General features: G+C 45.9%; 1 protein-coding gene across 1 annotated transcript; it reads right to left on the bottom strand.

Moving 5' to 3' along the window:
• Positions 1-696: 696 nt before the first annotated feature.
• Positions 697-107590, bottom strand: LOC142302450 (uncharacterized). The gene is made up of 6 exons (XM_075343512.1): positions 107500-107590; positions 65136-65321; positions 49909-50103; positions 47989-48051; positions 13597-13684; positions 697-805 (listed from the first exon to the last, which is right to left on the bottom strand). The coding sequence occupies exons 1-6, from the start codon at positions 107588-107590 to the stop codon at positions 697-699; spliced, it is 732 nt and encodes a 243-aa protein (XP_075199627.1).
• Positions 107591-122278: the final 14688 nt, after the last annotated feature.

Below are 122278 nucleotides of genomic sequence, written 5' to 3'. Positions count from 1 at the left end.
TGTATCAGGTTTTCCCTGACATATCTATTATTTTTCATTTGCCATCTTATTGATTCTTACATTGTTCCACATTGCTATCATATTATGCCTATGTCATCTTACTATGTAGGTTTCACCATTCATTTTTGTGGCACAGCTAATACCTGATATGTTTAGTATTCCCACTGTTGGGTGATCGTGAATATTTTTTGCACACTATCAGCTTTCATATAATAATTACCTATGATGGTTTAAAATTTACATCGGCAGCCGTGCGCATTGTATAACTATCAGTTATTTTCATGTGCCACATACTTATTTGTACATCTTATAATGCTGTGTATTCATGTATTTTTTTGTAATAAAGATTTATTTTGATTTAAAATCATTCGGATTTTCTTCTGGGTAGTTTTATAGGCATGAATATTTTTTTATGTTTGTCCCCAGAATACCCCTTTAAGCTTGTTTTGTAAAAAAAATAAATTACATAATGTTGATAATTTAGATATTACGTAGTTAACCCCCTGAATGTATTGATCTACTCACATTATTTCAGGAATTGCTTTGTGAATTGCATATGAATACTTATAGAGAACACACAACTGTATAAAATATATAACTCTCAACTCCATTAAAAAGAAGCGATAGCTGAGGGACAACATAATGAGGTGGAAGCATCATTTTTATAGTCTTCTGAAATCAGTCAGCTCATTGTCTCTATAGCTTTTCAGTTAGCGGAACACGGGCAGCATTCACCTCCTCTTCTTTTTGGCCTGATTCTGTATTTCTCTGTAAAAATTTTGCTTTCCCAGTAGATTTTATCCTCCTAAAATGTTAAAAAAAAAATCAGAGAAATTGTTAGGTTCATCTGGTGAGATGGGTCCATTAAACCACCGTAGAAGGACGGTGACACAACGGTGAGGACTAGGTTTGTGGTCTATGCTGGATGACAAGCAAGCAGAGCAAGACATACTAGAAGCCACAGATCCAGGAGTTTAGAGTAAAACTGGAGACCAGATTAAGTGTTAAAAGGCATGTCTGACCCAGGATGTAGATGTAGGTTGTAGAGACCACTTGAGTTTACAGAGATGATTATAGCATAACGTGAACAGCCTCTCGATGGCAGATTGTAATATATACAGCAGACAATGGGTTAAAGGGAACCTGTCACCAGATTTTTCATTATTAAACTAAAAGTGTCACCTTCTGCAGCTCCTGGTCTCCATTCTATGAAGGTGCACCTTGTGCTCTGACTCCACTTCCAGACCCCAAAAATAACTTTATAGAACATGACCGTTACGTATGATAATTACCTGTGTGGCTCAGATGGGCATGCTCATTTTCTGCTCCTGTCCCTCCTCCTGCCGCTGATCGCCGTCCTACTTTCTTGATTGACGTGATGATGCCTTAGTCATCATCCTCATTGCATTTTCAAATCTCGCGCCTGTGCAGTTAAGTCCGCTCATGCAGGCGCAGTTTGCTTTGCCATGTCAAGGGCAAAGCAGAAAACATAGCTGCCCTCACGCGCGCTGGTGAGCTAAATGCGCAGGAGCGAGATTATGGTCGGCGCTTTGCATGACCTCACCAGCGTCATCCTCATACCCGACCTAATCCTCGCGCCTGCGCATTTAACTCATTAGCGCGCGCAAGGGCAGCTATGTTTTCTACTCTGCCCGTGATATGGCAGATCGAACTGCACCTGATGAAGGTGTCATCACATCAATCAAGAAAGGAGGACGGCGAACAGCGGCAGGAGGGGGGGACAGGAGCAGAAAATGAGCCCGCCCATCTGAGCCACACAGGTAATTAGCATACGTAACGGTCATGTTTTATAAAGTTATATTCGGGGCCTGCAAGGGGAGTCAGGGCACAAGGTGCACCTTCATGGAATGCAGCCCAGGAGCTGCAGAAGGTGAGACTTTTAGTTTAATAGTGAAAAATCTGGTGACAGGTTTCCTTTAAAGAGCCTGCAGCAGTAAATACAGATAACAGATATTCAAGATGATTATATAATGTGAATAGTCCTTATATAACAGTTGATAATTAGTGATGAGCGAATACTAAATATTTGAGTTCAGATTACTCGTACCGAACACCTAGTACTATCCCAGTATTCATCATGAATAATGAACCTAATGCAAGTCAAAGGGGAATCCCAGCATTTTTCTTGAAAATTTCCCAGAAAAATGCTCGGGATCTCCATTGATTTGCATTAGGTTCATTATTCGTGACGAATACTGGATTAGTACTAAGCGTTCGGTACAAATAACTCAAACCCGAATACTTAGTGTTCGCTCAGCACTTTATGATAATGCTTACAAAAGTCGATGATTGACCAAAAGGTCTAAAGATGTAGTAGATGCAGATTGCGGAAACCACTGATGCTTGTAGAATATAATGCAGAAGAAGAAACTGGATAATGGCAAGCATCAAACAAACATCAACTAACCTGACCAAAGGGACATTACACCGTATGGTGACCAGAGAGGGGGATATTATACAACTATGGGGGCCACAATGAGGACCATTTAGAATATGTGGACCATAATGGAAAACATTATACTTTATGGGTGCCACAGTATATTGCATGAGCGAAACAGGAGGATGACATTATACTATATGAGGGACAAAGAGAGGGATGTTATACTGTTTGGAAGCCACAAAGAAAAACATTATACAGTATGAGGGCCACAATGGCAGACATTATACACTATGGGGATAAAAGAAGGGGACATTATAGTATATAGGGTAACAATGGGGGACATTATACAACCTCAATCACAAAAAAATTGGGATGGTGTGCAAAATGTAATGAAAACATGAGAGCAATGATTTGGAAATCTCTTATTTATTTTGTTTATGGCAACACGGATCACAGATCATAAGTTGAAAGTTAGACATTTTTCCAACTCATTTGAATAAAATACTCATTTATAAATTGCTGACAGCAACACATCTCAAAAAAGTTGGGACAAGCTTAACAAAAAGCAGGAAAGAAAAGTTAGGGGTACTGATGTAAAACAGCTTGAGGGTCAATTTTTGACTAAGTTACATGACTGTAAAAAAAGGCATGTTAGAGAGGCAGAATTTTTCAGAAGGAAACACGGTGAGAGGTTCAACAATCTGTGCTGAAAAGTTTTCAATATCTCATCATATACAGTATATAATTTCAAAACATTCTGGATAAATCCAAGGGCACAAAGGACAAGGCTAACTGTCAAGATTGGCTACTTGTGATCTATGGGCCCTCAGGCAGCCCTGCATTAAAGGTAGGGTGTCGCGGTTTTTTTATTTTTGTACTAAAAAGAGTGATTATGAAATCAAGTATTTTTAATACAAAATTAAAATCACTGCTTAATTAGTTTTTATTTAATTCTAATTTTATTGAAGGCACTGGGGGCCATGCTGGCTTTTCTTGTGTGTAACGACAGTTACTCACTCCTTTATGGCAGCCCCTGTGCATAGAGAACAGTGGTCGGGATCCAACCCCATTTAGTAACGTTAGATTAGGCGTCTGCTGTGACCTTGACGCGCCCTCTGGGCTGTCCAAATCACAGCAGAGGGAGGAGATCGGCACCATCATTGTAGAGCTCACAGCGTAGCTGACTACCCTCCCCTCCCCCTGCCGTTACCGTCTCCAATGACACCCCCTCCCTCCGCTCTACCCAGCCCCCGCTACTGCTGCCGCCGCCCCCTCCCCCCGCCGTTACCGTCACCAATGACACCCCCTCCCTCCGCTCTACGCAGCCCCTGCTCTGCTCCCCGCCGCTGCTGCTGTGGTTGTGTGCTTCTGCATGTGAGTACCGGCGCCCCTCCCCCCACCACCGCCGCTGCTACCGTCTCCAAAAACACCCCCGCTCTCCCCCCCTTCCGCCTGCCACCTGTTGGCCTGTGTGTGTACCGGTGATACTGTCTGCAGTGCTGTGTATCTAATCCTATCCTGTGATACTGTTTGCTGAGCTGTGTATCTAATCCTATCCTGTGATACTGTTTGCAGAGCTGTGTATCTAATCCTATCCTGTGATACTGTCTGCTGAGCTGTGTATCTAATCCTAGACTGGCTGATACTGTCTGCTGAGCCGTGTATCTAATCTTGTCCTGTGTGATACTGTCTGCTGAGCCATGTATCTAATCCTATCCTGTGTGATACTGTCTACAGAGCTCTGTATCTAATCCTATCCTGTTTGATACTGTCTGCTGAGCCGTGTATCTAATCCTATCCTGTGTGACACTGCAGAGCCTAGTATCTTATCCTATCCTGTGATACTCTCTGCTGAGCTGTGTATCTAATCCTATCCTGTGTGATACTGTCTTCAGAGTTGTGTATCTAATCATATCCTTTGATACTGTCTGCTGAGCTGTGTATCTAATCCTAGCCTGAGTCATACTGTCTGCTGAGCTGTGTATCTAATCCTATCCTGTGATACTGTCTTCTGAGCTGTGTATCTAATCCTATCCTGTGTGATACTGTCTGCAGCCGTCTGTGGGACCCGTCCATCCAGCCGTGTGTTTTACCGAGAACTGTATCCTCATCATTGGGCTGAGTGAGTACCACCGTGCCGTGCGGCACAGCTCTGCCCCCGCGACCCTGCACCTCACCAGGCCCTGTAACCCGCCTGCAATCCATCCCTACCCCATCATCGGGCCCCGAGACAACCAACCCCCTATCCACGGAGGGGAGAACTAACAACAAAGCTGCTCCCTGTCACCGCTCCCGGGATCCCCGTCCAGAGCAGCGGTGGTGTCACCAATATCCCCACAACCGTGGGTGGCGTCACGGACAATAACCAAAATCCCCACAATCAAAATCCATTCCCTTTTCACTCATGGGCGAGGAGCGCCGCTCGGGTCCCCGGGATCCGGCCCACCGCTCGAGCCACCAAGTTGCCCGAGCGGGTTCTGTCCTTTTCAGGGGACCCACGTACATGGGGAACCCCTGAAACCCCCAGAGGATCGCCACCGGTTCCGGTGGTGGCTGGGCCCCAGCCTACTCCACTGCGGGCCCTTCCTCCAAACTGCCTCTCCGGAGGCGGCCACGGTGGAAGCCACAACAACATATTTATTTACATGCCACAAGTTTGTGGTTGCCTTGCAAGTTCTCAGGCTTGTTCATAAGGAGTTCCTTATGCAAAATGGTGAAGGGGGGTCCCAACGGGGACCAGTTGCCGGCAACGACCGGTTCAAATCAAGCTGTAAATCAAGGCTTCAATCAGGTGACATCTCAGTTGATTATTCTTACCATTTTCAAACTTTCAAACTTTAAACACTGGTGGTCCCAACGGGGACGGTGACAACGGCATTCCGCTGCCCTTACTCCGACTCTTCGGTGTTTGCTGGGGGAGGGGACGCGGTGGACACCCGGGCCTCTTGGCTGCCCCTCAGCTTGGCATCCAGCACAAACCACCCCCTCTCCCCACAGTGCCGGGTGTATTGCACCAGGTCGCCCGGCATCAGGTTACGGCCTGGGTGCTCCTCCGGCAGGTGGGCATTAACATCCCGCCGGGCTATGAATACTTCGGCCTCGAGGCCCGGTTCGTATATGAAGCCATAGCCCCGGCGGACATCAAACCGCCTCACCTGCCCTTCATACAGGGGGCCTCGGACATGGAAGGTCGCTTGGCGGAGGCTCTCCTTCTCCCGGATTGCACGGGCCACCAACTCCGCCTTCTTCCTTTCCCTTTCCTCGATTTCTGGGCCCAACGGTACCGGCTCCCTATCCCAGTACGGTGCTGCTGCGAGCTCCGGCGCATGGGTCGGGCCCCATGAGACCTTTTGGACACTGCCCACTGCTGGTGATCTGGGCAGAAGGTCCCGCGGTGACTTGGCCTTAGACGCCGCCTTGCAGCGACAACCCGGCGCAACCTCAGCCGAGGTGTGGGGGATGGGCACAGGGATTTTCCTCTGCTGGGTCTTCGGCATGGAGCGGTCTGTCGGCTCCGGCTCGGGGAATCTCTCGGGGGATGCCTCCGGTTCAGGCTTCGGGGATTTCCATGGTAGCACCTCCGGTCGGCTACGGGTTCCGGCTACAGGTCGGTCCGCCTGGGCGGACATGCGAGGTATCGCTACCGATCACGGGGGTAGCGGGCCTAGTGGCGGGGTCACGTCAGCCGGGACGGGTGGCGAGGGAGGCAGTAGGGCGAGAGGGTTCAGACTGGGTCCCGCAGCCGCGATGACCGACCCACTAGGGGTATCGGGGCGTGGGTCACTCACCCTCCCTTCCGCAACTTCCTCCTCGCGTCTCCGCACGGTCGCTATGACCTCCGCCATGTCGGTCTCCCACTCCTCCAAGAGGAGCTGCATTTTGACCTGCAGCCGTTGTTGGAGCTGCACGGTCCGGATCTCCACCCACGCCGCGGTTCCAGGCGCGGGGGCTACGGTGCTTCGGGACGGCATGTACAACTTGCTGGCGGCCTCTCCCAGGAACAAGATGGCCGCAGGGTCCTGGCGTCCCTGCTTTTATAGCCGCGCTCACATGCGACCAGCCGCCATTTCGTCCCCCTTAGTCTCTTTCCGGCTCCTCCTCTACAGGGGCGGGGTTTTGGCCTTCGCGCCTCTACTACTCGAGGAGACGCTCGAGCGGGAATTCTTCGCGCCCAAGATGGCGGCTTCTCCAAATCTTCGGCCGGACACCTCCGGCGGTCACACAAGGCGCACTTCCACCAGTTGGTAGAACGGTAGGATCCTGTTCGTGACGCCAAGTTGTCGCGGGCGGAGGAGGGGACGCTGCGCTCTCCCACTGCTCGGGTCCGGCCGCTGCTGCTGCTGCGGCTGTCGCTGCTGCTCGGTGGTGGCTCGAGCGGTGGGCCGGATCCCGGGGACCCGAGCGGCGCTCCTCGCCCGTGAGTGAAAAGGGAATGGATTTTGATTGTGGGGATTTTGGTTATTGTACGTGACGCCACCCACGGTTGTGGTGATATTGGTGACACCACCGCTGCTCTGGACGGGGATCCCGGGAGCGGTGACAGGGAGCAGCTTTGTTGTTAGTTCTCCCCTCCGTGGGTAGGGGGTTGGTTGTCCCCGGGCCCATGATGGGGTAGGGATGGATTGCAGGCGGGTTACAGGGCCTGGTGAGGTGCAGGGTTGCGGGGGCAGCGCTGTGCCGCACGGCACGGTGGTACTCACTCAGCCCAATGATGAGGACACAGTTCTCGGTAAAACACACGGCTGGATGGACGGGTCCCACAGACGGCTGCGGTGTTGTTTTCTCCTGGCAGGTTGATGATGACTGCCTTTCCCTGCACCTATCTACGGTAAATGGTTCCAATGGGTTCCCACCGGTAACCCGCTCCCCGGCTTGGATGTGGGCCGGAGGAGCCCCTTTTGCCCGCAGGCTCTGGCCCTGGGAAACGGTTGCCTTGGCGGTGGCGGTGTCTCCCTCACTTTGGTTGGACTGTTGCCTTCTGTCGGGACTTGGTCGTTGGGAAACCCAGGAGGTTCCCTTCACTAACGAATTCGGCAAATTCACGGCGACTCCTAGCCTTGCCGGGGTCCGTAAGCCCCTGCCAGATGGTGCTGGTTTCTCTTTGCGTACCGGTCCGGTACCGACAGGCCACCGCCCGTCCACGGTCCTTACGGTAAACTCCGATAGGCCACTCCTGCAGACGGTCTCCACCGTCTGCCAACCTTGCTGTCTCGCCCGGGCCACACACCCGGACGGTGTCAGTTAGTTGCTCCACTACCACTTTCCTTCCTCTCACTTTCACCTCCAAATCTAATCTGTTTACTTTTCCCGCCTCCAGGACTGTGATCTCCTTGGTGGGTGGGACCAACCGCCTGTCCCACCCCCTGGTGTGGACATCAGCCCCTGGAGGAAGGCAACAAGGGTTTTGTGTCTGACTTCGGTGTGCCTGCTGGGAGTGTGGGGTGTGTTGATGTTGTTCTCTGTGGCCCCTGGCTTGTCCAGGGCGCCACATCTGCATGCATATATAACCAAGCTGCATAAACACCAAAAGGATTTCACTATATACATGGACCCTATAAACAGAACTAGCAAACCATAGGCAGAGGATCTATATGCAGGAGTAGGCAGCGACTATGTACTTGTCACACAACTATACCATTCCCAGGATTAACCCTATACTGACCAGACCATGTTTATAATCGTCATGGTATGATAATCAGGTATATAGGTTGATTTAAAGAGACAGAGTATAATTACCATGAAGCATCAACCTAAAAATAAAGGTATCTATAATCCATAAACCCCCAATCTCAGGGCAATGACGGAGGGGTCTCCAGTCGGGATAGATAATATTAAATGTTTTTCTTTCTCCTTGACTAGTGGAAAACATCAATAATAACCGGACCATCTTGTAAATAACCGAGAAGAAGAAAGGGCATATTTAGAGGAAGGGGGAATAAGTCAGTCTATCATTTAGGCCCAGTGGGGCTTGGGTTTTGAGATAGTAAATCCAGTGGCATTCTCTCTGCAAGATCCTTTTATCAAGATCACCCCCCCCTAGGACCAGGTTTTATAACCTCCAAAATGACAAAGGAGATTGATTTATTATCACCCTGGTGGAATTCCCAGACGAGTCGGGCCAGGGGTGTATCCCTCTTATGTTTGATATCCCCCAAATGTTCCCCGACACGTCTGCGCAATTCTCTTGTGGTCTTACCCACATAGTTTAATGGGCATTTACACGTGGCCATATAAACCACCCCACTAGTCTTACAGTTGGAAAAATCTCTGATGGAATATTTTTTCCCTGTGCTTGCACTCAGGAATACTTTTGATGGCAAAATCCAATTGCAATACTTGCAGTCACCACATCGGAAGCACCCTATGGGTCTTCTATCCAGCCAGGTGCCAGGAGGAGTTGGTCTCTGATAATGGCTATGGACCAATTGGTCCCTGAGTGAACCTCCACGTCTATATATAAGGGAGGGGCGGGGGGCAATATTATCACAGATGTCAGGATCTGCAAGGAGGATCCCCCAATGTTTCCGGAGTATACCGTAGATCCTTTCTGATTGGCAATCAAAGGTGCCTATGACTCTAATGATATCCTCACTTATCTCTTTTACTCTCAGCTGGAGGAGGGATTCCCTATCACTGCTGAGGGCATGATTAAAGGCTCCTCGTAGAACCACATCAGGATAGCCTCTTTGTCGAAACCGATCCCGTAAGTCTCTCGACTGGTCAAAAAAATCTTTTTTATTAGAACAGTTTCTCCTCATGCGGAGGTACTGCCCTCTTGGAATACCACGTTTAAGGGGAGTTGGATGGAAACTATCCCACCTCAAGAGACTGTTAGTTGAGGTGGGTTTCCTGTGTGTTCTAGAGGAAAGATGCTCACAGCCGTCAAAGGTAAAAGAGATGTCCAAAAAGGAAAGTGAGGATGAATTAATCTCGCTCGTGAATTCCAGACCCAAATCAATGCTGTTTATCTCCTTAATGAACCAATAAAAGTCCCCTTTACTTCCTGACCAAATAATAAATATATCGTCGATGAATCTCCCCCAAAAGTGGATCAATGGGATCCACCAGGGGGAGTCATCGGAAAAAATGACGCTTTCCTCCCACCAGCCCAGGAGCAGATTAGCGTACGATGGGGCACAGGAACTCCCCATCGCGGTGCCACTGAGCTGGTGGAAGTACTTACCGTCAAAAATAAAATAATTATGCGTCAAGATTTAGGTCAAGAGTTCTAGCACCAAGTTGTTATAAACCTGCAGATACACTGCCCTCGAGCGCAAAATGTGTTGTGCTGCATCTACACCCTTTGAATGTGGTATGGAGCTATATAACGCCTCCACGTCAATGGATGCCAAAAACATCCCAGTTTCCACAGTGACCCCATCAATTTTTGAAAGTATGTCAGAGGTGTCGCGGATATAAGATGGTAGGGTAAGAACAAAGGGCTTAAGGATCTCATCGATGTAAATACCCACATTTTGGATGATTGACCCCACTCCAGAAACTATAGGGCGCCCCCTAAGTGGGGGATACCCCTTGTGGATTTTTGGAAGTGCATAAAAGGTTGCTACTGTAGGTCTAGTTGGTAGCATGAACTCATATTCATTTTTTGAGATCAAATGTGCCTCAAGGGCCTGATCCAAAATACCCATAAGTTCAAATAGGAAGGGGCCTGTTGGATCAGTCTTAAGTTCCCCATAAGTAGTTCTGCCATGTAAAAGAGAACTGCACATACTCCTATAAGGTTCATGATCCATCACCACAAGGTTTCCCCCTTTGTCTGAAGGCTTTACAATAATATTTTGGTTGTTCTTAAGCAATCGCAAAGCCTTCCTCTCACCCTCATTAAGGTTACAGGTGTCAATATTGCCATGAATTTTGGAAATATCGTCCTCAACCACCTTCAAAAAGATGTCAATACTTGATAGTTCATTAGATGGCGACAATCTCTGGCTCTTGTTCTTAAGTCCCGTGAAGGGTTCCCATCCTCTATCCCGCTCCCTTTTGTCCAGGAGCTCGGTCAGGAGATGTTTACACACTCTAGGTCTAAAACCTCAATGCTCAATTGTTTACACCTCTCCTGGTCATTGTTCTTGAAGAATTTTTTCCATTTTAATTTTCTACAGAAGAGATTAATAATCTTTGTATTAATAATCTTTGTCCAAGAAAATTTATCAAAAGATTGTGTAGGCACAAAGGACATACCCCTTCTGAGGACAAATTGACGTAACACAGACCAACGATTTTTGCCTTTTTTGCAATCGTTTAAGGCTGCTCATAGGTGTTACATGCTGCAATGTCGCTTACCACGCCGGATGTGCATCACAAATACTGTGACCCCGACGATATATCGTTAGCGATGTCGCAGCGTATAAATGGCCCTTTAGTATCGTATATCAGATAAAAATTAGACAACATTTCTCACCCAAAAGTCCAGCAATTTATTAGTACAGCTTAAAAAGTTCCAGGTATATTGAAAAAATTGCTTCAAGGTAAAAACCGATGCGTTTTGGACAAATAACTCTATATTTGTCCCGAGAGGGAGACATTATAATATATGGGTGCTACAGAGGGAGGTATCATATGTAAATTATGGTGGCCACAATGTAGGATATTATACTGTATGGGGTAAAAAGAGTGGGATATACAGTATGGACAGCCACCGGCCACCAGCACCTTGGTTTACCACTGGACTTGTGTGATTTCTTCAACCACGAGTATCTTAACATCCCCTGGTCCGACCGGGCGCGCCGGCCCCTGCAATCACTATTTCCGGCATAGAGACACTGGGTCTCGGGGCATCCATTCCAACCCCCGGAGGGGTTAACATCCAGCTGCCATCCCATCGCCCCCAAGAGCCCCACAACAGCAGCGGTGGTGCCATACTTCACCACACACCGTGGGTGGCGTCATAAACAGTTTACGGAAAATCCCGTAAAAATATGTCCCCTTTTATTTGAAGTGTCCGCGCAACCCCCGGGTCCTTTAGAATCCCTCGAGCCACACTGCGGATCCGGATCCGAGCAGCCCGGCTGCTGGCACAGGGGAGGCACATACAGAGCCCCTATATATAATGTCACTGGTAATTACTGTATTACCTGTATACTTGTACTATATTCAGACACCTGTGTACAATTTTACCAATGATAACTGTATTATTCGTACACTTACACTTTACTTTACTGTACTGTGCATCGCATACACACAGCTTTCCGTGTTTTCCCCGCCCACCGGCCGTCCACTCTTCTGTGATTGGTTGCAGGCTGATGCGCCCTCAGCCTGTGACAGTCATCGTTTATTGCGGCTCAGTAATAGGCTACACTCAGAGCTGGCAGTCTTCTCTATGGCTGCTAGCTGTGAGATGTAGTAGAGCTGGATGTGTAGATGTGGGACCACATGTGGATTACGCCGGAGCTGCATGGTGTTTGGGCTTAATAAAGTGGTGAAAGAGGATGTGTTTTGTATGTTATTCCAAATAAAGGATTTTTCTCTGCGTGTGTTTCTTTACTGTTATTTACAGGTTAGTGTGATGCAGGTATCTTATAGACACCTGTGCCATCACAAACCTAGGGCTTAGTAGCAGCTATTAACCCCTTAATATCCTGATTGGTACCGCTCCAGGCCAACGGGAAGGGCCGGTATGCCACCGGGATTGTCACACCTAATAAATGCGGCAATACCGGGCGGCTGCGGGCTGAGAATATACCAGCCCCCAGCCGGCTTTATTATGGCTGGGGATGAAAATTAGGGGGGACCGCTCCTCGGTAATTTTTCTGCCCGTGGTCGTTAAGGGGTTAAGTGCTATTTGACTATATGAGTGATATACAGCAGAATTACAACTATTCTTTAAACACTCATGCTAGCCAACGGACATGAAGTTTTTTTTTTACAACATTTTCAGCTAACAAATCAGTTCTAAGCTTTGCAAAAGGAGAAATCAGCATGGTGTGCTCCAATCAGTACAATAATGTGGCGCCCAGGACTAGCCAGGTTGTCATAGGTAACACACAAACACCCCCCACCCCCACTAGACAGTAACATTAGCCAAACACAAAACCCTTGTTGCCGCCCTCCAGGGTCTGATGTCCACACCAGGTAGGGCGGAGCCAAGCGGTTGGCCCCACCCACCGAGGAGTTCACAGGCCTGGAGGCGGGATAAGTGACACAACAGTTGAGGAGGTTGAAGTGAGAGGAGTAAAGTGGAGAGTGTCTGGGTTTGAGGCCCAGGCACTGACAACAAGGTTGGCAGACGGTGGTGGCCGTCTGCAGGAGTGGTGAATCAACGCGGAACCATAGGACCGGGGTCGGGCGTTGGCCCGCCGATACAGACCAGGGAGCGAAGTGAAGCCAGCACACACAGGCAGGGCCATCGGACCCCGGCTAGGCTTGGAGTCGCCGTCAACAGTCAAATCCGAGTGTGACAGGAACCCAAGGGGTTTCCTAACAGCCAAAGACCCGTTAGAAGGCAACCGCCCACACCGTGAGGGTATACTGCTACTGCCTAAGGCTAGAGACCCAAGGGCCAGCGCGTGCGGGCAAACAGGCTCCTCCGGCATCCATACACCGGGGAGCGGACTATCGTTGGGGATCCATCGTAGTCAAACAAGTACACAAAGGTGCAAGGAAAGACAGCCGCCATCACCTGTCTGGGGAGAGACACTGCAGCCGGCTGCGGGACCCGTCCATCCAGCCGTTTGGTTTACCGAGGACTTTGTGCATCTCTTACTGAGTGAGTACACCCGTGCCATCCGGCACCGCACCGCGCTGTCCCTGCAACCCTGCACCTAACCAACCCTGCCTCCCTCGTCACACCACCGGGCCCCGGGACCACCGACTCCTACCCACGGAGGGGGAAAACAACATCCCAGCTGCTCCCTACCATCGCTCCCGGGATCCCCGTCACCAGCAGCGGTGGTGCCCATCTTCACCACAACCCGTGGGTGGTGTCACAAACTAAATCCCCCAAACCAACCACCCTTTTCACTCACGGGCGAGGAGCGCCGCTCGAGTCCCCGGATCCGGCCCACCGTTCGAGCCACCGAGCAGCAGTCGCAGCAGCGCCGGACCCGAGCGTTAGCGAGTGCGCCAGCGGCGTCCTCCCCGCCCGCGACAATAGCATGTAAAATAAACATTAATATAAGAATAAAAGAAGCATGTTCCTTGCTGTAATAGTGAACTTCTCACACTATAGTACTGACCATTGTGCAATTTTGAAGATTGTCCATATCACCACGATAACTGAAATCACTCCAATAGCAAAACTGACACAAGAAACAAATCCGCCTCCTGTAGGGGAGAAGCAGAGGTTAGCAAAATGATAGTTATGGCTTATTCAGACATCTGTGCACATCAGTCCGATCACAGACCGCAATGCACTGACTGACTACGGGTCTCCCAACCCGGAATCGGCAGGCTCGTATATGTCCATGAGGCTGCTGAGCTGGGGTTGGGAGAGTCGCGGACAGTCAGTGCATTGCGGTCCATCATCAGACCGATATACATGGACATCTGAATGAGCACTTATTCTGCATTTTAAATAGTAATTGACCTCATGGGGCAAATTCACAAGACAGGGGTTTTTTATCTTGTATACAAAAAAGACAATTGTTCATCAGTGTGTTGGGTCTAATTTTTAGCAGAATTTGGTCTGTTTTTACCATAGGTATATGATACATATTTGTATGAGAACAAAGAACTGATGAAGGTTTCTTCTAGCATTAGTAAAAAGCAGAAGTAGAACACACACAGATACAACAAAGGCGACATTCGTGTGCTGTAGTTTTTTTTATTTGCAAACTCAAACTCTTAAATGGTTATGTTTAATCCAAACATCGTTTCAAAATTGTCTCCATTTTTTGGGGTGCACTGATGGTCTGCAGAAATAAATGGGCACGTGAAAAGGCCCACAGACTATAATAGGCATGTGTTCTATGCATAAAACAAAACAGGAATATATGTATAGGTTTAATTGTAAGTTGTACTAGTTGTGCCCAAATAGATGTTGCCGTGTATTTTAACCTGTTGCCTCACTGGTTTTTCATGTTCTGATGGACAAACCAGTCTGTATTAAACCTCATTCACACATTCTTGCTGCGCGAACGTGTTGTATCCATTTTCTTTCACAAATACAACATGTGCCCATTATAATATCTGGTTCTATCCATATGAATATCCTCTAACTGTTGAACTACAGTGCTTTGAAAAAGTATTCATACCCTTTCGATTTGACCCCACCGACATCGCACCTGCGATGTCGTAGTGTGCAAAGTGCCCCATATTGCCTGTGCTACAATAGAATAGTTGAAATCCACTGGCGGACATACTGCCAATGCAGCCAGTGCAGCTGCACTGGGGCCCTTAAGGAGGAGGGCCCAAACAACTGTTTAAAATTCAGTCCATCAGTAGCTGCAGAGAGGAGAAGCAGAGGCCGTTCTGGCATAATTTGCAGATATAGGAGGCCGCTCTGCTGCACTTTGCAGATGACGCTGTGATGGCCTTGCTGCTCCTGTTACTTCTGAAGCTGCTGCTGGCAGGTCTGTGCAGGAGACGTAGACACTGTGGGAGGGAGCGGCACACTTACAGAGTGCAGGGCCTGCAACGGGGCTGGGGAAGCTCTATCTACCTGGACAACAGCCTCTATGGCTGCTACGGGAAAGTGTGTGTGGGGGGGTTGTACTGCTGTCATTGTGAGCTGCAGGGGAACTGAATGGCAAAAAACTGGTACCGGGAAAAAAACGTGGACAAATCTGCGCTGCTGTAGACAAAATGATCCAAGTCGTAGATTGTTAAATAGTGGTTTAATGCTACGTGTTTTGAAATGACACCCCACTTCTTCCTCAGGACAAGCCACCAAACAGGTAGAATTAAACCACCTTTTACCAAGCTATAACTTGGATACTTTTGTCTGGAGCAGTGCAGATTTATTCACGTTTCTTTCCTAATTCCAGTTTATTGCCTTTAGCCTTATGGCTTGTGGACCGTGCAGCAGCTGTTTATGTGTCTAATACTGATTGTGGGTCACACCACCTGACAAAGAAAGTGACTAGCACTTGCTTAATATTTGGGTAAGACCCTTATCTTAAAGGTAATATGGCAGTAAATTAATAGAGGGTATTAAAAATGAATAAGACTTATAGAGTAAATACAATATACAAAAACACAGGTAATGAGATTAAACAATCTAATATATAAAGTTCAGTGTATGTATGTATATGTGTATGTCCGCTAAAGGAATTTGCACAGTCGCATTTACAATCATGAAATTTTGCACAGTCGCCCCATGTGACCAAGGGAATGTCATAGACTGTTTTGATGGGAAAATTTAACTTCGGGCTTTATACTTACTCTTCAAAATCCTGTCTCCATTAAACTGAATAGAGGTGGGAGCTGCAAGCTATTAATAGCAACTGTCAGTGGTTGCTATAGGAACAAAATAAACTGTTAGTATAAGAAGCTTATGTGATGTGTGAGGTAATATGATGTCGGTGGTGAGATGGATAGCGAGAGACAGACAGAGAGACAGACAGAGAGACAGACAGAGATACAGACAGAGATACAGACAGATACAAAATGGATACAGCCGCACACTAAATGCCATCAATGTATAAGGGAACTCTGGTACTGCATTACTGCTATATGAAAAAATGAGATTTTTAGTGTATGAATTGGTCAATGCATGTAAGCCCGGAAACCAAACGGCAAGGTAAATCTCAATATTCCGGGTCCCTAACTAAAATGCCACTATCTAGGTTAAAAACATCCATGCCTGGGCAGCTAGACTAAAAATCTAACTTGAAATGCCACTATCTGGACTAACCTCCATGTCTGGGCAGCTAGGACTGCTGGTATAGGGATTGTGAACACAGCCTGGTTTATAGGGCGGAGTGCTCAGTCAGAAAAAAACTCACTGCAAATATTTCAAAAGACTGACCTGCACATCCTACAAGTGTGTATAGGTGCCAGCTGAAAAAACCAAGCAAATACAAAATGGATACAGCAGCACACTAAATGCCATCAATATATAAGGGAACTCTGGTACTGTGAAGTGATGAGCCAGGGGGGTCTCCAGCCTTGTAGTCGTGGCCTTTGTAGGTTCAAGACTCTCCCCTGACTCCATCACTACTTCCAGGTCGGGAGATGACTCGGTGGGGCAGAGTGTGGTGGTGCAACGATCATCCGGCGCATAAACACGCTTCAGGCAGGGTTCAATGCAAATAAACGACATGTTTTATTTTCACACTTCTTCTCCAGAAAACAAACAGTGCAGTTATGGATACCGGGTACACTTGCTTGACCTGGGGGACAACCTGCCCTGACGCACCCTCCAGTGGGGATGTGACCGGTTACTCCACTTCGCCGGGCTCCCACTAACAGCTTCCCACAGACCGGACCCACACCGGCTGCTTCACTCGCTGAGGTTTCGTCTCCTCCTGTCTTCTCCGGCGACCCCTATCAATTCAGCTCCCACACTCTGCCCCCTTGTTGTTCACTTGCTCCTCCCGGACCCAACTGCCACTTTCCACCACACACACACTTTTTATCTTCCCCTGGTTTCTGCCGGCTCCTCCTCGTTCCCTGTGGTGACAGCTGTCCCACCCGGCCACTAGGGGGTGCCCTAACACAATACAATATCAGTAAAACACTTTTATTAAAACAACATTAACATCTCCGGTCGACTAGGTTTCCTTTGTAGGGGTCTGCCCACCCACTACACACCTCCCCTCTTAAAACCCGAGCCTCCCGGCAAGGCTCTTTCTAAAAATCACGGTTATAAAACTAGACAAACATGTTACAGTAAACTGTGCACCTGTCCATAATAGGGTACTCAAATAAAAGACCCCAGTCCAGCGCCCGGAGGCTTGGCAGCGCTCCCGGTCTTTGAAGTGCCCGGAGGCTTGGCAGCGCTCCCGGTCTTTGAAGTGCCCGGAGGCTTGGCAGCGCTCCCGGTCTTTGGTGCGCCCGGAGGCCAACGTGGCACTCCCGGTCTTGGTCGTTTAAACAAGAGGACCACAACATTCAAACAAAACTTCTTCCTTTCGGCAACGCGGAGGAGCCCCTGGCTCAGTCCAGCCGCAGACTCCCTCCGGTCTTAACACAACTTCTGCCGGTCAAACAACAACACCGGTCTTCATACGAGCCGATCAGGGCGCTTTACGCCGGAGGCCAGGCCCGCCTCCATTCGGCCCTCTGTGCCTGGATGTAGTCGGACAGGGGCTGCCCGGGCTGTCGACGTAACCTTCGAAAAGGTTCAGGAGCAACGGCGGCCTCGGATGTCGTGATCTCTTCATTCCCCGGCGGGGGTGATGGGGTCGCACCCCGGGGTGGCTGAGGCACGTCCAGAACAATCACCGGGTGGTTGGTTATGCTCTGGTTGACCGCCAGCACCGCCGGGGTCTCCCTTTCCGGGCCAGGAGCCAGTCCGGGCATCATCTCCGGAGCCACCGCTAAGGTACGTCGGGGGTGAGCGGCTTCAGCCAGCACCGGTTTTGACTGGGCCCGCCGCCGGCTTTGATGTTCCTCCCACTCCAGCTCCTGCTGCCATTGAGCGGCTTCTCGTGGGGTCGGCATTCTGGTCACGCCGACCGCGAAGAGGCCGCGGCTTCCCGCCTCCAGTAGGAACTCGACTTTTTCGCCCGGATAGAGTGTGTGCAGGCGCTGCGGCAAACCTTCCACATCCAGATGTACCCTGTTGTAAAAGTAGTCGTCTCCGGTTGTCTCTTCCCGGATAAAGCCGTAGCCTTCCTGCTGGTTAAACTTCACCACTATACCAGTGGTGAACTGTAGCGCCAGCTCTTCGCCGCGGGGACCGGCCATCATCTCCCGGGCGACGGTCTCAGCTATCAGCCGCTCCTGGACGGGGTCTGGTACCGGGGACGGATGGTGCTGCGGCCGCGGCGACGGGCAGGGGTCAGTGGAGATGCTGGAGAAGGTGGAGGCGGGCCTATTTTTCCCGCTCTTGAGCAGACTCCACCCCCAGTCTCGCACATAATCTTGACCCCTCCGCGGCGGTTCTTCTTTTTCTTCAACACACCGCCCACTTCATATGTCTTTCTTTGCGCCCTGGGACTGGCCCCTCCCCTCTTTGGGCGGAGTACTCCGAACTTCTTTTTCGGCACCGGCCAGCCCCAGGCTCTTCTTTTGGCGCCAACTTTTCACGCGCTTTCTTCATCTTTCCAGACGACGGCCATCTTGCCGCCATCTTGTGCCCGGTCCAACGCTGCAGGCACTTCTTTTTCTTCCCACCATGGGACTGGAAATCTTCTCTCATAGTCCGGATTCTGTGCCCTGGGCACCACTTGATCTCCGGCTTCTTGGGTCCCTGGCAGGGAATTCGTATCCTGCCGACTACGCCACATGAAGTGATGAGCCAGGGGGGTCTCCAGCCTTGTAGTCGTGGCCTTTGTAGGTTCAAGACTCTCCCCTGACTCCATCACTACTTCCAGGTCGGGAAATGACTCGGTGGGGCAGAGTGTGGTGGTGCAACGATCATCCGGCGCATAAACACGCTTCAGGCAGGGTTCAATGCAAATAAACGACATGTTTTATTTTCACACTTCTTCTCCAGAAAACAAACAGTGCAGTTATGGATACCGGGTACACTTGCTTGAGCTGGGGGACAACCTGCCCTGACGCACCCTCCAGTGGGGATGTGACCGGTTACTCCACTTCGCCGGGCTCCCACTAACAGCTACCCACAGACCGGACCCACACCGGCTGCTTCACTCGCTGAGGTTTCGTCTCCTCCTGTCTTCTCCGGCGTCCCCTATCAATTCAGCTCCCACACTCTGCCCCCTTGTTGTTCACTTGCTCCTCCCGGACCCAACTGCCACTTTCCACCACACACACACTTTTTATCTTCCACTGGTTTCTGCCGGCTCCTCCTCGTTCCCTGTGGCGACAGCCGTCCCACCCGGCCACTAGGGGGTGCCCTAACACAATACAATATCAGTAAAACACTTTTATTAAAACAACATTAACATCTCCGGTCGACTAGGTTTCCTTTGTAGGGGTCTGCCCACCCACTACAACTGCATTACTGCTATATGAAAAAATGAGATTTTTAGTTTATGAATTGGCCAATGCATGTAAGCCCGGAAACCAAACGGCAAGGTAAATCTCAATATTCCGGGTCCCTAACTAAAATGCCACTATCTAGGTTAAAAACATCCATGCCTGGGCAGCTAGACTAAAAATCTAACTTGAAATGCCATTATCTGGACTAACCTCCATGTCTGGGCAGCTAGGACTCCTGGTATAAGGATTGTGAACACAGCCTGGTTTATAGGGCGGAGTGCTCAGTCAGAAAAAAACTCACTGCAAATATTTCAAAAGACTGACCTGCACATCCTACAAGTGTATATATGTCACGCTCCCCGGGTCCCCTGCTCTGCTCCCCGGCTCACCTGCCACGCTCCCCGGCTTCCCTGCGTCGCTCCCCGGTTCCTCTGTCCGGCGTCCGGCGCTCCCCGGTCTCCAGCCTCCATTGCCTGCGGTTCCCAGGCGTCCTGGTCCCCGCTCCCGGCACCCGTCGGCTACTCAGCCCCAGCCCGGCTCTCCTGCTTCCTCCTCACCGCTCCCTGCCCTGGCTTCTGGCACCCGGGCCTCGCGCATGCGCGTTAGGGCGCGCGCGCGGTCATTGACCCTTTCTTAAAGGGCCAGCGTCCACTGACAGGAAATTGAGCACACAGGTACAGGGTATAAAAGGGGTTAGTGTCCAAGTGGGCGGGGCCTGTTCTTCGTGTTTCCCAAGCTAGGAGTCAGGTCTCCTTGTGTTCCTGTGATATACTCACCTCTCTCTCTTCTAGAGCCGATCCTGCCTCGCCATCCGGTCCTGCCGAATCCCGAACCCCGAACGCTGACTATCTGCCATCCTGACAGTCCGTTCCATCTCTGATCCCTGTGGTGACCCATCCTCTCGCTCCATCGGTTCCGGACTCCGCCTGACAACATCTCGGCTTCCGAACCTGAGCTCCGTCACCCGGACTACCATCAGTGACTCCGTGGTCCCAGGGACTTCTCCATTCTACTCTTGTGCACGGTCTGTCCTGCTACCCGTAGTGCTCCAGCTACCGGACCCCTTACCTTCATCAAGGAGTTCGGCCCAGTGGATCCACCTCCTGGGTCTGCCCGTCCACCTGGCCCTAACAGTAAGAACAGGCCATGGATCCCGCCGAAGCACTAGCGGCCTTGCAGGAAGAACTCACACACCAGCGTGAGACTCAGACCCGCATGCTGAACTTTATGTCTTCTGTGGACGCCCGCCTGAACACGCTCCAAGCGTCGGTTACATCTTCAGCATCTCGGGCTTCCACTAGACAATCCACGGCTCCAGCTCCCGTGGCAGCCTCCTCGGATGCTTCTAGGCTTCGTTTGGCCTCACCACCCCGGTACGCCGGAGATCCCAAGACCTGCAGGTGATTCATAAACCAATGCTCCCTCCATTTCACGCAGCTGCCGCATTTGTTTGCCTCCGACCAAGCCAAGGTCGCCTTCATGATGTCCCATCTAGAGGGTGAGGCATTGGCGTGGATGAACCCCTTGTGGGAGAAGGAGGACCCTGTGACCACGAACATCCAGGAGTTCCTGCAGGCATTTCGTGGCACCTTTGACGAGCCCGGACGCGCCTCCGCGTCTGCCTCATCTCTTCTCCGGTTACGTCAGGGGACTCTGACGGTGGGTCAATATGCTATCCGTTTTCGCACCTTGGCTTCGGAACTCGGGTGGAACAACGAGGCTCTAACCGCCGCCTTCTGGGAAGGACTCTCGGGTCGAATTAAAGATGAGCTGGCTGGTCGTGAAGTACCGTCCACCCTGGATGCCCTGATTACCCTAGCGACTCGAGTGGACATTCGCTTTCAGGAGCGATCCAAAGAGGTGTCCCGTGAGAGACGTCCGGTACGGCATTCCTCTCCTCCGCAGAAGCCCGCCGTACTTCAGTCAACGGCATCTGGTGTCTCCGTCCACGAGCCCATGCAGATCGACCGTGTGCGGCAGTCTGAACAACGCCGAGCAGAGTGGCTCGCCAAGGGCCTCTGCTTCTACTGCGGAGAGGGCACACACCTTCTACGCTCCTGTCCAGAGAGGCCGGGAAACTCCAAAGCCTATGGTTGGTAGGAGAGGCCACCCTAGGTGCTGGGACTCTCTCAGACCCGGTTACGTGGACTGTTCAAGTGACAACGGGAGAGACGCGGTTCACGGCCGAGGCGTACCTCGATTCTGGGGCAGCAGGCAATTTCATCCAGCAGGCCACGGTGGACAAGTACCAGGTGCCTGTTACTCCACTCGACAAACCCCTCGTGATTGCCTCTGTGGATGGGAGACCCCTCTCTGACACCATCTCGTGGATCACCAGGCCGATCGAACTGCGTATCGGTGCCCTGCACACCGAGAACATCGCTCTCTACGTCCTCCCACACATGTCCCATCAAATCCTGCTGGGACTCCCCTGGTTAAGGACACACGAACCGTCAGTCAGCTGGGGCACTGGTGAAATCACCCGATGGGGCTCTTCTTGCCATGAGAACTGTCTGAAGACCATACAACCCATCCGACGACCTCCGGTTCCAGAGTCCCTACCGGGACTGCCCTCGGCCTATTGGTCCTTCGCGGACGTCTTTGACAAAAAGGAATCAGAGGTACTTCCGCCACATCGTCCTTACGATTGTGCCATCGACCTGCTCCCGGGAACTACACCACCTCGAGGACGGATATATCCGCTGTCTCCTGCCGAAACAAGGGCCATGTCTACTTACATCACAGAGAGCCTGGCAAGGGGATTCATTCGGAGATCCTCCTCTCCTGCTGGAGCAGGCTTCTTCTTCGTTAAGAAGAAAGAAGGTGACCTATGCCCATGCATAGACTACCGGGGATTGAACCAAATCACCGTGAAAAACAAGTACCCCCTGCCGCTCATCCCCGAATTGTTTGATCAGCTTAGAGGAGCTCGTGTGTTCACCAAGTTGGATCTTCGGGGCGCCTACAACCTGGTCCGCATCCGCTCTGGAGACGAATGGAAGACCGCGTTCAATACGCGCGATGGGCACTATGAATACTGTGTGATGCCCTTCGGCCTGTGTAACGCACCAGCAGTCTTTCAGGAATTGGTGAACGACGTGTTCCGAGACCTTCTCTACGTCTGTGTGGTGGTGTATCTTGATGACATCCTGGTCTTTTCTCCGGACCTCCAGACCCACAGAGAGAACGTGCAGCTGGTACTACGACGACTGAGGGAGAATCGTCTGTACGCCAAGTACGAGAAGTGTGTCTTCGAGCAGTCTTCTCTTCCCTTCCTGGGTTACGTCATCTCCGATACCAGACTGCAGATGGATCCGAAGAAGGTCTCTTCCATTCTCAACTGGCCTCCTCCTTCTGGACTAAAGGCAATCCAACGCTTTCTGGGATTCGCCAACTATTACCGCCAGTTTATTCCTCACTTCTCGGCTCTGACTGCTCCTCTTTCCGCCTTGACCAAGAAGGGGGCTAATCCAAAGGACTGGTCACCTGCGGCCGACGCCGCGTTTGACTCCCTGAAGCGGGCATTTGCCTCCTCTCCTGTGCTCCACCGTCCGGAGTTAAACCGACAGTTCACCTTGGAGGTGGATGCCTCCTCCTCGGGAGCCGGAGCAGTGCTCATGCAGAAGTCCTCCTCCGGGAAGATGGTGACTTGCGGTTTCTTCTCCAAGAGCTTCTCAGCGCCTGAACGCAACTACACCATCGGTGACCGAGAGCTATTGGCAGTCAAACTGGCTCTGGAGGAATGGCGCTACCTTCTGGAAGGAGCAGTGTACCCCGTTATTATTTTCACGGACCACAAGAACCTGGAATACCTGCGGTCTGCTCAGCGACTGAACCCACGGCAAGCCAGGTGGTCCTTGTTCTTTGCCAGATTCGATTTCCAGCTCCATTTCCGACCCGCGGACAAGAATGTACGCGCAGATGCCTTGTCCAGGTCATTCATGCCCATGGAGCAGGAGGAGGAGACATCCCAGCCCATCATCTGTCCTAGTAAAATCATTCCGGTGACTGCTGTCACCCTGGCCCAGATACCGCCCGGGAAGACCTATGTCTCTGAGACTGACAGGCAAAAAGTGTTACACTGGGGCCATGCCTCGAAAATAGCCGGTCATGCGGGTCAGAAGAGAACATGGCGTACGATTGTACGTCATTACTGGTGGCCATCCCTTCGGACGGATGTCGCTTCTTTTGTCTCAGCCTGCTCCTCTTGTGCCAGGAACAAGACGCCCAAACACCTGCCATATGGCCGTCTTCTGCCTCTGCCTATACCCTCAGTTCCGTGGCAACACATTGCGATGGACTTTATTACGGACTTGCCACTGTCCTCCGGACACACAGTCATATGGGTCGTGGTGGATCGGTTCTCTAAAATGGCTCATTTCGTCCCTATGGCTGGACTGCCCTCTGCCCAGGAACTCGCTGACGCCTATATACAACACATCTTCCGCTTGCATGGCTTTCCATCACACATTGTGTCCGACAGAGGAACTCAGTTCACCTCCCGCTTCTGGAGGGCTCTCTGCAAACATCTGGGAGTGACTCTGGACTTTTCTTCAGCCTACCATCCTCAGTCGAACGGCCAAGTGGAACGGGTCAATCAGATCTTGACCTCCTTCTTACGTCACTACGTCAACGCCCATCATGACGACTGGTCCACGCTTCTTCCTTGGGCTGAATTCTCCCATAACCACCACGTCAGTGAGTCCTCCTCCAGCTCTCCCTTCCATGTCGTTTACGGACTTCAGCCTTCCGTCCCATTGCCTGTATCCTCTTCCTCGGATGTCCCTGCTGCTGATGCTGTAGCCCGTGACTTTGCAACGATTTGGGACTCTGTCAAGGCGTCCCTTGGACGTGCTTCCCTGCGGATGAAGAGACACGCAGACAAGAGGCGTCTGGACCCTCCGTGTTTCTCTCCAGGAGATCTCGTCTGGCTTGCTTCCAAGTACGTCCGATTGAAGCTACCATCCTACAAGCTGGGACCTCGCTACATCGGGCCGTTTAAAGTCCTCAGCAAGATCAATGAGGTCTCCTACAAGCTGCAGCTCCCGGCCACGATGAGGATACCCAACTCCTTCCACGTCTCCCTGCTCAAGCCGGTTGTCCTTGGTCCCTTCTCCGCTGCTGCCAGTTCGGATCCTCCTATTGCCGATGACGACATCTATGCGGTAAGGGATATCGTGGCCATGAAAACCGTACGGGGCCGACAGTTCTTCCTGGTGGACTGGGCAGGGTTTGGTCCTGAGGATAGGTCCTGGGAACCCCGGGAGAATGTGGGTACGCCTCTGATCCGTGCCTTCCTGTCCCGGTTGCGGGGAGGGGGGTGTGGGGGGGGTACTGTCACGCTCCCCGGGTCCCCTGCTCTGCTCCCCGGCTCACCTGCCACGCTCCCCGGCTTCCCTGCGTTGCTCCCCGGTTCCTCTGTCCGGCGTCCGCCGCTCCCCGGTCTCCAGCCTCCATTGCCTGCGGTTCCCAGGCGTCCTGGTCCCCGCTCCCGGCGCCCGTCGGCTACTCAGCCCCAGCCCGGCTCTCCTGCTTCCTCCTCACCGCTCCCTGCCCTGGCTTCTGGCACCCGGGCCTCGCGCATGCGCGTTAGGGCGCGCGCGCGGTCATTGACTCTTTCTTAAAGGGCCAGCATCCAGTGACAGGAAATTGAGCACACAGGTACAGGGTATAAAAGGGGTTAGTGTCCAAGTGGGCGGGGCCTGTTCTTCGTGTTTCCCAAGCTAGGAGTCAGGTCTCCTTGTGTTCCTGTGATATACTCACCTCTCTCTCTTCTAGAGCCGATCCTGCCTCGCCATCCGGTCCTGCCGAATCCCGAACCCCGAACGCTGACTATCTGCCATCCTGACAGTCCATTCCATCTCTGATCCCTGTGGTGACCCGTCCTCTCGCTCCATCGGTTCCGGACTCCGCCTGACAACATCTCGGCTTCCGAACCTGAGCTCCGTCACCCGGACTACCATCAGTGACTCCGTGGTCCCAGGGACTTCTCCATTCTACTCTTGTGCACGGTCTGTCCTGCTACCCATAGTGCTCCAGCTACCGGACCCCTTACCTTCATCAAGGAGTTCGGCCCAGTGGATCCACCTCCTGGGTCTGCCCGTCCACCTGGCCCTAACAATATAGGTGCCAGCTGAAAAAACCTAGCAAATACAAAATGGATACAGCCGCAAACTAAATGCCATCAATGTATAAGGGAACTCTGGTACTGCATTACTGCTATATGAAAAAATGAGATTTTTAGTTTATGAATTGGCCAATGCATGTAAGCCCGGAAACCAAACTGCAAGGTAAATCTCAATATTCCGGGTCCCTAACTAAAATGCCACTATCTAGGTTAAAAACATCCATGCCTGGGCAGCTAGACTAAACATCTAACTTGAAATGCCACTATCTGGACTAACCTCCATGTCTGGGCAGCTAGGAATCCTGGTATAAGGATTGGACGCACATCATGATGCTCGTAGCGCCTGATACCGGCAGTCTGTTACCAGCTGTTACAGATTCCACATACTATATGAAGGCACACACTACATCCCCATTATGCCTCCTGACGAAACCGGAAGCAGTGAAACGCGCGTCGAGGTGGGAGCGGCTGTCTGAGCGGGTGCCGATCGCTATACACATGACTACAGGTAATTTACTATAAAGTTCCTGGTTCATAGTGCTGACATGTTAATTTAGTGTGGGAGCGACTGCTGCATGGGAGCATACTGCCTTATTGCATATGTAGAGGTGCTGGTATTTTCCAACACTCTGCTGGCAACTGCATCCCAGCAACATTCATATCTCGCATTTAGGACCATAGTCCATACGCTATATGAACTAGACACATGTATAAATCATACTTATTTATATCAGCCCGGCTATAGGTAATCTACTATAAAGTCTCTGGTTCATAGTGTTGGCATAGTATGAGATAATTAAGTGTGGGAGTGACTGCTGCATGGGAATATACTGTCCTTATAATAATTAGAGGTGTTGGTATTTTCCAACACTCTGTTGGCAACTGCACCCTAGCAGCATTCATATCTCTCACTTGTAACCATAGTCTATATGCTATATGAACTAGACATATATATAAATCATATTTATGTACATTAGCCGGAATATATGTAATTGCGGATCATACTTGTCTCAGACAGCTACTCTAAGTAGTGCGATTTTCCCCCTATTCCTCATCTGTGTTGCATATATTTAAAGTATTCTTTAACACTTTGTATGTGTTTTTTATAACACTTAATAAACTTGGCATGATTAAATTAATATCTGCTTTGTGTACCTGTAATTGTTGTCTATAAGACAGAGAGATAGAAACAGACAGACAGAGACATAGACACAGACAGACAAAGAAAGGCACAGACAGAGAGAAAGACAGACAGCGACACACAGACATGACCACTGAGGAAGGATTCTCCGGTCGTGATGGTTTACCATATCCCCCCAACTTAACCTAATAAATAACACACCGACTGCATGCGACTTTGGTTAAACAAATTGGCCACAGCAGCCTTTATTACCTATTAACATTCTAACACCAGGGGGCGCCGTCCAACGGGCGACCCCAAACAAATAATAATAGGTAACACATAAATAATACACTGTACAAGTACCCTATGTAGGCCCGGTCCAGAAACCCTTTCCTACACCAAATCCCTGGCCGCAACACTCCGACCCAGAGATGAGGTATTAATCACCCCATGGATTAATACCCCCCAAACTTTGCAGAACCCCGTGCCTGCAATTTACCGGAACCCAGAGACACCATACCAAGACAGTGCCTCTCGGTCCAGCCACCAATGCCTTACAACCGCCTGTGGACCAGACCTACCCCCGCCACAGGACAGGACACGTGACACCTTACGTGGCCTGGACCCGCCACACATCCAAGGCTTGCTCCACACCCTCACGCAAACCCAAGGCCCATAGATCTGAACCAATGTCATTAAGGTGAACCCCATCACCCCTCCTAAATTGCCACTTCGGCGACTCCAGATCTACATGCCGTACCACAACACCGCCGTTTCTTCTCACAAAACGAGCAATCACCCTGTTCACTTGAGCCCGGGCGCGATTCAGCTTCTCAACCGACCGCGCCCCCCTCCACACCAATCTGGCCACAATATCTGACCACACCACTATCAAACCCGGATACTTAGTCCATAAACGTAATAAATCAATCTTAATGTCCCTGATCAAGTCCCGGGACGCCCGCGCACCCAAGTCATTCCCCCCCACGTGTAAAACTAACATGTTCGGAGGTCTATCTACCCTACAATAATACTCAAACTCCGGCACGACCCGGCTCCATTCCATGCCCCGCACGCCGATCCACTTGACCGACGCCACCGATCTGTCCAGGCCCAGCTGCCGACCATTCGGGCGAGCGTCGGCCCGACGAGCCCCCCAGAACACGAAAGAGTGCCCTAGAATCCAGATCAGGCAACTTCCTACAAGAAAGGAAACAATTTTAATAAACAAAATATCACCACTCCCCATTACACGCAAAGGAACAATCAACCTACGGCAAACCAACCGACTCAAACACATCCCTCAACGAGACAACAACTGTGGGCGCACATAACCCTTAAAACGAGAGGACTCCCAACGACCAATCCGTCTCACCATGTCATCTCCAAGGCCCCAACGCGAAGCCTCCGTAGCCGCCCCGATCCTGAAGGAATGGGACCCAAAATCCTCCGGGCACTCCCCCGCCCAGCGCAAACAACTTCGCAACACTGCCACAAACTGGTAACGAGACAACCACCTACCATCCTCGTGCCGTAACAGCGGGCCCGGAAGACCGCCCCGCAAACTGCAAAACTTGCTCACCACCTGCACCGGGCACAACTCCTCCCCCGGCACCGCATACAGCACAACCAACCTGCCTCGACCAATCTGGTCCGTTTTTGACCACCGAAGCCGACACTCCACTCTCCGTCCCACTACTGCCACGTCCTCAGACAGCAAACCACCCCCTTTTACCCTGGACGGGCTTACCAATTCCCCGATTCTAAAAGCCCCAAAAAAGGCTAACACAAAAGCAGTTCCAAAAAGCACCCTCTCATACCCTGAGACACAGATTACCCTCAAACCATCCACCAACCGCTGTAACAACTCAAATGAAATGGGCCGCCTAGTGTCCCGTTCCTTCACCCCTTTTCGAAAACCTTTCAAGGCCTGCCGCACCCGAAAATCCCGCGACACGTCTCGCTCGCCCCTGACCTTCAACCAAAAGGCAACAGCCGCCACCCTAAGGGCTACCGCCGATGCCGATCTCCCGGCCCTAAAATCCTCACTCACCAACGCCAGTAGTGCCAATAAATAATCCGCTCGCCCATTACCAAACATCTCACCTAACACTACCTGCCACTCAACCCACACTTTAGCATAACGGCACCAAGTCACCTCAGTCACCGAATTCTGAATCAAACCCATAATCACTGCCTCACCAGGCTCCACAAGTCCTCTGGACACACCGCTCCGATCTCGTCCGCCCCCGGCATCAACTCCCGAAACCTGCGAAACTGAAAACGAGATAAAGCGTCAGCCACCCCGTTGTCAACCCCCGGTACATGTTTTGCCACCACATGAATGTTCCACAGTAAGCATTTTAGCACCAAATGCCGCAGATACACCACCCCAGGCCCAGACTTTGCTGACAAGCTGTTAATTGCATGCACGACCGCCTGATTGTCGCAGTGAAAACACACTTTCCGTCCAGAAAATTGTGATCCCCCACAACTCCACCACCACCACGATTGGGAATAACTCCAGTAGAGCCAGATTTTTAACCAGGCCACCCTGCCGCCATTCCTCAGGCCACCTCCAGACACACCAGTGCCCTTGAAAAATTGCGCCGAAACCCGCCGACCCGGCCGCATCCGTATACAGTTCCAGCGCACCGTTGAAGACGAAGAAGACATCCCAAACCACCAAATCTTCCTTGATCTCCCGCATAACCCGCACAAAGTGCCCTGGGGAACGTACACCTGCTGTAGCAGTAGCCAAGCTCCTGGCGAACACACGCCCCATTGGCATAATCCTGCACGCAAAATTCAGCTTCCCAAGCAACGACTGCACCACCTTAAGCCGCACTTTCTTTGCCGCCAGCATTGCTGCTACTGCGCTCCGCAAATCCGCAATTTTTTCTTCCGGCAACCTACACTCCATCGCCAAAGAGTCAATTTCAATCCCCAGGAATCGCATAACCGGCGCCGGCCCCTCAGTTTTTTTCCCGCGCCAGAGGTATCCCAAAACGATCCGCCACCTTCTGCAAGGTAAACAACAAACCAGCGCAAACCATGGAACCCGCCGACCCAACACAAAGAAAGTCATCCAAGTAATGGATAATAGAGGACAAGCCGGACACGTCCCGCACCACCCACTCGACAAAGGAACTAAACGCCTCAAAATACGAACAAGAAATTGAACAACCCATAGGCAAACAACGATCAACATAAAACTTCCCACCCCACCAGCAACCCAGAAGATGCTGGCTCTCCGGATGCACCGGCAACAAACGAAACGCCGATTCCACATCCGCCTTTGCCATCAACGCACCACACCCCGCCGCCCGCACCAAGTCTAGCGCCTTGTCAAACGAGACGTAATACACTGCCGACAATGCCGGCTCAATGCCGTCATTCACAGACGACCCTTCCGGAAATGAAAGATGGTGAATGAGCCGAAATTTGTTCGGCTCCTTCTTTGGCACCACCCCCAATGGAGATACCACCAGATTACTGCACGGCGGGCTCACAAATGGGCCCCCCATCCTACCCAGCTCAACCTCTTTCCCCAATTTCTCACCCACCACCTCAGGGTGGTCCCTCGCCGACCGCAAATTACGACACACCGGAGGCAGTGCCTCAACCGCTGACAGAATCTGAAAACCATACAAAAAACCACCACGCAAAAGTGACGCCGCTGCCCCGTCCGGATACCTATTTAAAAACGGCGCCATCGCCTCTATTTTCACTGGCGTCCTCCCTTTTACCAGATCCGTCCCCGGCCTTGCCCCTCCCTTTTTTAAAACACTTGGACAAACTATGTCCCCCCCCGCAGCCGGAGCACTCATGCTTAAACCTACACGCTGCACCAAATTTGCACTGGCCTTCATTAAATTGCCAGCACAATCCCTTTTTCTGTGTACCCGAGGGCCCGGTTCCCGTTCCCCCGACAGCGCCACGAAAGGGCTGACTCGGGGCCGCCATTAGACGCATCCACAAGGAAATATCCTTGTGGTCCCACCGCATATTGGGCCGCAACGCCTTCCTCTGCCTAAACTGCTCGTCATACCGCAGCCACGCCAAACCCCAGTACGTGCGATACGCCTCTCCAATAGCATCCAAATAGCCGAAAAGGGCCGAGCAGTGCTTCGACTCCTTTTCCCCTATCACGCTAGCCAAAATTGCAAATGCCTGCAACCAATTAGAAAAGGAACGAGGAATGAGCCTATAACGGCGCTTTTCTTCCTCCTCCTTTTCTTTCTTGGAATCGCTCGGCCTGACCTTGTCCAGGTTAAATTTTTCCAGGGGTAGCAGGGAAAATATCTCCACATACTCCCCTTTCCAAATTTTGTCCCTCACTTCTTTTTTGAGGTGCGCCCCCAGTGACCCCTCAAAGCACACATACACCTCGCTCTTAGCCCTGTCATCCAGCCGCACCACCTCATCCTCCTTTTCCTTCTCTACCACTTTCTCACCTACAGACTCAACTACTCTGCTAACCGCCGCTGCCCCCACCGGCGCCGCCTCGCTGCCGACCGCCGCCGCGCTATCCGCCGCCGACCCCGTCCAGGCCGCCGCAGCCGCTGGTGCTCGCGCTAATCCCTGCAGCAGCCCCAACAACTGACTAAGCAAAGCTGACCCCTCCGGCGCTGCCGTGCCCGCAGCCGCCTCCCCAACACCAGCGCCCCGCAATCAATGCCGAATCCACGGCCAGCTCATCCGACCGTGACGTAGAGATCGAAAACGGTTCCGCGACGTCAGCCGCCAGCTGCTCCTCTGATTCGTCACTCGACCGGATGGCTCCCTCTTCCTCCTCACTGTAGTCGCCCCCTACCGGTCCCGCTCCAGAGGACGCAGCCGATGCGTCCCCTCCACCACGGCCACCCTCCTGGGCTGCCGCGTGGGCACTGGTGGTTGACATTCGTCGCTTGCTGTGCGGCGACAGCCCACGAGACCGTCCTGTCCCCTGGACCGCCGCTGACCGAGGCCTCTTCCTGGAGAAGCCCCTCCCCGGACTCAGGGGGCTCCCCACCGTCGTTCCTCGCCCTCCAGGGCCTCCGACCGGAACCTCCCGCTGGGTCCTCCCCCGCCCGGGGGAGACCGCAGCCGCCGGGCGCAGTGCAGCTGATCTGAGGGACCTGGCAGTCACCGCCGGGCTCCCGCCGTCCCCCCTACTCTCCCCAGCCTCGCAGGTATCCGGGTGGCGCCTGCCCAGACCGGTCCCCCTGCTGGCTGCCTGCGCCCGGCTCCCCCACGGTCCTTGGGGGGTACTGCCGGCCTCATTCCTCTGCCGGGCACGGTCCTGTGTGGTTGCTGCCGCCGGGACGTGCCCCACCGCCGGGGGCCTGGCGTCCAGAGCGGGCCCCAGGCTGGACACGCCTCCTCCCCGGGCCTCCGTCCCACGCTGGGCACGCCCCCGATCCCGGGCTGCCGCCGGCCTGGAAAATTGAGCCCGAGGCCTGGAACCGGAAGTAGGCCCCACGCCGGGCCCGCCTCCATCCAGGCCGCCGCTGGCCTCACATCGTCGCCGGGCTCGCTCCCGGCCGGGAGACGCCGCAGGGGTTCAGACTCCAGCCCGAGGCCGGAGACCGGAAGAAGGCCCCGGGCTGGCCACGCCCCCTTCTCGGCCGCCGCGGCCTCGCCGGAGATTCCTCCCGGCGGCCGGGGCAGACGCAGGGAGCTGCCGCTGCCCGCCCCGCCGCGGAGAGTCCCGAGGGGGGCTCTCGCTGTACCTCCTTGCCCCCCCTGCACCTGGGGAATATCGGATGGGGCGCCTGGAACGCCGCCTGCGTCTAGGGGGGGAGCAAGGGGCAGGTGCCGACGGGGAAGCCCAGGCAGCCCTGACGTGGGACTGCACTGCCTGAGCCCCGTGCACCGCCATCGCCGCTCTGAGGAGCCTATCGAGCTCCTGGAGGTCCGCCAATCTGGGTGCTGGGTCTGAATCCTTCGCCGTCCGGAATCACAAGGGAAGGTAAGACCCCTCCCCTATAGCTTATATACTCCACCCAACCCCTCCCCTATAGGGACCCTTTTCCACCAATCCCCTACGATGTCCCATAATCCCCTTATTTCACTTTATTAACCCCCTCACTCCCTCCCTTCCCTTTGGTCATGTCGCCCCTCCCGCCTATGGGGTCCATGGCTTTCTGAGACTGGGAGAGAGACAGAGAGACAGTTACTATCCCGGGCAACGCCCGGGTACTACAACTAGTATAAAAATATAATACAATAAGAAACACAATATAATACACCCTCTGTTAACTTACTGCCACATTACCTTTAAGGTGAGGCTTACAGCCAGGTATTGTGTGTTTTGGGATCATATTATTTATCTGCGGACACTGCCTTGTTTATGTACTTATTGTGCATTCTATTATCAGTGCTCTGATGATTCATTGGGGATAAGTACAGGATTATTATGTCCATACCTCTATTGCATCCATTTTTTTTTCTCTTGTCAATCATGTTTTCAACCTTTGTTTTTGTTAGCCTTATATGTTTTGTATCAATAAAAGCCAAGTTTATATATAAATATATATGTCCCCTCCTGGTTTATATCCCCAAACTGCGGCACTCCTGGTATACATGTCCTCCTCTTGGGATATATCTCCCCTTCCTGGTATATATATACCAGGATAGGAACATATGTCCCCATCCTGAGCCCCTCCTATTATACATGTCCTCCTTCTGGTATATATGTCCCCTTCCTGGTATATATGTTCCCATCCTAAGCCCTCCTAGTATGCATGTCCCCTCCCTGGTATATATGTCCCATTCCTGGGCTCCTCCTGGTAAATATGTCCCCATTCTGGTTTATTTGTCTCTTTCCTGGTATATATATTTCCTCCTACTTTTATATATGTCCCCTTCTTGGACCCCTCCTGGTATATATTTTCACCTCCTGGTTTATATGTCCCCGTCCTGGTATATATGCCTCCTATCCTGGGCTCCTCCTGGTATATATGTCCACATATGTAAAGTAATGTGGCAGGCCAAATTTGGCCCAAAGGCCTTGAATTTGACACCTCTGGCCTAGGCTATAAGAAGATTGCCAACACCATGAAATTGAGCTGCAACACAGTGGTCAAGATGATACAATGGTTTGTCAAGACAGGTTCCACTCAAAACAGGCCTCACAATGGTTGACCAATGAAGTTGAGTGCATGTGCTTAACGTCATATTTAGAAGTTGTCTATTCAAAATAGACCTATGTGTAATGCCAATATTGCTGCAGAGGTTGAAGGGGTGGAGGTCAATCTGTCAGTGCTCAGACCATACACCAAATTAGTCTGCATGGCTATTGACCAAGAAGGAAGCCTCTTCAAAATATGATGCATAAGAAAGGCAACAAAAAGTTTGCTGATGACAAGCAGACTGAGGACATGGATTATTGAAACAATGTCCTGTGGATTAATGAGACCAAGATAAACTTATTTGGTTCAGATGGTGACAGCAACCAGGTGAGGAGTACAAGTGTGTCTTGCCTAAAGTCAAGCGAGTGTCAGGGTTTAGGGCTGCATGAGTGCTTCCAGCTGTGGGAAGCTAAAGTTCTTTGAGGGAACCATGAATGCCAACAAGCACTGTGACATACTAAAGCAGAGTAGGATCCCCTCCCATCGGAAACTGGGCCGCAGGGCAGTATTCCTGCATGATAACGAACCAAAGCACACCTCCAATACAACCACTGCAGTGCTAAAGAAACTGAGTTTAAAGGTGCTGGACGGGCCAAGCATGTCTCCAGACCTAAACCCTATTTAGCATCTGTGGGCCATCTTCAAGCGCAAGATGGAGAAGTGCAAAGTATTCTACATCCACCAGCTCCGCGATATCGCCATGTAGGAGTTAAAGAGGATTCCAGTGGCTTCTGTGAAGCTCTAGTGAAATCCATGCCCAAGAGAGTTAATGCAGTGCTTGAAAATAATGGTGTCCACCCAAAATATTGACACTTTGGGCACAATTTGGCCATTTTCACTTTTGTTGACAGCGGTTTAAACATTAATGGCTGTGTGTTAAGTTATTTAAACTGTTATACAAACTGGACACTATAATAAAAGAGAAAAAGAAATGTGCCAAGCAAGGGGGAGATCACCCAAAAAGATAAAATATTATTATATAATATCAACAAACAATGAGACAAGAAAACAATTAAAATAACTTAAAAAGCTGTAAGGCTACAAATGCATCCAAAAAAGCACTCATGATAAAGTTAAGATGTATTAATCCCATAAAACACAGCCAAAATAAACAACACAGGGTCAGAATACCATGATCAAGTCACAATACTGAATCAGTCCTGCTGGTGAGGGATTGAGTAAATGTGCACATGTTCTGCTTCCCACACGCATGAAAGATGGATGCAGGGAAAGAAACAGTTTCTGGCACCCCCAAATATACATGCAATAATGTGTCGCCCGAGGGACCAGGGGGTACTCAGATCCGGGCCACGGGGTCACTTCTGTGGGTATCACGGTGGCGTGACCCGGTCTGTGATCCCAGGCTCCACAGTAAAAGGGGATTTGGTAAGGGAGATTGTCCGTGACGCCACCCACGGTTGTGGTGATTGTAGGAACACCACCGCTGCTCTGTATGGGGATCCCGGGAGCGGTGACAGGGAGCAGCAAAGTTGTTAGTTCTCCCCTCCGTGGGTATGGGGTTGGTTGTCCCGGGGCCCGATGATGGGGTAGGGATGGATGGCAGGCCGGGTGCGGGGCCTGGCGAGGTGCAGGGTCACAAGGGCAGCGCTGTGCCGCACGGCAAGGTGGTACTCACTCAGCCAGAAATCAGGACACAGTTCTTGGTAAACAAACGGCTGGATGGACGGGTCCCACAGACGCTGCGGTGTTTTCCCCTGACCCAGTTTGGTGGTGTAAGTCCTTTCCTGCACCCTCCGTACACTCCTCCTGCGCTCCGGCTTCCAGCTGGCTCCCCGATTCAGTACCGGTGGGCCACCGCCCAGCCCCGGCTACCTACGGTTCCACCAGCTGTCTCCCCAGCTCCCTGCAGACGGCCACTACCGTCTGCCGGACTCTCTGTACGAGGCCCTAGGCTCCAACCTAGGCCCCTGGCTATGTCTGCCTCTCTGCAGACCTTCTCTCTTCCTCTGCCTGAACTTGACTGGGCTTGTTTCCTGCCTCAGGCCAGCCAAACCCATGGGTGGGCGTCTCCATCTCCTGACTCCGCCCACCTGGTGTGTCAGTCTGAGCCCGAGGCAGAAAGCAGGTCACTTTGGGGATGTCTGCTGTGAACTGCTGGGGGTGGGTGTGTGTGTGTGTGTGTTGTGATCTGTGGCCCCTGGCTTGTCCAGGGCGCCACAATAATAATACGCAGTTGTGAGCATTAAACACAATGAAAAAATAAGCAAGACAAGAAAGATGGCTTTTTAAGGGATTTTAAATATTTTATTGGCTCATAGGTTTCATAGTTTTTAAGGTTGAAGGGAGACTCTAAGTCTATCTAGTTCAACCCGTAGCCTAACATGTTGATCCAGAGGAAGGCAAAAAAACCCCAATGTGTCAAATAAGCTCCAATGGGGAAAAAAATTCCTTCCTGACTCCACATACGGCAATCAGACTAGATCCCTGGATCAACACCCTGTCATAAAATCTAATATACATAACTGGTAATATTATATTTTTCAAGAAATGCGTTCAGGCTCTGCTTAAATTTTACTAGTGAATCCCTCATTACAACATCATACGGCAGAGAGCTCCATAGTCTCACTGCTCGTACAGTAAAGAATCCTCATCTGTGATTATGATTAAACATTCTTTCCTCAAGACGTAGCGGATGCCCCCGTGTTCCAGTCGCAGGCCTAGGTGTAAAGAGATCTTTGGAAAGGTCTCTGTACTGTCCCCTCATATATTTATACATTGTGATTAGATCCCCCTAAGCCTTTGTTTTTCCTAACTAACTAACCCCAAGTTTAATAACCTGTCTTGGTATTGCAGCCCCCCCATTCCTCTAATAATCTAGGTTGCTCTTCTATCTACCTGTAAGATTATGCTATTTATAACCTTCTATACTTTTGCTAACAAGAAATGCATCCATTCCTCTCTTAAATTCATTCAGTGAGTTGGCCATCACCACTTCCTCAGGAAGAGAGTTCCAGAGCCTCACTGCTCTTACCGTGAAGAACCCTCTTCTATGCTGATGTAGGAATTTTCTTTCCTCCAATGGAAAAGAATGCCCCCTTGTTCTTGTCATAGTCCTTGGTACAAACAGATCATGGGAGAGATCTCTATATGGCCCTCTGATATATTTGTACATATTTATTAGGTCTCCCCTAAGTCTTCTCTTTTCTAGAGTAAATAGACCTAATTTTGATAACCTTTCCGTGTATTGTAATGCACCCATTCCATTTATTATTTTAGTAGCCCGCCTCTGAACCCTTTCAAGTTCAGTAATGTCTTTCTTCAGCACCGGCGCCCAAAATTGCACACAATACTCCAAGTGTGGTCTGACTAGTGATTTGTACAGAGGGAGAATGATGTTTTCATCTCGTGCCCCCAGACCTCTTCTAATGCATCCCATCACCCTATTTGCTTTGGTGGCTGCTGCCTGACACTGGGCACTCCAATTTAGATTCTTATTCACTAAGATGCCTAAGTCTTTTTCCATGTCTGATTTCCCCAGCAGTTTCCCATTTAGTAAGTAATCGTAGCATCTGTTTCTCCTTCCCATGTGCATAACCTTACACTTATCTGTGTTAAACCTCATTTGCCATTTTTCAGCCCAATTCTCCAATTTACTCAAATCCATCTGTAGTTGCAAACTGTCCTCCTTTGTGTTAACTACCTTACATAGTTTTGTATCATCTGCAAATACTGATATTTTACTCTGTAAACCATCCACCAGATCATTAATAAATATATTAAATAGTAGGGGGCCCAATACAGACCCTTGTGGCACCCCACTAGTAACCCTGGCCCAATCTGAGTATGCACCATTAATAACCACTCTTTGTTTTCTACCACTAAGCCAGCTACCTACCCATCTACACACATTTTCCCCGAGCCCAAGCTTTCTCATTTTACTTAGCAGTCTTTTATGTGGGACAGTGTCAAATGCTTTACCGAAGTCGAGATAAATGACATCCAATGATTCTCCTCGGTCCATGTGAGAGCTTACATCCTCATAGAAGCTGATCAGGTTAGTTTGACAGGAGCGATCCTTCATAAATCCATGTTGATATGGAGTTAAACAGTTATTAACATTGAGACATTCCATAATAGTATCCCTTAAAAACGCTTCAAACATTTTACCCACAACAGATGTTAAGCTTACCGGCCTATAGTTTCCAGGTTCCCTTTTGCACCCTTTTTTGAATATTGGTACCACATTTGCGAACGTGTGTTTCCCAGGTTTTGTGAGGTGTATCCCTTCTCTTGCGAGAAGTCCATCGTAGAGGTAATTCACTCCATGGTCCAAGAATCCAAATCCTTGCTGCCTGCACCACCGTCGTAGCCAGTTGTTCAAATCTAGGATCCTATTCCATCTTCTGACACCATGGCCATCGACTCGGAGGATTGATGAGAAAACAACCTGTACGTTCCGTTCCTTAATTCTCTTCCCCAGAATTTCAAAGTCTTCACAAATAGTTGGTAGATCATTTCTTGCCGTGTCGTTTGTTCCTACATGTATCAATAGGAACGGGTATTCGTCCTTGGATCCGAGGATAGTTGGTATCCTGTTGGCCACATCCTTGATTTTTGCTCCCGGGAGGCAGCATACTTCTCGTGCGGTTATGTCCGGCCTGCAGATAGTTGCCTCCGTGCCTCTTAGTAGTGAGTCGCCCATAACTACCACTCTTCTTTTCTTTCTGGACGCACTGCTTGTTGCTCCTGAGTGTTTTTGAGTGTCTTTTGTTTCTGCTTTTGTTGACAAAGTAACTTCTTTTGATGATACTGTGTCTTCTCCTGTAGAGACGGTATCATCCTGAGCTGTGCCATTGTCCTTCTCCAGCATGAGGGCTTCATATTGGTTGCTAAGCTGTGTGGGTGGTGCCGACCATTTGATCCGCTGGCTTCTTTTGGTCACATGTGTCCACTTTTCAGCCTCTGTATGTGTTCTGAAGCTTTTCTCACTTTCCATATCCTGAATTGTTCCTTCTGCCTCGTCCAAGAAGTCCTCATGTTCTTTAATTAGCTTCAAAGTTGCTATTCTTTCTTCCAGTCCCTGCACCTTTTCCTCTAAGAGGGCAACAAGTTTGCACTTTTGACAGGTGAAGTTGGATTTTTTGTGCGGCAAATCCGTAAACATGTAGCATGTGTTGCAGGTGACCATGTGGATTTTCTTCTCTTCCATAATGCTGATGTAGCGTATGACAGGCGAATGTCCTCAAACAGCGAGACCCGGCAAGTCCCAGCAATCGATCAGCTTACGGCGACTCTTCTCTTCTTAAACAGCTACAGTTATCACCACTATGAGATTGCGTTAAAACTATGCCACACTTATCTTCAGTCGCCTCCCTTTACTTCAGTACCTCGCACTCTCAGTACCTCGCTTGCTTTGGCTGGTTTATATAGTTCTACAAGGACTACTAGAAGCTGCTAGAAGCTTCTAGAAACAGGTGTGGCTAATACTACTGATTAAATCACTAGACACACTTTTTTTTTTTTTGCTTTTTCACAGTACCCCAGACAAACACAGACAACAATTCCCTAATGAAATTAAACAACTACAGTTATCACCACTATGAGATTGTGTTAAAACTATGCCACACTTATCTTCAGTCGCCTCCCTTTACTTCAGTACCTCGCACTCTCAGTACCTCGCTTGCTTTGGCTGGTTTATATAGTTCTACAAGGACTACTAGAAGCTGCTAGAAGCTTCTAGAAACAGGTGTGGCTAATACTACTGATTAAATCACTAGACACACTTTTTTTTTTTTTTTTGCTTTTTCACAGTACCCCAGACAAACACAGACAACAATTCCCTAATGAAATTAAACAGCTACAGTTATCACCACTATGAGATTGTGTTAAAACTATGCCACACTTATCTTCAGTCGCCTCCCTTTACTTCAGTACCTCGCACTCTCAGTACCTCGCTTGCTTTGGCTGGTTTATATAGTTCTACAAGGACTACTAGAAGCTGCTAGAAGCTTCTAGAAACAGGTGTGGCTAATACTACTGATTAAATCACTAGACACACTTTTTTTTTTTTTTTTTTGCTTTTTCACAGTACCCCAGACAAACACAGACAACAATTCCCTAATGAAATTAAACAGCTACAGTTATCACCACTATGAGATTGTGTTAAAACTATGCCACACTTATCTTCAGTCGCCTCCCTTTACTTCAGTACCTCGCACTCTCCTTGTTGTATATATGTATACATACAACAATAAATCCCCACAGAGCGCTGTATGCAGATAAATAAAAAAAAGTCAAGTCCCTAAGAATATAATGTGTGTTGTGTAAAAATAAAGAAACAATAAAAGAAATCAGTTGGGTATCACTGCAATCAGTTAGACCCATACAATAAAACTACAGTATATCGTTATTTTTGCACACAGAGAAAGGAATAGAAAAATGCAAAAATCATTGATAGAACAGTAGATTTTTGTTGATTCCTATAAAAGATTTTAAAAATATGAACCTCCCAAAAAGTTCACATTACAACCTTTTGCCCCAATGAAAATAAAACAATTTAAAATTAATAAAAAATACACATATTTGGTATCGCTATTCAGAAATGTCCAATCTATCAAAATATAAAATAAATTAATCTGATCAGTAAACAGCGTAACCCCCCCCCCAAAAAAAAACAAAAAAAAAAACACAAGAATTATGCTTTTTGGGCACTAAAATGTAATAAGAGGTGATCAAAACATTGTATCTAACCCAAGATTGTATCTGTAAAAAGTCAGCTCAGGTTGCAAAAAATAAGTCACACACATCCAGAGATCTCGAAAAAATAAAATTGTAATTCAGCCACACTGGAGGGTTTTTGAGCATGAACCATCTTTTTAAGGTCATGCCGCAGCATCTCAATCAGATTAAGGTTAGGACTTTGATTACGCCACTCCAAATTCAGTTCAAATTTGTTTTTCTTAAGCCATTTATAGGTGGACTTGCTGGTGTGTTTTTGACCATTGTCTTGCTGCTTAATCCAAGTGCGCTTCAGCTTGAGGTCACAAACAGATGGCCGAACTTTCTCCTTCAGGATTTTTGGTAAACAGCAGAATTCATGGTTCCATTTACCACAACATAACACTACAACCACCATATTTTACTGTTGGTATGATGTTCCTTTTCTGATATGCTGTATTACTTCTATGCCAGATGTAATGGGACATACACCTTCAAAATAGTTCAACTTTTGTCACATCAGTCCACAGAGTATTCTACCAAAAGTCTTTTGCATCATCAAGATGTTTTTTTGGCTAAACTGTGGCAAGCATTTATGTTCTTTTTGCTCAGCAGTGGTCTTCAAATTGGAACTCTGCCATGCAGGCCATATTTGCCCAGTCTCCTTCTTATCATGGAGTCATGAGCACTGACCTTAACTGAGGCAAGGGAGGCCTGCAGTTCTTTGGATGTTGTTGTGGGGTCTTTTGTGACCTCTTTAAGTCATTACTGTGCTCTTGGGGTAATTTTGGTCGTCTACTTCTGGAAAATTTCACCACTGTTCCATGTTTTCGCCATTTGTGCATAAGGGCTCTCACTGCGGTTTGCTGGAGTCTCAAAGCTTTAGAATTAACTAACCTTTTCCAGACTGATACTTTAGCTCTCAATTACTTTGTTTCTCATTTGTACCTGAATTTCTTTGGATCACGGCATTATGTCTAGCTTTTGAGGATTTTTTAGTCTACTTCACTTTGTTATGCAGGTCTTATTTGAGTGTACTGGTGTTGCAGTAATCAGTCCTTGGTGTGGCTAGGGAAATTGAACTCAGCTTCTCAAAGATGTGATAAACCACAGTTAATTTATGTTTTAAGAGGGGAGGGGGAACACTTTTTTACACATTGCCCTGTAGGTTTGGATTTATTTTTCCATTAAAGGAAACCTGTCATCAGTTTTTTTCCTATTAAATAAAAAATATCACCTTCTGCAGCTCTGGGCTGCATTCTAGGAAGGTGCACCTTGTTACTGGCCCCCCTTGCAGACCCCTAAAAGAACTTTATAAAATCTTACTGTTTCCTATGCAAATGAGTTTGGTTGGCCAGATGGGCGGGCTCTAATTCGGCTCCTGTCTCCCCTCCTGTCGCTGTTTGCCGTCCCCCAGTCATGATTTACATGGATGACGTGACCCCAGTCATTGTCCACGCTGCTGGAGTCTCGCACAGGCACATTTCGCTGTGCCCCTATCGCGGGGCTGAACATAAAGTTTTCCTCGCGCGAACGCCGGTGATGTAGTTGCGCAGGAGTGAAAATATGGGTGGCGCTGTGTATGACCTCACCAGCATTATCCTCGTACCCGCCCATAATCTCGCGTCTGCGCAACTACATCACCGGCGCTCGTGTGAGGGAAACTTTATGCTCAGCCCGCGATAGGGGCACAGCAAGATGGGCCTGCGCGAGACTCCAGCAGTGTGGACAATGACGGGGGCGACGTCATCCATGTAAAACATGACTGGGGGATAGCGAACAGCGGCAGGAGGGGGCACAGGAGCCGAATTAAAGCCCGCTCATCTGGCCATCCAACTTATTTGCATAGGAAAAGGTAAGATTTTATAAAGTTCGTTCTTTTCAGGGTCTGCAAGGGGGGCCAGCAACAAGGTGCAGCTTCCTAAAATGCAGCCCAGGAGCTGCAGAAGGTGATATTTTTGGTTTAATAGAGAAAAAACTGGTGACAGGTTCCCTTTAATAATAAAGACCTTCATTTATAAACGGCATTGTGTGTTAATTGTATTATTGTTGTCTAATATTTAAATGTGTTTGGTGATTCGAAATATTTAGGCCTTGTGCGCACTTACCGGATTTTGCCGTGGATTTTCTGCGGATTTGCTGCATGTTTCGCTGCAGAAAATGTTCATAACATCTCTGCAGTGAATCACCAGCAAAACCTATGGGAAAAAAAAATCCTGTGCGCACTAGGCGGATTTTCACAGCTGCATGTTTTGCTGCGGGTTTCCCGCAGCAAAAACAATTGCATGTCAATTCTTTTCCACACATCGCTGCGGGATTTCACTCCATTGACTCCAATGTAATCGTGAAATCCCGCAGGGAATAACGCAGGCAGCAAATTCTGTGCGGTTCACTGCGTTTTTCTGCGTTACTCCCTGCGGTATTTCGCGGTTTACCTGCGGTAATGTACATCGCTTGCCTGCGGTTTTGCAGGGAAGTGATGTCATTACGACAGGAAGAGGAAGCGGAGCAGAGAGTAAACACACACAGATCACAGACACATCGTCACACACAGACATCACAGACATAGAACACAGACACAGACACATAGAACACACATAGAAAGCAAACGTAAATATAGAAAAAAAAACACGTGGGCTCCGCTGTATTTTTAGCGTCTAGCCGAGGTAAGCACACAGCGGCGGCCTGGTATTCTCAGGCTGGGGAGGGAGAGGGGCAGGGTTAATGTCCCCCACCTCCCTCCCACCTCCCGCAGCTGCCCCGGGACTGTCGCATGCATTATGCGGCAGTACCGGAGTGTCCCCGGCTCTTCCTGCTGCCGTGATGCAGTGGCAGTCAGGGTAATACAAGGAGTTAATGGTGGCGGATCACCGCCATTAACTCCAGGCTTGATCATGGCAGCGTCTATGTGACAGCTGACATGATCAACCCGTAAGTAAAGTGAAAAAACACACACCGAAAAATCCTTTATTTTAAATAAAACACAAATAAGCCTCGTTCACCCTTTTATTAACCCCTCCCGAAACAAAGCTCCGACGTAATCCACAGCTCCGGCGTAATCCACAGGTCCTGCGCTGCTTACATCCAGCCGCGACTGACAAACAGCGCTGAATGCAGCCTCGCAGCGAGACAGCAGAGGTAACCACAGGGCATTTCCCACGGCCGGTAATGTGAACTCACTGTCGACCGTGAGAAATGCAGAGTTTGCTCACAGGGACTCTATCTATCTATCTATCTATCTATCCCTCTATCTATCCTTCTATCTATCCCTCTATCTATCTATCTATTCTTCTATTTATTCTTCTGTCTATTTCTCTATCTATATGAAATGACTTTTTTTTTTTTTTTTTTTTAATGTGCTTTATTGCATTGAATGCAATAAAGCACATGTACCAACCCGCAAGCGGCAATACCGCAAACAATACCGCGGTAAAACCACAGCAAACCGCGGCAAACCGCATGCGGTTTTCGGGTGCGGTTTGCCGCGTTTTTTTACCGCGGGTGCGGTAATCTTTGAATACCTGCGGAATTTTCTTGAGAAAATTCCATTTTCCAGTGCGCACAGGGCCTTAAGTGTGATAAACATGCCAAAGAATAAGAAATCAGGAAAGGGGCAAACACTTTTTCACATCACTGTACATGTTTGGTATCTATGTACTCATAAGGACCTGGAGAATCTACTGTCAAGTCAGTTTTACCATATAGTGAACATGGTAAATAAAAAAAATATAAATACAACAATTGTGTAATTGCAATTTCACAGCACTTAGATTTTATTTATTTTTTTTCATTTTCCAGTACACTATATGGTAAAATTAATGCTCTGTTTCAAAGGTACAACTTGTCTGCAAAAAAACAAGCCATCAAGCTATATTGCTGGAAAAATAAAAAAGGTTATGGCTCTTGGAAGAAGGAAATGAAAGTGCAAAAATAGAAAATTGACATGGCGTGAAGGGGTTAATAAAAAGCCCTTAAACAATTCTGTATATGTAAAAACAAAAAAGACCCAGCCACACTGTAGACTTATTGGACAGGTAGGTCTCCAGTGGTACTACTAACTTGCGGCCCTTAACTGACAGGTGCCACGCGCTTGAGGGCAGACACCTGTCAGTCACTTGTGTGTAGTTGTCTGCCTTCTTATTGCCCAGAACATTTTTCACAAGAACAAATAAAGACTGGGCAGATTAATCAATTTCATATATTGATGTCATTTATAACTGTCTGTTAGAAACTTCCTGCCTTCAGTTTTTCATTGATGTGTTCAATACACGAACCGTCTTTTTTCAAAGCCTATACAAATTTTATGACTTCAACCATATGTAAAAAAAACAGAGCTGATGCCATCTATCTATGACAATTTTCTGAATCAGTGGCTGAAATAAGTCCAGAAACATGCCAAACAAACAAGACACCAAGAAGAATTTTTTTTGTTGGGCGGTGTTATTTTTCAGAGTACATATTGTATAAAAGTAATAAAACAAACAAAACTATATCAATTTGGTATTGCCATAATCTAGCAATATTCACTTTATTTGTGCAGCACATGTAATGATAAACATGTTAGAGTTAAATGGGTTTTCCCACAAACAAAGTTAATTTTAAAGTTCATTTTAATCAACAAGTCTTGGAATAATAATAAGTTCCATAATTGGATGTGTTTAACTCCTTCACCACCCTGCGATTTTCAGTTTTTTTCCTCTCTTTTTTGCAAGAGCTATAACTTTTTTATTTTTCCATCAATATAACAATATGAGGGCTTGTTATTTGCAGGACAAGTTGTAATTTTCAATGCCACCATTCATTCTGCCACATATCTATTATACTGAAAAATGGGAAAAAAAAATCCAAGTGCAGTGAAATTGCAAAAAAGTGCTATTTCATGATTGTTTTTTTGTTTTTTACTTACCATGTTCACTATATGCGCATTGAAGGAACAGACATCACATTGGACAGTACGTTAAGTTCACAATGTCCAAGAAGTAATAGATCAAAATTATGAAATTTAAGTAAAGCAATAATAATAAAAAATTGCTTAACGATTGAATTTATGAAAGACCCTATAATAGGTCGATATTAATGGAGGGACAAATCCTAACCTAAACTGCAGCCAAGTAATAAAAGGTAGAGGAAAGGAAAATGAGGAAGGGAAGAGGGAAGGGTAAATGGGGGGAGGAAGGGGAAGGGGGTAAGCAGATATGCTAGAGTATCATTTAACACTAGAACTACTGAGGTAGTCATTTTGACTACTTTGCACCATGTATTTCTATATAGGTGTCACGAGTCCAGTAGTTCTAGTGTTAAATGAAACTAAATTGTGGGTTGCTCATGAAGGCTTTTTGGGTGAATTGATTTGAACAGAAAAATCCAAAAAATGTCCTTCTGCAGTAGAGCTCTGTTCATATCTCTATCTTTGAGGGGTGGACTCACGAGCTCTAGATCTTGTCTATGAGATATCTTCCATTGATGAAATTAAGGCGATCCCCCATTCTTAAGCTGCAAAAGACATCTTATATTTGATTTGTTACTCCCTTAATCATATAGATTTACTTAGTTAGGGACAGTCATTGTTGAGCGAGGACGCCATATCATGTACCAGGGTGCTTACCTCCATGGTCATGAGAAGTGATATCCAGGCGCAACTCAAAATTGCAGGTGCTCGTTCAGGGGATGGCACAGCCAAATAATATATGAACATAAGACTGGCACTCCAAAACTTGCAGCAATCTTTAGGATTTAATCCATAGAAGCACAGTATAAACAAAAAACAAAGAACGCGTTTTTGGCTAGACCTTTAGCTTTGTTTGTACTGTGCTTCTATAGATTACATCCTAGAGATTATTGCAAGTTTTGGAGTGCCGGTTTTATGTTCATACATTTACCTGCATGGTCAGGTAGGGAACAGTTGGTTGTTGTGAAGGCCTCCTTAGGGTCAATCCTATGATTTACGTGTTGATTAACTGGTTTATAACAATGGCTTGCACTGTTCTACCTGTCTTTGACATTATTGTTACTATATCATTCCTCTTTCTAGTCTTTGTTTGGGTAGAATTTGTGAGCATTGGTGTACTGAGGTTACTTGGTTTTAAAAGAGTACTAATAAAGTATAGTATACTTTAATATATAGGCATTTTTCTTATAACACTTTCCCTATTATTTAATTGTCTGTAAGCCAACTTCATCCAACTCAAGAAATCATGAAATACTTTTACAAAAATTGAGAATTTTATTATAAGAAATTGTATTAATAGAATATCAAGAATCGAAAACTGGAAAAATGTGGAATGAACCAGAAATTCTAGGTAGGATAAAATGACAGCCAAAAAGACTGATGTAATACTAGCCTGTGAGCCTAGGCATAAGTACTAGTAGTCACATTCCAAAAGCAAGGACCGGAAACTGGCCACATTGTGAGTGGTGTTTCTAGGTGTAATATTGCAGTATTACAAGTGTGCAAAAAAAAAATATTTTAAAACACACTTTCTGTAAAGTAGATGGTTGTATTAACACTTCAGGAATCTTGAATTTTTTCTTTTGTGCTAAAAAAAACCCCAACAACAAAACATAGCACCCTGATTTTACAAACAAAAAATGCAAAAGAAAGTGCATAACAATGATATCTTTTATGGCTTGCCTTTCTCACAAGCCAGGAAGCACACTTGCTATGACAAACGAGCCTTGGTTACAGTAATTTTCTTCTTTATGAAAATTAGCTCTAAAAGGACTCTATATTGTGAGTAATAAAATTTGTTTGATTTAAACAAAAGGACTTAAACTGCCCAATTTTAATGTAATAAATGAAAAAAAGTGTGGTTAATAAAGAAGCGCTCCCATGAAGTTTTCAATAACTCAATTTAGTAATGTACTATAGTGTGTGTTAATATAGTCATCTACTGCCGCCATCTCCGGTATCCAGCACCGGTCTGCTCCTCTTCTCAATGTCATCACTGTTCTTCAGACTCTCTGGGTTACACTGGGCTGTATGTGAGCTGGAAGTGAGTCTATGGAGCGTCAGAACGAGGCCCAATAGACTTACATGATAAAAGAAACGTCTTCCACTTTCAATCTTTTTCAGCATTGTAGTAGTACACTACAGTATGATTTAGGTCTTTCTACCCCTATCTGTAATGATGAGCAATATGCCCTAATCTTTTTCCCCATAGGCTGTAAAACCTAAAATGGCCACTGCTTTCCCTGCCCACATCTTTTATAATGCTTTTGACAGTCTCCCTGATTGGCTATGGTAGAACATGTGATAAGGCATTATGGGAAAGCTGGCGTAGCCGTGACTGACTTAAGATGAGCTCAGGTCTCAAAATATATTGTTCACTCAGCAGTATATGCAAAGAAAAGAAAAATAACTTTGGCTCTTCCTCCTGCCTTTCATCCTTGCGTGAAGAACATAATGATACTGACAAATCTTCTGTAAGTTGCTTCGGCATTCTTTATATTATATACTATTTGTTTAGTATATATGTTATTATATATAATAAACTATTTTGACAACTACAAATGCTTTCTAAAATTTTCACAGTACCTGTACATTTTGTTTCTTCCACTGGATGTGACCTGTTGCCTTTTCCATGTGACCCATCATTTGCTATGGAAAATGAATCACAGAGAATAATAAAAATCTATGTTAACTTAGAAACATATTTCGATTTATTGTAGGTCACTTAAAGCTTTATTGATCTGCGTAGGTTCGGGTTTATAGACCCACACCAATTTCTCAAACCACTGTTAAGGGGGCTTTACACGCTACAATATCGCTAACGAGATATCGTCGGGGTCACGGTGTTTGTGACGCACATCCGGCTTCGTTAGCGACATCGCAGCATGTAACACCTCTGTGTGACCGAAAACCACCGCAAAAGAGGTAAAATCGTTGGTTTTGGAGAGAAAAATTGTTCTCTGGTAAGTAGCGATGTTGTTCCTCATTCCTGCGGCATCACACATCACTATGTGTGACACCGCAGGAGCGACGAACATCTCCTTACCGCCGTCCACCGGCAATGCGGAAGGAAGGAGGTGGGCGGGATATTCCGCGCGCTCATCATCTCCGCCCCTCTGCTTCAATTGGACGGCTGCTGTGTGACGTCGCTGTGACTCCGAACGTCCCTCCCCCTTCAGGAAGATGTTTGCCGCCCACAGCGAGGTCGTTAAGGAGGTAAGTACGTGTGACGGGTGTTACCGATGTTGTGCGACACAGGCAGTGATATGCCTGTGATGCACAAACAACGAGGGCGGGTACGCTCGCTAGCGATATCGGTACCGATATCGCAGTGTGTAAAGTACCCTTCAGTTAATACATGAGTGTGCGCACAACAGTGTGCCCAGTGGGCTGAGCACGTATATCTGGTGGCAGAAACCCAATACTTGCTCATTTTTAAATCTTTACCAGCTTATGAAAAGAGGTTTAAATAAATTAAATTTTTTTTTTTTGTGCAGTTAATCTTCAGGATATATGTCCAGTAACCAACCTAAACTTTCTTAAAATATAGTGTACAGTAGATATATAAAGTCTGCACACCTCTGTTTAAATGCCAAGTTTTTGTCATGTACAAAAAATAATATCAAGAAAAATAATTTCATAACTTTTCCACCTTTAATGGTTACCATAATCTTTACAAATTAATTCAGAAACCAACTTAAATAATTTTACAGGGGGCATTTAAAATATAAGTCATGCTGACTACAACTCAAAAAAATATCTCCTGGATCCGTGCTTTCTTTAACCAAGAATCACCAAAAACATTAGTACATGCCCTCATCATCTCCTGCCTCGAGTACTGCAACCTCCTGCTCTCTGGCCTTCCTTCCAACACTCTTGCACCCCTCTAATCAATCCTAAACCCTGCAGCCTGATTAATCCACCTCTCCCCTCGCTATTCCCCAACCTCGCCACTCTGCTAATCCCTTCACTGGCTTCCCATTGCCCAAAGACTCCAGTTCAAAACATTAACCATGACATACAAAGCCATGCACAACCTGTCTCCTCCTTACATCTGTGACCTGGTCTCCTGTTACCTACCTGCACGCAACCTCAGGTCCTCACAAGATCTCCTTCTCTGCTCCCCTCTCATCTCCTCTTCCCACAATCGCATACAAGATTTCTCCCGTGCCTCCCCCATACTCTGGAACGCTCTACCCCAGCATATCAGACTCTCTCCTACCGTGGAAAGCTTCAAGAGGAACCTGAAGCTCCACCTCTTCCAACAATCCTACAATCTACAATAACCCTCACTGCAGTACACCACTGCGCATCCAGCTCTGTCTTCACCTATTGTACTCTCACCCATTCCCTGTAGATTGAGCCCTCGCGGGCAGGGTCCTCTCTCCTCCTATACCAGTCTGTTTTAAAAAAATATTCATATCTAATATTTGTTATGTTTTATGTGATTAAACAATTATTTTATAGACACCCCTCCAATAATATATTTTAGTACTTAATACTCACTGTTCATACATTCGTCAGATAACTTGATCCAGTCAACACTTCCACCGGAAAGCTGGCATCTCAGTACTCCATGCGCTCTGCTATTGTCAGGATTATCACACTGATATATGTAATGCAATTCTTGTCCAACTGGAAATGATGATTCAGACAAGTCTAGTTGTGCATTTATTACAGATAGTGGAAGGCAAGCGTAATCTATAGAAGAGATGAATGTTATACTTTATTGGATTGTAATTAACAATTTCATCCTGTACAGTTTACAAGGTGCAATTTTAAGTCTTCCCACATATTATTCGATAAAATTCTAGTTGGCTTTGCATAAATGTAATACCTTTTACAATGTCACATGCCAGGTGTACACTGGACAATAAGAACAAATATTTGTGACTATATAAATCAGTGATGGTAGTATCATGATCAAAAGCTGAATCTGCATGACAAACAATCTTTAAAAGGGGTCTATCAGAGGCCAGCAGCTGATGTTGGCATGTCTGTTACAGGAACATTATTATTGTATAGGGCCAATTGGGGGAAATTATGACTGTACATGTGCCGGACTGGGGAACATTATTAGTGTATGGGGGCAATTGATGGGCATGATTACTGTAGGGGGGGGGCAATTGGTGGACATTATTACTTTATAGGGCCAATTGGGGGAAATTATGGCTGTATATGGGCCAGACTGGAGAACATTATTAGTGTATGGGGCCAATTGATGGGCAGAAATACTGTAGGGGCCAATTGGTGAACACTATTACTGTATAGGGCCAATTTGGGAAATTATGGCTGTATGTGGGCCAGACAGGGGAACATTATTAGTGTATGGGGCAATTGATGGGCATAATTATTCGAGGGGCCAAATGGTGGCCATTATTACTGTATAGGGCAGTGTTCCCCAACGCCAGTCCTCAAGGACCACCAACAGACCATGTTGTCAGGATTTCCTTAGTATTGCACAGGTGATAAGTTTATCACATACACAGCTAATGATTCCATCACGTGTGCAATGCTAAGGAAACCCTGAAAACATGCACTGCTGGTGGACCTTGAGGACTGCAGTTGGGGAACAATGGTATGATGTGAATTGGGGTACAATATTACTTGATAAAACCCTTTGCAGCCTGATGAACATCAACAATACTTGAAAGGTCCTCAGAAATATTTTTTGTTTGTGGCATAATCAACTTCCACAAACATGTACATGCTGATCAGACTTTGATAGATACCTATAAACCTACAAAAAAATTCCACCAATGGAGAGGTTCAACCGTGATCTAGAAAAACAAAATTTGGTGGAATCCCTAATTTAAATGGTAATGACAATATCACACTATAAGGGAACCACATAAGAAGAGCACATGCTTGCCGGTGTCTACAGACTGTCTTTCCCACATGCACTATGTCTCAAGGTATTTAGAAAGTGATATTTGACATACTATTGTATGTGTTTACTTGCAGCCCACTTGTCATTGTTACATTGGGCTCTATTCTCCCCTTTCTTATATTGTTGTGGGACGACTGCAGTTGTTTTTGCTATATGCTTTATTGTTTGTTTAAAAAGTCCAAAAAAGGGATCAAGCACTATTAAAACCAATAGCTTTTACTTAATCTTTTAAAAGTCATTCAAAAATGGAGAAACTCCAACACTATAAAAATAGCGATAGTGCTAGTAGTTCTTACTCTTTTGTTTGATTTCGTTCTGTACATCCACTTTTAGAATTTGTGTCAAAATGTGATGTAGTTTAAGTCAAATTTATGTTGAAACTAGGAAAATTCTGAAGGGTTATTAACTTTCAAACACAACTGTATATGCTTCAATTTAATACAATAAATAATAATAATAATAATAAAAATAATAATATTTTGGTCTTTATAAGATGTTAAAATTATGTAAATGCAACCTCAGATGAAGACCAAGTCATGGCAAATTACACTGTGTCAATATTTAATTGACAAAAATTAGGCAAAATTTCAGAATCAGTGTTTAAAAAATAAGGTGCTTGTAGAACCATCTTTAGCAGCAAAAACTTGAAAAAATATTTTTTTTGTATGACTTTATCAGTCTCTCACAATTTTCTGGAGGAGAAATTTTGTCCAAAACCGCTTTACAAGGTTGCTTATTTTATTGAGGTTTGTGGGCATTCGTTAATGCACAGCTCTTTCAATGTCTTGCCACAGCATCTTAATTGTGTTGAGGTCTGGATTTTGACTTGGCCCCTGCCACATCTTGATATTATTTCTTCATTCAGTTGTAGGTTGCAGGTGTGCTTGGGATTACTGTCCTGTTCTATGAACAAGTTTCTGAAAGCTTTATTGTTAGTCTTATATTTGCCCTAGAAAACTTTGATATACAACGTTGGCTCAGTGACTGGAAGGTGTCCTAGATGTGTGGCTGCAAAAACAAGACCAAAACATCACCCCTTCCACCACCAACCTTGACAGTTGGTATGATGTGTTTGTTCTGATATACCGTGTTTGATATGACTTAGGGTATTATGGTCAAACATCTCCACTTTTGTTGAAAGGACATTGTTTCAGAACTTAAGATGCAATTTTGCAAACTTTAGCCATGCTGCCATGATCCTTTTGGAAAGAAGAGTCCATCTCAAGCAAAGCACACTTTTAGTCATTTTATAATCGTACTGATATTAACTTGAACATTTAATATGTTTAGGCCTTTAGAGTCTGAACTGTAACTCTTGGGGTTTTTTGCAATTACTCAGAGCAATGCAAGTCTCAATTTGTGGTGAATTTGCTTGGATGTCTGATCCAGAAACAATTGTCAACTCTCTTGTATATTTTCCACCTGTGCATAATATTTATTATTGTAGAATGGGCTCCAAATAGTTTGAAATTGACCTATAATTCTTCCTAAATTTATGTACACTTTTGCTTCTCTATGATGATTCCTCATGTCTTTTCCTCTTACTACATTGACCAAGAATATAAGTGCAACACTTTTGTTTTTGACCTAAACTCAAAGATCTACTGTAAGACTTTTTCTATGTACACAAAAGGCATTTTTCTCTTAAAAATTGGTGATATATTTTGTCTAATCTGTGTTAGTGAGCACATCTCCTTTGCGGAAATAATCCATCCACCTCATAGTTATGACATATCAAGATGCTGATTAGGCAGCATGAATATTGCACAGGTTTGAGATGATGGTTGTGGATGAATGGCATAACAATGGGCGTCAGGATATCGTCACAGTATCTCTGTGCATTCAAAATAGCACCAATAAAATGCACTTGTGTTCTTTGTCCATAATATACGCCTGCCCATATTATAACCCCTCTACCACCATGGGTCACTCGATTCACAACGTTGACATCAGCAAACCGCTCAGCCACATGATGCCATAAATGTAGTCTGCCATCTGCCCTGTACAGTGTAAACCGGTATTCATTTGCAAAGAAAATAATTCTCAGGCGCCATCGAATGTGAACCTTTTCGGTTACAATTACAAACTGACGTCAGGTGGAGACCCCGATGAGGATGATGAGCATGCAAATGAGCTTCTGTGAGATGGTTTGAGGAAACATTTTCTGGTTATGTAAATCGATAGTTGCAGCAGCTGTCCAGCTGGCTGGTTTCAGATGATAATGGAGGTGAAGATGCTGGATGATGAGCATCTGGGCTGGTGTGGTTACATGTGGTCTGTAGTTGCGGGGCTGGTTGGATGTACTGCCAAATTCTCTGAAACTCCTTTGGAGATGGCTTATGGTAAAGAAATGAACATTCAATTCACCAGCTCTAATGGACATTCCTGCTCTCAGCATGCCAATTACACACACCCTTAAAACTTGCAGCATCTGTGGCATTGTGCTGTGTGATAAAACTACATATTTTAAAGTGGCCTTTTATTGTGGCCAGCTTAAGGCACACCTGTGCAATAATCATGCTGTCTAGTCAGCATCTTGATAGGCTACACTTGTGAGGCGGATGAATTATCTCAGCAAAGGAGAAGTGCTCACTAAAGCCCACTTTACACGCTGCAATGTATCTTACAATATGTCGGCGGGGTCACGTCGTAAGTGACGCACATCCGGCATCGTAAGGTACATTGCAGTGTGTGACAGGTACGTGCAATTGCAATTGTACGGTAAAACGTTCATCGCACGCACATTGTTCATTTCTCTAGAATTGAATGTCAGATTGTTCATCGTACCCGGGGTAGCACACATCGCAGTGTGTGACACCCCGGGAACGATGAACAGATCTTACCTGCGTCCTGCGGCTCCTGGCCAGCAATGCGGAAGGAAGGAGGTGGGCGGGATGTACGTCCCGCTCAGCTCCGCCCCTCTGCTTCTATTGGCCAGCTGCCGCATGACGACGCTGTGACGCCGAACGTCCCTCCCACTCCAGGAAGTGGACGTTTGTCGCCCACATCGAGGTCGTATGGACGGGTAAGTACGTGTGACGGGGGTTAATGGTTTGTGCGGCACATTCAACAAATTGAACAAGCCGCACATACGATGGGGGCGGTTACGATCGCATATGATATCACATGCTGGATCGTAAGGTGTAAAGCAGGCTTAACATAGATTTAAATTAATTTTTGAACAATATTTGAGAGAAAAACGCCTTTTGTGTATATAGAAAAAGTCTTAGATCCTTGAGTTCAGCTCATGAAAAATGGGAGCAAAAACAAAAGTGTTCCATTTATATTCTTGTTCAGTGTAATATATTAAGGCTATGTGCGCATGTTGCGTTTTTTCATACGTTTCCGCAGCGTTTTCACCTGAAGCGTTTTAATGCAAAAATGCATGAATTTTGATTTCCAAGCAAAGTCTATGTGAAATAGGCATAATATGTGCACACTACGTGTTCAAAAACGCAGCGTTTTTTGTGACAAAAATTTGTCAAAATCTCTGCGTTTGAAGAAGCAACATGTCAATTGTTTTGAGCGTTTTGGTAGCGTTTTGGTTTCATTGAAGTCAATGAGAATTTTCAAAACGCATTCTAAATTCAAAACATTGCGTTTTACATGCATTTTTTATGATAAACGCATGCTTTTTTGTCAAAATTTAAGCATGCGTTTTTGGCATTATAGTGAGGGCAAGAGGTTTCCTTCTGCCCTCACATCCAGCCCGACTTAAAGTAAAGAGTCAAACAATAAGTTAATTTTATTTTTAACATAAATATTAAATCTAAATAATTAATTTTGGAAAATTAACATTATAGTGTATGATATTAAGCATGTTTTGGGGTTTTTTTTTCACCTTTTTCCTAGTGTTTGAATAATCAAACTTTATTTAGTAGTGTCTTTGTCTTGAAAATGCATTCCATTTTAAGCACTGAAAATGCATGTTAAACGCGCTCAAAACGCGGCAAAAATGCTATAAAACGCATGTGTGTCGCCCCGTGACAGCCAACGGGCTGATCGGATCCGGATCCGCAGTGGCTTGAGGGGTCTCCGGACCTGAGGCGGGGTCGCGCGGCCGCTCGGAATAAAAAGGGGGGGATTGATAGGTGGATTGGATAGTGTTCGTGACGCCACCCACGGTGTGTGGTAATGTTAGGGACCACCGCTGCCGTTGGGGAGCCCGGTGACGATGGTGTGGCAGCCTGATGTTTAACCACTCCGTGGGTAGAGGGTTGGTGTCCCGGGGCCCGGTGATGGTTGGCTGGGGACCCGTCAGGGGCAAAGGGGTACCATGTACTCACACAGTCCAAAGACACTGACGCTGACACCAGGTAAACCAAAATCTTGAATGTGCTGTCTCCTTTGGGTAAGCACACTGGGTCCGTGCCCTTTTGGCGTTGCTGGTTGGTCTGAAGCCTTGTCCCTTGGCACTGTATTTTCTCTGTGTGGATCCCTTTTTCCTATGACTACTCAGGTCCCGCTCACCTGCGTGGTTAGCAGGGTGAGCTTGCTCTCAGGGTTCACGCTTGGGATTTTCTGGATGAATTTGGGAAGTCCTATCCCCCTCGTTGCGCTAGTACCCCGATTCTGGAGTGGGTGGGGAACGGTTCCTGAAGATTCCGTTCCCGTCGGGTGAATTACTGGGCTGTGTGAAGCTCCTTCCCAGCCTAGAGTCCGCGTACCCCGTCATGTCCTGGCCCCTGCCCGGTTGTAGCACAAGGCCGCCAGTCTGTCCTCTGTAGCAGCACCGTGCCCCTTGTCACTACCCCCTGCGACCAGGGTTCCAGCTCCCTCCAGGCCAGGCCAATGTCTGGCACCTGGGACGGGTACAAGAGCCCAGCTCCACAGCGAGACCTTGTGCTGTCACCGCTGTCTCACTGACTACTTACTGACTGACATCTCTGGCCCTCCTTCTACCATCCCTCCATCTGGGTGGCCCTATTCCCCTCAGGCTGCCCAATGGGTGTTTGGTGGGTGTGGTGCAGAGTGTCCCTCAGGATTTATGTACACCTGTTCTTAGCAACACGAAATGGACAGGACCCGTAACCAAGGAGGAGCGGGTACCATGCAGAAGGGCAGGTTGCACGGCACCCTTGTGATGACCTGATAGGCCAGGGTGTCACACATGCATATTTCCTGTGTTTATGTGGTCAAAAGCAAATTTGAAAATGACAAATTCTGCCAGGGGATGCGTTCATTTTTGCAAGTTACAGAACGCAACGTGCGCACATAGGCTAACACACACCTGAATGCTTGAGACCAGCAAACTATCAAAATGGCAGCATATACAGAGGTGATCACACTTGCTGGTGAGCAATTAATGAAGGGTATTTGATTAACTACATCTGGCTGCTATTTTCCCTTTCGTTATTAAGGAAGCAGTAAGGGTTTACAATTTTTTTTTTACTTTAATCCCACCACCCCCTGGCGATTTTCTGTTTTTCCTTTTTGCTCCCCTTCTTTCAAGATCCGTAACTTTTATATTTTTCCATCAATCTTGCCATATAAGGGTTTATTTTTTGTGTGACAAGATGTACTTTTAAATGAAAACATGAGTTTTACCATATAGTGTAATGGAAAACGGCAAAAAAATTCCAAGTGTGGCAAAAATTGCAAAAAAAAAGTGTGATCGCATGATTGTTTTTTGGGATTTTATTCACTATGTTCACTATATGGTAAAACTGATGTATTGGTGTGATGCCTGAGGTCAGTGAGAGTTCATCGACACCAAACATGTATAGGTTTACATTTATCTAACCAGTTAAAAAAATTCACAATTTTGTCTTAAAAAAAAGTGGCGCACTTTTTGCACCATTTTCCAAAACCCGTAGCGTTCTCATTTTTCAGGATCTGTGGTTCAGTGATGACTTATGTTTTGCGTCTCGAGCTGTTGTTTTTAACGGTACTATTTTTGCGCAGATGCTGCGTTTTCATAGCCTGTTATTGCATTTTGCTCAAAATTTGAGGTGACCAAAAATTGTAATTTTGGTGTTTGGAATTGTTTGTGGCTATGCAGTTTACCGATAAGGTTAATTTATTTTATATTTTGATAGATTGGGCATTTCTGAATACGGCGATACCAAATATGTGTATATTTATTTATTTTTTAACCCTTTAACTTTCAATGGGGTGAATGGAGGGTGATGTGAACTTTTATTTGTTTTAATTTTTTAAAAACTTTTTTAACTTTTTTTATTTTACTAGTCCTTCTAGGGGACTATAAGGATCAGCAGTCTGATCACTTGGGCATTTCTGTAGATCACAGCTGCACAGCTGAGATCTCCTGAAATGCTGCTTTACTCTCACACGGCGCTCTGCCGGCAGTGAGAGGAAGTGACTCATGATAGCTGCAGGAGTCATCATATGACCCTGTGCTACAATGGAAACCATCGGATCCTTGTGATCACATCATGTGACTTACTATGGTGGCCGGTGAGTACACAATTACACGCTGGGCATGTACATTGGGCTGTCACAGTTTGACAGCCTGTTGTAAGGTCTTGATAGGCGCGGTTGCATTGCTGGTCAAATCAGCATCACCGGCAGCCAGCGGGGATTACCCTGACACGATCCATGACGTACCCAGTACATCATGTGTCATAAAGACGTTAAGGACCAGATGTTTCTATATTTTGTCCTAATATGTAAAATCATAGAAATGAACTTATGTTTTCTTTTGTCTATATAGTATAAAATTAAAAGATATAAACTTAAAGCACCACCCCAGCTCATTCTGGCTCTCATAGACTTGCATTGAGAACTTGTAACATAACTTGTTACTTCTGGCCAATCTGACGTGGTGAAAAGATGGCACGTGAATATAAGACAGGAGCAGGGACCTTAAATTAGAAGCACCACTCCAGTGTTGAAAATAAAAACCACTATAGTGGTGCTTTAAAATAAAGGAAAGGCTTGGGTTCACATCACAGAATGGAACCAATTTCTGCAGTTGTTTTATTTTTCTGTAGAAAGGAAAAAAAATTGGTCTGTAGTCCCAACTGTGCTGCAAATTTCTTCTTGCTTTATTTCACATACATAAACATGGAAAGATTAAAAGCAAGCTGTAAGACCACACAGGGTCCCACCTAACATGTTTCAGGTTTCAACACCCTTCGTCATAGACCTAGAAAAGCTCACAAAAACCCATTTAAAATAAAAAAACACATACCCACCCAATAAAGCAATAATTACTAATTGTCCACACAGGTCACCCTTCACAATACATTGTATACAAAATGTCTAGGGAAATTCATTCAAATTTTAGGAAATTTTCAAAACTCCACAACTTACCCTGACATATATTTAATAAAAGGCATATAATACATGAAACATATATACATGAGGCACAGAATTCTCTATATATAGTTCCAATATATATATATATATATACAGTATATATACAGTACAGACCAAAAGTTTGGACACTCCTTCCCATTCAAAGAGTTTTCTTTATTTTCAAGACTCTGAAAATTGTAGATTCACATCGAAGGCATCAAGACTATGAATTAACACATGTGGAATGAAATACTTAACAAAAATGTTTGAAACAACTGGAAATATGCCACCTTTTGCTTTGATTACTGCTTTGCACACTCTTGGCATTCTCTTGATGAGCCTCAAGAGGTAGTCACCGGAAATGGTATTCCAACAGTCTTGAAGGAGTTCCCAGAGATGCTTAGCACTTGTTGGCCCTTTTGCCTTCACTCTGCGGCCCAGCTCACCCCAAACCATCTCAATTGGGTTCAGGTCTGGTGACTCTGGAGCCCAGGTCATCTGGCGTAGCACCCCATCACTCTCCTTATTAGTCAAATAGCCCTTACACAGCCTGGAGGTGTGTTTGGGGTCATTGTCATGTTGAAAAATAAATGATTGTCCAACTAAATGCAAACCGGATGGAATAGCATGCCACTGCAAGTTGCTGTGGTAGCCATGCTGGTTCAGTATGCCATCAATTTTTAATAAATTCCCAACAGTGTCACCAGCAAAGCACCCCCACACCATCACATCTCTTCCTCCATGCTTCACGGTTGGAACCAGACATCCGTTCACCTTTTCTGCGTCGCACAAAGACACGGTGTTTGGATCCAAAGATCTCAAATTTGGACTCATCAAACCAAAGCACAGATTTCCATTGGTCTAATGTCCATTCCTTGTGTTCTTTAGCCCAAACAAGTCTCTTCTGCTTGTTGCCTGTCCTTATCAGTGGTTTCCTAGCAGCTATTTTACCATGAGGCCTGCTGCACAAAGTCTCCTCTTAACAGTTGTTGTAGAGATGTGTCTGCTGCTAGAACTCTGTGTGGCATTGACCTGGTCTCTAATCTGAGCTGCTGCTAATATGTGATTTCTGAGGCTGGTGACTCAGATAAACTTATCCTCCACAGCAGAGGTGACTCTTGGTCTTCCTTTCCTGGGGCGGTCCTCATGTGAGTCAGTTTCTTTGTAGCGTTTCATGGTTTTTGCCACTGCACTTGGGGACACTTTCAAAGTTTTCCCAATTTTTCGGACTGACTGACCTTCATTTCTTAAACTAATAATGGTCACTCGTTTTTCTTTACTTAGCTGCTTTTTTCTTTCCATAATAGAAATTCTAACAGTCTATTCAGTAGGACTATCAGCTGTGTATCCACCAGACTTGTGCACAAAACAACTGATGGTCCCAACCCCATTTATAAGGCAAGAAATCCCACTTATTAAACCAGACAGGGTACACCTGTGAAGTGAAAACCATTTCCGGTGAATACCTCTTGAAGCTCATTAAGAGAATGCCAAGAGTGTGCAAAGCAGAATCAAAGCAAAAGGTGGCTACTATGAAGAACCTAGAATATTACATATTTTCAGTTGTTTCACAATTTTTTGTTAAGTATTTCATTCCACATGTGTTAATTCATAGTTTTGATGCCTTCAATGTGAATCTACAATTTTCAGAGTCATGAAAATAATGAAAACTCTTTGAATGAGAAAGTGTGTCCAAACTTTTGGTCTGTACTATATATACAGTATATATGGAGAAGGAGAGGAGAGAAAAAAATATCTCATTAATAGATATACATAAGATCTGTTCTATAGTTTAAACCCTCCGGATATCGAGCATCTAAAGCTAATATCCAGTACGCTTCATGATTATGTAATAATCGCTCCCACATTCCACCACGAGGGGGCCTCCTGATTTTTTCAATTCACATCACTGTCAGTCCCTCCATACAACCTCCATGTTTTTCTCTCAAATGGCGAGACAGTGATTTTCCTACAGAACAAGCTCCTGGATCTGCTACAGATAGATGTTCCGCAATCCGTTTTTTCAATGGTCTGGTTGTACATCCAACATAAAGTTTTCCACATATACATGTAACCAAATATATAACATAAGTGGAATTACAGCTTATATATGATGTTATTTGAAACTTTTTTCCAGTAATATTATTTTTAAATGAATTACTTTTAAGCATATATCTGCAGATTCCACAACGTTTTCCACCACATTTTGTATTTCCCCTATATTTCAACCAAGTAGGTTGATTATAGTCACTAATAAAAAGGCTAGGGGATAGAATGTTGCCTATACTTTTAGCTCTCCGGGCAACAGATCTTACTCCCTCATTAAAAATTTTATGTACAATATTATCCTGGTGTAGAATGGACAAATTACGATGCAATATCTTGATTATCTCCTGATAGTCCACACTACATGGTGTGGAAAAGGTGAGAGATAAATCCCCCTCCTTCCCAACCATACCTTCATTTACTATTTTTTCCTCAAGTAAGCTCTTACGATCTTGTTGTACCACTAATCTTTTAGCTCTACCTAATGTCCATTTTTTGTATCCTCTTTTTCCCAGTCTGTCTGTGATAATTTTACTCCCGCTCATAATCATCTATGGCTGTACAGTTCCTGCGAGCTTTAATTAATTCCCCTACAGGGAGATTTTTTGTGACATGATTTGGGTGGCAACTCTCCGCTCTTAGGATTCAATTCCCAGCAGTCGGTTTACGATATAATATAGGTGTCACCCCATTTATTTCACTGTCCCCCCTCAAGATAACATCCAAAAAGGGGAGAGACTGACTATAGTCATCGATAGAACATTTTTATTTTTCTGTGTCTGAATTACAAATGCTAGTGTAAACCTAGTCTGTCTTGTTTCTAGAATAAGAGAGAAAATAAATGACCTTATTATTATTACCATTTGTTATTGTTTCATTCACATTTGTTGGCTCTTCACAATTAGATAAATACTTTCCAATCTCTATATTTGTAATTGTGCCATCATACTCTGAAATACAGTCAATAGATATATTAGATGATAATTCGATCCAAGATGACATTGATACTTACAATGTCTTCTTTATTACTATAAAAATGCAATGAATGTAATACTTAAAGGGAAACTGTCACCAGGTTTTTGCCACCTAATCTGAGAGCAGCATAATGTAACAGATACCCCAATTCCAATGATGTGTCACTTACTGAGCTGTTTAGTGTAGTTTTGATAAAGTCACTGTTTAATTAGCAGTAGATTATCATTAGAGGACTACTTGTGCTGCCAGGTAGTCCAGCATATTCATGAGCTCTGTATAACTGCTAGATCTGCAGCGGAAAAAACATTGATTTTATCAAAATGACAACAAATCGCTCAGTAAGTGACACATTGCTGGAATCAGAGTCTCTGTCTCTATATTATGCTGCTCTCAGATCGGGGAGCAAAAACCTGGTGACATATTCCTTTTAAAGGCAGCGTGTCACCAGTTTGAACAAATGCCTTCACCTCTATCTTCTGTGCTGTATTACACAAATTATTTTATCATGTCCTGACTCCCCTGTATGCCCCTGAAACACCATTTTAATTTCTCCTGCCCTGTATGTAAATCATGATGGTCCAATCCAATGGATGTCTTCGCTACAGTATCTAGGCATCCTGTCTCCTCATAATCACCATCAACCAGCTTTGATTGACGTGTATGGCTCGTCCTGCTTCATCCACTTAGCGAAATGATCTCTCCCACCTGCACAGTAGCCTTGCAGGGCTGCACAGTTGCACTTTGCTCTGCCCTACTGTAGGCAGAGTGTAAAACATTGCTTCACAAGTTTCAAGGTACAACATTTCAGCTCCAAGGCACCCTATGACTGGACTGACATCTCTCGGCGCTTGCTGTTGTGAATGTCAGTTATGCTTTTGCTGCTGTAAGGCTCGCTCTTGTGGCCAGGAATGGTTTGGTCAGAGACCAGGTGTGTTGAGCAATGGGCGTTTACATTGCTAACTCTCTGCTTATTTAAACCCTGATCTGATAGCAGGCTATACAGGATGTCAGTTGTTCTTTGTACACCAGCCTGCTTCATCCTGCTCCAGACCACATCTACCCCAGATAAGTGCTTGGCTCTTTATTTGTTGTTTGGTTCTTTTTGCTCTTATCTGAGTTTGTCATTTGCTGTGGTTGTTTTCAGTTAATTTGCATGCAGGGATCTTCCCTCTCAGTTGCTTAACAGGGAAGCTCCCTGCAGCTATGTTTGGAGTATTGCTCCTATTTGTCCATGTGTTTGTTGCTTCTTGAATTTGTAATGATTCCTGCTTTCTGTTCATTGGTATGACAAGAGTGCCTGGTATAGGACGGAGTTCAGATCTAGCGATCTGAGGGCTTTTTGTACTATCAGGTTTTTGGATTTTTGCAGGGTCTTTTTCTGGCCACCATCAGTCCCTTTCCTATGCTGTCCTATTTAGTCAGTAGGGCCTCACCTTTTGCTAATCCTATCATCTATCTGTGTATTGTGTTTTTCCTATATCACCGCAGTCTTTGAATGTGGGGGGCTTGCTATTCTTTATCTATTTTCTGAGGCAGAGAGTTATTCATCTTTCCTTCCTTTAGGATAGCTAGTTCTCCGGCTGGGTTCGCGGTGCACAGGATGTTAGTTCACCCCTCGGCTACTTCTAGTGTTGATGGTTAGTAAGAGGATGGCGGCCAGATTAGTTGCCAATGCTCTTGTCACCTTTTACCAATGATTTATGGTGGTCTTCCATGGTTCCGGATCATAGCAGCTTGCAGAGTACGTGTGCATGGATCTGCAATGCTACAGCGCAGAGATCGTTTTGCCAAATGAATAATGTAGGACTCATCATTCACGTCAATCAAAGACGGAGGATGGTGATGATGAGGAGAGAGGAGGCACAGACTCACAGTGAGGATGCCATTGGACCAGACCATCATCATGTACATAACATACAGAGCAGAAGAAATTAAAAAAGGTATTTTTGCGGGCATACAGGGGGAGTCAGGAGATTAAATATTTGTGGAATGCTGGACAGGGGTAGATAAAGTGGTAGCATTTGTTCAGTGACTTAAAAACTGGTGACAGGTTCCCTTCATCCGGTTCACAACATATGATGAAATATACACATGTGGTCAAAATTGTTGCCACTCCTCATTTAATGAAAGAAAACCCCACAATGGCCACAGAAATAACTTGAAACTGACAAAAGTAATAATAAATAAAAAGTCTATGAAAATAAACAAATGAAAGTCAGACATTACTTTTCAACCATGCTTCTACAATATTTAATAAAAAAAAATAAAAATAAATAAAATTCAGGAAACAGGCCAGAACAGAAATAATGGTACCCCTGAAAATAATGTGACAAAAGGGAAATGTTAAATCAAGGTATGTCTACTAATTAGCATCACAGGTGTCTACAATGTTGTAATCAGTCAGTGGGCCTGTATATAGGGCTACAGATGCTCTATGTGCTGTTTGGTGACGTGGTGTGTACCACACTCAACATGGACCAGAGGAAGCAAAGGAAAAAGTTGTCTCAGGAGATTAGAAAGAAAATAATAGGCAAGCATGTTAAAAGTAAAGGCTATAAGACCATCTCCAAGCAGCTTGATGTTCCTGCGACTACAGTTGCACATATTATTCAAATTTAAGATCCATGGGACTGTAGCCAACCTCCCTGGACGTGGCCACAGGAGGAAAAATGATGACAAATCAAAGACATGGATAATACAAATGGTAACAAAAGAGCCCAGAAAAACTTCTAAATAGATTAAAGGTGAACTTCAAGCTCAAGGAACATCATGTCAGATCGCACCATCCATTGTTGTTTGAGCCAAAGCCAAAGTGGACTTCATAGGCGACAACCAAGGAGGACACCATTGTTGAAAAAAAGCATAAAAAAGCCAGACTGGAATTTGCCAAACTACATGTTGACAAGCCTCAAAGCTTCTGGGAGAATGTCCTATGGACAGATGAGACAAAAATGTACCTTTTGGAAAGGCACATCAGCTCTAAGTTCACGTATGGAAAAATGAGGCATATCAAGAAAAGAACACTGTTCCTACTGTGAAACATGGAGGAGGCTCTGTTATGTTCTGGGGCTGCTTTGCTGTATCTGGCACAGTGTGTCTTGAGTCTGTGCAGGGTATAATGAAATCTCAAAACTATCAAAGGATTCTAGAGAGAATTTAAGTTTCCACACAATTACATACATTTTCATCAGGTTGATCTCATGAATGCAGTGCTCCCCAGGACCAATGGCTTTAGGTTACGCATAGCAGTATTACTCTGTCGTCCCACCAAAGCATCACTTTTGTGAACACTGATTGACTGCACTGGTCACACACTGATAATAATGAAAGATAAGAAGAAGAGAATAGAACGGTGGGGGGACCCTGTCAGCAGGTTGGAGAAGCCATGGGGATCCATGGTTGAGTAAGTGGTGTTTCTTTTTTAATAGGACACCTGGGCAAAACTTTTGGTAAAAACCCATTTCAGAAATCTTTGATAAATACTGATATGGTCATGTTTCCCTTATGGTATTCTCTCTGATCATGTGATCTACAAACTGCTCATAATAAATGAATAACTTACTGCGGCAGTAACAATTCTTTGATTTCCACCTAATAACATGAGAATAATTAACACAATCGTAGTGAAATTGGTTAGTATTGCCAACATAGTACTCTGGATCACAGGTGAATGAAAGTTGTGTACCAACCAGGAACTTGATAGCAGTGACGTTAGTGATATTCAAGTCTGAGGGATCACTACACATTTCTGTTTAAAAAGAATAAAAGAAAAACATTTAGTTTTGTCAATTACGTTTTGCATATAGTTTATACAAATATTAACATTTTATTTTTTTTAGAACATAATCAGGTGAATCATATAATTTAGAGCTTACCGGTTATTCTAGATCAATTTACCATATAAATATATACTGGATTAATAAATATATTTTGACCTACTTTATATATTAAATCCATGATATATTTTCAGCATATATGTATCTTCCATTATCCCCATGGTCTAATTTTCTCAATATTGTCTTTATCCATCTGCTCCTAATGAGATATAGCAGACTATACCCCCCCAAACAAAGCAGCAGCACTATGGACACTATAATTAATACTTAATGTTGAAAGGACTATGTCATGCATGAACAATCCATGCAGGTTCTCCATGCCTGACATACTTCAACACCACCACTATGTGTAAAATAATCTTCCACTGAACTTTAAAGTGCGTGTACCAAAACTGGACGTCATCCCTTATCCATACATTAGGATATATCTCCCTGATTGCTTTGGGTGTGACCACTGGAACCCCTACAAATCCTGAAAATGGGGCTCCAAAGTCCTTCTTTTGAATATAGGTCAAACATACCCACCTCTTCTCCATTCATTCTCAGTGGTACCGCTAGAGATAGACAAACACAGTTATGCTTCCTTGAGGTTTTCCATACCTTTTTTAAAACTCACCAAAGAAAAGGTATGATTATAATATAAAAAGATAATTTCTACTGACTAGTCTAATCCCCTGGAGGTGATGATGTCCTTACCATTCAGTCACTTAATCACTGAGGCCAATGAGTGTCTTCAGAGCCAGGTAACTGATGTAGGGGCACATCATCCCATCAAAATTCCAATATTTTTTTCTTGCATTTTTATTATCCAAAAATGGTGCACCCAGTTATTAGCCTGTCTTTTTCTCCCGGTACGGAGAATTTTCTATAGTGTTTTCCCATAGATTTCTCTATAGGACACACTATAAAAAAACATGCTACAAATTTAAGAAGTGTAAAAAAACCACACTTGTTGAAAACGTATCAATTTAATGGTGTATATTACAAGCTCTTACACCAGCTGCCGATTAGCTGATAGCTGGGGTGGGTATTCACAGTGATTCCCGTCCCCCTGCCTGTCCATCCTCCTGTTGCTATTTATGCTTATTCTATTATAGAATTGTTTTACTAAATGACTAGAAGGACCTTTGCTGATGTCATACCAGTCTGACCAGAAGGGTCAGGGCCTCAGCCAACATAGCTGCTACCAGGAAGCAACATTATTTTTCTGTTGGCTGAGAGACCCCATCCCTTCTGGTCACATGGGTAGGACATCAGCGCAGGTCCTTCTCATCAGTTAGTAAAACGATTCTACAATAGAATTAGCATAAATAGGGGGAAGGATGGACAGGCAGGGGGGCGGGAATCACTATGAATACCCACCCCAGCTATAAGCTGATTGGCAGCTGCGTCATTCAAAAAGCTGCTCATTTTACAAATTTTACCTGCTTGTGTTTCAAAATGTGTATATCCTAGCTGAAACTTTGTAATTCACTTTTTTTCTGTATCTCATTCCGTTTTTGAGATAAAAATGTGAGTCGACCATCAGGGTTTTCAGTAGGGCAGGTACTCTGGCGCCGGGACTACAGATACTTTACTCTCGATGGCATTATCACAGGTGGTCGGTCCCGGCTTCGTGGCCTGGGCGCTTACTCTGCGGCTGGGGAATGGGGTACAGGGATGATTTTGGGGATATACGTGACACCACCTGTGGTGTCTGGTAAGCGGGATATACCAGCGCTGCCCGCGACCGACCTCTGAGGTGATGGTGATGGCAGCTTAAGATCTCTCAGCTCCCCACAGGTGGAGCTACTTTACCTCAGGGCGGCGGGTCGCTGACCAAAAAGGAAGCGACCGAGCGGTGAGGGCTGCCTTCTTCTCTGACATTGCAGGGTCCTGTCGAACGGCGGAGAGACGACACACCGAGTCCACATCAGCTCAAACAAGTCCTTTTTACTACCATCTGGTTTGTTTTACACAGTACACAGCAGAAACAGTTCGGTTACCAGAAGGCCAATGGTCACAAGTTTCGGAGGAGATTTGATGACAGAGTCTCTCTCTGAGGTAACCTTTCTTTGTCTCTTTCTCGGTCTCTGCTCTGAGGGCACTGTGACTCCCTCTTTAACCCACTCGTCAGTCTCGTCACTGGTTTTCCTAGGGGTCTGATGCTGCACGATCTCTTTATCTATCCCGCAACAGCGTCGTGAACTCGGCTTGGGGTTAGTAGTCAGACTCTTGATGGGTACCGGGCCTCCTCTTATTTAGGATCCTAGGATAATGGTCAATGGTTTTGGGGATAAACCTGACAAACTTCCTCGGTCCCGTTATACCGGTGTCGACCTGAACTCTTCAGCCGGCTCTCGCCAGACCTAAAGTGTCCTCTTTCCATCTGGGTTACCCCTTTTCCAGTGTCTTTCTTTTCTTTTGGGGTACCCTCGCTCAGGACGTCGGGCCTATGTTATTTCTAGCCCTTCTTTCTGTCATTAATTTACTCTCATCTCTTCTTGTCACACCTTACTGACTGACTGTTAACTGACTAACTGTCACTCAGTTCTGTCAATCACGTCGCGTCACACGCTCAGCTAGGCTCCACCCCCCTATGGACCTACTATATAAACAGTCCCAGGAATATGAAGGTAGGGGCTGCTGAGTCAATGTTACTGTATTGCAAATATAAAAATGGCTATTTTTGCGTTTATACATTATGTTATACTATAACATATTGTTTAATCGGACAGACAAAGTGTACATGGTTACAAAATCTTGTGTATCCTTAAGGGTTTCTGTGTGTTTGTCTTGAATATACAGGCAGACAATATACTATTGTAGGAGAATCCTTATGATTTACTTTAGTTCAACAATCTGATGTTTTATGGGTTTGCTATATACACAGACAGACAATATATCCATTTACCTAGCTCAAATACCTGATGTGTATTCTTGGGAGATTTGAATGTCTGTGGGTTTATTACCCCATTGTCTGATGTGTGGTGTATCTCTGATTCATCTATGCCCAAAGACTGGCCATCAAAGGGCATGGATCAATAAGACTACAACACATTAACTTTAAGGCTTGTAATATTGTTCAAGCCTCTATAAGATCAGATGAAATATAGCACAGACAGAAGCTCGTGTTTCCTGTACCGAGACGTCCGGTCAGTGTTGGGATTTCCAGGAGTCCTCTGTCCTTGGTGTGCTTCTCTGATTCTTAATGTTCCAGGCAGATGATGTTCAAAACTCCTTGGTGATGTAAGTATTTAACTGTACTTAACCTTTTGTATGTTGATTATACAAAAGTGTACGCAATATCATACTTTTCCTATAAGTTTGTATTTCATATTAACCTTTATAATAAAATTACATATTTGCCTTCTTTAAAGCCGTATCTGAACCTTAGTGATAAAATATAGCAAAACATTTGGCGCTGTGAACCGGATATACGCAGAAGGCTATTTTTCTATTTTTGATACAGTGTGATATTGCGTAAAATATGCCTCTTTTTAAGAAAAAAGTGGTTGTGAGTGAATGCATTGAGATTCCAGGTTGGGAACAGACTCCCTATGATATTTTGGCAACCAAGTGGTCGCATAGTGTTGGTTTGAGTGAACCATGGGACAAATGTTTGAAAAATGCTGAACCTGTTGATGTGGTTGAATGCTTGCAAAAAGTAAAAGTGGAAAAAGGTAAAGAATTGGGTGCTGTTGGTAGGCGTGGATGGATCCTGTTGTCTGCATATAGAAAACAGCATGAGGAAAAGATACGTATGATAACAAAAGTTCAGGAATTAGAGAGACAGTTGTGTGAGGTCCAGACTGTATTGGTCACAGCACAGTGCCAGAATAAGTTGTCAGTGGACAAATGTGATGGATATCAGCATGATGCAGACAAGTCTGCTGTATGTATAGAGCAGTACAAATACAGAAAGAAGAGAGGGAAGGAGAATAGAAAGGAAGTAGCTTTGGCCATAGCCAAAGCTGGGACAGAGGGGAACTCAGATGAGTGGTATGGTGAGGTACAGAATTCAACTGATTCTGAAAACGTCACCGACCCAGAACAGGAGGATGAACATGTCAGTGGGGAGAAGGAAAGTGATCCTCCTCTTAACCCAATAAAAGTTCATCCTATATATCAGAGACGAGTTGTAGAAACAGCTACAGGTAAACAGAACAGAAATATGGTAGAGGATTGCAGTCAGCTTCATGATCGTTTTTCACAAAGGCCAAATGAACCTTTGATAACTTGGATAGTCAGATTATGGGAGACGGGAGGTCATGGAGTGCATCTGGATGGTGTGGATGGCCCAAAGTTTGTTCAACTCAGCCATGAGCTTGTAGTGAAGAACGCATTTTGTTCCTTGATGGTTCAGCAACCACATGTGGTGTGTACTATGTTGGATGTTGTGGCTATGGCATTGCAGCATAAATACCCATCTGAGGCGGACTGGCCACCCAATGAAAAACCATGGTTTACATTGAAAGATTGTGCTTGGAGATTGAAGGAGGAGGCTATGAAAAATGCTATTTCAGCAAGTACATATGACGATTACATGCAAGTTGTTGTAAGTGTTTCTATTAGAAATTGTATCATTAGAAATGCCCCTCCAGCTTATAAACATGTCATGATGGCATTAATGGTAAATCAGACTGGGAAACCCATCTCCAATACATTGGAGGCGATCCGACAGTTAGGGGGTCTGGGAGAATGGGGTCCCAAACAGAGAGGTCAGCTTAATTTTGAAGAACAGTGTAACAACGTCAAAAGTAGTAAAAATCGTAGATCCCGTGTTACCAGGAGAGATATGTTTATGGCCCTGATAAAGGATGGTGTTCCTTGGGATAAAATAGACGGTATTAGTACTGACGAGATGTGGAAATTGTATCAAAAGAGAAAATTGTGTCAAAGGAGAAGACTCAATAAAAAGTCAGGGGTTTCACATAATAAAAAGGTTGCAGCAAAAGATTCTGAATCTCCACAGCAAGGGCACAGCAGGACACGGGGGAGAAAGAGGGCCCACTTTCTCATCGTCACCAGCAAAGCCCACAGCACCGGGGGTGGAGGATCTTTATGCTGAAGTCAGATGTTTGGTGCAGAAAATCAAAGCCCAGCAGAAGAGGTTATCATCATCTTCCACCAAGATGTCTTCATCTGAAATGGAAGATAGATGGGGGAAATTGATAAGGGTAATATTGAGACCACGGAGGAGATTGCCACCAATACAGAATGTACAGAAATATGTAAAGAGATAAGTAATATAAAAGCCATTCCTGCTCATAAACAATACAGAGCCATCCAAATGTTCACAAAGGAGAAAGTGGAAACCAGGAGAATCCCTGTGTTCAGTCTATTGGAAGGGCAATTATTTTTGCTATTGTTTGGTTGGTCATATATTTACATACCCATGCTGCTAATTAATACAGCACAATATACCAATATGGTTGGGTAAATAGTGAACTTTTTTGGCTGCCAAGTAAAGGTACCGTCACACATAACGAGATCGCTAGTGAGATCGCAGCTGAGTCACGGTTTCTGTGACGCAGTAGTGATCCCGTTAGCGATCTCGTTATGTGTGACATCTACCAGCGATCAGGCCCCTGCTGTGAGATCTCTAATCGTTGCAGAATGGTCCAGGCCATTTTCTTCAAAGGTGATGTCCTGCTGAGCAGGACACATCGCTGTGTTTGACACTGTGTGACAGGGTCACAGTGACTGCTGAGATCGTTATACAGGTCGCTACTGCGACCTGTATTGTTCCTGCATCGCTGGTAAGATCTGACTGTGTGACATCTCACCTGCGACCTCCCAGCGACTTACCAGCGATCCCTATCAGGTCACATCGTTTTCGGGATCGCTGGTAAGTCGTTGTGTGTGACTGGGCCTTAAGATGTGAATCTTTTAGCATATGGATAATGGACTGGATAAAATTGTGTTTTGTGTATTATTTGAGCTTGTATTCTAATCATGTTTGTGCTTTCTTTTTAGAATGGAGACCAGAGTTGTACATGTTATTAGAGCAATCAGGCTAAAACAATGGAACAAGTAATCATCCCATTGTGATGAATGGGAATTGTATTTACCTAATGGTTGTTGTTTGTTTTATGTGTATGTTCAATCAGGACCACAATAGGCTTGTAAATGCCATCTCAGTATGATGGTCTCATAATTAGAGTTGAGCGCGGTTCGCGGTTCGAGGTTCTCCAGTTCTAGGCTCGAGTGATTTTGGGGCCTGTTCTAGATCGAACTAGAACTCGAGCTTTTTGCAAAAGCTCGATAGTTTTAGAAACGTTCGAGAACGGTTCTAGCAGCAAAAAAACAGCTAATTCCTAGCTGGCTTTCTGCTGTAATAGTGTAAGTCACTCTGTGACTCACACTATTATGAAATTTCAGTGTATAGTGTGCGGGAACAGCGCCTTCAGATCACTGCTGTTTGTATAATGGCCATTTTTTTTTTTCCTTGTCTTCCTTCCCTAAGCGCGCGTGTGTAGTGGGGAGGGCCATTATGGCAGCCAATCCCAGACACACACACAGCTAAGTGGACTTTTAGCCAGAGAAGCAATGGCATGTGTGATAGGATGTCCATGTCACATGTCCCTGCATTATAAAACCGGACATTTTCCTCCAGGACGCCATTATCTGCCTTCTGCGTCCTTGGTGTCAGACATCACTGGCGCAGCTCCGTCCTGAGTCCTATCGCCGATACAGCTGTATGCGCTCCATACACAGCGCTGGACAGCTTAGGGAGAGCACTTTCTATCAGTCCTTTTAAGGGCTCGTACCGGCAGGGTCAGAGCTATAGGTGACAGGTCCTGAAAACAGAGACAGCATCTGTGTAGCTAAGGTCAGGGATTTCCTCGCTGCATTTCCCCATTAGGAGGGAATAGAAAGGCAGGCTTCCATTCCTCTACAAAGAGCCCCACAATCCTGGCACTGTACCCTCCTGTCCTCTGCACACTCCAACTCATTATAACTAAGCCATTATACTAGCAAACACTGAGTGTACCTAGTGGCATCCTAAACGTGGCTATTGGACTTTTGTATAGTCCCACTAGTGCAAAGATATTTGCAGCACGTCTGCCTGCATTGCACACTCCAACTCATTATAACTAAGCCATTATACTAGCAAACACTGAGTGTACCTAGTGGCATCCTAAACGTGGCTATTGGACTTTTGTATAGTCCCACTAGTGCAAAGATATTTGCAGCACCTCTGCCTGCATTGCACACTCAAACTCATTGTTACTAATACATTATAATACCAAAAATTGAGTAAACTTAGTGGCATACAAGAAGTGGCTTTTGTACTCCATTAGTGCCCCACTGGTGCCAAGCTATGTGCAGCACCTCTGCATGACACCCTCCTGCTCTGTTTTTAATAAGCTATAATGATAGCAAAAAATACTGCCATTTAGTGGCATCATAGAACTGTTTGTTGTATTCCATTAGTGCCCCAATGGTGCCAAGCTATGTGCAGCACCTCTGCATGACACCCTCCTGCTCTGTTTTTAATAAGCTATAATGATAGCAAAAAATACTGCCATTTAGTGGCATCATAGAACTGTCTGTTGTATTCAATTAGTGCCCCAATGGTGCCAAGCTATGTGCAGCACCTCTGCATGACACCCTCCTGCTCTGTTTTTAATAAGCTATAATGATAGCAAAAAATATTGCCATTTAGTGGCATCATAGAACTGTCTGTTGTATTCCATTAGTGCCCCAATGGTGCCAAGCTATGTGCAGCACCTCTGCATGACACCCTCCTGCTCTGTTTTTAATAAGCTATAATGATAGCAAAAAATGCTGTCATTTAGTGGCATACAAAAAGTGGCTGTTGGACTTCTGTATTGTCCCACTAGTGCAAAGATATTAGCAGCAAGTCTGCCTGCATTTCACCCTCAAACTCATTGTTACTAATACATTATAATACCAAAAATTGAGTAAACTTAGTGGTATACAAGAAGTGGCTGTTGTACTCCATTAGTGCCCCACTGGTGCCAAGCTATGTGCAGCACCTCTGCAGGACACCCTCCTGCTCTGTTTTTAATAAGCTATAATGATAGCAAAAAATACTGCCATTTAGTGGCATCATAGAACTGTCTGTTGTATTCCATTAGTGCCCCAATGGTGCCAAGCTATGTGCAGCACCTCTGCATGACACCCTCCTGCTCTGTTTTTAATAAGCTATAATGATAGCAAAAAATACTGCCATTTAGTGGCATCATAGAACTGTCTGTTGTATTCAATTAGTGCCCCAATGGTGCCAAGCTATGTGCAGCACCTCTGCATGACACCCTCCTGCTCTGTTTTTAATAAGCTATAATGATAGCAAAAAATATTGCCATTTAGTGGCATCATAGAACTGTCTGTTGTATTCCATTAGTGCCCCAATGGTGCCAAGCTATGTGCAGCACCTCTGCATGACACCCTCCTGCTCTGTTTTTAATAAGCTATAATGATAACAAAAAATACTGCCATTTAGTGGCATCATAGAACTGTCTGTTGTATTCCATAAGTGCCCCACTGGTGCCAAGCTATGTGCAGCACCTCTGCATTCTACCCTCATGCACATTTAGCTATGCTAATTTTATAGCAAACTCTGGGAATTCCTTTCTGCATTTGATCATTAGGAGGGATAGAAAGTGAGGCTTCTTTTACTGTCCTGGTACCCACAGAACACGGCCACTGTACCCATCTGTCCACTTTTGCCACGCTATTTAATTTGCCCAAAGAGCTGACTCTTTTTCAGCCATCCTAAAATTGTCTGGAATACAAAGTTAGTGTTCCTTTGCTGCCAAGCAAGGTACAACACATGTGCATTCTACTCTCCTTTCCATTTCTGGAATGCAATTATTAACTGCAGGTAGTCCAGCCAATCTGTGACGAAGGTGCAGGCGTGGATATAATGTAGCCTGCATCCAATGATGGTTCTCTCGATGTCTGACAGCTCAACAATACCTTCTGTTTCCACTTCCAAAACAAGTGATGACCTGTCAATCACACTCCCTGTTGCGGGTAAAGGAGTGGAAGTTCAGTGTGAAAAACCATGTGTGACTGCTGTCCCCACAGTCACAGAGGATGAAGAGCACGCAGATGCACTTGATGGGGCAGGCGGTGGTTGCACAGGCACGCTAGGCCGCATTGTAGCACAGTGAAATTCACATTGCGACTTATGCTTCATTTTAACTTGTGTACAGGGTGGGCTACCCAGTATGTAGCAAAACCAGGCAACAGGAAAAGGACTCTAGGCAGTTGGGTTGATAAATGATTGTTTAACTTTACCAAAACAAACAATAAGAACCATGCATACAATTTAAATAATTGAACAATCTATTCTGTTGCCTACTACCTGCTAATCCCTCTGTGTAGCAGTAATTGTGTGTTTGTGCGTGTGTGTGTGTGTGTGTGCGAACACGACTTACCAGTGGCGCATCACAAGAGCTTCCAAGTTATCTACCTAAACATAGTCAAAACACATTACCCCCCCTGAATACCCTTGTTAGCTGTAGCCTCACAGATAATGCAGATGATAACAGTGTGAATGCAAACCACACAGCTCTGCAACACAGTCATGGAAATCTTGAAAAGCAACAGTCAATGCAAACATGTGTTGCTGTCCCTCTATGATTTAAACTGTACGTGACAATTTGACAGTGCAGAGGCAGCAAGTCTTATTGTCTTTATAGTCGGCCTACCCAGAACAGATATGTGTTTTGCTAATAAAACAAAGTGTTGCGTGCCCGCATTATTGTCTGGGCACAGCCTACCGTACCCGGGTACTGTGATGTCCAGTTGCCAGAAATGCAGACTTTACGCTCCTCTCACGGTAAACAGTATAGACAGCACCGTAAGAATGTTGGTCTGTGGCACAGGATGCTGCTCACTGACGTTACAGTGCTCATCATCAAAGTACAACACAACTCCCCTCACAATTGAACGAACTGTTTCCGCGGTGGCTCCTTGCTGTAACACACACCTTTAGCTTTTCCTTCTGTTCATAGACAGCATCTCCAAGTCCACACCCGAAGAGCAATTTTATATTGCTATAGTGACCAAAGGCAGATCCAAAAAAACAGCAGCCCCTTGTGTGTAGTCTGCAACAATGCATGCAATGAACGGCAAATAAGCATATTGCGTTGACAGTTGCTAAAGCTGAGCAATACACCTTCACGCTGTCAATTCATATCCATGTGATACTTCATGGAGGAAGTACTCAAAAGTGTGAGTTTTTGCCTTCTACTTACAGATTGTTGACAAATCTTACAGATTCCATGACTTGGGTGATCCTTTGCGATGTCCAAAAATTCACAGGCTAGGCAAGGCTTACAGCCCATGCGACCTGCATAGCCAACACGACTTCTGCTCAGAGTCAAAGTTGTGGTCCAGGATTCAGTTGTTGATGTGCTTCCAGTACTTTGTCTCTGGCCAGGAAGACGCAACGTAACCTCGTCGTCAGTAGCATCCTCCTCCACCTCCTCTGCTGACCTCATCGACTGGCTGACTTTGGTTTGACAGTAAGTGTGGTCTCCAACCTCATCAATAACCCTGTGTGTTTTCATTCCCCTCGTCCTGAGTCCTCCGAGAAAACCTCTTCCTGCCCTGACCGAATAGTAAAGTTGTCATTCCAATCAGGTATCTGTGCTCCTCATCATGTTCCCCATTGTCTCCACCAGGAGGATTGACTTTTTGGAAATGAGGGTGTAGATTAGGCTCAGCACCTTCTTCATCGGGGCCTGGATCCCACTCACAAAGCTTCTGGCCATCTGCGCAGATCATTTACCCTGTCTCATGAAACTCGCTACCTCAACACGTCAGATTATCTGCTACACCCGCAAGCTTCAAACTGAATCTGAAAACTCATCTGTTCAGAAATGACTATAACCTTCAATGACACCACCACCATACGTACTTGACGCTCAACCTACACCACTCCTACTGTCTCCTCCCAAAAATCCTTTAGAATGTAATCCCGCAAGGGCAGGGCCCTCTTCCCTCTGTACCAGTCTGTCTATAATTACTTGTACATGTATTCTGTATGTAACCCCCTTCTCATGTACAGCACCATGGAATCAATGGTGCTCTATAAATCAATAATAATAAAAATAATAATAACTTCCTTGTCTGTACTCATTGCAGCTTTGGAGCAGACCTCTGATTCCCAGGCTATAGTGCGACTGAACAGCTATGCAAACTCAACCATCTCTGTCACCCCATACTCAGCAGGGCTGGTGGAAACTTGAGAGCTGTTAGGAAGCAAGTGCGATTGGATTGACACCACAGAGGAATGGAGTATTTGGGATCTTGAAATTGGGGTGGAGGAGAGGCCACTTTATGGAGCACTTCAGATCCATTGAAGCAGCTGCTGTTTTGGCCTCATCTACATTTGTTAGCGATGGTCGTGTCCATGAAAAAAGGGATCATATCAGATTATCCATGGGAAGAAGTACACCTGTTCTTTTGGATGGTATTTGTTGTTACAAAACGGTGACGCCTTAAACGCAAGCAGCCTGCTGCGGTTTCAGTTGCGCCCAGGCATCAGCTGCCATTTAGGCCTGTGCCTCGGGTTGTCCAGCTGGCTGCTTTCTCCTCCACGTCTAAGTGTGGAGAGGCAGCTAGTGCGCATGCGTGTGCCGATTTACCCCAGCCGCAGCCTAACTCCAGTGTTTCGCCTAGTGAGTATGCTCAGCCTGACTGTGCCATTCCTGAGGCTAAGTCTTCATTTCGGGCTACAGCGCATGCTCCCACACTTAGTGCGAAAAGCCTCTTTGCACAGGTACTTGCACTCCGTGCCAGGTCTAAGTCCTGTGTTGTGCCTAGACACCATGCTAAAGCTGATAGTCTTTTTTCAGAGACTGTATTTCATGCAACTGACCATGGTCAGGCACTTACTGCATCAGAAACTAGGTCCGGTAATGAACTCTTTGGCCCTGCCCCTGATGTGGGAGGCCCATTTAGACCACAGGGCATCAGGTGTCCTGACGATGTGGCCAGGCCACTCCCAAATGGCTTGCAGAGGCCCGCCCCTATGACTTGTCACCTCATTATTGATGGTCAGACGATGACTGGTGAGGTGTTTGGGTCATGACAGCCATGAGGTCATCATTGAAGTTGCGGTTCCAAATATGACGCTAGTTATGCCACTCAGGACGTATCACTCTGCTTTTATCTCCAGGAGGTGCATTGTGGTCCACCCTGGTTTGGGGGTGACCCAGGTTATAAAAGGGGCTGGAGACAACAAGGAGGTGCGCAGTCTTCTATTATGCTCCGAAAGAGCACACCTCCATGTGTTGAACCCATTGCAGCTTTAGGCCAGAGATAGGCAAGGATAGGGCGTCGATGCAGGCCGCCACCACAGTTGGTAACGCAGAACGGTTAAGACCAGCTCCTGTCCTACAAGTCCTGCTTGTGCAGCCCAGTGGCATTAACAGGCCTGCTGCTGCTGATGCGCCTGCTGTCCACAGGTGTGGCCCCAATGCACACGGTCAGCGTACTGAATGGCCCCTGTGATGTTAACAGGGAGTTCCTGGGCTGGGTGGGCGTGTGGACCCTGTGACGCTAACAGGGCTCCCAGTTTCAAGATCCGAGTGGTGTCTAACTTGGTTCAGGCTACTATTAGTTTCATAGCCACACAGCTCTGTATCCTCCACCGAACCTTCCAGTTGCCAACCTCTCCTTTTCCATCTGGGAGCACGGTGGACACTGACTGCTGATGGGGATATATACCTTTCTCTTTCTTTTCTTATTAATTTTCGTTATATAGCGGTAACATAGTATATACCACCTTATCCAAATCTGCCAGTCCCACCGTAACAGATGGTGTTTCTTCATCAAATGTTACTTTTGCTTAACCACCAAACCCACGGACCAAAACTTTTTTCCCTTTTCCAACACACCTGTTCCCCTTTCCACCAGCATCTGTCCTTTTTCAACTCATTTTGTATATGACCAAAAGTGCAACTCTGCAGGGACACCATACTCAATGCCATCTCAGCACAGCAGCCAGCCCTCGGTCCCTCAGATGTGGACAAGTAAATGTGGACATTTCCTCCTATCCATGACAAAGCATTGAGATTCACTCTGTGCAGCACTGGTGTTTAGTGGAAAAGCAGATCGAAGATTGCGTACCACCTTCTGAAGATACTCCTGTACACGTGCGTCCCTTTCAATGGCAGGAATTATTTCGCCAAATTTTGTCTTGTACCGGGGATCTAACAGTGTGGCAACCCAGTAGTTAGCATTACTTCGAATTCGTACAATCCGAGGGTCATGTTGTAGGTAGTGCAGCAAGAAGACGCTCATGTGTCTTGTGCATCCAGGAGGACCAAGTCCTTGGTGTGTTGGTGGCAGAGAGGTGAGAATCGTGCCTCCTTCCTCTGCCCTCTCCCCCCAACCTCGCACAACCGAAATGTGAGCAAGCTCTCACTCATCTGCTGAGTCTTCCATGCCCATCGCAAGTTTGTCCTCCATTTCTTCATGGCTCCTGCACCTTCCTCAACAATTTTTGCTGATACTATGCGCCCTTGTTAATCCCTATCCCCCACCATAACTGCTGCCTAGGTGCCGCTTACCGTATGGACCTTGTAGATCTTATTATCCCTTCTGCATATGACTCCTCCTGTACTTCCTCACCTTCCTCTTGGACCAATACCTGACTCCGAATAATGCTTACAGTGTGCTCCATCATGTAGATGACCAGAATTGTCACACTGAGAATGGCATTGCCAGTGCTAAACATCTTCGTCGACATTTGTAAACTGTGTAGAAGGGTGCATAGGTCCTTGATCTGACACCACTCCAGCAGCGTGATCTGCACCACCTCTGGATCAAGTTAGCCCAGGGTATACATCATACCGTATTTCAGCAGGGCTCTGCGGTGCTGCCACACACGCTGCAACATGTGCAGATTCCAATTCCTGTATGTCGGAACATCGCATTTCCGGCGTTTAACCGCCAGACCCTAAGACTTCCGAAGCGATGAAAGTTGTTGAGCTGCTGGGTGCGAAGGATGAAAGTGAGCACATAGCAGCGTGCCCGCTGCACAAGGCCATGTAGGCCGGGATGGTATTTTAAAAATTGCTGGAGAATCAGATTCAACACGTGAGCCATACAAGGCCCGTGTGTCACATTGCCCTGACGAAGGGCTGCAGACAGGTTTGCATCATTGCCGCACAGGGCTGTTAAGTCACCAACGTAGTCCACTCAATCAATTTGTACTCTGGTCCCAATGGGAAGACACCACACCCTTTTTTAGGCCCCTCCTGTCTGCAGACCACTGCGAGACAAAGTTATGAACCTCTTGTTACTGTTACCCCCAGTTCAGTTTTATGAGTTTGTGTGCTTGTTACCTGACTACGTTTCCTGCTTGCTGTTTATGTACCTCGTTGGCCGATCCGCATTTCACCTCTGCTTGTTTTCTGATTAAGTCCTGGCCATCCCATTCTGTTCCTCTTCCTCAATTAATGTTTTTGACCCTGCATGACTACTATTCTCTGGAACTGCAGCCTTCCACAGGTATTGATCAACTTGGGCCCTGTGTAATTCCAAATCACTGTATAGGGGTTAAAGGGTTTCAGGGTTCTGGGTGTCCAGCTTGGTGAGTGGCTTGCCTCTAGCCTATCCTTTACAGCCCATCTGAGTGTGTCGATCCAGGCAGGCGTTACACCGTGCCCTCTGCAGAAGGCCATGTAAGCCGGGATAGTGTTTTAAAAATTGCTGGACAACCAGGTTCAACACGTGAGCCATACAAGGCACGTGTGTCACATTGCCCTGAAGAAGGGTCGCAGACTGGTTTGCATCATTGTCGCACCCGACCTTCCCTGACTGCTGGTTGAGTGGAGACAACCATTGATGAAACTCGGTCTCACTCTCCAGAGCTAACCGTCCACAATTCCTCAGCGGTGTTTCACATTTCCCCTACATTTCAAAGTAAACATTTGACCGCCTGATGGCCTTGAGCTCTGCTGCCAGCATAGTAAGGAGGTGTGTGGGATTCCTTGGGCGCAGTTACAAGGAAGGGTGGCCTGACCACACAGGGTTTGGGCTGAGGTGGAGGACCCACACGAGGTTGAGGAGGCAGAAGCAGTGGAGGAACTTGTACATACAGAGGAAGGATTGACACACAAGTCGTGGGGACGGCAAGACTTGTACAGCAAACCCTTCTCCATCTCTCACCATAGTTACCCAGTGCCCAGTCAGCAACATGTAACTCCCCTGTCCATGCTTACTGGTCCAAGTATCTGTGTTGAAATGCACCCTGTCACACACAGAGTTTCTCAAGGAAGCGGTGAGGTTGTGTGCGACCTACTGTGGTAGCGCGGGCACGCCTTTCTTGGAAAAGGAGTGACGACTGGCCATCGGCTCTTGGGGCACTGCAATGGGCATAAGGTCTCAAAAATCCTCGGTCTCAAAAGGGTGTAAAGGCAGCCTTTCTGTTGCCAACAAGTTGCAGATGATGAAACTCAACCTCTTAGGCATGTCATGCCCTTCAAAAATCATGTAAAACACAGCGAGGGGACTCCAACCACAGTCTCCCTCGTTGCCACTAATTGGGCCACACACACCCCACTTGACTGGCATCAGTTGACCCAATTTTCAAGATGAAAAAGATGCTTTGCATGAAGCACTCTCAAAAATACGCGTGCCTTTCCCGTCCCCTGGCTGACCCAGGGGAAGAAAAGTCCTCTCAGAGCCATGACTTGTTCATCTTGGTTCTTTTAGAAACACAGCGAGGGGACTCCAACCACAGTCTCCCTCGTTGCCACTAATTGGGCCACACACACCCCACTTGACTAGCATCAGTTGACCCCCCTTTTGAAAAAGAAAAAGATGCTTTGCATGAAGCACTCTCAAAAATACGCTTGCCTTTCCCGTCCCCTGGCTGACCCAGGGGAAGAAAAGTCCTCTGAGAGCCATGATTTGTTCATTTTGGTTCTTTTAGAAACACAGCGAGGGGACTCCAACCACAGTCTCCCTCGTTGCCACTAATTGGGCCACACACACCCCCCTTGACTGACATCAGTTGATGCCCCTTTTCAAAATGAAAAAGATGCTTTGCATGAAGCACTTTCAAAAATACGCGTGCCTTTCCCGTCCCCTGGCTGACCCAGGGGAAGAAAAGTCCTCTGAGAGCCATGATTTGTTCATTTTGGTTCTTTTAGAAACACAGCGAGGGGACTCCAACCACAGTCTCCCTCGTTGCCACTAATTGGGCCACACACATCCCACTTGACTGGCATCAGTTGACCCCCCTTTTGAAAAAGAAAAAGATGCTTTGCATGAAGCACTCTCAAAAATACGCGTGCCTTTCCCGTCCCCTGGCTGACCCAGGGGAAGAAAAGTCCTCTCAGAGCCATGACTTGTTCATCTTGGTTCTTTTAGAAACACAGTGAGGGGACTCCAACCACAGTCTCCCTCATTGCCACTAATTGGGCCACACACACCCCACTTGACTGGCATTAGTTGACCCCCTTTTGAAAAAGAAAAAGATGCTTTGCATGAAGCACTCTAAAAAATACGCGAGCCTTTCCCGTCCCCTGGCTGACCCAGGGGAAGAAAAGTCCTCTGAGAGCCATGATTTGTTCATTTTGGTTCTTTTAGAAACACAGAGAGGGGACTCCAACCACAGTCTCCCTCGTTGCCACTAATTGGGCCACACACACCCCACTTGACTGACATCAGTTGATGCCCCTTTTCAAAATGAAAAAGATGCTTTGCATGAAGCACTCTCAAAAATACGCGTGCCTTTCCCGTCCCCTGGCTGACCCAGGGGAAGAAAAGTCCTCTCAGAGCCATGACTTGTTCATCTTGGTTCTTTTAGAAACACAGCGAGGGGACTCCAACCACAGTCTCCCTCGTTGCCACTAATTGGGCCACACACACCCCACTTGACTGACATCAGTTGATGCCCCTTTTCAAAATGAAAAAGATGCTTTGCATGAAGCACTCTCAAAAATACGCGTGCCTTTCCCGTCCCCTGGCTGACCCAGGGGAAGAAAAGTCCTCTCAGAGCCATGACTTGTTCATCTTGGTTCTTTTGGAAACACAGCGAGGGGACTCCAACCACAGTCTCCCTCGTTGCCACTAATTGGGCCACACACACCCCACTTGACTGGCATCAGTTGACCCCCCTTTTGAAAAAGAAAAAGATGCTTTGCATGAAGCACTCTCAAAAATACGCATGCCTTTCCCGTTCCCTGGCTGACCCAGGGGAAGAAAAGTCCTCTGAGAGCCATGTCCACATTGTCAGTGGACAGACGCGTGTGCTTATCTGCCAGCAGACCCCCAGCAGCACTGAAGACAGGTTCCGATAGAACGCTGGCTGCAGGACACGACAAGATCCCCAAGGCGTACGTGGCAATCTCAGGCAATTTATCCAGATTGGAAGCCTAAAATGAGCAGGGCTCAAGTTGCACAGTAATGGCATCGATGTTTCCTTGCATATACTCATATATCTGTGTGTCCTCCTCTTTTTCCTTGTCCAGCTCTTTTGTTTTCGCATGAGTATATGTCCTTGTCACTTTCCCATGTGTTTGTGTTGTGTTGTGAGTTGTTTGTCACCTTTTGGACACCTTTGAGGGTGTTTTCTAGGTGTTTTTATGTGTTTGTGATTGCCTGCCATTGTTTCCTATGCAGTTTGAGTTCGGTTCGTCGAACGTTCGACGAACCGAACTCGAACGGGACCTCCGTTCGGCGAACCGACCTCGAGCCAAACCGGGACCGGTTCGCTCATCTCTACTCATAATCCAAAGGTCAGATTTGGCCTTAAACTGAACTCAGGTAATGAGAGAAGGGATAGATCAGGATTATTAATTAAGGTAATTCTAATAAATAGTGGAGACAGTGACACGTTAATACAGAAGTGAGATAGAATAGCTCAATTGCTAGTACTGTCTATTTCTAAAATGTAGATAGTCAGAGGGAGGGCTCCTTCAGTTCTGCAGAGAAGATAAATGATTTGGATCTTCACATCCTATCAATGATTGTGCAAAAATTTAGGTGAAACAATTGAGTGACAAAGGTATTCCAGAACCTGCTGAAGTCATTGCTCAAGGAGCAGGCAATGTGCTGACAGTTATGAAACAAGAAAAGTGGGAATACATCCCAACTGACAAATGAGTAATATGTGTATTTTTGTCCCTTTAGATCAAAATCTGGAAATGTTGCATCATTGGCGCCACCATGGGCATGGATCTAATTCCGTCAGAAGCCAAGCAACCTTCAGACCAAAAACAGAGACCAACCATGGAAAATGTGGCCTTATTGAAAACCAAACAGAATAAGACCTAGAAGAAGAAGATGTGACCCTAAACATCACCTCCAATCTGTATTGTGCCTATATGAACTGCACTGGGGAACATTCTCTAACAGAAGAGATGATTGCTCTAACGACTCAAAGTGTTACATGAGCTGATCTATCAGAGGACTTGTCAAAGAAAAATAGGCAGATGTCAACAATTAAAAATCATCATATACACAAGATGTAAAATTGTTAACAAAATCATAGATACAAGGATTATCTATAATAATTGTAGGAACACTCACAGTAGCGGCATATGCAGCTAAAGCAATAGGCCGATTCTCTTGTTTGGTGAATAAATTTATAAATACCACAAGTAGAGATAGATATACTAGATTAATTACATTACACAAGATAATGGTAGATGGTGGGAATGGGTACTTTCTTAGTTACCTGATTTTTGGATATATGCATTATATATTAGGAGTAATTTTTGCTATTGTGCATGCATTGCTTTGTGTTGTACACAGTGTACGCTAAAAACCATGGTGCTAGGGTATGGGACCTTGTATAAATAATGTATGGCTCAAAATAGCCAAGGGTGGAATGTATTGCAAATATAAAAATGGCTATTTTTGAGTTTATACATTATGTTATACTATAACATATTGTTTAATCGGACAGACAAAGTGTACATGGTTACAAAATCTTGTGTATCCTTAAGGGTTTCTGTGTGTTTGTCTTGAATATACAGGCAGACAATATACCATTGTAGAAGAATCCTTATGATTTACTTTAGTTCAACAATCTGATGTTTTATGCGTTTGCTATATACACAGACAGACAATATATCCATTTACCTAGCTCAAATACCTGATGTGTATTCTTGGGAGATTTGAATGTCTGTGGGTTTATTACCCCATTGTCTGATGTGTGGTGTATCTCTGATTCATCTATGCCCAAAGACTGGCCATCAAAGGGCATGGATCAATAAGACTACAACACATTAACTTTAAGGCTTGTAATATTGTTCAAGCCTCTATAAGATCAGATGAAATATAGCACAGACAGAAGCTCGTGTTTCCTGTACCGAGACGTCCGGTCAGTGTTCGGATTTCCAGGAGTCCTCTGTCCTTGGTGTGCTTCTCTGATGCTTAATGTTCCAGGCAGATGATGTTCAAAACTCCTTGGTGATGTAAGTATTTAACTGTACTTAACCTTTGTATGTTGATTATACAAAAGTGTACGCAATATCATACTTTTCCTTTAAGTTTGTATTTCAAATTAACCTTTATAATAAAATTACTTATTTGCCTTCTTTAAAGCCGTATCTGAACCTTAGTGATAAAATATAGCAAAACAGTTACTTAATCTAATATAAGCCTCTGCTTTCCTCTCTCTTTCACCTGTGACCAAAGGGCACTGCACCTTGATGGTAAGGTGCTGTATTCCCCTGTAGCGCCTAACCACAGGGGCGCCACATATGCTAACTCCATTGTTTTCCACCAGGTGGCGCTATAGGTGGTTTCATTGGGTAGCACATGGATACTTTACTATACCTAGACACCACTTCTATGCCTATAGCTGGCCCCGTTCTCAAGTTAATGGCGGTATACGGGATATGGGTGGACACAATGTATATATATATATATATAAAACTACCTGTACTACCCGGCTTCGCCCGGGTTAATAACTGCTGTTAACAAAATAGAATGTATTAACAAAAATGTATTCTGCACACAAAAACCACAAAACAAATAGATATAAATGTAATTATAATGTCTGTCTCCCCCTCTGTATATATCTCTCTGTCTCTCTCTCTCTATCTCTTTGTCTGTCTGTCTCTTTCCCTGTCTGTCTCAATCTCTTTCCCTATATGGAGATAAGGTATGCACACCAGTGACTATGCAAGGGGAATACATGTAATAGCAGAAACTGCTAGGTGAATACTGACATGAAAAATTCAATAGCTATATGTGAGAATGAAATGTGAAAAATGGAACCTGCATTACTGCCATGAACATAAGAACAAAGAGAAATTTAGCTACTGAATTGATCAATGCAATAGAGCCCCAACACTACGCCAAAGTATTTCTCCACGTTGGGGTCCCTAGCTTGTGTGTGTCCTCTCCTGCAGTTAAAAAACTTACCGTATATGGGAAGCTGAGACCCAGGCTATATATACGTATCATGTGGATTGGCAATAGGTGTGAGTGGGGTGGGTTCACACCTATTCAGTATTCACACAGCAGTTCTGCTATTACATGTAATCCCCTTGCATAGTCACTGGTGTGCATACCTTATCTCCATATAGTGATGTTTTTTTAGGCTTTTGCACCCAGTTCAGACATAGAATGGAGATGCAAACGTTATTCCTTATTTGTTAGTAGTTTTTCGTTTGTGAACCCACCCCACTCACACCTATTTCCAATCCACATGATACGTATATATAGCCTGGGTCTCAGATTCCCATACATGGTAAGTTTTTTAACTGCATGAGAGGACACACACAAGCTAGGGACCCCAACGTAGAGAAATACTTTGGCGTAGTGTTGGGGCTCTATTGCATTGTTCAATTCAGTAGCTAAATTTCTCTTTGTTCATATGTTCATGGCAGTAATGCAGGTTCCATTTTTCACATTTCATTCTCACATATAGCTATTGAATTTTTCATGTCAGTATTCACACAGCAGTTTCTGCTATTACATGTATTCCCCTTGCATAGTCACTGGTGTGCATACCTTATCTCCATATAGTGATGTTTTTTAGGTTTTTTGCACTCAGTTCAGACATAGAATGGAGTTCCAAATGTTATTCCTTATTTGTTAGTAGTTTTTCGTTTGTGAACCCACCCCACTCACACCTATTGCCAATCCATATGATACGTATATATAGCCTGGGTCTCAGCTTCCCATACACGGTAAGTTTCTTAACTGCATGAGAGGACACACACAAGCTAGGGACCCCAACGTAGAGAAATACTTTGGCGTAGTGTTGGGGCTCTATTGCATTGATCAATTCAGTAGCTAAATTTCTCTTTGTTCATATGTTCATGGCAGTAATGCAGGTTCCATTTTTCACATTTCATTCTCACATATAGCTATTGAATTTTTCATGTCAGTATTCACACAGCAGTTTCTGCTATTACATGTATTCCCCTTGCATAGTCACTGGTGTGCATACCTTATCTCCATATAGTGATGTTTTTTTAGGTTTTTGCACCCAGTTCAGACATAGAATGGAGTTTCAATCTCTTTCCCTGTCTGTCTATCTATCTCTTTCCCTGTCTGTCTATCTATCTCTGTCAATTTCCCTGTCTGTCTCTTTCCCTGTCTGTCTCTTTCCCTCTCTTTCCCTGTCTGTCTCTTTCCCTCTCTTTCTCTGTCTGTCTCTTTCCCTCTTTCCCTCTGTCTCTTTACCTGTCTTTGTCTGTCTCTTACCCTGTCTGTCTCTTTCCTCTCTTTCCCTGTCTGTCTCTTTCCCTGTGTCTGTCTCTGTCTCTTTGTCTGTGTCTGTCTCTTAACCTGTCTCTCTCTTTCCCTCTCTTGCCCTGTCTGTCTCTTTTCCTGTCAGTCTGTCTCTCTGTCTGTGTCTGTCTCTTTCCCTGTCTATGTCTGTTTCTTACCCTGTCTGTGTCTGCCTCTTTCCCTGTCTGTGTCTGTCTCTTTCCCTGGCTGCATTGTGACACACCAACATTCCATTTAAGGGCGTGGCTGCGCATTCTTCTGAAGTTCTGGCTGCACTGTGGCTCCCAGCTCCATTCGCTTTACTGGAGGCAGGTTTTTTGGTGAATAACTATAAAGCTCGGGGTTAAAATTTCCCCTCAAAACATAGCCTGTGACGCTCTCGGGGTCCAGAAGTGTGAGTGTGCAAAATTTTGTGGCTGCAGCTGCGACGGTGCAGATGCCAATCCCGGACATACACACACACATACATACACACACATACACACACATACATACATTCAGCTTTATATATTAGATATATCAAGCTGTATGTATGTATGTATGTATGTGTGTATGTCCAGGATTGGCATCTGCACCGTCGCAGCTACAGCCACAAAATTTTGCACACTCACACGTCTGGACCCCGAGAGCATCAAAGGCTATGTTGTGAGGTGAAAGTTTAACCCCGCGCGTTCCAATTTACCAATCAATTTTGCCTCTATCTACATAATGGGGAAAAAGTGAAACGAAAAGTGTATCCGCACCGTCACATTTACAATCACAAAATTTTGCACAGACACCTCATTTGACCCAGGGAACATCGTAGACTTTGTTTTGACAGGAAAATGTAACCCCGCAATTTACAGTTACTCTCCAAAAAACATGCCTTCATTAAAGTAAATGGAGCCTGGAACTACAGGTTATTAGTAGGAGCTGTGAGTGGTTGCTATAGGAACAAAAGACATTCATAGTATAAGAAGCTTATATGTGAGGTAATAAGATGACGGTGGGGAGACGGATAGAGAGACAGAGAGAGACAGACAGACATAGAAAGACAGACAAAGACAGACAGGGAAAGAGACAGACAAAGACAGACAGGGAAAGAGACAGACAGAGACAAACGGTGAAAGAGACAGACAGAGACAGATGGTGAAAAAGACAGACAGAGACAGACGGGGAAAGAGACAGACAGAGAAAGACCTGGAAAGAGACAGATGGGGAAAGAGACAGACAGACATGCAGACAGGGACAGAGACAGGGAAGGAGGAGATAGCCAAAGAGACAGACAAAGATAGATGGGGAAAGACACAGACCTTGATAGAGACAGACGGGGAAAGACACAGAGAAATGGAGACAGACAAAGACAGGCAGACAGGGAAAGAGACAGACAAAGAGACGGGGAGACAGACGGGGAAAGAGACAGACCTGGGAAAGAGACAGACCTGGAAAGAGACAGATGGGGAAAGAAACAGAGACAGATAAAGAAAGAGGCAGGCAGACGGGGAAAGAGACAGACGGAGAAAGAGACAGGCGGGGAAAGAGACAGACGGGGAAGAGACAGACAGAGGCAGACGGGAAAAGAGGCTGACGGGGAAAGAGGCTGACGGGGAAACAGGCTGACGGGGAAAGAGGCAGACGAGGAAAGAGGCAGACGAGGAAAGAGGCAGATGAGGAAAGAAGCAGACGAGGAAAGAGGCAGACCTGGAAAGAGACAGACCTGGAAAGAGACAGACCTGGAAAGAGACAGATGGGGAAAGAAACAGACAGAGACAGATGGGGAAAGAGACAGACGGGGAAAGAGACAGATCTGGAAAAGAGACAGACGGAGCACATTACTTGGCCAATTTAGTTTAAACTGTGTGGAATATCTGTGGTGTTGAAATATATGTTGTAAAATGGCAGTCTCCAGTCAAGGAAACCACCTATGCCAAAACATGGTATCCTCCACAGACAGGTGTTTTGGGGTATTTGCCCCTCATCAGTGTGGAGTAGGAAACTGGCTAGTGGGAGCTTACCTATATAGTCTTCTACTAGCCATTGCTCCCACTAGCCAGTTTCCTACTCCACACTGATGAGGGGCAAATACCCCGATACAGCTGTCTGTGGATGGATACCATGTTTTGGCATAGGTGGTTTCCTTGACTGGAGACTGCCCTTCCCATGGTTTTTCCTTCCCAGTGAAATACCTGGCTAGTTACCTGCCAGCGTTGAGAAACATGTGATGGTGTCTCCGCGGCTTCCTTATTTTGCATATTTCCCAGGGGGCATTGCTCTAGAATCACTGCGTTGAGAAAACACGTGATGGTGCTCCGCGGTGCTGGATGTTGATCTCCCTAAGGTCAACCATCCTTACCTATATAGTCTTCTACTATGCATTGCTCCCACTAGCCAGTTTCCTACTCCACACTGTTGAGGGGCAAATACCCTGAAACAGCTGTCTGTGGATGGATACCATGTTTTGGCATAGGTGGTTTCAATGACTGGAGACTGCCCTTCCCATGGTTTTTCCTTCCCGGTGAAAGACTTGGCTAGTTACCTGCCAGCGTTGAGAAACATGTGATGGTTTGTATGCGGCTTCCTTGGTTTGTATATATATATATATATATATATATATATATATATATATATATATATATATAAAAATTATATAAAGCTCAGTGTATGTATGTATGTATGTCCGCTAAAGGAATTTGCACCGTCGCATTTACAATCACGAAATTTTGCACAGACACCCCATGTGACTCAGGAAACGTCATAGACTATGTTTGGGCAGGAAAATTTAACCTCGTGCTTTCCAGTTACTCTACAAAAATCCTGCAGCCATTAAACTGAATGGAGCTGGGAGCTGCAGGCTATAAATAGCAACTGTCAGTGGTTGCTATAGGAACAAAATAAACTGTTAGTATAACAAGCTTATGTGTGAGGTAAAAAGATGTCAGTGGTGAGACAGATAAAGAGAGACAAAGACCTGGAAAGAGACAGCCCTAAAAAGAGACAGACTGGCAAAGAGACAGACCTGGAAAGAGACAGACTGGCAAAGAGACAGACCGGGAAAGAGACAGACCAGGAAAGAGACAGACCGGGAAAGAGACAGCCGGGCAAAGAGACAGATGGGCAAAGAGACAGTCCTGGAAAGAGACAGCCCTGGAAAGAGACAGCCGGGCAAAGAGACAGCCAGGCAAAGAGACAGCCGGGCAAAGACACAAATGCCCAAAAAGACAAATGCCCAAAGAGAAAGACCTGGAAAGAGACAGACCTGGAAAGAGACAGACCTGGAAAATAGACAGACGGGCAAAGAGACAGCCCTGGAAAGAGACAGCCCTGGAAAGAGACAGACGTGGAAAGAGACAGCTCTGAAAAGAGGCAGCCGGGCAAAGAGACAGCCAGGCAAAGAGACAGCCGGGCAAAGAGACAGCCGGGCAAAGAGACAGCCAGGCAAAGAGACAAATGCCCAAAGCGACAGATGGGCAAAGAGACAGACCTGAAAAGAGACAGCCCTGGAAACAGACAGCCCTGGAAAGAGAGAGCCCAGCAAAGAGACAGCCCGGGAAAGAGACAACCAGGGAAAGAGACAGCCCGGGAAAGAGACAGCCCTGGAAAGAGACAGCCCTGGAAAGATACAGACCAGGAAAGAGACAGATGGGCAAAGAGACAGATGGGCAAAGAGAGAGACCTAGAAACAGACACCTGGGCAAAGAGACAGCCGGGTAAAGAGACAGCCGGGCAAAGAGATAGCTGGGCAAAAAGACAGCCGGGCAAAAAGACAGAGAGAGAGACAGACAGATACAGAGATTGAGACAGATAGACTAATGCAAATAGAGACAGAGAGATAGAAACAGACAGACAAGGAAAGAGACAGACAGCGAGACAGACAGACACCGACACACAGACTGGAAGAGAGACAGAGAGACAGTTACCATCCCGGGCAACGCCCGGGTGCTACAGCTAGTAAATATATATATATATATATATATATATATATATATATATATATATATATATATATATATATATATATATATATAATTAGTCTCAAGAGCAGGTTATACAGCCCAAGAAGGAGGAGCAGATCTTGGAATTGGAAATACCCCTTTCAGCGAATTAAACTGCTATTACATCCAATAGAAAAGTCAGGTAAGACATACAGATGTAATTTTCAAAAACAGATGTTTGTAGATTTGCATATAGAAAAGTAAATTTAACTTGTTGGCAGATGTGAACTTTTCTGGTACCTGGTAATCAGTTCCCACTGAGAATCATGACTGGGGCATTGATAGTTTTTTATTAGAGAATGTCTTCTTTAAGGGATTTTCTGGGTTTAAACTTTATTTTTACATTGCATTTCTTGCACAGCATGTACACAAACCCTGACTGTGTTCAATGTGCACACTGTTCGGAATCAACATTGTTGCTTGCATAAGTCGATTAGCGTCTCATGTGTTTTCACAATGTTTTCTCGGCATACTTGCAATATTCTATACTGTTTATTGCTTGAGTGGTTTACAGATTACCGCAATTATAAGATTGGCTGGCGGTCTTGTGTGGACTAGCTCCATATCCAGATTTCTCAATGTTTAAAGGCTGCTTTACACATTACTATTGCGTGTGCGATCTCGTATGCGATCGTACACGCCCCCATCGTATGTGTGGCACGGGCAATTTGTTGCCTGTGTCGCACAAACGATTACACCCCGTCACATGTGCTTACCTTACTAATGACCTCGCTGTGGGCGGCGAACATCCACTTCCTGAAGTGGGAGGGACGTTCGGCGTCACAGCGACGTCACACAGCGGCCGGCCAATAGAAGCGGAGGGGCGGAGATGAGCGGGATGTAAACATCCCGCCCACCTCACCTCCTTCCTTCCACATAGCCGGCGGGTGCCGCGGGACGCAGGTAAGCTGCAGTTCATCATTCCCGGGGTGTCACACGGAGCGATGTGTGCTGCCCCGGGAACATTGAACAACCGGGCGTTCAATTTTTAGAAATTGAACGACGTGTATGCAATCAACGTTTTAACGTTCAATCATGATCACACGTAGCTGTCACACACTACAATATCACTAACGATGCCAGATATGCGTCACTTACGATGTGACCCCGCCGACACATCGTTAGATATATTGTAGCGTGTAAAGCCCGCTTAACTCCTCACACCTTAATGTTGTATTAAGAGAAGAAGATGAGAACCGTGCTGGAATATGAGCACCAGTATGCAAAGCACATCTATGCAGTCACATGATAACAGCAGAATCCTGATAGTGTACATAATGCACACTGTCAATATTCAGCTATCTACAATGCTGTAGTGGCATTGCAGAAATGTAGTTTTAGTCTGAAATACCCCTTTAACTTGTTCCGCAGCTATCCATATATCTTAGACACTACCCCCAAACAGAAGGCTGAATGATCAGTGTTCAACACTCTCTTTTACAAGAAAATCAATAACAGCAGGCTCGTAAACATAAATCAAATGTCCTGTGTAACTCAAAACACAAGTATCCAATCATAATGAGTAAGCACACAGTATGAAAGTAATTTACATTGCTATAATCCGTAATTAAAGGGGTTAAGTGTGTAAATACATAAACAAGGGTCCAGTCACAGACTAATTAGTTTTACAAGAGTGTTTTACTACTTTGATATTATAGTAGTATATAGTATTATAGTATTTAATACTATGATATTGCCAGTCTATCCTTAGTACTATGATGTTGATATTCTTAGGCTAGGCCATAATTATCAGATCAATAGGGGTCTGACACGTGGAATCCCCCAAAATCAGTTTTAGGCGATGTACACACACTGCAACTTCACAGAGAAACACACCGTCTGCCAAAAAAATGCACCTTGTGCCAGAAAACACATACTTTAAGCGTTTTCTGCAAGTTTTTTTGCGCGGTTTTGTACCATGCATTTTTTAGTAAATATGGTGATGGACGGACACATAGATATAGGGGGTTGGTAGGTCTAACAAGTTTGGAAAAAAAACAGCTTTGGTGTTAGAAGGGCTAGGGGGATAGGAGCAAGCGCATTATACTTACTGAGTTTCCAGCGCGGCTGTAACTGCTCCTGTGGCTACTCACTTTACTTCCAGGGCCGCTCAATTAACCTCATACATATTCATTACTTTCCCTGCCCACCGGAGTCTGTGATTGGTTGCAGTCAGTCAGCGCCCCCACCCTGAGTGGCAGCATGTCTGACTGTTTGCAATCACAGTAGCTAAGTGGGTCTTTATTGTACTGTAAAAATAAATAAAAAAAATTGGAGTGGCTCCCTCCATACTATGATACCCACCACAGATAAAGCCCATGGCTACAGGCTGCAGCCCCCAGCCGTGTGCTTATCTTGGCTGTGTATCAAAACAAGAGGAACCACATGCGTCTTTTTTTTTTGCAATTATTTAAATAAATAATTTTAAAAAATTACGTGCAGTCCCTCACAATTTTGATACCCAGCAATCATAAAGCTCGACAACTGGGGACTGGTATTTTCGTGCTTATTGGCCCCTCCAGGCTAAAAATAGCATCCTGCAGCCCCCTGAAATTCCCGCATCAATTAGATGCTACAGTTCCGGCACTTTACCTGGCTCTTCCCAATTGCCCTGGAGCGGTGGCAATTGTGGAATTAAGGGGTTAATCGCAGCTCACAGCTGCCACTAAGCCCTAGATTAGTAATGAGAGGCATCTATGAGACCCCCCCCATTACTAATCTGTAAGTAAAGAGAAATAAAGACAAACATGGAAAAAGATCCTATATTTGCAATAAAAGACAAAAGAGCACCCTCTTTAACCCTTTTATAAACCCCAAAAATACCCCTGAAGGTCTACCGTAATCCACATGAGGTCTCACGACAATCTTGGCTCTGCTACATCTGAGAAGGCACAGTGCGCGGACATACAACAATGACCGCCTGCTATGAGCTTCAAGTAGAGAATGAATGAGTCGCGCAATAAACTCAGGTTAGTTTCGGTCACAGCTGGAGGTTTCCACAGTCATCCACCTGTAACTGCAGGTAACTTGACCTCGGGTGACTTCAAGTTACCTGCGGTCACAGATGTAGGACCGTGGGAATCTCCAGCTGTGACCAAGACCTCCACACCTCACCATGGAATTTTGAAGTTGATAATTCTGGTGGTGCTCATAATATTTACCTCGATGGTGTGCAGCTCATTTTTTCTGGTTGCATTATGTCTAGTAATTAAAGAGGTTGTCCACTACTTCTCAATAGGTATGTTTCCACCTTTTAAAATAATAAGATATTCTAGCGGTGTTGGTACTGTCCCTCCCGGAATTGCAGTTTTACATCACATGATTCCAGCAGCCGCGTCTCTCCTCATCTTATATGTATGTGAAACATCCAAAGGTGGGGAGAGTGAAATGGCAGCTGAAAGTGAGAGTTGGGAACAGTGCTGGCTGCATTTAAAGAACTGGAAATACAAACCAGGCACTTTTTCATGATTGTCATAATAAAACATCTATAACCCTATATGACACAAAAATGTTTTCAAAATACATAAATTAAGATCAAGGTGTAAGTACAATCAGGAGACGTACGGCTCACATTGATCTATCCAATAACACAATGGGTTGTAAAGAACATATTATTGAAATGCTGCACAATATCACCTTCAGCTTAAGCATAGTAAACAGAAACTTGTGGCTTGAGAAGTAGCTCAGAAGCAGAAAACCACAATCTAACCACTGGAAGACAAAGACAATTTATTAATGGTTTGTGAGACAAAACAAGTGTTAGTGCCATCACTTTCTCTACAACAGTCTAGCTTTTTTTACTCCAATAATACATTTCAGCAACTATTACTTTGCTAATTTGATGTGTAATTTTCTGTTTATCGATCTCTCATGGATGTTACAGAAAAGAATTTAAATAAAGTAATATATCATTATTTATCGAATATAAACATAAAGTTATAAGTATTTCTATCTTTAAAGGCCACTTTACATGCTACAATAAATCTTACGATGTGTCGGTGGGGTCACGTCGTAAATGACGCACATCTGGCATCGTAAGTATGATTGTAGCGTGTAAAACCTCCGTGCAATTGTGATTGAACGAAAATCCGTTCATCGCATGCACGTCGTTCATTCCTCAAAGATTGAACGTGCGGTTGTGCAATGTTCCCGAGGCAGCACACATCGCAGTGTTTGACACCCCAGGAACATTGAACGACACCTTACCTCCGTCCGCGGCTCCCGCCGACAATGCGGAAAGAGGAAAGAGGTGGGCGGGATGTTTACGTCCCGCTCATCTCCGCCCCCCCGCTTCTATTGGCCGGCTGCCGCGAGACGTCGATGTGACGCCGAACGTCCCTCCCACTCCAGTACGTGGATGTTCGCCGCCCACATCGAGGTCGTATGGATGGGTAAGTACGTGTGACGGGGGTTAATCGTTTGTGCGGCACGTTCAACAAATTGAACATGCCACACATACGATGGGGGCGTTGCAAATCGCATACTATATCATATGCGAAATTGCAACGTGTAAAGCAGGCTTAACAACAGAGGTCTGCAAGGGTAAAATTGTTTGAAAAGTAAGAGGTGATTTTTATTTACTTTCAATCTCTGAACTCAGTAAAAGCATTGAAAAAAAATTCCATCACATACAATTTTTTCACAAACACTGTCTCCATAAGGTTTTTTATGCACCATACTTTGACACCTTTTGGTAGATTCTTTTGACGTCATTAGATTGGTTAGAAATGGATAAACGCTGTGCTGTGATTGGTTGCTGTGGGCAGAGAAGATGTTTTTCACGGACGTGTCAGAGGTGCGTTTTGCTCTCCATGAGCCGTGTTTATTGCCTATGTGTGTTCTCCGTGTGTTATCCGTGATAACACACGGAGAATGGGAACTTTCTACTCACCCGTCCCTGGTTTTGCTGTCCGTGGTGCTGAACTTTGGTCTCCGGTCCTGCCGACTCTCCGCTGCTGCTGCTTTCGGCCGCAGTGAAGTGGAGCATAATGAGCGGCGGTCGGAAGCAACTGACAGCAGCGGCAGAGACTGCAGGGCTGGAGAAGGTGAGTAAAGTTTTGTTTTTTATTTCTCGCAGACACGTCTTTTCTCCAGTGTGTGTCACATGGAACACATCCGTGTGGTCTGTTTGTGTTACGTGTGACCCGTTTGTGTTCCATGTGACACCCGTGATGCCGGAAAGAAAACGGACATATTGCCGTGAGAAACACACGGACACTCTTATGTACGGAACGGACACAAGTGCCGTGCGTAAATACATATGTGTATCCAAATCCATTGGAATACCTAGGTCTACGTGAGTATGTGTCTCCGGTATTTGTAGAAACTGACCAAACACGTACCGGAGGCACGTACGTGTGAAAGAGGCCTAGGAGGTGCTCAAAATGGCTACAAGGGAGTGTTTGCTACATTTGCGGTGGTTTTTCAGAGAAGAAATGAAGGAACATTATGGAAATTGTTAGAAAAGTGTATTATGCGTACTTTCAGGGCCACCATCAGGGCATGACAACTATGACTGATGTATGGGACCCCACGAAGAGGGGGGCCCGCCCGGGCCCTGGGTAACTACTTGGCTTTATTAAGCAATGGACCTGGCCAGGCCCCCGTCTTTACCGGGCTTCAGTCACAGCCACAGCAGAGGAGCCCAGCCCTGTCACTTCAGCCACTACAGTGGCTAATTTGCATGTGATGGGTTGACGCACGCAAATTAGCCATGTGCTGAAAACAAAGTCAGTTGAGCAGAGCAGGGCACTGGCGTGTCATCCCATGGCCCAGCATGCAGCAGAATGATTAAGTCATCATCACACTGCTGCAGGAAACAGAACTGCGGTGGTGGCAGGGACGCGGTAGCCGGCGGGGACAGGTAAGAGCTCCATAAGCTGATGGCAGGAGGGCGACGGGGGTCAGTGGGTGCTCTCGTCCACTGGCCTGGCCGCCTTTAGAAAGACAGCATGGCCCAGGGCTCATCCCAACTGAACGCCCGACCTCCTTAATCGTGGGCGGAACACTACTCAGACAACATAGGATGAGGGAATCACAATATTAAGATTTTATTGGATCCCCAAACAATTAATGGCACATAGCACATAACCAGCAAAACACACAAATGTAACAGGCAACAGAGTCTCACCCTTCCGCTGGCTCACCAGGGATTACAATGTCCGTGCCTCAGAGCTTCCAGGGCTACTTACTCCAATCCAGCAGCATCCCACTTTCGGCGGGCACCCACTGAGAATGGAATAACGCCAGATTTAGGAAGCTGCCTTGAGGTCTGCAAGGTTTGTAGTCCGGTGTCTGCATTGTCCCAAGCTGGATTCCTTCCTTAGGTAGTCCTTGATATCAAAGCCGAATCCTTGCATTCGATGCAGATGTGGGGGAGGATCGTAGTAGGGAGCGGCAGGACGGTGAGGTAGGTAGCTGGGTGACAGTTAGAAAGGGGGGTAAAGGGAAAAGTGCTAGGAAGGCTAGTCCTGAACTGACACACCCCAATAGGTTTGCAAACTTGGCAGATGAGGGGGATGTCATTACAGGGGTAGCATTGCTGAAGCAAGGCATGACCTCTGAATGCCAGAGGAGTGTCTGCTCCAGTAAGGGGGGGAATAGGAGTGCAGGGCAGGCAAGACAGGTACTGGTAGTGGGGGACTCAATTATTAGGGGGACAGATAGGGCAATCTGTCACAAAGACAGGGATCGCCGAACAGTGTGTTGTCTTCCTGGCGCTCGAGTTCGGCACATCGCTGATCGGGTTGACAGATTACTGGGAGGGGCTGGGGAGGACCCAGCGGTCATTGTACACATTGGCACAAATGACAAAGTTAGAGGTAGGTGGAAGGTCCTTAAAGATGATTTCAGAGAATTAGGTTGTAAGCTTAAAGCATGGACCTCAAAGGTGGTATTTTCGGAAATACTACCTGTGCCACGAGCCACACCAGAGAGGCAAAGAGAGATCAGGGAGGTTAACAGGTGGCTCAGGAATTGGTGTAGGAAAGAGGGTTTTGGGTTCCTGGAGAATTGGGCCGACTTTTCAGTTGGCTACAGATTCTATGCTAGGGATGGGCTTCATCTTAATGGGGAGGGTGCAGCTCTGCTGGGGCAGAAAATGGCTAGAAGGTTGGAGGAGTGTTTAAACTAGGAATGGGGGGTGAGGGTATTCACTTTATAGAAGGGGAATGTAGTGCAGATAGTGACCAGGGCACAAGTAATGAAATTGGGGGTGGTACGGGGGGAAGGGTTAGGACAGTCAATGCAGTAAGCAGGAATATAGGTACAGAGTCATACGTAACGTGCATGTACACTAATGCCCAAAGCCTCACAAATAAGGTGGAGGAATTAGAATTAATATTGTTGGAAGAAAATTATGATATAGTGGGGATATCAGAGACATGGCTGGATGAGAGCTATGACTGGGCTGTTAATTTACAGGGTTATAGCCTATTCAGGAATGACCGTACAAATAAGCGAGGGGGAGGTGTGTGTCTATATGTAAAATCATCCTTAAAACCCATCCTGCGTGACAACATATGTGAGGGTACTGAGAATGTAGAGTCCCTATGGGTGGAGATAAGGGGGGGGAGAATTAATAATAAAATACTGATAGGGGTGTGTTATAAGACGCCGAATATTATGGAAGAGGTAGAGAATCTCCTCATAAAGCAAATTGATAAAGCAACGAGTCTCGGAGAGGTAATTATTATGGGGGACTTTAACTATCCTGATATAAATTGGGGAACAGAAACTTGCAGTTCCAGCAAAGGAAATAGATTTTTGATAACAATGAAAGATAATTACCTTTCACAAATGGTACAGGACCCCACAAGAGGGGGAGCACTACTAGACCTTGTACTAACCAATAGGCCAGACCGCATATCAAATATACAAGTTGGGGGTTACTTGGGGAATAGTGATCACAAAATAATAAGTTTTCATGTATTCTTTAGTAAGATGTATAGTAGAGGGGCTACAAGGACACTAAACTTCAGGAAAGCAAATTTTAAACGGTTGAGAGATGATCTTAGTGCAATAAACTGGGATGATGTACTAAGTAATAAAAGTACACAAAGCAAATGGGAGACTTTTATGAGCATCCTGAATAGGGCTTGTGCAGAAAATATACCCTATGGGAACAAACATGCTAGAAATAGGAGGAAACCCCTATGGCTAAATAGAGCTGTAAGGGAAGCAATAAAAGAAAAACAGAAAGCCTTAAAAGAATTAAAGAGGGTAGGTAGTGATGAGGCATTATATAATTATAGAAAATTAAATAAAGTATGTAAAAAGCAAATTAAGTTAGCTAAGTTTGAGAGAGAGAGACTCATTGCGAGAGAAAGTAAAAATAATCCTAAAATATTCTTTAACTACATAAACAGTAAAAAACTGAAAAGCGATAATGTTGGCCCCCTTAAAAATAGTCTTGGTGAAATGGTGGAAGGGGATGAGGGTAAAGCCAACCTGCTGAATGACTTTTTTTCTACGGTTTTTATACAAGAAAATGCCATGGCAGATGACATGACTAGTGATACCATAAATTCACCCTTGAATATTACCTGCTTAACCCAGCAGGAAGTACGCCGCCGCCTCGAAATCACTAAGGTTGACAAATCTCCGGGCCCGGATGGCATACACCCCAGAGTACTACAGGAATTGAGTTCTGTGATAGATAGACCATTATTTTTAATCTTCTCAGATTCCTTAATAACAGGGTCGGTACCGCAGGACTGGCGCATAGCAAATGTGGTGCCAATATTCAAAAAGGGGATAAAAACTGAGCCGGGAAATTATAGGCCGGTAAGTTTAACCTCTACGGTTGGTAAAATCCTTGAGGGTTTCTTGAGAGATGCTATACTGGAGTATCTCAAGAAAAATAACCTTATGACAGAGTATCAACATGGGTTTATGAGGGATCGATCCTGTCAAACTAATTTGATCAGCTTCTATGAAGAGGTAAGTTCAAGCCTGGACCAGGGAAATGCAGTGGATGTTGTGTATATGGACTTTTCAAAAGCTTTTGATACGGTGCCACACAAAAGGTTGGTACATAAAATGAGAATAATGGGGATAGGGGAAAATATGTGTAACTGGGTTAAAAACTGGCTCAGTGATAGGAAACAAAGGGTGGTTATTAATGGTACGTACTCGGACTGGGTCTCAGTTCATAGTGGGGTACCACAGGGGTCAGTATTGGGCCCGCTTCTTTTCAACATATTTATAAATGACCTTGTTGGGGGCATGCGGAGTAGAATTTCAATATTTGCAGATGATACTAAACTCTGCACGGTAATCAATACAGAGGAGGATAATTTTATATTACAGGGAGATTTATGTAAATTGGAGGATTGGGCTGAGAAGTGGCAATTGAAGTTTAATGTAGATAAATGTAAGGTCATGCACTTGGGTAGAGGAAATAACATTTATGATTATGTAGAACTGTAGATTATGTAGAATTGTAGAACACTGGGTAAAACAGACACAGAAAAAGACTTGGGTGTATGGGTGGATGGTAAACTTCCCTTTAGTGGACAGTGTCAGGCAACTGCTGCCAGGGCTAATAAAATAATGGGATGTATTAAAAGAGGTATAAGTGTTCATGAAAAAAATATAGTTCTACCTCTGTACAAGTCACTAGTGCGACCGCACTTAGAATACTGTGTACAATTCTGGTCACCGATATATAAGAAGGACATAGCTGAACTGGAGAGGGTGCAGAGAAGAGCCACCAAGATTATTAGAGGAATGGGTGGGCTGCAATACCAAGACAGGTTATTAAACCTGGGGTTATTTAGTTTAGAAAAACGAAGGCTTAGGGGGGATCTAATCACAATGTATAAATATATGAGGGGACAGTACAGAGACCTTTCCAAAGATCTTTTTACACCTAGGCCTGCGACTGGAACACGGGGGCATCCGCTACGTCTTGAGGAAAGAAGGTTTAATCATAATCACAGATGAGGATTCTTTACTGTACGAGCAGTGAGACTATGGAACTCTCTGCCGCATGATGTTGTAATGAGTAATTCACTACTAACATTTAAGCAGAGCCTGGATGCCTTTCTTGAAAAATGTAATATTAAAAGTTATGTATATTAGATTTTATGACAGGGTGTTGATCCAGGGAACTAGTCTGATTGCCGGATGTGGAGTCAGGAAGGAAATTTTTTCCCCATTGGAACTTGTTTGCCACATTGGGGTTTTTTTGCCTTCCTCTGGATCAACATGTTAGGCTACGGGTTGAACTAGATGGACTTAGAGTCTCCCTTCAACCTTAAAAACTATGATACTATGATACTATGCTGAAGTCCATATAGTGTTATAATCCAGGTTTGGGTATGGCTTGCAAATCGGATCCGCAGGTCCAAGATTGGTAGCATGTAGCAATGGTCTATCTGGGCAATGGACAGTCCTCTTATACCTCTGAGCTCTCCATTCAGACCATTGGGGTCTTGACGATTGGTGGAAAAGACTGGGCTCTTATTGGCTAGATTTCAAGCCATATTCAAATAGCCAGAGACAGACAGGTAAGTTACATCTCATCTAGCATTTCACTTAGTAATACAATGGGAAGTTTGCATAACTGATTTATCTGTGTGTCTGGCCTTCATTAGCCAAGGCAATTACATGAGTCAACAAGAGTCTTGTAAAAACAATGAGGGCTTATCCCCCGTCTATAAACAAACTATCTTCATGTCTGTCTGAATTTTAAGATATGTAACCCCTGCTAAGCACTGACAAAGTCCATGTCGTCACATCATTGTCTTGTTGGAAGCTGAACCTTCGTCCAAGTCTGAGGTCCAGAGCACCCTGGAAGAAGTTTTCTTCCAGGATATCTCTGTACTTGGTTGCATTCATCTTTCCTTCAATTGCAACCAGTCATCCTGTTCCTGCAGCTGAAAAACACCCCCAGAGCATGATGCTGCTACCACCATGTTTCACGTTTCACTGTTGGGATTGTATTGGGCAGGTGATGAGCAGTGCCTGGTTTTCTCCACACATACCGCATAGAATTATCACTAAAAAGTTCTATCTTCGTCTCATCAGACCAGAGAATCTTATTTCTCATATTCTGGGAGTCCTTCATGAGTTTTTTTGCAAACTCTATGCGGGCTTTCATATGTCTTGCACTAAGGAAAGGCTTCCGTCGGGCCACTCTGCCATAAAAGCCCAACTGGTAGAGGGCTGCAGTGATAGCTGACTTTGTGGAACTTTCTCCCATCTCCCTACTGCATCTCTAGAGCTCAGCCACAGTGATCTTGGGGTTCTTCTTTACCTCTCTCACCAAGGCTCTTCTCCGATGACCATGTGATATTTCAGTTTTTCTTGTTTTAAAAATTTGCAAAAATTTCTACATTTCTGTTTTTTTTTTCTGTAAAGATGGGGTGCAGAGTGTACATTAATGAGAGAAAAATGAACTTTTTTGAATTTATCAAATGGCTGTAATGAAATAAAGAGTGAAAAATTAAAGGGGTCTGAATACTTTCCTTACCCATTGTATATGCTAGGAAGGGGACAAATAAACCAGGATGGGGACATATATAACAGGATGGGCCCAGGAGGGGGACGTATATACAAGTAGGGGGACATAGAGTACATTCCAGGAAGGACCCAGGATGGTAACATATATACCTGGAAGGGGACATACACTACAGTTCAAAAGTTTGGGGTCACCCAGACAATTTTGTCTTTTCCATGAAAAATCATACTTATATTTATAAAATGAGTTGCCTAATACATAGAAAATATAGTCCAGACATTGACTAAGTTAGAAATAATGATTTTTACTCGAAATAATAATTTTCTCCTTCAAACTTTGCTTTCGGCAAAAAATACTCCCTTTACAGCAATTACAGCTTTGCAGACCTTTGGCATTCTAGCTATTACTTTGATGAGATAATCTTGAGATATTTCACTCCATGCTTCCAGAAGCCCCTCCCACAAGTTGGATTGGCTTGATGGGCACTTTTTGCGTACCATACGGCCAAGCTGCTCCCACAACAGCTCAGTAGGATTCAGATCTGGTGATTGGGCTGGCCACTCCATTACAGATAGAATACCAGCTGCCTGCTTCTTCCCTAAATAGTTCATGCATAATTTGCAAGTGTGCTTTGGGTCATTGTCCTGTTGTAGGATGAAATTGGCTCCAAGCAAGCGCTGTCACAGGGTATGGCATGGTGTTGCAAAATGGAGTGATAGCCTTCATTCAAAATCCATTTTTACATTGTACAAGTCTCCCACTTTACCAGCACCAAAGCAACCACAGACCATCACATTACCTCCACCATGATTGACGGATAGTGTCAGGCACTCTTTCAGCATCTTTTCAGTAGTTCTGTGTCTCACAAATGTTCTTCTGTGTGATCCAAACACCTCAAACTTTGATTTGTCCATAACCCATTTTTCCAATTTTCCTCTGTCCAATGTATGTGTTCTTATGCTCATATTAATATTTTCCTTTTAGTACCCAGTCTCAGATATGGCTTTTTCTTTGCCACTCTGCCCTGAAGGCCAGCATCCCGGAATCGCCTCTTCACTGTAGACGATGACACTGACCTTTTGTGGGTACTATTTAAAGAAGCTGCCAGTTGAGGACCTGTGAGTCTCAAATTAGAGACTCTAATGTACTTGTCTTGTTGCTCAGTTGTGCAGCGGGGCCTCCCACTTCTCTTTCTACTTTGGTTAGAGCCTGTGTGTGCTCTCCTCTGAAGGGAGTAGTACACACCATTGTAGGAAATCTTAAGTTTCTTGGCAATTTCTCGCCTTTCAAGATGCAACAGTATTGTAAAGTCAACATCATCTTGTGCAGAGAACACTACAGCCATAATGTTTTGGATTATTTTGTGTTTTCACAATTACTCATATCCAGTTTTTACAGTCTTTTTACATGTTTGTATATTAGTTTTTTTTTTTTTCATTTCTAAGAACAAGAATAGACTGTTGAGTTTCACATGAAAGTTCTCTTTTTTCTGGCCATTTTCAGAGTTTAATGTAACCAACAAATGTAATGCTCCAGATTCTCAACTAGCTCAAAGGAAGGTCAGTTTTATAGCTTCTCTAATCAGCAAAACTGTTTTCAGCTGTGCTAACATACTTGCACAAGGGCTTTCAAGGGATTTCTAAACATTAATTAGCCTTCTAACACAATTAGCAAACACACTGTACCATTAGAACACTGGAGTGGTGGTTGTTAGAAATGGGCCTCTACACACCTATGTAGATATTGCATTCAAAACCAGACGTTTGCAGCTAGAATACTCATTTACCACATCAACAATGTATAGAGTGTATTTCTGTTTAATTTAGTGTTAGCTTCAAGAAAAAAAAAATGTGCTTTTCTTTCAAAAATAAGGAAATATCTAAGTGACCCTAAACTTTTGAACTGTAGTGTATATACCAGGAGGAGGACATATGTACCAGGAGGATATTATACAAAGATTCAGTGTGTGTGTGAGGGAAACATTTTGCCAGTATGGGGCCCTTAAATTCCTAGTGGCAGCCCTGCATACTTTAGTGTAAAATTAGGTGATGAGGGCATGGGCTCCACAACAACTGTGTTCTGTTAGAAGAAATACGACAGTGATCTAAAGGGAAGAAAAAGAGCTTTCGTTTTGGTGTGCCTATGATCTGGAAGGACCAGCGAAATCATAGGGATCATTGCTTCTTTTGTACGTGCAACGTGGATAGATTCAATCTTAAAAATAAGGAGGAAGTTATATACCCAGACCTCTTGTCTGTGATTTGCCCTGTACCTCATGGTCCAGAAATACCTGTGCCTTCACCGCTGAAAAAACTTGAAGATACACTTGATTCAGTACATGAAGAGCAGGATTCTGACTAAGACTAAAGGCTGCTTTACATGGTACGACCGATTGTGCAATTTTTTGCAAATTTTTTGCAAATCGCTGCCCGTGTCGCACAAAGTCAGTAACCCCCGTCACACATACTTACCTCTCGTGCGACCACGCTGTGGGCGGCGAACGTCCACTTCCTGGAGTGGGAGGGACGTTTGGCGTCACAGCGACGTCACACGGCCGCCGGCCAATGGAAGCGGAGGGGCGGAGATGAGCGGGACGTAAACATCCCGCCCACCTCCTTCCACACGGAGCGACGTGTGCTACCCCGGAAACGATGAACAACTAAATTAAACGATATTATGGAACCTAACGAGCAGTACACGACTCACGATTTGTGAGCGATACTGCGTCGCTAGGAGGTGTCACACAGGCCGGCATCGCCAGCGATGCCGGATGTGCGTCACAAAAACCGTGACCCCGACGATCTATCGCACGATAGATTGTCTGGTGTAAAGCAGCCTTAAGGCCCTGTGCGCACTGGAAAATGGAATTTTCTCAAGAAAATTCCGCAGGTATTCAAAGATTACCGCACCCGCGGTAAAAAACCGCGGCAAACCGCACCCGAAAACCGCATGCCGTTTGCCGCAGTCTGCTGCGGTTTTACCGCGGTATTGTTCGCGGTATTGCCGCGGTTTTGCCGCGTGCGGGTTGGTATGTGCTTTATTGCATTCAATGCAATAAAGCACATTGAAGAAAAAAAAAAAGTCATTTCATTCTAAGATAGAGAAATAGACAGAAGAATAGATAGAAGAATAGATAGATAGACAGACAGAGGGATAGATAGATAGATAGATAGAGGGATAGATAGAGTCCCTGTGAGCACACTCTGCATTTCTCACGGCCGGCAGTGAGTTCACATTACCGGCCGTGGGAAATGCCCTGGAGTTACCTCTGCTGTCTCGCTGCGAGCCTGCATTCAGCGCTGTGACAGTGTCAGTCGCGGCTGGATGTAAGCAGCGCAGGACCTGTGGATTACGCCGGAGCTGTGTGTTGGGGGGTTAATAAAAGGGTGAACGAGGCTTGTTTGTGTTTTATTTAAAATAAAGGATTTTTCGGTGTGTGTGTTTTTTTCACTTTACTTACGGGTTGATTATGTCAGCTGTCTCATAGACGCTGGCATGATCAAGCCTGGAGTTAATGGCAGTGATCCGCCACCATTAACCCCTTGTATTACCTTGACTGCCACTGCTACACGGCAGCAAGAAGAGCCGGGGACACTCCGGTACTGCCGCATAATGCATGTGACAGTCCCGGGGCAGCTGCGGCTGATATTCTCGGCTGCGGGAGGGGGAGTGAGGCGGGGGACATTAACCCTGCCCCTCTCCCTCCCCAGCCTGAGAATACCGGGCCGCCGCTGTGTGCTTACCTCGGCTGGACGGTAAATATACAGCGGAGCCCACGTGTTTTGTTTTCTATATTTCCGTTTGATTTCTATTTGTATTCTATGTGTCTGTGTTCTATGTCTGTGATGTCTGTGTGTGTCTGATATATGTGTGTGTGTGTTTACTCTCTGCTCTGCTTCCTCTTCCTGTAATGATATCACTTCCCTGCAAAACCGCAGGCAAGCGATGTACATTACCGGAGGTAAACCGCGAAATACCGCAGGGAATAACGCAGGAAAATGCAGTGAACCGCACAGAATTTGCTGCCTGCATTATTCCCTGCGGGATTTCACGATTACATTGGAGTCAATGGAGTGAAATCCCGCAGCGATGTGCGGAAAAGAATTGACATGCAATTGTTTTTGCTGCGGGAATCCCGCAGCAAAACATGCAGCTGTCAAAATCCGCCTAGTGCGCACAGGATTTTTTTTCCCATAGGTTTTGCTGGTGATTCAATGCAGAGATGTTATGAACATTTTCTGCAGCGAAACATGCAGTAAATCCGCGGCAAAATCCGGTAAGTGCGCACAGGGCCTTATACTCTAGTTCTAACGAGCCACAGCTTTTTCATAGCTCAAATTAAAGGTTTAGTCAGGGACTTGGAGGTTTCTAAACATTCTTCAGAAGTTTTAAACTCTAGAATAAAGGAAAAGAACCTTCTAGCTCCTGGTAACTGTTTATCATGGTACGAAAGCAGAGAAAAAGAATTCGTTCCATAATTTCTCAAAACAGTGCTATAGTATATTCCAGTGATGATACTGGGTTGGTGGAAAAATTTAACATGGTGTATAATGTGAGCGTGTGGAGACTCTTTATTGATTCAACCAAAAAGTCTGAAAGTTGTTCTACCATGGCAACAAATATTCTTCAGTGCCTGTACGGCATTCTGTGCACTTGAAGGAAAGCTATGAGTTTAGGCTTTATTTTCAAGACACTTAACAATGAGGGTCAAGGCTGGTCCATATTTGGTGATCTGAAAGTGAACTCTTTGCTCCTTAGCCAGGAATGAGGATACACAAAGCACCCATGCTTTTTGAGTGAATGGGACAGCCGAGATAGGATTCATCACTGGAGCCAAAAAAGTTGACCAATGAGACCAAGAACATAGTTGCAGAAAGTTTAGTTGATCCCAGTAAAGTTCTCCTGCCACCACTCCACATTAAACTTGGACTGATGAAGAAGTTTGTGAAAGTTTTACCAAAAGAAGTAGAGACTTTTAAGTACCTGTGTACCAGGTTTCTGATACTGTAGAAAGCAAAAGTGAAAAAGGCGTTTTAGTTGGTCCGGATGTTCGGAACCTCATGAAGGACCACATGTTTGAAACAAAAATGAAAGCTGTGAAGAAATTTCTAGATAACAACAGAGAAGTATCAACCACTGAGAACTCTCAGTTCTTTTAAACAATTTTTTAGGTAACAACAGAGATCCAACATTTAATTGGATCCAAATGTGCAGAAATTCCAGCATATGCAAAAAATTTCTTCTTAGGATAGAATGTTCATAAAAACATACCTTTATTTAAGCCATGGTCATGATTAAGGCTCACGCCTGAAACACGTAGACCCGTGTGTCTGCCGTTCATTTGTTATACTCTATTTTATGGCTTGAATTAAGGTATGTTTTTATGAACATTCTATCCTGAGTAGAGTTGAGCGCGGTTCGTGGTTCGTGGTTCTCCAGTTCGCGGCTCGAGTGATTTTGGGGCATGTTCTAGATCGAACTAGAACTCGAGCTTTTTGCAAAAGCTCGGTAGTTCTAGAAACGTTCGAGAACGGTTCTAGCAGCCAAAAAACAGCTAAATCATAGCTTGGTTTCTGCTGTAATAGTGTAAGTCACTCTGTGAATCAAACTATTATCACATTTCAGTGTATAGTGTGCGTGAACAGCGCCTTCAGATCACTGCTGTTTCTATAATGGCGATCGCCATTTTTTTTTTTTTTTTTTCTTGTCTTCCTTCCCTAAGTGCGCGCGTCTTGTGGGGCGGGCCAGCATGTCAGCCAATCCCAGACACACACACAGCTAAGTGGACTTTGAGCCAGAGAAGCAACGGCATGTGTGATAGGATCTGCATGTCACATGTCCCTGCATTATAAAACCGGACATTTTCTTCACGGACGCCATTATCTGCCTTCTGCGTCTTTGGTGTCAGACATCACTGTCGCAGCTCCGTCTTCCTGAGTCCTATAGCCGATACAGCTGTATGCGCTGCATACACAGCGTTAGACAGCTTAGGGAGAGCACTTTATAGCAGTCCTTTTAAGGGCTCCAACCGGCAGGGTCAGAGAGCCATAGGTGACAGGTCCTGCAAACAGCAACAGCGTCTGTGTAGCCCAGGTCAGGGATTTCCTACCTGCATTTCACCATTAGGAGGGAATAGAAAGGCAGTCTTCCATTCCTCTACCCAGAGCACCACAATCCTGCCACTGTACCCTCTTGTCCTCTGCACACTCCAACTGATAACTAAGCCATTATACTAGCAAACACTCAGTGTACCTAGTGGCATCCTATACGTGGCTATTGGACTTTGCTATAGTCCCACTAGTGCAAAGACATTTGCAGAGCGCGTCTGCCTGCATTGCACACTACAACTCATTCTAACCAAGCCATTATACTAGCAAACACTCAGTGTACCTAGTGGCATCCTATACGTGGCTATTGGACTTTGCTATAGTCCCACTAGTGCAAAGACATTTGCAGAGCGCGTCTGCCTGCGTTGCACACTACAACTCATTCTAACCAAGCCATTATACTAGCAAACACTCAGTGTACCTAGTGGCATCCTATACGTGGCTATTGGACTTTGCTATAGTCCCACTAGTGCAAAGACATTTGCAGAGCGCGTCTGCCTGCGTTGCACACTACAACTCATTCTAACCAAGCCATTATACTAGCAAACACTCAGTGTACCTAGTGGCATCCTATACGTGGCTATTGGACTTTGCTATAGTCCCACTAGTGCAAAGACATTTGCAGAGCGCGTCTGCCTGCGTTGCACACTACAACTCATTCTAACCAAGCCATTATACTAGCAAACACTCAGTGTACCTAGTGGCATCCTATACGTGGCTATTGGACTTTGCTATAGTCCCACTAGTGCAAAGACATTTGCAGAGCGCGTCTGCCTGCGTTGCACACTACAACTCATTCTAACCAAGCCATTATACTAGCAAACACTCAGTGTACCTAGTGGCATCCTATACGTGGCTATTGGACTTTGCTATAGTCCCACTAGTGCAAAGACATTTGCAGAGCGCGTCTGCCTGCGTTGCACACTACAACTCATTCTATCCAAGCCATTATACTAGCAAACACTCAGTGTACCTAGTGGCATCCTATACGTGGCTATTGGACTTTGCTATAGTCCCACTAGTGCAAAGACATTTGCAGAGCGCGTCTGCCTGCGTTGCACACTACAACTCATTCTAACCAAGCCATTATACTAGCAAACACTCAGTGTACCTAGTGGCATCCTATACGTGGCTATTGGACTTTGCTATAGTCCCACTAGTGCAAAGACATTTGCAGAGCGCGTCTGCCTGCGTTGCACACTACAACTCATTCTAACCAAGCCATTATACTAGCAAACACTCAGTGTACCTAGTGGCATCCTATACGTGGCTATTGGACTTTGCTATAGTCCCACTAGTGCAAAGACATTTGCAGAGCGCGTCTGCCTGCGTTGCACACTACAACTCATTCTAACCAAGCCATTATACTAGCAAACACTCAGTGTACCTAGTGGCATCCTATACGTGGCTATTGGACTTTGCTATAGTCCCACTAGTGCAAAGACATTTGCAGAGCGCGTCTGCCTGCGTTGCACACTACAACTCATTCTAACCAAGCCATTATACTAGCAAACACTCAGTGTACCTAGTGGCATCCTATACGTGGCTATTGGACTTTGCTATAGTCCCACTAGTGCAAAGACATTTGCAGCACGTCTGCCTGCGTTGCACACTCCAACTAATTATAACTAAGTTGCATTGTCAGGGATATTTATTCTTTATTATTCTGCTGTTAATAAAGCTAGACCACCACTGCAATCTTCACCACCTCTCAATTTTTACTACCACATTTTCAGTCCACAATCTTGTCGCAATCAACATGAGTGGCAAAATGACAGATGCTGGTGGAAAGGGGAAGAGGCGTGGTGGAAAAGGCAAAAAAGGTTTTGTCCGTGGGGAAGGTGGCAAAGCTCCATTATCATCTGCTGAAGATAGACCATCTACCAGCAAAAGTAAGATGTCTACTACTTACCGTGGACAATCCGATGTGCTCCCTTTGTTACGGACACGAACAACAGGAACAAAGGTAGATGATGGGCAAAAAAGGAAAATGCTTGAATGGATCTCAAGTGGTCCAACAAGTGCCCTCTCTGCCACTTCAAGTACCGCATCCAAAAAACACCAGTCCTCTGAGTTGTCATCCCAATCAAACTTGCTTTCTCCCAGCTCTGAAGTCTCCATCAGCCCTGCACAGTATGGTGGAACTGAGATGGCTGAGTCTGCAGAGCTGTTCAGTCACACTATAGCCTGGGAATCAGAGGTCTGCTCCCAAGCTACAGTGAGTACAGAACAGGAAATGGTCTGCAGTGATGCCCAGAACCTTTGTGACTCAGATTCAGGCCGTGAGGACCAAGTTTCTGAGCATAATGTTGACCCTTTGTCACAAACTGTAACACCTGTGGTTATAGACAATGAGGAACATACTGATGAAGATGAGACGCAGATACCCGATTGGGATGACAACTTAAATATTCCGTCAGGGCAAGAAGAGGCTCGGTCTGAGGGGGAGGGGAGTGCAAACACAACAATTGATGATGACGTTCTAGATCCCACCTACTGTCAACCCCCAGTCAGGCACTCGAGGAGGTCAACAGAGGCGGTGGAGGAGGATGCAACCGACGACGAAGTTACCTTGCGCCTTCCTGGACAGAGTCGGAGCACTGGTAGCACGTCTACAACTGCATCCTCAGCCACCACTCTGCCTATGAGCATTATTCGGGGTGGATCAACAGGTCGCATGGCCTCTAAGCCTTGCCTAGCCTGGTCCTTTTTTCACATCGAAAAAGATCGCCCAACTCATGTGATATGTAACATTTGTCATGATTCTGTTAGTAGAGGTCAAAACCTCAGCAGTTTGACAACTTCTTCCATGAATCGTCACATGACTAAATATCATAAGTCCCGGTGGGAAGCTCACCGTGCTGCAATGCGGCCTAGTGGAGCGAACCATCCACCGCCCGCCCCTTCCACTGCATCCGCGCGCTCTTCATCTTCTAGGACTGTGGGGACAGCTGCCACACCTGTTTTTCCACGCAAAACTTCCACCACTGTAACCGCAACAGGCAGTTTGCTTGTAAGGTCGTCAGTTGGTTTGGAAGGGGAAACAAGTGAGTGTGTACAGCTCTCTCAGACATCGATAGCACCAACGTTGGATGAAGGCAACATCATGTCGCCGCCTGCACTTTCCTCACAAACCTGCATTTTTCAAGGGACACCCTACTCAACACCGTCTACACACAGCAGCCAGATCTCTGTCCCTCAGATGTGGTCAAATAAAAGGCCACTTCCTCCGACCCATGACAAAGCTAAGAGGTTGACTCTATCCCTCTGTAAGCTGTTGGCTACCGAAATGCTGCCTTTCCGCCTAGTGGACACACAGGATTTTAGAGACCTTATGTCTGTCGCTGTGCCCCAGTACCAGATGCCTAGTCGCCACTACTTCTCTAAGAAAGGTGTGCCCGCGCTACACCAGCATGTCGCACACAACATCACCGCTTCCTTGAGAAACTCTGTGTGTGAACGGGTGCATTTCACCACCGATACTTGGACCAGTAAGCATGGACAGGGACGTTACATGTCGCTGACTGGGCACTGGGTAACTATGGTGATAGATGGTGAAGGGTCTGCTGCACAAGTCTTGCCGTCCCCACGACTTGTGTGTCAATCCTCTGTCTGTCCAAGTTCCGCCACTGCTTCTGCATCCTCCACCTCATCTGGGTCCTCCACCTCCGCCCCAAGCCTGCCTGGTCAGGCCACCAGCGTTCTCACTGCGCAGAAGGAATCACGCACCCCTCATTACTATGCTGGCAGCAGAGCGCAACGGCATCAGGCGGTCTTTAGCTTGACATGTCTTGGTAATAAGAGTCACACAGCTGAGGAGTTGTGGTCAGCTTTGCGGTCCGAGTTTAATAAATGGTTGTCTCCACTCAAACTGCAGCCTGGTAAGGCCGTGTGCGACAATGCTGCAAACCTGGGTGCGGCACTTCGCCTGGGCAAGGTGACACACGTACCTTGTATGGCTCACGTGTTGAACCTTGTCGTGCAGCAATTTTTAACACACTATCCCGGCCTAGATGGCCTTCTGAACAGGGCACGAAAACTGTCAGCTCACTTCCGCCGTTCAAGCGCCGCAGCAGAGCGACTTGCATCGCTCCAGAAGTCTTTCGGCCTGCCGGTTCATCGCCTGAAATGCGATGTGGCGACACGCTGGAATTCAACTCTCCACATGTTACAGCGACTGTGGCAGCACCGCAGAGCCCTGGTGCAATACGTCATGACGTATAGCCTGGGCCAACGAGATGCAGAGGTGGGGCAGATCACCCTGATGGAGTGGTCTCAGATCAAGGACCTATGCACCCTTCTGCACAGTTTCGACATGGCGACGAATATGTTTAGCTCTGACAATGCCATTATCAGCATGACGATTCCAGTCATTTACATGCTGGAGCACACGCTAAACACTATTCGGAGTCAGGGGGTGGGACAACATGAAGGGGAGGAACTACAGGAGGATTCATATGCGCAAGGGACAACAACATCACGAAGGTCCAGACGTTCATCATCACCAACGCAGCAGGCATGGGACCATGGGGGACAGGGATCGACAAGGGCGCATAGTAGCAGGCGAAATGTTGAGCAAGGTGCAGGAGAACATGAAGAAATGGAGGACGAACTGTCCATGGACATGGAAGACTCAGCGGATGAGGGAGACCTTGGTCAAATTTCAGTTGAAAGAGGTTGGGGTCAGATGTCAGAGGAAGAAAGAACGGGTAGCACCTCTATGCCACAAACACAGCATGGACTTGGTCCGCATGGCTGCGCAAGACACATGAGTGCCTTTTTGTTGCACTACCTCCAACATGACAGTCGTATTGTCAAAATTAGAAGTGATGATGACTACTGGATTGCCACACTATTAGATCCCCGGTACAAGTCCAAATTTTGTGACATAATTCCAGCCATAGAAAGGGACGCACGTATGCAGGAGTATCAGCAGAAGCTGTTACTAGATCTTAGCTCGGCTTTTCCACCAAACAACCGTGCAGGTGCAGGGAGTGAATCTCCCAGTTGTAACTTGACAAACATGGGACGGTCTCGTCATCTTCAACAGTCTACCCGTACCAGTAGGACCTTTTCTGGTGCCGGTAACAGCAATTTTATGGAATCTTTTCATAATTTTTTTAGACCCTCTTTTGCAAGGCCACCAGAGACAACAAGTCTGACACATAGTCAACGGCTGGAGAGGATGATACAGGAGTATCTCCAAATGAACATCGATGCCATGACTGTGCAACTGGAGCCTTGCTCCTTTTGGGCTTCAAACCTACAAAAATGGCCAGAGCTCGCAACTTACGCCTTGGAGATTTTGTCGTGTCCAGCTGCCAGCGTTGTCTCTGAACGTGTATTCAGTGCTGCTGGGTGTGTGCTGACAGATAAGCGCACGCGTCTGTCCAGTGACAATGTGGACAGACTGACGTTCATCAAAATGAACAAGTCATGGATCCAGAAGGAATTTACTACCCCTGTGTCATCCTGGGGAGAGTAAATGCTTGTGGATTTGGAATGTGCTTGATGCAAATCAAAACATCCTGTTTGCAACTAGGGCCCAAGTGCTGCCACTGATGGGGTGGGTGTCTGTGTGGCCCAATTTTTGGAAAAAAGGGAGACTCCGCTTGGAGTAACCCTTGCTTGCTGTGTTTTTAAAAGAAGCCAAGATGAACAGAGCTGGGATCAGGAAAGACTTTGCTACCTACCCCGGTGTCATCCTGTGGACGGCTAAGAATAGCGTATTTTTGAATGTGCTTGATGCAAATCAAAACATCCTGTTTGCAACTAGGGCCCAAGTGCTGCCACTGATGGGGTGGGTGTCTGTGTGGCCCAATTTTTGGAAAAAAGGGAGACTCCGCTTGGAGTAACCCTTGCTTGCTGTGTTTTTAAAAGAAGCCAAGATGAACAGAGCTGGGATCAGGAAAGACTTTGCTACCTACCCCGGTGTCATCCTGTGGACGGCTAAGAATAGCGTATTTTTGAATGTGCTTGATGCAAATCAAAACATCCTGTTTGCAACTAGGGCCCAAGTGCTGCCACTGATGGGGTGGGTGTCTGTGTGGCCCAATTTTTGGAAAAAAGGGAGACTCCGCTTGGAGTAACCCTTGCTTGCTGTGTTTTTAAAAGAAGCCAAGATGAACAGAGCTGGGATCAGGAAAGACTTTGCTACCTACCCCGGTGTCATCCTGGGGACGGATAAGAATGGCGTATTTTTGAATGTGCTTGATGCAAATCTAGCTGTGAAGTGTACAACTGGGGCACAACTGCTGCCACTGAATGGGTGGGTGTGTGTGGGGCCCAATTTTTGGAAAAAAGGGGAGACTCCGCTTGGAGTAACCCTTGCTTACATTGTTTTTAAAAGAAGCCAAGATGAACAAGTCATGGGTCAGCAAAGACTTTGCTACCTACCCCAGTGTCATCCTGGGGACGGCTAAGAATAGCGAATTTTTGAATGTGCTTGATGCAAATCAAAACATCCTGTTTGCAACTAGGGCCCAAGTGCTGCCACTGATGGGGTGGGTGTCTGTGTGGCCCAATTTTTGGAAAAAAGGGAGACTCCGCTTGGAGTAACCCTTGCTTGCTGTGTTTTTAAAAGAAGCCAAGATGAACAGAGCTGGGATCAGGAAAGACTTTGCTACCTACCCCGGTGTCATCCTGGGGACGGCTAAGAATAGCGTATTTTTGAATGTGCTTGATGCAAATCAAAACATCCTGTTTGCAACTAGGGCCCAAGTGCTGCCACTGATGGGGTGGGTGTCTGTGTGGCCCAATTTTTGGAAAAAAGGGAGACTCCGCTTGGAGTAACCCTTGCTTGCTGTGTTTTTAAAAGAAGCCAAGATGAACAGAGCTGGGATCAGGAAAGACTTTGCTACCTACCCCGGTGTCATCCTGGGGACGGCTAAGAATAGCGTATTTTTGAATGTGCTTGATGCAAATCAAAACATCCTGTTTGCAACTAGGGCCCAAGTGCTGCCACTGATGTGGTGGGTGTCTGTGTGGCCCAATTTTTGGAAAAAAGGGAGACTCCGCTTGGAGTAACCCTTGCTTGCTGTGTTTTTAAAAGAAGCCAAGATGAACAGAGCTGGGATCAGGAAAGACTTTGCTACCTACCCCGGTGTCATCCTGGGGACGGATAAGAATGGCGTATTTTTGAATGTGCTTGATGCAAATCTAGCTGTGAAGTGTACAACTGGGGCACAACTGCTGCCACTGAATGGGTGGGTGTGTGTGGGGCCCAATTTTTGGAAAAAAGGGGAGACTCCGCTTGGAGTAACCCTTGCTTACATTGTTTTTAAAAGAAGCCAAGATGAACAAGTCATGGGTCAGCAAAGACTTTGCTACCTACCCCAGTGTCATCCTGGGGACGGCTAAGAATAGCGTATTTTTGAATGTGCTTGATGCAAATCAAAACATCCTGTTTGCAACTAGGGCCCAAGTGCTGCCACTGATGGGGTGGGTGTCTGTGTGGCCCAATTTTTGGAAAAAAGGGAGACTCCGCTTGGAGTAACCCTTGCTTGCTGTGTTTTTAAAAGAAGCCAAGATGAACAGAGCTGGGATCAGGAAAGACTTTGCTACCTACCCCGGTGTCATCCTGGGGACGGCTAAGAATAGCGTATTTTTGAATGTGCTTGATGCAAATCAAAACATCCTGTTAGCAACTAGGGCCCAAGTGCTGCCACTGATGGGGTGGGTGTCTGTGTGGCCCAATTTTTGGAAAAAAGGGAGACTCCGCTTGGAGTAACCCTTGCTTGCTGTGTTTTTAAAAGAAGCCAAGATGAACAGAGCTGGGATCAGGAAAGACTTTGCTACCTACCCCGGTGTCATCCTGGGGACGGCTAAGAATAGCGTATTTTTGAATGTGCTTGATGCAAATCAAAACATCCTGTTTGCAACTAGGGCCCAAGTGCTGCCACTGATGGGGTGGGTGTCTGTGTGGCCCAATTTTTGGAAAAAAGGGAGACTCCGCTTGGAGTAACCCTTGCTTGCTGTGTTTTTAAAAGAAGCCAAGATGAACAGAGCTGGGATCAGGAAAGACTTTGCTACCTACCCCGGTGTCATCCTGGGGACGGATAAGAATGGCGTATTTTTGAATGTGCTTGATGCAAATCTAGCTGTGAAGTGTACAACTGGGGCACAACTGCTGCCACTGAATGGGTGGGTGTGTGTGGGGCCCAATTTTTGGAAAAAAGGGGAGACTCCGCTTGGAGTAACCCTTGCTTACATTGTTTTTAAAAGAAGCCAAGATGAACAAGTCATGGGTCAGCAAAGACTTTGCTACCTACCCCAGTGTCATCCTGGGGACGGCTAAGAATAGCGTATTTTTGAATGTGCTTGATGCAAATCAAAACATCCTGTTTGCAACTAGGGCCCAAGTGCTGCCACTGATGGGGTGGGTGTCTGTGTGGCCCAATTTTTGGAAAAAAGGGAGACTCCGCTTGGAGTAACCCTTGCTTGCTGTGTTTTTAAAAGAAGCCAAGATGAACAGAGCTGGGATCAGGAAAGACTTTGCTACCTACCCCGGTGTCATCCTGGGGACGGCTAAGAATAGCGTATTTTTGAATGTGCTTGATGCAAATCAAAACATCCTGTTTGCAACTAGGGCCCAAGTGCTGCCACTGATGGGGTGGGTGTCTGTGTGGCCCAATTTTTGGAAAAAAGGGAGACTCCGCTTGGAGTAACCCTTGCTTGCTGTGTTTTTAAAAGAAGCCAAGATGAACAGAGCTGGGATCAGGAAAGACTTTGCTACCTACCCCGGTGTCATCCTGGGGACGGTTAAGAATAGCGTATTTTTGAATGTGCTTGATGCAAATCTAGCTGTGAAGTGTACAACTGGGGCCCAAGTGCTGCCACTGAAGGGGTGGGTGTGTGTGGGGCCCAATTTTTGGAAAAAAGGGAGACTCCGCTTGGAGTAACCCTTGCTTGCTGTGTTTTTAAAAGAAGCCAAGATGAACAGAGCTGGGATCAGGAAAGACTTTGCTACCTACCCCGGTGTCATCCTGGGGACGGATAAGAATGGCGTATTTTTGAATGTGCTTGATGCAAATCTAGCTGTGAAGTGTACAACTGGGGCACAACTGCTGCCACTGAAGGGGTGGGTGTGTGGGGCCCAATTTTTGGAAAAAAGGGAGACTCCGCTTGGAGTCACCTTGCGGTGTTTTACATGACTTTAGAAGGGCGTGCCATGCCTATATCTGTGTGTCCTCCTCTTTTTCCTTGTCCAGCTGTTTTGTTTTCGCATGAGTACATGTCCTTGTCACTTTCCCATGTGTTTGTGTTGTGTTGTGAGTTGTTTGTCACCTTTTGGACACCTTTGAGGGTGTTTTCTAGGTGTTTTACTGTGTTTGTGATTGCCTGCCATTGTTTCCTATGGGCTCGAGTTCGGTTCGTCGAACGTTCGACGAGCCGAACTCGAGCCAGACCCCCCGTTCGGCGAACCGCCTCGAGCCGAACCGGGACCGGTTCGCTCATCTCTAATCCTGAGAAGAATTTTTTGTGACGCTGAAATTTCTGCACATTTGGATCCAATTAGTTTTGTAGCCAGGGACTGGCCTGGATCTTCATGCACTGTACCCATATGAGCAATCCATTAGCAGACCGTGGAGTGGCTGATCAATTTAAGTCAATCGTCGAGAGCATGCTGAAAAGTTTCAAAGCCTTAGGTTGTCTGATTATTTTGAAGTTACATTTTTTACATTCCCAATTGGACTACTGTCCTGAAAACCTTGGCGCTGTTAGCAAAGAGCAAGGAGAAAGATTTAATCATAATAACACGGAGGTAGAACGACGATACCAAGGTAAAGTGAACGTGACATGATAGGGGTTTACTGCTGGATGCTTCACAAAGAGGATCCGACAGCCTTCGATACGGGAAAAGTTATCAAGAGAAGCTTTGAAGAGAAAAGGAACAGGCACAAGAAGAAATTTCCAATAAAGTTGCAGAATGAACGTTCAAATAATATATATATATATATATATATATATATATATATATAAAATATTGTGTACATTTTTGGCAACAATAAATATTTTCCTTGTTCATCTCTCTTGTATGTAATTTGACGCATGTTTTGTGCAAAATCCATACATGATGGTTAAGAATAGAAGTGTTTTGTTTTTTGTTTTTTTTTAAACCATAAGAAACATAAGAACCGGTCATTTGATTAAAATCAATTTTTATAAACCCAAATTTTCAATAATACGCAATGGGGATACTTGGAGCTTTTTATGTATTAATCTTTACACAACTTCATTACAAATAAGTCAAATTGGTAGCAATTTCAATAAAAAATAGAATAGACATTTAGGGGAATTTAAAGGAAATGTCTTATGTTGTTTGTTTAGAAATGCATCATTCCTTGCTTACTAGCATCATAGTTGTGCCTATGCCTAAAACTTCAAACTGTGCACGCTCACATACTTGCAAGTAAAGGAAGGTTTGCCTCTGCAACATTCGAGGATGACTAAAACTAGCCAGAGTCAGTGAGCCAAACTGCTTCTGAAATGCTAAACTCTGTAGCAAAGAGGTTGCCAATGCACTCTTTGCCTAAGGCCCCCTTCACACGTCCGTGAAAATCACGTACATGTTTCATGGACATGTCAAAGGTGCGTTTTTCCCATCATGTGCCATGTTTATGGCACACGTCTGTTCTCCGTGTGTTATCTGTGACAACACACGGAGAACTTTCTGCTCACCTGTCCCTGGCATCGCTGTCCGTGGTGCTGATCTTTGGTCTCCAGCCCTGCCGACTCCCCGTTGCTGCTGCTTCCGCCGCAGTGAAGTGAATATTAAATGAGCATAATGAGCGGCGGTCGGCAGCAAGTGACAGCAGCGGCAGAGATAGGAGGGCTGGAGAAGGTGAGTAATGATTTGTTATTTTTTTCTCTGATGCGTGTGTTTCTCCGGCGTGTGTCACACGAGACCGCATCCACACTACATCCGTGTGGTACGTGTGCAGGCCGTGTGACACCCGTACTGCCAGAGGAAAACGGACATGCATCCATGTGGAGCACACGAGCCCACGTCTGTGTCGCGGGCGGGGAGGAGGACGCTGCGCTCACCACGCTCGGGTCCGGCGCTGCTGCTGCTCGGTGGCTCGAGCGGTGGGCCGGATCCGGGGACTCGACCGGCGCTCCTCGCCCATGAGTGAAAAGGGGTGGTTTGGGGTTTGGGGAGTTGGTCCGTGACGCCACCCACGGTTTGTGGTGAGGTTGGGGTCACCACCGCTGCTCTGGACGGGGATCCCGGGAGCGATGACAGGGAGCAGCCGAGATGTTTCTTTCCCCTCCGTGGGTAGGGGGATTTGGTGGTCCCGGGGCCTGGTGAGGTGGGACGGGGGAGGCAGGGTTGGTGAGGTGCAGGGTCGCGGGGGCAGCGCGGTGCCGGACGGCACGGTGGTACTCACTCAGCCAATGATGGATACAGAGTCTCCGGTAAAACAAACGGCTGGATGGACAGGTCCCGCAGCCGGCTGCTGTGGTTACTCCTGGTAGGTTGGTGGTGGCTGCCTTTCCCTGCACCTGTTGTGTATCTTCGGTCCCGATGGCTTCCCACCGGTAACCCGCTCCCCAGCTTGGATATGGGCCGGAGGAGCCCCTTTTGCCCACAGGCTCTGGCCCTGGGATTTCTAACTGTGGCGGTAGTTGTGTTTCCCTTTCTCGGTTTGGATGGTTGCCTTCAGTCGGGTCTTTGTTGCTAGGAAACCCCGGAGGTTCCGGTCGCTAGCGGATTTAACGGCAACTCCAAGCCTGGTCGGGGTCCGCAGGCCCTGCCGGTTTGTGCTGGCTTCTCTTCGCTCCCCAGTTCGGTACCGGCGGGCCACCGCGTGTCCCCGGTCCTACGGTTCCGCGTCGATCGGCCTCTCCTGCAGATGGCCACCACTGTCTGCCAACCTTGCTCTCGGTGCCCGGGCCACGTACCCAGACACGGTCAGTCTGCTCCTCTACTACTCCTTCACTCTCCCTAACCACACTCTACTCTGACTTCCTTTCCCACCTCCAGGACTGTGAACTCCTCGATGGGTGGGGCCAACCACCTGGCTCCACCCCACCTGGTGTGGACATCAGCCCCTGGAGGAAGGCAACAAGGATTGTGTTGTGCAGTACCTGTGACGACCTGGCTTGTCCAGGGCGCCACATCTGCTCCACACAGAGGCACGGGCCTATGGCTGCACACATGCGTGCACATAAACCCATTGATTTTAATGGGTTTACGTGTGCCCGTGTCTCTGGTACATGCGGGCACGGACCTTGCACGTACCGGAGACACGTGCGTGTGAAGGGAGGCTAAAAAGTTGTGATGAGCGAGCATGCTTGCCATTGCTCGATACTCGATTGAGCATCGAGGTGCTCGGGTACTCGCGGTGCTTGGCCAAGTATTGCAGGTCCTTGGATGTGTCATTCGTTAAACAAGCAGAATGGATAAATCTGGCTCAACTGTATAAAAGAGGTAGGTGCTCAGAAGCAAAAGTAGTTCAATCAAAATGAAAAAAGCTCCGACATACTTAATAAATAAAAAAGAGAAAAATCTTTTTGATGCTCAAAAAACTTGTATACTTTATATAAAGGCAACTTTTAGTCCAACATTTTGACCCCACAGTGGGCCTTTTTCAAGGACATCTATAAAGGATAAAGGGTAATAAATCTCTTTGCATCAAGGTGTATTCAAGTATTCCTAGTTATAATATGCCTTTGTGATTTTGTGACAATACTCAGGCATCAATGTCCGTTTGTAAATAAAGATTACTTTATATATGAAGTAATCTAGTTCCCATGAGTGGGAGGGAATTAATTAAACAAAATTATATGTCCTTAAAAAAGACCCACTGTGGGGTCGAAACATTGGTCAAAAATGTGCCTTTGAATAAAGTATATGAGTTTTTTGAGCATCAAATAGATTTTTCTCTTTTTCATTTATTAAGTGTGGCGGAGCTTTTTTAATTTTGATTTGTTGAACAAGAACAGAAGAACTGGCTTACTTCACTGAATGATGAGAGCCGGCACCCCACTGCGAGCCATTTTCAGTCTCTGAATGGCTCTCAAGAGGGGTAATAAAACATTTTCTGATTTAGTGTGTAAATAAAAAAGAAAAAGTCTCTGTCCTCCCCCTCCCCAGAAATTCTTTGTATATGGCTGGCTGTATGTGGGCGGAAAGCCAAACTGCCCAATCATTGACTTCCATTATACTCGTTACTCGATTTGAGCCCTTTCACAGCATTAGACCTGGTCAAGTCGAGTACCGAGCTCCCGAACATTTTAGTGCTCGTTCATCTCTACTAAGAAGCTATGCACTTCTGATAATCTGCAGAATTGGCTGGTAAGCTAAGCAACAAGCAGTAACCTACACTGGAGATCAAAATTAGAGAACAACACACAATTTCCTAAATGTTGCGGTCATTGTGTAGTCCTATGCGATTATATCCTAACATGAGTAAACTAGCAGTATTTTAAGCTTATTTTATAAATTTAATTTATTCTTAGGCATATAATAAAAATGTAAATGAGATAAATGAAAAAAAGCACTGATCAAAATTAGAGAAAACTGTCAGATACTGTCACGCTCCCGGTGTCCCGACACCGCCCCTTACCCACTTATCCGGTCACGCCATCACGGCACCGCTCCTTACCCACTGATTCAGTCTCACCGTCACGGCATCACTCCTTACCCACTG

This window comes from Anomaloglossus baeobatrachus, chromosome 4, assembly GCF_048569485.1.
Source record: "Anomaloglossus baeobatrachus isolate aAnoBae1 chromosome 4, aAnoBae1.hap1, whole genome shotgun sequence".
Classification (NCBI taxonomy): Eukaryota; Metazoa; Chordata; class Amphibia; order Anura; family Aromobatidae; genus Anomaloglossus; species Anomaloglossus baeobatrachus.
Note: the sequence above shows the minus strand (reverse complement) of the source record. Positions and strands in the feature narration are given on the sequence as shown.

Bases quoted from the DNA above. Each gene is read 5' to 3' on its own strand.
- LOC142302450 (XM_075343512.1), bottom strand. From the start codon at position 107,590: ATGTGGTCCTTCATGAGGTTCCGAACATCCGGACCAACTAAAACGCCT. The intron at 65,322-107,499 runs GTACTTAAAAGT...CTTTTTAAACAG, and splicing joins ATCAGAAACCTGGTACACAG to AAATGTGTAGTGATCCCTCA. The intron at 13,685-47,988 runs GTACTGTGAAAA...TCTCCCCTACAG, and splicing joins GGAAGAAACAAAATGTACAG to GAGGCGGATTTGTTTCTTGT.